The sequence below is a fragment of the Lytechinus pictus genome, chromosome 3, assembly GCF_037042905.1.
Source record: "Lytechinus pictus isolate F3 Inbred chromosome 3, Lp3.0, whole genome shotgun sequence".
In the NCBI taxonomy this organism is placed as follows: domain Eukaryota; kingdom Metazoa; phylum Echinodermata; class Echinoidea; order Temnopleuroida; family Toxopneustidae; genus Lytechinus; species Lytechinus pictus.
In genome coordinates this window covers 55,615,279-55,756,621 of record NC_087247.1, presented here as the reverse complement: position 1 = coordinate 55,756,621, position 141,343 = coordinate 55,615,279, and the positions used below count along the sequence as shown (strand labels likewise).

The 141,343-nt window shown below is 35.5% G+C and overlaps 5 protein-coding genes across 8 annotated transcripts; 3 read left to right on the top strand and 2 right to left on the bottom strand.

The window, feature by feature from the left end:
- Positions 1-13,521: 13,521 nt before the first annotated feature.
- LOC135153642 (ubiquitin-like protein 4A) lies at positions 13,522-28,834 on the bottom strand. The gene is made up of 4 exons (XM_064097399.1): positions 28,099-28,834; positions 22,418-22,523; positions 21,426-21,625; positions 13,522-19,046 (listed from the first exon to the last, which is right to left on the bottom strand). The coding sequence occupies exons 1-4, from the start codon at positions 28,150-28,152 to the stop codon at positions 18,948-18,950; spliced, it is 459 nt and encodes a 152-aa protein (XP_063953469.1). The 5' UTR covers positions 28,153-28,834; the 3' UTR covers positions 13,522-18,947.
- Positions 28,835-41,635: 12,801 nt separating this feature from the next.
- On the bottom strand, positions 41,636-46,417 carry LOC129256206 (cellular retinoic acid-binding protein 1-like). The gene is made up of 3 exons (XM_054894460.2): positions 46,338-46,417; positions 45,489-45,690; positions 41,636-43,865 (listed from the first exon to the last, which is right to left on the bottom strand). The coding sequence occupies exons 2-3, from the start codon at positions 45,663-45,665 to the stop codon at positions 43,650-43,652; spliced, it is 393 nt and encodes a 130-aa protein (XP_054750435.1). The 5' UTR covers positions 45,666-45,690; positions 46,338-46,417; the 3' UTR covers positions 41,636-43,649.
- Positions 46,418-66,410: 19,993 nt separating this feature from the next.
- Positions 66,411-89,260, top strand: LOC129255479 (multiple epidermal growth factor-like domains protein 6). The gene is made up of 14 exons (XM_064096023.1): positions 66,411-66,477; positions 71,314-71,409; positions 71,958-74,214; positions 75,975-76,070; positions 78,091-78,252; positions 78,827-79,479; positions 79,988-80,761; positions 81,165-81,379; positions 81,772-82,007; positions 82,346-82,531; positions 83,136-83,323; positions 83,586-83,703; positions 84,173-84,344; positions 88,413-89,260. Exons 1-14 carry the CDS (start codon positions 66,411-66,413, stop codon positions 88,551-88,553), a joined length of 5,361 nt encoding a protein of 1,786 aa, XP_063952093.1. The 3' UTR covers positions 88,554-89,260.
- Positions 89,261-96,389: 7,129 nt separating this feature from the next.
- LOC129256959 (scavenger receptor cysteine-rich type 1 protein M130-like) lies at positions 96,390-102,503 on the top strand. The gene is made up of 3 exons (XM_054895188.2): positions 96,390-96,690; positions 100,439-100,780; positions 101,633-102,503. The coding sequence occupies exons 1-3, from the start codon at positions 96,591-96,593 to the stop codon at positions 101,725-101,727; spliced, it is 537 nt and encodes a 178-aa protein (XP_054751163.2). The 5' UTR covers positions 96,390-96,590; the 3' UTR covers positions 101,728-102,503.
- A 2,720-nt stretch (positions 102,504-105,223) lies between these two features.
- LOC129256208 (alkylglycerol monooxygenase-like) lies at positions 105,224-125,257 on the top strand. 4 transcript variants are annotated; one of them, XM_064097396.1, is made up of 13 exons: positions 105,224-105,431; positions 113,191-113,312; positions 113,829-113,959; positions 114,358-114,509; positions 114,876-114,979; positions 115,320-115,415; positions 116,991-117,057; positions 117,884-117,949; positions 118,397-118,476; positions 120,087-120,221; positions 120,758-120,877; positions 121,350-121,432; positions 121,838-125,257. In XM_064097396.1, the coding sequence occupies exons 1-13, from the start codon at positions 105,326-105,328 to the stop codon at positions 122,028-122,030; spliced, it is 1,455 nt and encodes a 484-aa protein (XP_063953466.1). In that variant the 5' UTR covers positions 105,224-105,325; the 3' UTR covers positions 122,031-125,257. The 4 variants fall into 4 exon arrangements, with proteins under 4 accessions (XP_063953466.1, XP_063953467.1, XP_054750438.2 ...); XM_054894463.2 differs by lacking the exon at positions 105,224-105,431 and adding an exon at positions 108,839-108,997; XM_064097397.1 differs by lacking the exon at positions 115,320-115,415 and having other exon boundaries at positions 105,242-105,431.
- Positions 125,258-141,343: the final 16,086 nt, after the last annotated feature.

Genomic DNA, 141,343 nt, shown 5'->3' with positions numbered 1-141,343 from the left:
CGCTGAAGAGGTTTTCTTATCCCAAAGGAAATATATTCTTGATACACCACACGATTATCCTCAAACCCAACGAATCTTTTCGCAATAAACAGTATCTATTTTTATGGTGTTACCTCGCCATCTCATATCATTTTCCTCTCTGGTCGAAATACTCAATAGTAAATACAATGTACTAGCATTCTAATTGATTTAGACCATATTCTTGCTCGGATGGTGGGGGTAAATTCATACTCGCAAACTCTCGTCTCTCTTATTCCATGAATTTTTACTTCTTTCTCTCCCTCCCTCCATCATGTCCATCTCTTACTTCTCTACTACTCTGTCAGAGACAGAGATATAATGTAATTTAGAAACATATCAAAATATCAATTCCTCAGAGAAGACAAATCGACGATTTTGAAAGTTATGGAAAATTCCCTTCCACTTCATTTTAATCTTTAAAAGTCATTTTAAATTAAGTTATGGTAATCATGAAGAAATTCATTTTAAGTTTGTCTGTTTTCAGTTTTGAGAAACTTGGCGATGCCTTCGGCATGAAACATTTTTTTCTTTTACGCAAAAGGACAGAGGGGTCCCCTGGACAAACTTATTTTCACAGACGTTTTGGCCAACTGGGATAAGAAAGAAACTTGCCTAAGATAAATCATACGGAATTTTGATGATGCGATCAGCTTAGTAGATGTCCATGTTTGCTATCCTCGTTGATCAAGACAACAATGAAAAAAAATACCCATATAGTAGACACATAAAAGCCTGTGGACGCCATGCGTGCATTTAAATTTACAAGCAGGCGATAAAGGGTCTGATATATTTGTTGTTACTGTTTTCTATTATAGATAATGATTTATAAAAGAGTATATTCTAAACATGGAAATAGAGAATTCAATTCGAACTAATTGGTCCTCATACTTGCAGTAATTTTCTTCAATATATCTTTTGCCTGGATGGCATTTCTAAATATGCAGTGGGGGGGGTCTAATCTGATCAATAATGACTTGTTCCTGTTAAATTAAATGCAACAGTTCTCTTCTATCGACTTTTCATGCATCTTCCAAAATATTGTGCATTCTTTTCCTTCTTAGAATTCTGAACTATCTGTTGAATGTCAAAATCCCCATTATTATACCACACCCCTCTCACTTTCTCGGTATATGCCTCAAGGCAGCAGCAGTGTTAGAAATGGCTGTCCCTCCCCCTCCTTTTCATCTGCGACACCTGCGCCTATCTCCATTTAGCGATACAACGTGAAAATTAACTAACCCAAATAACATCAGTGCTTTGAGGTGTCTCTCTGATCGAATTCTCTCTCTCTCTCTCTCTCTTTTACCTGGGATCGATTGGCAACAATTTCACGAGTTATCTCTACCCTCTTCCTGGCGTTCCAGAAATACATCAAGTTCAGCCATGTTTATTCTTTGAAACGATATTTAAAAACAAACTAAATAAAGTTGGTGTCAAATAAAGAGAAAATCGATACAAGCTTAAAAGTTTTCAACTGCCTTCAAGAAAGCAATATAATGTTTTTGGTAAGACTCTTCGCTGCAATAAATTTATATGTAGGTCAGTTCAAATTTCACACCACTAGTTGTCTGATCTCCTTCCCATTCTTGCCTCTGTCATTTCCATTCATACACAACAAAGCCGGTTTTTATGTATTCTTCTTCTTATGCAATTACTTTAATTAATGTTTACATATTTTCACATTTATACGTCATTAGTGTTTATTTATATACTTCATATTATATGTACTGCCAGCTAATGGAGGACGAATTTCTACGTTTTTAATATGGACCAATAAATTAATCTGAATCTTGTTCTATTTTTTATGAACCTGTTATATGTTTCTCTGTCGGCCCAGCTTTCCTCCCGATAATATCAATTAAATATATACTTCCCACATTAAAAATTGAAGCATCTTATTTAAAATCTTTACAGGCCTTTATCAGCTTTTGAAAACATTGTTAATCAAGCAAGGTAACTCGAAATGTGTGACGTCTTCTTCACAACCAACACCAAAAAGAAAGAAAAAATGATTGGTCGCGACATTCCATCTTGCCCTCTAATTCAGAAAAGGGTACCTAAGTTCTTTATTTTATGGGCATGAGCATTATTTCTCGCTTCTTGGTCATCACGACATAGTCATCCTCCCCCGTTGTCTCCTCTCTTCAACATGTTCCATCCAGAACGATGTTTTGTTAAAAAAAGTTAGGCACACGTCATCTTGCTTCATGACTCTTCCCTGAGTCAAAGAATTGTCAAAAACATTTCATAGAATATCAAGAAGAAGATTAAACCCAAGGGCAGAAGATGTAACATCATCACCTTCGACTGCCCCTCTCGCCAGGCCATCCCTCGGTGATAGAAAATGAGTCACCAGGTCTGTCAATAAAAGATTCCATCCCATGTTCTGGTGATCCCTTCTCTCAAGACCTGTATTCTGAATAATCTCTTCCTAAAAAAGCGCCACGTGTAGCCTCCTCTTCAGACGTCATGGAAAAGGGTGATTTGATTTCATAAATTATACAAGTTGTCAGCGTGTGTTGGTTAAGTAGTGTGCATGTTTGCAGGGTGTGTGTGTGTGTGTGTTGGTAAAGTAGTGTGCATGTTTGCAGGGTGTGTGTGTGTGTGCATGAGAGGGGGTGTGGGTGTGTGTGCGTGAGGGTGTGTGTTTGTGTGTTTGTGTATGTGTGTGAGTGTGGTTGTGGGTGAAAGGAGAATAGGCGCACATGATTGTGGTTGCGTCGTATCAGCAAGTGGTGTTGAGTTGTCCAGATTTTCATGCTTACTGATTTGTTACAACGTCTCTTAAGCTATGCTATATTCAGACATACAGAGCAGTAAGGCTAATTATACTGCTTATTCGTTTGTTTGTTTTAATTGTAAAATGCAGAATGTGTTTGCATTATCGTTTTATTTTCAATCTCATGTTAATGTGCCTAAAATATTATAATATTGTGTCTGAAAGGGAGACAACTGATGCTAAAATCTGCCCCTTTTCACGCTACCTTTCGTGTCGGTGCACTTAATATAAGTTCGGTTAAATTCATTCTGATGTCTCATGTGACTGAGGGAGGCAAGCAAGCGAAAAACCAAGTTGTTTCCATTATCGAACCTGTGGCTACAGGGAATACAACCACTTGCCATGTGAAGCTAAAATTGTTGATCTTCTTTCTACGTGAATTCCTATGTCCAATATGGAGGGGGGGGGGGGGCGTGTTTTACAAAAACAAAAAAATTAACATGCTCTATTTTTAACGAATTTCCATGGGAATTCTACTTTTTCAAAAATTGGGGGGGGGGGGGGTGGTGGGGCAAAGCGTTTAAGGCCAATGGAAAACATACTTCCCTAATTCTTTCCCCATTTTATCGCTGCTGACAAAAAATAGTTGTTTCCTTTCAACTCAAGATGAAATCATTCTCTTTTGATAATTACATTTATCAATTTTCGTTTTGGATATCTAATTAAGTATCATATACAGGTGCCCCTTTCTTCATCCTAATGTTCATTTAAGATCAATATCTTTATCATCTTGCCATAAAAGTATGCTGAACTTCAGGGATCCCAGGGTCCATTCCTGGAACGAAACTAACAAGAAACCAAACGCAAATTACAAAATGCGTGTTTCTTTTTGGTTGAAAATAAATGACGTTTGATTTTTACATTTTCTACGAATCTAAGTATAACAGCACTCTGTGCCTCCTTTTCTACATTTTTACCCCACATATTTGAAGGGAAAAAGATTAAAAAGAAGCCTGTATTTATTGTGCCGATGTACCCAACTTTAAAGTATGAGCAGCATCTACGATTTATGTACTCTCCACGTATATCTCTATGGATTTATACCACCAATGTCCCAATGTGCTCTTATAAAGTGTCCTCTTTATCATTTGTGATCCATCTTAAAAAAAAAAAACTTGTAAACACTTTGAACATGTTGAATGATTATGTATCGGAAATAGAATTCCAAGAAAAAAAAAAGATGAATCCCGGTCCCGAGAAAAGACTATCCTTAAAATTGATCTGTAATAAGTAGACAATGTAGAATCAACAAGGAACAAAAAAAAGATTAAGAGACGTTGAGAACATTGTTTTCTAAAACAAAATTGCTCTGTATTTTATCTTATATACTTTGCACGACTCGTGTTGCACATATTAAGTATTGACATTGAGAGTGACAAATACAGTCGGAACACAAAACGTTCCAATTCATGAAACATTGGATTTAAATTACATTATGTAGTGATACTCTTCTAAAGAAATATAAGCTTAGCAATCAGACAAATCGGATAAAATGAAACAGTGGATAATCTAATTGACGTCAATGATGCACACCGGCATTCTTGAAATCAGAGCCAAACAATGGTCTTTAAAAAGCATTTCTAAAGGTTTTGCTTTGTATCCATCGTGCAATCTGCAAACTACAAACTACAGTCTGCAAACTACAATCTGCAAACTACAGAGTATTAGTTTACTATTTATCAATTCTACTTTGAGTATGAAATAAATGAGGGCACATACCATTTTGAAATTCCGAAATGGTATAGTTTCAAATTTAAACATTTTATTTTAGTTTAAAATATTAAACTCTTTTGAGATAACTCAGGGAGCACACGTCTTTATAATTCGTCCCAATGTTCACACCATTTTGAATTCCACTAAGAACCGAATTCTTACACCGTTTAAAAATAACAAATGCGTTGGTGGATATATGTCCGATGAACCAAAATGGTCGAAATCAACCAATTTATTGGTTAGAATCTGCATCTTTAGCAATGTCAAGTGGAAAATTCAAATCATTGAATTTAAGGCATATGGGGAGGATGGGAGGGGGGGGGGGTCCCACCCGCGCCATCTGTTGCGTCCCTAGCAGTCGCTTTCTTCAGATTGGATATAATTGTCTTTAACCAGTTTTCAAACTAAAAAAGTCAAATGATTTTTCACTCTTGAGAAAACAAGTTAATCATTCTAATTAGTATTGGTATATTGTGTGTCACTTTTAACAATCATGATCAAGTTACAAACATCGCCCCCTCTCCCACTCCTTTTTCTCCCCCTTTTCTCTTACTGTCTATCTTAAACTTCTCTATAACAATAACCCTGTCCGGTTGCATTCTCGCAGGGGATTTTTCTTTAATTCTAAACGTGCCAAACTCAAAATAATTAAGAAGGTTATTACTCTTTAAACTATATATTTTTCGGAAAGTATCTTGAAAACAAAATAATCTCATAATGACGTCATATTAACCTGTGAGATTATAGTCATAACCCACAGAATAATCGATAGGAAAAACGTGCATTGTGTAATAATCCTTGAACACCAAGTACAATATTAAGTTTTGTTGTTGTTGTTGGTGTTTTGGTCACAAAGGTGAAATTTAAATCATATTGGGAAAAACGACATAATAGGAAGTTGGATCTTGGAATGTTAACAATTTGATAGAGGCAATCAAGAAAAAATCTTGATCTCGATTTTCCACTCCCCCATCGATGATTATTTCGTCTACACAACTGGTATATTACAATTGTTTTATATCACCTTTCTTGAGTTTTATCTTGTTTGGCTATCTACAGTAGATGTTGAGTTAGCATTCGTTTAATTAATATTATATTGGAAATCAGACCATTTACAAGGAAGTAAAATCCCAGATATCTAATGATTATTTGCGCAACAAGTCGTACGATCAATCTGATCTTTAATGGATGTAAGGAGCCCGAGCATCTGGCATCAATTTACTTTAAAAGTGAGGGCGGTGGAGCTCGGAAAATGGCGCGAAAAGAGAAAAGGAAAGCTTCATCAAAGATAATATGAATTATATATATATATATATATGTATCCATTTAATAAAAAATAAAAAAGAATAATCTCATTTAAATGGAAAAAATGTTTCTTAGACAATCTTTGTAACTACCATGTATATGTAAGAATACGACGAGCATGACGAGAGGGGCTATGAAATCGAATATGATGAACAGATTATACTCTGAATTACTCATGAATACTCTTTATTCATAAAGTTCATCTACCTCAGTATACTTCGAAGTAAAAAAAGATGAACGTACATTCATATTGATATGAAATCTGATTTCAAGAGGAAAGCGATTAAAGTTGTTGCTATTTAACATACCTTGTTCAAACTAGTGATGAAAGGGTTAATAAGTTCATCGGCATGGCTCGAGTTCACCAAAGGATTGATAGGTCGTGTCTTCAAGAGAAAAGTTTCTCTGCATGGGAATACAACCATGGCACATAACGGTCCATTAAAACCAGGTCAATAGATCTCTTAAATTCAATCACCACTATTTAAATGCAGTCATGATCCCTAAACGATCGTACATGCATACCGAAACTCGTCAATTTGTTATTATGTGCAATTGTCATATACGAATTATTCAACTGATTTTGCCTTTTTCAAGAGAAAGGGAAATTTTGATTTGAAACGTGCATGCATTAAAGCCTACAATGTGCGTATAGATTTGAATGATAATAAAAAAGGGCGTTTGGAAATATTCGGAGAAAGAAAGGCAAGAGTGAGATAAATGGGGACATATAGGGAGAGGGAAGGAGTGAAAGAGAGAGAGAGCGGCAGAGGGAGAGAGAGAGGGGAGAGAGAGAAGGGGGATAGGGGACTAGAGGGGGTGATGGCAGAGATGGGATCAAGTGTATACAGCGTCAGCGATGTGATTAGGAGTATAATAATTATGGGGATAATCATTATGTAGAAATATTTCTATTTTGTGTAATAATAAGAAAACAAGACATTTGTTGGAAGTGTAACCTAAGCTTTAAAATAGAAGAAAAGTAATGATGTAATTTCACAGACAAAGCGTGTTAATCTGATGGAGAATAGAAGACTTATTATCCCTTCTTTCGTGAAAGTGGGTATAAACCAGATGTTCAAAATTGAAATCAAGAACATCAATCAAATATTATTTTTGAGAATAATAGGATTTCCCAAGTTAACACTTTAAGACTGAAGTGGGTGTTGAAAAGCAATTACATTTGAAAAGTAGTATTATCTGGAAGTGCGTTTACCATCTATATCATCTGATTACCGTTCAGTATGCATTGAATAACGCTCATAGTCATTGATGGCGGAAGCATAAGAAATAGGGGGGGGGTGTAAGGGCGCATCCAGCTTTCGCCGATAGGGAAGTCTTCGAGCTAAACCAGTTTACCATCTGACAGCGATGATTCAAAAATCTCAATTAAAAAGGTTAAAAAGTTTATATAAAAGATAGCTGGTTTTACCTCCAAACGATATTACCGACAATGGGCTAACTCAATGATAGACCATTTTACCATCAAATCTGAAGTAAAATACAAAAAAGTACCAAGATAGCGGAAATTTTCTCTGATGGGTCGCTTTTAAATGGGGTTAGTCCTAACTATAAAGACTGAAGCTTTATTCTTACAAACAAGATATTTCATGAGCCCCCCCCCAAAAAAAAAAAAAAAAAAAAAAGAGAAAATAATAATAAAAATAAATAAATAATAATGCGACCGAGAAGCGTGAACTAAATTTTTTGGATAATTTATGTATTAAGCCTTGAAAACTGAACATTCTGAGCAGGTTTTGTTATCACGAACAAGATGTGTATACATCTTGAGTATACTTTTTCTCAGTGGCATACTAGACGACATGACTAAATGTTTTTGGTAATTCGATTTCATTTGTTTTTCTGATTGAAGCATGTGTCGATGATTATAATTTATTCATGATTTTTAAGTATATACATGTAGGTACCGTAGATTGCAATATGCAGACATCGCTTATTCCTTGGTCACATTTGTTCTACGGCGGCCGTACGGCGAGTCAAAAACAGCCGTTTTAACATTTTTTTTGTACCAGCTATAACATATAGGTGGTTTTAACAAATATGAATAAAACGGCTGTTTTCGACTCGCCGTACGGCCGCCGTAGAACAAATGTGACCAAGGTATTAGCTTTAACAGGGAATGGTGATGTAAAGCTGCAACTATTCAGAGTACACAGCATTCCAGAAGCATTTTCCTTAATCGTCTCTCTACACTATACGCCTGCTACCCCTCAATGTTACAGGGTGTCAAGAGAAAGGCCATTGAGAATCATCATGATGATCAGTTGAGAGTTAGAAGGCATTTATCTCAAAACCTTTATAATCTCCAGTAAGGAGTAGTAAGGAGTAAGTATTCTAAAAATAAAAGGAATTGATAATTGAGTATTCATATAGGCCTGTCGAGTATAGCTTAACATTCATGTTTGATCGCTATTGTCATTTGATCACTATATCGTCATTAAGTTCGTCATTACTGAGTCTATAGTTGCAGAGATGATGGACAAAAATGAATTAGAAATAATTATTCTTACACAATGTTAACGAAATCGGTCTTTTTATTTAATCTTTTAAAGATGCGCATAAAAGGTATTATGGTCATATAATTAAACTGATAGTTAGGATCATTGTTTTTGCATAGAGGGTGGATATATACATTCATAGAGAAGAAAGAAGATGACAAAAATTTGCGAAAGATACAAACATACAGAAAATAGGAAAGAACTAATTATATGAACTAATTGTATGAATGAATGAGGAAATTAAACGGGGCAAAGGGAAATATACTGAATATTGATAGGCTCCAAATTCTCTGTAAAAGACTCTTAACCCTAAAAGGACTGGGTTATTTAAGATGTATTGAGGACGGGGGGGGGGGCAATCATGCTTCCTTCTGATCTCGGCCGCCGTTCGCGCGATTGCGCTGAATTTTGGCACGCTCATACTTTATCATTTTAACTACAAGCCAGTATATAAAACAATTCTGAAAATAATTATTATTTTTATTTATTATGAATAAAATATGCAAATTTATTCATGAAAAAACATTATTTGCATATTTAACACCCAATTTCATTTAAAATTTTCTCTTTTCTTTCAGATGTCATCTTTGTAATCAAATTTAAAGGTTTCATTAAATAACAATTGGGAAAGCCAATTTTTTCCATATGTATTTCTTTGTTTTTAGAATTTCTTATGTATTTCTTTGTTTTTTCACCTTCTGTTTTTATTTTTTTCAATGGAAATTATTACAGACCAATTAACATCTAAATTAAACCTTAAATTGATAATGGAGCAAACCAATTAGAGCGAAAAATAATCACCCTTTTATGACTTTCATCTCCCATAGACTTTGTACACAAAGTATAAAAATGAGCCACTTTCGGCATGACGTTGTCTCGTAAAAAGTCACGTGGCGTCGCGATGCTATTCCCTTATGTCACGAATTTGGTCTCAAAAGTTGCAAGAGATATAAAAGAAAAATCAAAAAATTTTGCGGCGCTATCTTTTTGCGTTTCGGAAATATCGCGCGAAGCGTTGGGGGAGGGGGCATCATGGCCCCCAGTCCTTGTAGGGTTAAGTGAATGTTCTATGAAACGAACTTTTTATTTTCGAAATTTTATATAAAGTTGTCAGTATTCTATTGCAATATATGGAGGGACATTTTTTAATAAGTGGAACTATTGGGACTCTACCTTTAGAGTCAAAGATGGTATGCATGAACAAAAATTCTTAAACGTGTCTGCCGTTTGGGAACTCGTATTTCTGCCAAACGTATATTACCCCTGACATTTTCACTTGTATTTCGGGCACCCACATTATCCTGATTATCATTTAGAAAATGTTACGGATTGTGAGTGATTAAGATGCCATCACCAATATTACACATGATCACTAAAAGGGGCTTGGTGGGAAAATATGTCGGTGAAAAAAATATATATTACGTGGTGAAGAAGATAAGACACGAAGTGAAACAAATTTTCATCGACAAATCCATGTATCCCAATCCATATGATTAGCCATTCGCCGAGGAAAGACTCATCCCACGTAGGGTGGTGAAAGAACGATATCTATGAATTACTGTAATCATTATTTGCTATGGAGGCATTCCAAGGTTCTATATTCCAAATCAACTGCGCGATCCAATTGAAGTGAGTACTTGATCGAATGTATACGGAGCCTTTAAAGTGCCATCGACTTGACGACTTGGTGAGATACTTTATCTTGCCATGTCGACATAATAACCCAATTATGTCGACATGGCGAGATACGTTATCTCGCCAAGTCGACTTATAAAAGGTTATATGTCGACATGGCGAGATACGTTATCTTGCCAAGTTGACTTATAAAAAGTTATATGTCAACATGGCGAGATATTTTATCTTGCCAAGTCGACATAATTGGGTTATTATGTCGATATGGCATGGATGACATGGTCGATGGAACTTTAAAGGCTCCGTAAATGTAGATTCAAATATTACGTCAAATCTCTCAGAGAAAAGACAAATAGGAAAACGAAAATACACACACATACAAAAAATCACCAGATGCAAATTATTTATTGTTGAGTGATTTTCTGCAACATAATGCTTCGATATGATTTCATGATATTCTCCGGCCTGACGGCTATGTAATAAGATTCTATAAATATTTGTGTGAATAGACTAAACTTTTTATTTTTATTAAAGCCAGGTCAAACTTTGTGCCAAAATCATAGAAAGCTTAAATATGAAAATATTCTTTTAGTAAATAAGTTTATCACGTTTGGGCCATTGTAATGCTTTAACATTTAGGGAAATTCATTTCTGCATAAAAGGGTTTTAATCAACTTGTAAATCGAACATCTACAGTAAAAATAGTTGTGCCACGTTTTCTGTACATATTGAACCACTAAGTCTAGCATGTGGACATTGGGGTTGATGTATTTATTCAAATATTTATTCAAATTCATATTCAATTAGGTTTTATCAAAAATATTAAATACAAAATCCGAAGACTAATTTGTTACTAATAATGTGAGTTTACAAATATACATTTACAAATAAAACTTACAATGAATGTACAACATATACAGTGGCGTAACGTGGGTCACGGCATTGGGGGGGGGGGGGCACAAGCAAAAAATTCGAGTCACTAAGTGAACGCGCGAAGCGCGCTCATTTGCCACGTATACAGACCTAATAGAGACATTAAGGACAATGCCATTAAACGGATATGTATCTCACTGATCAAATAATGCGAGCGCAAAGCGCGAGCTGAAATTTTTTGATATTCAGGCCTAAAAAGTGACATGTTAAGCATAACTTTTGTAATCATTATACGTACCTATCTCGCTAAATACGAGTGCGAAGCGTGAGCTGAAATCTTTGTATATATTGACCCCAAACAGGGACATTTTAAGGACTATATATTTTAGGAATCCATTAATAGTATACATATCTACCATTATCTAATACGAGTGCCAAGCGCATGTTGATTTTGTGAGAATTACATCTAAACACAGGGAGCACTTGTAGACATTGTAATCATGATTGAAATACGCATCTTACTAACCAAATGATGCGAGCGCGAAGCGCGAGCTGAAAATTTTTGATATTCAGATCAGAAAAAGAGAGGACATTTTAAGGACTGATTTTAGGAATTCATGAAGAGCAGACACATCTCACCAATCCACTAATGCGAACGTAAGCACGGACAAGATATGTTTTATATTATTAACTCTTTAAAATGGGACAATCACTTTAAGTAGTCATGAAAAAGAAGCATATGTCACTACATAAAACAATAATAACTAGAAGTGCGAGGAAATAATATATTTGACTTGAAAACGGGAGGTTTTAGTACAACAGGACTATATATCGCGTTAAACAGACAACGCGAGCACCAGGAATAATGAAGACATAGGCCCTGAGCAAATTATGTTTCATAAAGTTATGAAAAAAATGTTTCTTATGGAGGCCTAAATATACTGTAACATAACATATAATATGATTAACATTAGAATGAACAATAATTTCTTCTTTCCCACTACGTTTCTCTTCCTTTCTCCCTTTTTCTCCTTTCCCCCGTTTTTTCTTTGGTCAGCCGATTGGGGGGGGGGGGCACGTGCCCCCCATAATTACGCTACTGAACATATACGACTCATTATGTATATTAAATCAAAATTGTCCAATTACACAGAAAGACAAATAAAACGCAATTATGTTTTAAGAATGTATAATCCAACCAGTTCAGTTCGATACCAAAATATATTGAATTACAAAAAATATATACAATAAAACTTCTATAGAAAAAGAAAATGAGTGGTTTTGCACAGGGCTCTGAATTATTTGACATCGATCATGAATGAATGATGTATGAAATATAACTGTTATCTTTGTCTATTTAGGCTCTGCATTACGTTATATTTTATTCGCTTATTTTAGTTACATTCACAACAAAGTAATAACAAAACATTTATTTTTGATATACATTACTGCAAAGATAAATGTCGGATTGCACATTGTTCTTCAATCAAAAATCACTTTCGCAATCTGATCTTCTATTGCAGTAGTCACAAGATGGAGCTATACTATTCTCTCTTCGAGTAAATAGAATGGTGTGAATAAATTACTGCGGAGTTTGTTTTTTTCTCATCTCTTTTGCGCCCTGTCAAAGTGCTGCACGGGGCACTTACTGTTCCTGTCCTCTACAAAAAGTAAATACACCCAGGCTGATACATTCCTTTTTGTGAAGTCGTGGTACAGCCGTTCAGACTCTCGTCTTGTTGTAATCAGAGGGTCATGTGTTCGAATCCCACATCGGGCCGGCGTCCTTCAATCAAAATTTGCCTCTCTGCAACCAGGTGTTATATGGGTACCAGCGTCCTTTATATAGGCGCCGTTTAAGGCCCTTTTTTTTAATGCATTCGCCTTGGGCATTCATTCCTTAGCCTAGATGATTTGAAGAATGAAAACCCAAGGCATCTTCAATCACAAAACAAATTTGCATCTATTTTCAATATTTTAACTGTTGTAAAAATGATTCAACTTTACTATATAGAAGTTACTGTGAAATAAGTTGTAATATTATGGGTAGTAATTTCAGTTATGGTAGTAGACATTGTTGTCATTATCGTCGTCGTAGTAGTGGTGGTGGTAGCAGTAGTAGTAGAAGTGGTATGTATTGGTAGTAGTAGTTGTAGTATAGTAGCCGCAGAGGAAATCAAAGTGGAAGTACTTGTAAAAGGGCTTCTGCTGTTTCCAGTGCTTTTTCTTCTACAGCTCATACTTTTACCATTCCAATAACGATTACTTACATATATAATCATAACAAACACTGTAATGCCACTTATACTTTTACTATTGGGAATAATAATGATAATAATAAATAATATTATTTTTTATGGAGATGAAAGCTGGTCATCATTAACAATGAAAATTATTATGCTCTGTATCGTTTTACCCTATCAATTTAAAATGTTCTGTTTTTTTTTCTCTATTATATTTATACATGTATATGCCCTTTCTGATCATATCAAAATTGCACAAATGCTCGTTCTCTGAGTTGTATTTAGTAGAGGAAAGCACTGTTCGTCAACCCACAAACCACACATAGGCATCGAATATCAATTGACATCCATCTGCAAGTTGAAGTGTGCAGTTCTTTTAGAATCTTTATTTCTGTTTTTAAAATACTACACACACACAACAAGAGAGACAGGCATATTTATACATTTTGCAATTTATTTCATAGTTCATAAACATGTCAGTTCTTATATAAAAAAATGAAAACAATAACATACATAATGTACATGTATGTCCTGTAGAAACAAGGAATATTTATATTGACTTTCAAAATAATTTACATCAACAAACCAAAATCCTATAAAGGAAGGGGTATCCATTGCCCCTCCAAGTTCAGGCAGCTGCCAAATTCTCCCTGAATTAAATGACAACAAACACCAACAGAATGTGTGGAACAAAGTTCAATTTTAGTTGATGATTATAATTGGCATTTAATAACAATCAATCTCATTCACAGTGCCGGACAAAACTCCACATCAATTCAAAACTATTCCATTCTGGTTGATCGGAATTATGTCATTTATTTCTGTGTGACCTTGCACAGGAACTGGGGGATATATTGACTTAAATGAAAATAATTAAAGAAATAGTGACAGGATCCTTAGAAGAACACAATTGTGATAAGTTAAAATTGCTTTCAGATGGATTTTTTTAGTTTTAAGCACATGGGCAAATCTGTGACCGATCATTCAAATTAATCTCCAATTCATTAAGTTCTAAAAGAATGAAAATTTAAATCTCCCCTTACAAAAAATTCAATCACACATGGACTCAAAGAGTAATAATTGTACAGTAAGTAAATTGTACATAAGCATTGTATGTAAAAAAATTATGCTCTTACTATGACTTTCACGTTACTCCTCTCATTTTTCAGTTTCTATTCAAATCTTATATCACTGGCTGTATTTTTCTTTTACCAATAACTTATTACATTACATTCAATTTGCTGAAAACATACATGAAAATAACTTGGAATTTTATGAAGAAAAAAAAAATGTTTTGTTCATTTTTTTTACATCTTGATAAGAAAAGTAAGAAAAACCAATTCAGAACATATATCTGTATAGTATAAGATAAAACTCAAGTAGTGAACACCAACAATACAATGAAGGAATGAATATGACAGAAGTAAAACTTAAATTTAGAAAACATTACAAGACTATGAAAATATCAGGAAAAGTAAGCACCCCCCACATAAAATCATGAAGAAGAAAAATTCAAGACTTTGTTCCTACAATATGAAATTCAGGAAGTTTATATGATAATTTTATGATTATCATAAAAATATTCAATTTCAATACAATGTTCAAAAACTTTCTAAATTAAAGACATATGTCAAGATATAAAAGAGATTGGTAAGTTTGAAATAAAAATTGTCCAGTATTTCCTTCAACATCACTCATGTCACGCCAGCGGGTTTTCCTGAAATTTCATTTTAAAAGATCCGGACTGAAGTAAAATTGTGTGTGCAGTAATTACCTAAGAGTTTTTTTAAATAGTTTTTTTGACCCAATATAACCCAAAGCTTAACTCTGAACATACAGTAAGCAGCATGGTGGATAAGAATCTCAGAAAAAACACAAAAGACTGAACGAAAGGTCTCCTTAACAGTTCAAAATTACTGCTTGAAAAATTATATAAATAATAACCCTCTTTAAATTGTTTTAAGCTTAATGAACCCCCTTCAATACAGTTTCTAAAAATGATAAGGCCTTCATGAACAAAGAATTATCTACAGACTCAAAGATTTGTTTGGATTCTGATTACAAAGGCAGCCACCTATGCTGTGTTACCAAAGTAAATTTCACTTATAATAACGAATTGATATGCAGCAACTTGCATGCAATTATATAATCTTGAAGACCTATCCAGAACAAACAAAAAGAAATATAATATGTACACAAATATGGTTAACATATTATCAAATACTGAAATTTGTGTAACAACACAGGACTGACTTTTGAGAAAGCGTAATCAAACAAATGTTGTAGCCAATTAAATCTTACTATGACCCTCAAGTTATTGCAAAAGATATTTGTTTAAAAAAAATCTTGATCATTTAGTGGGTGCAAAGTTATACAAGGTGACAGTTTACAGGGTATTGGGCAATTCTGTGTTTGACATACATTTATGCATTATAACCATTTAAAAAAGTGTAATATTTCTTTATTAAAGGAATAAAAGGAAATAATCACTTGCATGTAGCTTGCACTATTCATTATCCAAATAAATATGATTAGATAAGCAGTGATATCCCTTCATGGAAGAGATTACTTCTTGCATGAATAGATTGAATATACCAAACAAAACATATTTTACATGTAAATGTAGTTCAGGAAGTAGGTTCCGTAAGAGTGGAACTCCCAAGGAGGGACAGTAATAAACAAACCCCAAGTTTGAAAGTGAGGCTTATGGGGGACTTGAACCACATTTAAAGTATATGAATATGAAGAGAGCAAGAAAAACATAAGAACTCCTATCAATGGTGATGGAAATGTTATAAAAACATATACCTATTTCACATTTATGTGTGATTGGTTACCCAAGTTGTCATATTTGTGTGCATTTTGAAAATTAGGCAAATGAGATGGATGAATTTCTTTCTGCTTAGGATAAAGTTGATGACAAATCTTTTGAAACAGTTAATACAATGCATTGAGAAAAATTTGTAATTAACAAACAAATGTCAAACTTGAATGTTAACATTTCATTGCTTAGACTTTTAGTTGATTATCTGGTATAGATGTACTCTAAATTGTGATATTTTATTTTTATATACAGTATACATGAATGTAGAGTATCATTACTGAATGTGCCCTAGGATGAATAAAATGGCTAAGGATGTGAATCAAAAACAATTTATGAAAATCAATATTTTCCTCCAGTTTGTACATAAAATAAATTCTTCTGTAAAATGTTATTTTAAGCTACATGCTATTAGAAAATGAAATGTGACCATCAGGCCCCATGTTTGTTGTTAATAAAATATGTATCAAAAGACGTGCAAGCCTTGAAAAGAAGAAAAAAAAATCAATTAGGTAAAGGGGGGGGGGGGTGGGGCAAGGTAACAGTTGTTGATGTTGGTTCTTAAAATAAGCCCTGATATTTGACTGGCTTCTCCTTGTTTAATAAGGGTAATGGCTGCTGAATTAGTTGTTACTATAATAAAGAATCTGTAATCAAAATAAGATTCAATTGCAAACAGTATAACCACACCGGGCAATTCACATGATCAACTTAAAAATCCCCTCCTGGGCCGATAATCTGAATATCATGTTATCTATCGTGTTACATGTATATCTGATTTAAAATCCCCCTAACACACCTCCAAATCAGTAATCTGAAAAACTGTGCTATGCATGCGTTATTCAATCTTCAGTTTGGTGTTTCGACTGGGGCCACATGTTTTTCATACTAACACTGAATACCAATTGTGTCAGCTAACACCATCTTTATGCTAACAGGATTTTCTGAAGAATGCCTGCCCCTGAAGGCGAGATGTGAGTTACATGTAAATGATTCAAAAGCAATGGATGTGACCAACATGTCAGCCAATTAGTTATTTTGATTGACATACACACCAGGGTGCTACATAGCTTTTTAGAAGTTAAATAGTTGGAATATACTTGCCCAAAAAAATCCTATAAAAAAAAAGTTTTACCTCTTCAAAAGAAAGTTTTGCGGTTTTATAAACCATTGACCTTTTCTCTCTTTTGACATGAACTGATCTACCTTGTTATTGCATTTCTTTTTCAAAAGTGATTTTATCTTGCCTGCCATGACCAAAATTACGGTCAATATCATTTTATCGACCCTTATTTTGGTCATTCTGTGAGAATTTCGCTTGCCCAATTTGGGCAAGTAGTTTTGGTCTTTACTTCAAAACACTAGCCCGACTCGTAGCTTTTACTTGTGCTTTACAAGTGCTTATGTAGCACCCTGCACACACTTTTAATTATAAGGCTAGCACATCATCATAAATTTCAAGGAATTGTATCACAAATTTGCTCACTTAATCTTTTGAATGTAGCTACATGCATTCAATTTTTTTATGAAACTGGTCATTAGTTTCCTTCTCTTGTTATCACTGTGAGAGTGTGAGAAAATCAATAATATATTGATCATATATTTGCTAAAATTAGTGAATGAATCGATTCTTTACTCAAGCTAAATTCATTTAGAGAAATCGAAAATGCATTTAACCCCCAATATCTTTGCAATAGAATCTACTCTCTTTTTATACCTAAACAAGTGGAGCGCCTCTGGCAGTCTCGCCTGTATTTCACCATTCAATATAGCAGCAGTGCTGACTTTGAAAACAACTATTGAATAATTATTCAAAAAGAAAACACAATTCACATGATAATGAAATACTTTCATTGACCCTAAATGACCCATGACCTTGGCCATGTGACCTGAAACTTGCACAGGATGTTCTCTTATATGTGATTGCTCTTAAATCCAAGTTTCATTAACTAGATCCATACACTTTCAAATTTATGATGGCAATTCAACTAATTCCCCCAACATGGGCAAAGTTCATTGACCCTACATGTATATGACATTTGGCCTTGGTCATGTGGCCTGAAACTTGCACAGGATGTTTGGGGATACTTGATTGCTCTTATGTCCAGGTTTCATTAACTAGATCCATAAAAGTTCAAAGTTATGATGACAAAAACTTAAACTTCGTTAAGATTTTGATATTGATTCCCTCAACATGGTCTAAGTTCATTGACCCTAAATGACCTTTGACCTTGGTCATGTCACCTGAAACTCAGGCAGGGTGTTCAGTAATACTTGATTACCCTTATGTCCAAGTGTCATCAACTGGGTCCATATACTTCCTCACCTTATTTAGGATTTCCATGTTGAGGAAGCCGCCACCATCGCCGTCAGAAAAGTGGCGCCTATAGTCTCACTCTGCTATGCAGGCGAGACAAACCAGTTAAGGGGATAGCAATATAATCACACAAGTTCCTATCGATACTGGGCGAAGATGTATAACAAAGAATTTTCTTTTAAAGAAGATGGCATGTCTTCAATTACCTTAATATAAATAATATTACTCTTAATCCCTAACGGTACCCCTTTGCACAAACTCACCATGTATTGTAACTTTGCCATCAATGACAGCATTCTACATATTACTTGGGTTTTGATTCACTGTCCTGTCCAGCAGTATTACCATCACAGTAATCACTGATGGGGAAAGGTTACCATTAATGATAAGATTCTTTCTTCGGGCCCATGTTCAAGTGACAGATGATAAGTTTTTTTTCTTGCTCCTCCAGCACTCAACCATCAATTGGTGATAATCCTCATACTCTCATATGCACACAGCGTATTGAAAAAAGAATTGCAGCCGCCTCCTCACATGTTGGTACATGAAGTACAGTACCATTTCAAAAGCTTTAAGTTACTGATAGCTCACCATGCCATCAAGGTCTAAAAAGTCATCTAAAAACACAGGTCAGCATTTAATAACTTCTTCAAGTACTTCATAATGTCTGATACGGTGGCCATGAGAACAAATGCATCTTTATGAAGCTACATATAGGTTAGTTCTAGCTAGATGGACCAGCTCTATCTAAGGCCTCAAGCTTGGACTGTGCTATCCTCTCTATATCATCTAGACTCAGGTTGGTCATGCTCGTAGAAAATTCCTGTATTTGAAGAAGAAATTCAAGATTTAAATTTAGTACATTGAAGTAACATTCATCAAACCATAGTTTGTTTAAATATCTTATTAGAAGCGAAAAAAGAAATGGACAAATTAAACATCAATGGATAGCTCATAAGCTACAAAATAAAAATACACCATTGCCAGCTATATGTATTTTTACTGCTTACCAACTGAGTTAAACACTCAGGGAATAAGTTTTCCTGGTATTGCATCACAATTTGCTCCACATCTTTTTTCTTAGACTGCTACACAAAAATTCATTTGTGTAGAAAATTTTTACATACATGTACATGCAGGACTGAATAGAACTTAGTTGAGAACTTTTCCATTATGACCAAAACTGATAATCAAATTTGGTCAGCAAAATTATTCCTTGGACACTAGCCACATAAATGGGCTTTATCATGCCTTTTCACCAGACTGAATTCTAAGACGTCACTTCTTAAAGAATGGTATTATTACATGTGTTGTATATGCAGAATATATTCCAGAATATGATTGAACACTTTTAAAGAAATTTGTACAAGAACATAACAATTAAATTATATACATGTAGGCTGTAGCTTAAATGGACGAAAACCTACATCCCTAGACCATCTTAAATATGATTTCTTTATCTATTTTATATGTATTTGGCATTTGGCAATGACTGAATTGTCAGATTTACACAAAATCTGATTGCAGATACGGATAAAAAGATACCCCCAATAAGCAGCAAATAGCAAATGACAAAGAACACGGTCCACAGTTGTACATTAGGTTTCATGTCAAAGTGCAGGAAATACCATCAGTGTTTTAAATAAATGTGAAAATCATTAAATATTTCAAATTTGTAATCTGGATTCTCTGGAAAACACAAAATGATCTTCTTCTTCTTCAATGTGCTACCACATGTTATCACAATCCACACTCATCTTAAACCTGAGATACCAGTAAGGAATGCAATAAAACCTATGCATTTTCAAAGACTATTTTTAATTTGAGTGTTTCTAAAGCAAAATACTGAGCTAGTGTTTAAAATTAACATAAAACCGACATTATTGTACCAATATCTCATCTTATTTATCAAAAGCATCCAATATACTTTGGGGTAAGCCAGCTCCTTTTTATTTAAATACATGTAAGTGAATTTGAGTAGGGACTATTTTCAAAAGGTTTTTCATACAGAGTAAAGTTGGTCTTTTTATTTTCAAAGTAAATCCTCTAAAGCTTATCTCTATTTTTGATAGATCCCTTAAAAAAGGCATGTCACTATTCCAATTCATTAATATGAATGTTGTGCCTTAAAACTGTTGAATGGTGTGATGGATATACACCTAAAATGTGTCTTCGAGGAAAAATTTGCTGGTTTCACATCAAAGTTTAATTTGCTAGGGTGCCCAATCAAAATCCAATATCTGCATAGTTATAATGTCTTAGATATCAAACATGGAATGGGATGAACATTTCAGAAGATAATCTTTGTTTGAATCTAATATACACTGTACAACTATTAAATCTGTACACTTGTACAGTAAAGTGCTCAAACAGCTTTTTTAAATAAAAATAAGAACATTGCTGTGAGAGGGCGCTAGATGTGAGTGCCACATTCACACTGAAAAATGCCAAATTTCAATTCTTGCAGTCGAAAAACACATTCCATGGCTGCTACAATTTTGTAATATTGGAATGTTAAATGATACTCGAGTCTAATCAAAATTACTCATGAGGATGACTGTAAATTATCATTCCTGAGGTGCTTTTCACACTGGCCCTTTTATCACCCTGGGGCCTTGGCTGAGAGGTGATAGAAGGGCCAGTATGAAATGCATCGAGGGAGTGATGATTTCCACCGTCATTTGAATACAGAGCAGTCCATATTTGTTTTATATGCCTCACAGTTATTCACAAAGATCTGTCTTCTAAACTTAATGGCAATAGCTACCTCTATATTTCTTTTAGGGCAACTTGTGTACAAGATGAGTCGCTAGATTACTTTGCAATTCAAATGAGCTGCACTGCTAGTGGATAACTGGCAAAGGTCATGTACGGCCACTTGAGCTGTTGGACACGTGGATGTGGCCTACATGTGCATGTATATTAAGCAGTAGCCAGCTTGAGTCAGTTAGCTGCTTGTGTTGTAAAAACCCTGAGATGCTGAGACAATCATAGACAGACTTGCACTGTGTTGCAGTTTTGACCAATCAGTGATAAGAATCTCAGTATGAGGTATATAATTCTGAACCCTTACCAATGATTTAAACAGACTTTAAAGGCATATAGTGTCATACTTCCAAAATTGTGTATTAATTTGAGGAAAACTTCAATTCTTCATGCAACAAAACCAAGATCCTGGTCACCATGAGAAAATAATACTCACTTTCTTAAATGATTCTAATATCTGTTCTGCATCTGAATTTGTATAATGTCTCGCAAGAATGGTTGAAACATGATCCCATAGAGCTGTGCAATTTCCTAAAGTATTCACACTGGTTGGATCTGTATCTGTCTCAGGTCTACGAACAACTAGATGAATCTTGGTACCAGGACCTATCTTGTAGAAGTCTAGACTCTGTCCATCTGAAGGGGAAATATCATAGATATCAATATACAGAACACATACAATGCTATTGTATATTTACTAAATACATCAAGAATTCAACCGGAATTTGATAATTTCTTCCTGATTAAAGAGTAGAGTTTTTCTTAAGGAGCAAGTCCAGCCATACAAGAAGTAATTTTTAATAAAAAGAGAGAAATCAAACAAGCAAAATACTTTTATCACCATCAGATGTAAAATAAGAAAGATATAGCACTTTGAAGTTGTGCTTAATTGTCATAAATCAGTTATAAGCACAACACACTGATATGCAAACGAGAAAGTTGATGATACGAAAATATAGAATATTTCATTTTTGCTGATTTATAAGAAAGCATCTTAATTCATGATATCAATCAAAATAGGTTGCAATAATGGCATATCCATGTGGGAGGAATTAAACCTTTATCACATTATTACAAGGAAAAATAAGATATTTCATATAATAAATACAAAAGAGATTGTAAGTGGGTAATGTCAATGGTCCCCTCATCTGCAATCCAACCAGGATGTGTACATACACATGTTTTGTGGAATTAAACAAAACTTTAAAGCATTATAACTTTTCTATTTTACATCCCATTAACTGATTTTGATGAAATTTTCAGCGTTATGCTCGCTCAATTTTTTTCTCTTTTTCTTTCAAATCAACTTTTTCCGGGGTGGACTTGCCCTTTATTTATTATGAGTGTCAGAGTTGCTTCACTGGAAATATCTAGACAAATTAAACGCATCACATTTTAAAGCAGTTGTTTTAGTAACAAATCATATACCTGCTAAAGTTTTCCCTCGGAATACTAGTCTTTGAAGATGGACAGGCACATCAAATTCTCTCGCCACCATACGCTTCACTGACACAATTGACTCCGCATCTGTTACCTGAATACATTATGAAAGAAAAAAAAGACATATTCATGGTACCAAGGAAAAAAAATAACATAACAGAGGGAAACTCAACCATACTCACTTAAAATATAACAAACAATTGTGTCACTCTTTTGTTAAGATATGATACACTAAATAAAGTACAGTGTGCAACACCTGAATGAACTACAATGTATTGCCTTCATACACTACACTGGAAAATTCATGTATATTTTAAGTTTTTTAATTAATTGCACTCAACAACGGTTACATTTTCTTGGAATAAAATTTGTTTTTATGTTGGGCAGGTCTGAAAAAAAAATGCCCTCCTCCTACCATGCTACCATGCTATTGCTAATTCTTTTTAGTGAAGGGCACATAGCACTCCCATCTACTGTACACATATACACATGTATGGGAGATTTTGCACCATTCTGACTCACCGCCATCCGTCTTTTATTTTGTAACTTTTATCCACATATGGGTTTTTCACCTCTCAACTCTCAAGTGAGACAAAATTGTTGCTGATTTTGTTTTATCCATTACATTTATTATTAGACTATCTAATCAATCATATCTTAATTGGCCTCAGATCCCAGATGAGCTAGAGCCCTGAAGCTCAGCAAGTAACTGAAATAGAGTACCAAAGTGTGACGTCATCAATTTTCACTTTTTGCATATCAGCGTTTTTATTGTACATGTACCATACTTTGGTAGAGCATGATGAAAAACCCTCACAACCCAAATATGGTGGGAATCAGTCCTTGGGGCCCCAAGATATGACCTCATTAATACATAATTAGCCCCACTGAAGTCAATGTATTATTGGCCTGGTTCCTAACATTTAGAACCAGGGGCTATTTATCAATAATTTTACAGTTTGATATGCTGCCCGGATGAGATGGGTGAAGTTGGCAACCACTTTTGAGTGCAAATAATTCAATCCCCTAAATCCCAGTATTACGTAAGCTATGGCTCCAGGGGTGTAGTAATTTAGTAAAGCAAGACATAATCAAGGGGAACAATCAACAAAACAGAGACTGAAGCTTTTTGTCTATTAAAGCCTATCCCAGCCCACTGCAAATGTTCACTGTAACCACCCTGCATGTAGATTTATGCAGGATACAACACACATAAAAAAAATCCTTAAAATACCACTTTTGTAACCAAAAATACAGATTTCCATACAGTTGCAATTAATTTTTCATAAGTAAACTTGGGGATCATTTTTTGTCTCGCCTGCATAGCAGAGTGAGACTATAGGCACCACATTTCCACATCAACATTGAAATCCTAACCAAGGTTAACTTTTTGAAATGTCATCATAACTTAGAAAGTAAATGGACCTAGTTCATGAAACTTGGAAATACCTGTATAAGGATAATCAAGTACATGTATCCCTAAACATCCTGTGCGAGTTTCAGGTCATATGACCAAGGTCAAGGAACTTTGGCCATGTTGGGGGTATTTGTGGAATTGTCATCATAACTTACATATTTTATGGATCTAGTTCATGGAACTTGGATATAAGAGCAACCATGTATCCATGAATATCCTGTGCACATTTCAGGTCACATTAATAATAATACATTGTAATAATAATAGCTATTTTTTGTATCTACATGTATACGCTGTAGCGCTTGTCTCATAATGGCCCAAAGCGCTTTACACATTATTACCCCAGTCATCGGATCCTTGCATACAATGTATTCACCTTCTCCACTCCCTGAGGAGTATTCCAACAAGAGTTGCATGACTCAATTGCTAGGCATACTACATAGGCATTCGCATCCTACTCTGTACCCATTTAGCACATGGGTCGAGAGTGGCAAAGTGTGGATTAATGCCTTGCCAAAGGACACGAGACTGCGGTGGGATTCGAACACATGACTCTCTGTTTTCAAGGAGGGAGTCAGAACCACTACACCATGGCTCTTTCAAATTACCAAGATCAAAGGTCATTTAAGGTCAATGGTCTTTGGTCGTGTTGGGGATATTTATTGAATTGGCATCATAACTAAGAAAGTTTATGGATCTAGTTCATAAAACATAGACATAAGGGTAATCAAGTATGAATTATTGTTTTGCACACATCTTAGGTCACATATATGATCATGGTCAAAAGTCATTCTGGGTCAATGGACATAGTATTTTAATATCATATGAATGTTTTCTTTTGTGAATGATTATTCAATAGCTGTTTTCCAAGTCAGCACTGCCGCTAAATTGAATCGTGTTATGCAGGCGAGACTGGCAGAGGCGTTTCACTTGTTTATTAACCAGGGCGCTCAAAACTTGAATTTGGGGCACATTTTTTGTGTAGGCTCTCTATTGGTGTAAAAGTAAAATTTCAAGAAAATTTTCATTTTCATTCTCTTTCTTTAATTTAGAAAAAAAGAAAAAAAAGAATTCAATCTACTTAAGAGCCAAGTTATATGATGAATATTTGTAATGGGAACTGACATGTATGTTCCCAAGAATTCGTATTTGGAATACTCTCCCAAATGCTGCTGTAACTTCAACCTCTATACATGTAGCTGGCTTCCTGGGAGCAACATTGCCCATCATTCAACAAATGTTGCCTCCCCTCCCCTTAAGATGCTGTAAGCGGAACACACACGCACCATCCACACTGTATATAAAGTGCACCAAGAATACCAGTACAGGATCACCACATCACCTTAAGCACTGGCAGCACCTGACACAGCACAACCCTCTCCAGGGGCCATTTTCTGAAAATTGTCTCAAGAGAAATATTCTTGTATCTTTAGAGTTACAATAAAATCCGTATTCAGAAAATTCTTGCATCTTTTCTTGTAACTTTCGCTAAGCGCGTATAATGTCAGAGCTAGAATTATGCGTAAAGTTAAAAACGGCGCATAAATATCCCTTTGTGCAAGATATTCATATCGAGATATAAGGTATTCTGAAAATCCTCTTATCTTTGCGTTCTTTTAACTTCCTTGGAAAATACAAGAAAATTTACAAGAGGTAGGGGGCTATTGTAACTTATTGTTGCATGCGATATTTGTCCGTCTGCAATAATTATTTCTTGCTGCATCCCGCAAGAACATCATGTTTCACAAAAGGAGACATTCCAAAGACATTATAACGACGGATTGGTAGACTTTTCAGCAATTAAACATTGGTGCTCCAGACGATGAATCTTTTCAGAGAAAATATGTCTTTGAGAAGAGCCACGTGTATTTTTAGCACAGAAGCGCACAAGCATAAAATGTCGGGGGCGCAAGGAAATTACGCTTCATATCAACAATGCGCTTCATTATTTTTCAGAAGAGACGCTTCTATTGGTTGACCTAAGCATGTAACAAGCTTAATGATTGGTTGATGATGAAATATTGGGCGTGTCAGAGATAAAAAAGGGGACGTCCTTTAATACAGAGATAAGACAATTTTCAGAATACCAATTCAAAGAGAAGTTTAGCGAGCTGTTATCTTGCTGACTTACAAGAAAAGTTACAAGAAAAAGTGAAGACAATTTTCAGAATACCACCCCAGGACAGAGTTTACACTTTTTGGGAGAGTACTTCTTCAAGGTTCAAGACAGTGTAAAAAATACAAGCATTTGTCCCCAAGAACAAGAGAAAATAAGCCAAATATTGCCAACCTTAGATAAAAAAGGGGACGTCCTTTAATACAGAGATAAGGCAATTTTCAGAATACCAATTCAAAGAGAATTTTAGCGAGCTGTTATCTTGCTGACTTACAAGAAAATTTACAAGAAAAAGTGAAGACAATTTTCAGAATACCACCCCAGGACAGAGTTTACGCTTTTTGGGAGAGTACTTCTTCAAGTTTCAAGACAGTGTCAAAAATACAAGCATTTGTCCCCAAGAACAAGAGAAAATAAGCCAAATATTGCCAACCATATTTCCCCACACAGGGAATAGTAACAGAGAACAAGGTTTATCATAACCTTATTCATTGAATGGGTTGCCCAGCCACTTGTTCATTGCAACCACCCCACCCTGCCTGTTTGGAATTTACATGTAGATCTATGCAGTATAACACACATTAAAAAAAAATCATTTATCTATTATTTTTGTAACCAAAAATACTCATTCCCATACAAATGCAATTTATTTTTCATTAGAAACTGATGAATGATCATTTTTATAATTCACCACAGCTCTCAAAAACTTGAATTTGGGGCATATTTTTGTTTAGGCCTTCTATTGGTGGAAAGTGGTATTGTCGTTCTACGGTCTCTATTTTCAATTTAGAAAAATTAATTCAATTTACTTAAGAGCCAAATTATGAATAGTTGTAATGGAAACTGACAGTGTAAAAAAAATCAAGCATAAGTCCCCAAGAACAAGACAAAATAAGCCAAAACTTCTAACCTTACTTCACCACACAGGGAGCGAACAAGGTTATATCATAACCTTGTTCTTTGAATGAGTGAGGCTAGCTAGGCTCATATATGGCAAAATTAACCAAGAGAACTGAAAGGCAGCAGCCAAGGAGCTGAGCACGTTATTGAAATATTGTGATGCTAGCAAGCACAAATGTACTCAAATTTAAAAAATACCCCAGAAACAATCTAAAAAATAAAAATGCACCACCTTGATTCTTTCCCAGCCCCTACCATCAAATCCTATATCAAAAGAGCTTTACCCTGGAAGAAAAGAAGAAAAAAAAGATAAACGGGTACGGATGTGCAATAAATGCGATTGCTCGATCGCCGTCAGCGCAGCTACAGCTGATCAGCATACGAACATCCCAGCCAATCCGCTGGCGCGTCCGTACGCCCAGCTGTAGCTGATGGCAATCGAAGAACCTGGGCATGGCTGATCGCGATCTGTTTGTCGTAAAAAATTCGCTATATTCCAGCATATTTTTCAGAAAAGTGACTGGCCTGGTAGGCCTAGATCTAAGCTGATTATAAATTTATATTTTTTTTTCTTCCTTTTTCCCCTATCAAAAAGCAAAATTTAGGAGTAATCGCTGTAGTTAAGCAGCGGTTGTTTGCTCCACCACCAACTTACGAGCCCAAGGCAATAGTGCAATACTATGGCCGTCATGATGGCGCCATCCGTCTGTGTACATGTACGTTGAAAAACTCAGAAGAAACAGCGGATTTATCAGTCTAGTTAACATGTAGACCAAAAGCTTCGGTCTCTGTTATATTGGTTGTTCCGCTGAACTCCGTTGGCTCCACTCACCAATTACAGAGAGTGAGAGACCGAAGTTCAAACTCGATCTGTACAGGGACTCAATGGCCATACGTTTATGTATTAAGTTCGGATAAAGTGGGAGGTGCGCAACAGCCAAAGTAAGTCACTGTTTTTTCCCCTTTTAAGTAAATTTTTTCCCCATTTTGGTGCATTTCAGGCCAAACAGAATAATCTTTATTTTGGCCCAGTTCTTTTTATATATTTTTATGAAATAAAGTAAAAAATCGATGAGCCCCAATCGGGGGGATTTTGCATTGTTTACCCCCAAATGGCGGCTGCACGATAGCGAGCCGTGTACGAGGAGAAAAAAAAAGGTTAATAAAAAAACTCCTTGAAACAGACGGCTGCCAACTGTCTTGTTAACACGCTGCACATCTTCTCAGTCAACTTACCTCTATTCTACACTCTTTCCCAGGTGCTTGTAGTATTTTCACTGTTAATATCATGACGAAGTTTGTGTATCGCAAAACTTGTCAAGATGCTTTCTAACGGGTTCGCAACTCGCAAGTTTACTTTTGACTTGTCAAATCACAAAAGTTTTGATTTGTCACTTGTCTTTGAGTTTGACTGTCATTGGAATATTGTTCTTGACTTCGACTTTGCCTCTCTATTTTACTTTTCTAGACTAGTCCCTTTTAAATGTCATAAGTATGAAATAATTTCTGTCAAGTGGTTTAGTGACTCCCAGAAAACTACTAGAAAGTCAGATGATACCAAAATCGAAAAGGTTGGAGTCACCATCAGCACAGAAAGTAACATGAATCTGAATGGCTGGGACCGAAGTGGTAATCGGTGGTATGCTTGCAGTCGTTTCTCCCGGTTTGTGGTAAAACTATCTGTAATCACGATGGTTCCAGTGGTTCTGGTTGAAACTTTTAAAACTCAGTACGTCTATAAGAGTGTTGAACTGCTAAATGTTTCACTAATTACACGAAAACGCACAGAATGGAAAGTTTTAATTGATGTTACTTCGGACTTTCTGTGAACGAATGTGTATCGTACGTGATTGACAGGCGCGCGCAACGCTAGCGCATAAGCAAGCAATGAAACTTCACTCTGGCATTGCTGGGCGTTGTGCCGGGCGTTGTGCATGTGGCGTGCGCCTGTAATCCACGCTATGTACTATGTGGGGAAGTTACAAATTGATGCAGAGGTTCGAGGTTCGAGCCCTGGTCACGTCTTTCGGATGGTGACGTTAAAGGTAGGTCCCAGACGTAAATAATCATATCTGATTGATACACGTCTGACAAAACTCAAATACACACACACACGCTGGGGCCCGTAAATGTGGTACGATCATCCCCCGGGGATCATCCGTAAAAATCAAGCGTACGATCAAGCGTACGATCAATCGTAACCCTTGTATTTAACGGGACCATGATCGGATCTAAATCGAAGACAAAAAGCAAAACTCAAAGAGTCAAACGAACCCATGGTTTAATAAGGAATGTTCTGACGCAAGAAAGACATTTATGGAAGCAAGAAATGTTTATCGTCGAGATATTGGCGTATTGGGCAGAATTTTTTTTTTACAGGTTGCGAGCGAGCGAAGCGCGAGCACTGCAAGCAAAAATTTTGACATTTATAATGCAGAAATCAAACTTGACAGATTTTGACAAAGTATTCAGAAAATGGCATATCATTTTTTCACCCTTCTCTCTTTCCTTTTCTTTCCATGTTTTTTTGTGTACAGTTGCACGATGAAACAAATATTTTTAGGGGTCACAACCACAACACAGCAATGTGGGAACATTTGTAGAAAGTAGCCAGAGAGCAAAGCGAGCAAGAAAAAAATTGGGCTTTTGAAATGAAATTCTAATTATTTGATAGATTTTTACATTATATTAAGCAAATAGCACATTTCATTGTTTTACATTCATTTCATTACGTTGCCTCCTATTTTCTTTTATTTCCTTTTCGGTGCATGTGGAACCAAGATACCCCCCCCCCCGTACGCCAGTGATTGAACGTAATTATTTACACTTATTTATGCAGATGATAGTTGAAAATGCTGAGGAACTCCGTAGCTCTCAATGCTCTGTTAGATTATTGCCAATTGTGGTACCTTACTGTCAATACCGCAAAAACCAAGATAGTTATTTTTTCCCGTGGAAAATTAAAAGAACTCCTACCGTTTCTCTTTGCCTCTGACGAAATTAGTGTTTGTGACGATTAAAGTTATGTTTACCTTGGAACAACTTTTAATTATAACAATAATTTTAAAAAGTCGATTATAAACAAGTTTCTCAAGCAAGAAGGGCGTTGTTTTCAATTAAAAGTAAAATCCTCCCATTGTGCTTGCCAATCGATATACAACTGGAACTGGTTGATCACTTGGTTTTGCCGATATTACTGTTTGGCAGTAAAATGTTTTTTTTTTTAATTTACCAAAAATTGAAACATTCTTTTTTTGCAAGGACTTGCTTGGTGTGCACAAAAAGAATCCAAATTGTATGATCTATGGAGAACTTGTTAGGCAGAAGCCTGAAAAGGTTGCTTTTCAACGCATGCTAATTTTTTGGTACAGACTTGTAAATAGTCAAAACTCTAAAATATCTAGAGAACATTCTATATCATTATCAATATTAATTGTTGTTGAGACAGGAAAGATCATTCCTATGGCTCAGCAATCTGCTTGATCACTTGGGTTTGAGCTATATCTGGAATAATCAAGCATCAACTTTGTCTTTGAATAGTTTTAAAAGATAATAACTCTAAGGCTAAATAATACCACACATCAAGAATGGCATTCTGATGTTGAAAAAAAATCACAATGTTTGAATTATCGGATTTTCAAACAATCTAACCACTTTGAGAAATACTTCGAAATATTGAATGAATTCGAAATAAAATCCATGTGTAAATTTCGTTGTTTGGATCACAAAATGCCAATAGTATCGGGGAGATATAAAACATTCCAAGACAGGAGAGAATTTGTAGTTTTTGTGAAAAGAATCAAATCGGAGATCAATTCAATTCACTTTATTCACATCCATTAAAAATATACAACAAACAATAGTATATGAACAATAAGAAACAATCAATACATAAACAAATCAATATAATTACAAATAGAAAGAGTAGCACCAACATGCAGTGGATGTAGGGGATTGGCAAAGGCCAAAGACCTATCGAGGCCAATCCCCCTTGGTTCCGCGCATTGGTTAAAATAAAACAAATTGATGGTGATTTAACAGTTATAACATCAACATTAAAAAAAAGAGAAAAAAAAGGCTCCATTTTACTTAAAAACTGATGGTGAATTGGCAAAATATGATTTATATTAACGTTTAAAAGTAATTAGTGAGGGGCAAGTTTTAATTTCAGATGGCAAATCATTCCAGATGACAGGTCCTTCGTATCCAATAACAGTTCTAGAAAAATTATAGTATATTTTGGCAGATAAAAGTTATTGATATTTCTTATTGAATACATATTTATACTACTATTAAGGGTGAAGAAATCATTAAAAATATCAGGTAAAGTCCTTTTAGAATAAGAATACATAAAACAAGCAACAAAATAGCGATGTAAATCATATATATTCAAAATTGTAAGCTTCCGAAACAATGGGTCCGTATGGGCAAGAAATGTTGAATTGGTGATTATTCTTATTGCACGTTTTTGTATTAAAAAAGATTTTTGTAATAAATAAGATGCGGTGCTTCCCCATATTATATTGCAATAGGTTATATAAGGCAAGATCATTGTATTATATAAATTAGTGAGAATAAAAGGTGGCAATGTGAACTTTAGTCTACTCATAACACCAACAGCACATGACATTTTATATGATATTTCATTAATATGATCTTTCCACGTAAGGTTATTATCAATCTTAACACCAAGAAATTTTAATGAAGTTACCTTATTTATTTCTTTGTTATTGATATGCAATTTAATCAAGTCTTCGTTAATTTTCCTGTTTTTTGTTTTAAAAATTATATAATTAGTTTTTTCAACATTTATCAATAATTTATTGGCAAGAAACCAGGATGCACTTTACTTAGTTCAGAGTTGATTAAAAATCCTACGTTTGAAGGGTCATTACTGGCAAGAAAGAGGCTTGTATCGTCAGCAAATAAGATAAAAGATAAAATATTGCTAACGTTTGGCAAGTCATTCACATATAAAAGAAACAATAAGGGTTCTAGTACTGATCCTTGAGGAACACCAAGTAATATGTCTAAAGAAGAAGAATAAAAATTGTCAATATTTACAAACTGTTTTCGATTATTTAGGTAATCTGTAATTAATTCTAAAGCAATACCCCTTATACCGTAAAAATACAATTTTTTTATTAAAATACCGTGGTCAATACAATTAAATGCCCTAGAAAGGTCTAAAAATATACCAGATAAAAATTTCTTCCTTTCAAAAGATTGAGCAATTTTTTCAGTAAAATCAATAAGTGCATGCAGGTACTATAACCTTGCCTAAAACCATATTGCCGACGATATAAAATGTCATTTTGATCAATAAAGGATATCAAATTATTGTAAATTATTTTTTCAAATATTTTGCTAAAAACTGATAAAACTTATATTGGACGATAATTAGTTAAAAGTAATCTGTTTCCTTTCTTAAAAATAGGTATCACCTTGGCAATCTTTAACGAGTCAGGAAAGACGCCCTTCTCAATGGCAAGATCACTGGCGTAAATCCCGGGGGGGATGGGGGGGATATATCCCCCCCACTTTTCGAGGAGGGGGGGATGGCCTGTACAAACATCCCCCCCCACTTTTTACGAAAGAAATAAAAAAAAAATCACAAGAGATAATTGTTTTATTGGTGAAAATTCTTCCTAAAATACCGCTTAACAAATAAAACAATATTATTGAACCATAAAATGCAAATAAAGAGCCAGTTCACCATTTCCAAACGAAATACTTATGTCCTTATTATAACATTGAAGAGAAATCCCTGTTTCTTCCAATTCATCAATGTTGGGGTCTTTGGGAGGGGATTAAGATGGAATGTCAATTTTTTTTTCAATGTAATCTCTAATAAATAATTAAACCATCATGGGGTAAAAAGATAATAATATTGGAGGGGTATTTGCCATATGGACATACAGTGGCGTAACTACGGGGGGGGGGGGGCATGGGGGGCACATGCTCCCCCCCCCCATCGGCTGACCAAAACAAAACGGGGAAATGGGGAAAAATAGAAAAGAGGGAGAAAGGAAGAGAAACGTATTGGGAAAGAAGAAAATATTATTCATTATAATGTTGTATTATAATTATGTTATGTTACATTACATAAGAAATATTTTTATCATAACTTCATGAAACATAATTTGCCCAGGGCCTACGTCTTCATAGTTCCTGGTGCTCGCATTGTCTGTTCAACGAGATATATAATCCTGTTGTACTAAAACATCCCGTTTTCAAGTCAATATAAACTAAATATATTTCCTAGCACTTGAGTTATCATTGTTTTATGTAGTGACATGAGCTTCTTTTACATGATTAAAAAGGTGATTGCCCAATGTTAAGGTCTTCGTATATATAAAAACATTTCCTTCCGTGATTACGTTCGCATTAGTGGATTGGTGAGATATGTCTGCTCTTCATGAATTCCTAAAATCAGTCCTTGAAATGTCCCTTCTTCTGATCTGAATATCAAAAATTTTCAGCTCGCGCTTCGCGCTCGCATCATTTGGTTAATGAAATACGTATGGTCCTAGTTAATTCCTACAAAGAAACCTTAGAATGCCCCACTTCAGGTCTTAATTATCTAAATTATCTAAATTTTCAGCTCGCGCTTCACGCTCGCAATATTTGATTAGTGAGATGCGTATGATAATCATGATTGCAATGAGTACAAAAAGTGTTTCATGTGTTCAGATGTAATTCTAATAAAATCAGCAAGCGCTTGGCACTTGCATTAGATGACTATGGTGAGATATGCATACTCTTAATGGATTCCTAAAATATATTCCTTAAAATCTCGCTGTTTGGGGTCAAAATATACGAAAATTTCAGCTCGCGCTTCGCGCTCGCATTGTTTAGCGAGACAGGTACCTATCATGATTACACAAATTTGATTATAATGTCCCTTCTTAGGTGTGAATATAAAAAATTCAGCTCGCGCTTCGCGCTCGCATTATTTGATCAGTTTCAGAATATGGAAAATACGTGTTTAGGGTGCTTTTCGAGACCCCATGGTCGCGCATGGTATCCACTCGTCAATGGAAGTGGCCCCCCCGGGTGAGATACATATCCGTTCAATGATATTGTCCTTAAAATGTCTCTATTAGGTCAGAATAACTAGCAACCGAGCGCGCTTCGCGCGCTCACTCAGTGATTCGAAAATTTTGCTGGTGCCCCCACAATGCCGTGACCCACGGTATGCCACTGTGGACATATCAATTACAATTCCTTGCATATCTAAAAACATGATAACAAAAAAAAAAGCCAAAATATTTCAGTCATCCCCCCACCCCTCAACACGGATTTACGCCAGTGGGCAAGATTGATAATATTGCACAAAGGTTTAACAATTGCATAGCCTGATTTTTTAAGAACTTTTGGATGAATATTGTCGTAGCCTGGACTCTTATTTGGATCTAACTTATCTATAATTGATATAACATCATTAGTAGCAACAGGTTTGATAAATACAGAGGATCTATAATTTCCTTTTAACCACTGTGAAATATCAATATGCGTATTATTTTCAGTTTCTGTGCACGTAGTACTGAGTTTATCTTGGACAGTTTGTCCAATATGTACAAAAAATTGTTAAAGGCATTAGCTATATTGAGTCTGTCTGAAATATTATCCCCATTAACTTCAACTTCTCGTATACTGTTCTGTCTTGTTTCTCTTTTGTTCAAGACATCGTTGACTATTTTCCAAGTTGCTTTCATATCACGCTTAGCGGTGGCGAACTTATTACAATAATAAGTGCGCTTTTCACTTCTTATTTTGCTGTTCACACAATTTGTATAACATTTGTATTTTTCATGCAGGTCTGGGGAAGGTTTTTTTTTACAAACTTCTTAAATATCCTATTTTTACGCTTTATCAATAATTTAGTCTCTTTTGATTTCCATGGTTTAGATTTCTTACAGTGCTTCAATCTATTGCGAACTGTAATAACAGGAAAACATTCTTCATACAATTGCTTATATAAGAATATAAAGGTATCATACATACTGTTCACATCTTGTATAGAGTTCAAGAATTCCCTGTTAATTTAATCCAGTTTGGTACAAAATAAAGCAATATTTGTTTCACTTAGATCAAGCTTAGTGTAACTATGGGTGTCATTGGTTGGTACATTATCAAATTTAGTGACCATGAAGGGTGTTAAAATGATCGCTGAAGTCAGTTGCGATAATTCCAGATTTCACAGCAATATCAGAATTATTAAAAAAAAATATTATCCAAAGTTGTAGTAGATGTATTTGTAATGCGAGTTGGTTTGCATATCTTTGGAGCAAAGGAGTGAGAAATAAATGTATTAAGAAAGTCAAACATAAATGGATTGTTACTGTTATTTATATCTACGTTAAAATCTCCTATAATAATGCATTCCTTTTTCTCGTTTGAAATTGCATCGAGGTTTTGAACAACTTTCTCTAGAAAATCTTGAAAGTTACTATTTGGTGGACGGTACATAACACCGACTATACATCTTTTATGTTTAGCATATAGTTCAATAAAAATGCTCTCCAGACTCTCACAAAGAACATCAAGATCTGGTCTCCTTTTAAATTTCATATTCTCGTGGATATACAATCCAACTCCACCACCTCGTTTGACCAAGCGACAGTTTGCAACAAATTCAAAATTGGGTATACCATAGTATAACGTCTCGTTGTCCCTTAGCCAAGTTTCTGTCACTCCTACTATGGTCATTGGGTCTTGTATGACATCAACCGTACTTACAAATTCATCAAAGTTAGATTGTAGACTACGACAATTGAAACGTTATGCCTTAAAAAAGGATCGGTTGTAGTGTTTTAAAACATCACTTTTAAATTCGTCTGGTACGTAGTATTCATTTTCAATATGTATCTGCGAACAATAATTATCATGAGGAGTATAGTCATAACAATGATCATTGTCATCATTCAAGAAATCATCTTGAAATGTACTCTTACACAATATACAATGTTCACAAGTAGAAGTTGGATGCCTGCGACATAAAAAACATTTACATTCACTTGACATTACAAACGTAGAATATAAGTAGATAATAATACCACAATATGTAATGAGGGTGCTACAAGGAATTGTAGCTAAACGTTGGTATTCATATTCCTAGCTTTTCCTATCGTTTGACGTTCTAAGTTCACATTTCGAGTTTCTCAGTTCGCATTTAGAGTTTCTTCAGGTCATTTTTCAATGCAATGCTTTTGAAGAATAACGAAATGTATATTTAATATAATATATAAATATTTGAAAAGCTACTACAGGATTAATCCAAATACATGTAAAATGAATCAACTGTTAAATACCAAGAAAAGGTCCGTTCTTTCAAATTTTGCTAAATTTTGTGCTTATATTACATCGTATTTAAATAAATGTAATTATATATTTTGATCTTGTTATTGTTTTTTTATTTATCCATGCATTCTTTTTCTCTATATTTAATATTATTTTTTGGGGTGAAAAAAACCTCCCTTATTTTAAGGATGTGCAAGATTTTAATTTTTCCCACTTGTATATGATATGATTTCTCCTATTAGTATATCATTATTTCATCAAAATTATGAATACCTACTATATTTATAATTGTTATTATTATCATTATTATTATTATTACATTGTTGTTATCATTGTTTTATTACTATTGTTATTATAATCAACACCATTCTTATTATTGTTTTTATTATTATTATATCATAATCTCTATGATTATTCCTTTTATTGCCATTTTCATTGTAAAATGTAATATGTATATATGTTATGTTGTAACTTTTCATTGTACTCTGATACCCGAGAGGGTCTTGAGTTTCAATAAACATTCAAAAACTTTCAACTTTCGTACATGGGAAAGGGCGCCCTATAGCGTTGAGTAAGTTGCGCAAGTCGGATCGAGCCACTGGGGAAATGATAGAGAGGGTGGCTAAAGGGGCAGCACAAGGGGATAATCCATCTGTCATTTCCAAATAACATAACTGAAATATATTAATTTATGATTTTATAAGGATGTTGGGTGTCAACTTATCAAAATTGAATCCATTACATGGTGGACATTAATACTTGTACAATACATTAATGTCAACGATCTGGCATCGCCTCCCCAACCCTCTCCCATCTCCACGGGTATAGTCTTTCGCTCCTATACAAACAAATACACAGCCCATAGTTTAGAGGAGAATATATCATGGCAGCTGAGAGTTTGTTTATTATCCCCCCCCCCCGGTAGCGCACATTTCTAGTTATTTTTTAAAGCTGCCGACGACCTAGTCATATATTGTAGTCAAATCACTCACATCTCTATACATAGCAGATCCATGGGGAGGGGGCGCCTGGATACGAATGTGATCCTCTAAAGGGGGGGGGGGGGGGGCGGGCTCTTTCATTTTTAAAAATACGAAAGTAATACGTGTATTTTTAAAAGTCATCACTGGTTGACTAGATGTAAGAAAGGGGGCAGTGTTTGTGTTTTTATTGATTTTGGCTTGACATAACATATTTAACAAAGGTTGGTTGCTTTGTGTCCACCCCTCCTACCTCTTTGGACAGTCCTAGATCCTCCACTGGCTACACACATACAAAACGGAAAACACCCGTTTTTATTTTTTTGCGAACGGGTCTTTGTCCTGGCAATACAGGTATAGCAACAAGCATATTCATGTTCGGCACCTTCAAGTAAAAGGAAACTAAGAAAAATCATTTTTTACATTATTTCCAGCAAAATTTGCACCTTTTCTGGGGGAAAAATAAGCATTTGCCATGGCAGCGGGTCATTTGCGACATTATTATTTATCATTATTCAATTCAATTCAATTCTTTATTCATTCAAATTCAAATATGTTTGATAAAACATAATAAATAAAGCATCGCTTGGTTAAATGATATCAATGAATGAAGAGAATTTTAAAAATAACACGAAAGCCTTGTGAGAGTAAGTTCTCAAAAGAAATTATAATATATATTACACAGGTATATCAAGATCATTATAGTAACATAGGGGAAAAAACATCAAAAGCATATAAACTAGGGAACAAATAATGAGTACTTGGACAAGAGAGATCGATTGATAATCAACTTTGATAAAACATATTTTGTTCCATTCCACAATAAATATAGCAATGTGAGTAATGAAGTAGAAAAAATAGGCTCATAGCCATTGACTCAAAACCTTTTAAAAAGTCAGATGATGTTAATTTTCTCAGTATTTATGTTGATAAAAACTTGCAATGGAAAGTAATTTAGACTAAACAACAAAAATATCAAAGTGCATCGATATTTTATTAAAACTCAGACATTATTCACCCCTATCTGATCGACTTAATTCCTTAATATGACCTTATTTAGTTATTGTATATCAATCAAACTAAATACACTATTCAAACTTCTAAAGAAAGCAGTCCGAATTTGCACAGGAAGCCATTATTTTGCACATTCTGCACCATTATTTAGAAAATTAAACATACTGAATGTTTATGACTTATAATACTGCTGTTCTTTGATTTTTTTTCAAAATGTATTTACATCGAATGTTTCACAGATGTTTCAGATAAATAGCAATGTTCACAATTATAAAACTCGAACGAACAACGATTTTCATTTATTTAAAGTTTCGTCAACCTTCACCAAAACAAATTCCGCTTTAGTTTTCCCACTGTTTGGAATTCCATACCACGTAATATACGCTCATACACAAATCTTAATTTGTTTAAAAGATGTCCTAAAATGTTAGTCTTATACCATGTGATAACTTTGCGTAGTTCAGATTCAATATTTTCCTGTAAATTAGCTGTGTTTGGTTGTGTATAAAATAGAGTTGTATCATCAGCGTAAAGTATACATTATATTCAATATTTTTGTGGATTTGGTGATATCATTAATGTACAATAAAATGATAGGGAGCCGAGAATTGACCCTTGGGGCACACCATGTTTAATCAAAGTATTATCTGAAGAACAATTTGCAAAATATGTTTATTAGTAGCGACTATCTAAGTAGCTAGTAAGCCATTTCAAAACTGCTCCCCGTATACCACAATGATTTAAGTTATATAACAAGATCATGTGGTCCACAATGCCAAATGCTTTTGACAAATCCATAAATATATATCCCATACTGCTACTGTATATATGTTGTGGTGACTTGCCAAATAAAATCAATCAATCAAATCAATCAATCGAGATCGTGGGGGGGGGGGGCATTATAGTTTGGCAGGTTTGTGGTGACACGACTATAATGCTTCCGTAACCACTGGTGTAAATTCAGAGCAGGGGGGGGGGGCTGGATGATAGTTTGTAGTCAGACCTGAAAATTCAAAATTTTGGGGACACTCCCACACTAAGGGCTAAGTAGGCTATACGGGGATATATAACCATATACATAATACATGTAATACTACCATCTTTCAGTTAAAGGACAAGTCCACCCCAACAAAGAGCTATTTGAATAGAAAGAGAAAAATCAAACAAGCATACACTGAAAATTTCATCAAAATCGGATGTAAAATAAAAAAGTTATAAAATTTTTTAAAAGTTTCGCCTAATTTCTCAAAAGAGTTATATGCACATTCTGTTCAGTATGCAAATGAGGGGACAGATGACATCACCCACTCACTATTTCTTTTGTATTTTATTATATAAAATATGAACTATTTTGATTTTCTCGTCATTGTCATGTGAAACAAAGTTTCATTCCTCCATGAACAGGTGGAATTCCATTATTTTAACATTTTGTGGTTCAAGCAAGGGGGTCCTAATTTTCAAATTCGTAAAAATTGAAATATTGTATAATTCAAACAATAAAAAACAAAAGAAATAGTGAGTGAGTGACATCATCAACTCTCTCATTTGCATATCACCGAGTTGAGCATAGAACTGTTTTGTGAAAAATAAGCGAAACTTTAAAATGTCATAACTTTCTTATTTTACATCCGATTTTTATGAAGTTTTCAGCATTATTCATGTTTGATTTTTCTTAAATCGACTTTTTTCTGGGGTGGACTTGACCTTTAAAGGCCTATAACGATATTTTTAATGGCTATAGAGAAATGAATTACACTCACTGGCAGATCCGAGGGAGGGGGGGGGGGCACAGCTGGCTCGTGCCATCTCTTATGAGAGGCACAATTAAAATTTGTGATGTAAAAATGCCGTTAAAACACAAGTCCGCCCCATTTTTTAAAGTGAGGACCTTTTTTTTTTTTGCTTATCAAATTTTCTCGTGCAAACTCTTAACTCGGTTCATCTTCTGCCTTTCCCGGTCCTTTTTTGGTAACCCCACCCCCAAAAGATTCTGTCCTGCTCAATTTTATAAAGGTATGATTTTCCTTTGTTCGGGCTTTTCTTGAAATGTATTTTAGTTCTTATTTAGGAGGGAGGGGTTAGAGGGCGGGAGAATGATATAAAGAGAGGGGACACACAATATAGGTCTATATACATGGTCTACGGAGGTTGCATTAATAATAATAATAATAATAACGTTTTATTTACCCAGGGTAGCCACTTCAATCATAAGACTGCTCTTCCAGCGGGCCCTGCATAATATAATATGTTATTATTACCCTTCTCCAGTCTAAATGCTGAGCGCCAAGCAAGAAGGCAAAAGGTCCCATTTTTTCATAAGTCTTTGGTATGACTCGGCCGGGGATAAAACCCACGACCTCCCGTTTATGAGGCGGACCAGTGGCGTAACAGGCGGGGGGGGGGGGGGGCAGGGGGGCAAGTTGCCCCCCTGGCGGATTTCACCGGGGAAAAAAAGAAAAACGGGGAAAAAGAAAAAAAAGGAGGAGAAAGAAAGTTAAAGGGGAAGGAAAGGGGAAAAGGAAAGGAGGAAAAGGAAAGGGAAAGTGAAAAGTGAAAAGAAAACGAAGAAAAAACATTTTTTTTAATGGAAAAGGAAGGAAAGCGGGAAAATGTACGAAAGAAGAATTTGAGAAAGAACAAATCATTCCGAAATAGGCCTATGTAATGCAATAGCACGGTGGGAAATAATTTAAAAGATGACAAAATGGCAAACAATAGCGGGAAATGAAGGTAGAATGTAATTAGTCAAAAGCTAAATTGGAAAACAAAGAAAAGGGACTAGAACAAAAAATAATGACACGACCGGGCTGCCGATGATTGAAATTAAAGAGCGGGAAGAAAGATGGACTGCATACAACATTGTGCTATAAGCTTGCTAAATTTTATGCAAATAAGCTACCGGGGCTTTGCCCCAGACCCCACGCAGTAGGGGCTCTTCATTTATAACCTTCAAATGGCTCTATAACGCCCCCCGTTCAATCACGTTCAATCACTGGCATACAGGTGTGGGGAGGGGGGTCTTGGTTCCACACCCAAGAGGAAATAAAAGAAATTATAGGAGAAAACGTATAATGAAATGAATGGAAACAATGAAATGTGTTATTTGCTTAATATAATGGGAAAATCTATCACATAATTAGAATTTGATTTCAATAGGCAAATTTTTTTCCAGCTCGCTTTGCACGATGGCGACTTTATACAAATTTTTCCCACATTTCTATGTTTTGCCCCCTCAAAATATTTGGTTCATTACGGTTGAATAATGTGTTGTGTAAAAGTTATATTCTGTATATGCCCGCGATTTGATTAAAATAGCGGTAATCTGCGAGGTTGAAATGGCTTTGATATCAAAAAGTTCCGGGGGCTCCGTCCCGGACCCCAACCGCACAGCACTGCGTATGGAAGGATTGGGCCTTGGCCCCAAAAAGTTCTACAAACAAGAACAACAAAAAAAGAGGAAAGAAAAGCAAAGGAAAAGTGTAGGATATGATTTTATTTACTGAATATAATGTCAAAAAATAGCTAAAAGTTAGATTCTCATGAAAAGGTTATTTTTTTCTCGCTCACTTCGCTCGCTCGGGACTTATATAAAGTAGCCTTTTAGCACATGTGCTATACTGTGCCCCTCGTTTAGTTTTTTTACTCTTCACGCTACTGCTGCAGTTCACAGTGGCGTATAGACCACAAAAAAAAAATCTAAAGAGAGAAGAGTGAAATATATCTTTCTCTGGATATCATGTCAAAATCTATCATAAAATTAGATTTTTGTATTAAAAATGTCAAAATTTTTGCTCGCTCGCTTCGCTCCCTCGTAACTTTTTTTTTAAAGATAAATTCCGCCCGATACGCGATACGCAATATCTGGCCTTCTCAAAATAGTCGCCTCATTACACCATTACGCCTGTTCATACCATGATATGACCGGGAAATTTTTGGCTCTTGCCCCCCCTGGCCACCGACCCCTGTTACGCCGCTGAGGCGGACGCTCTACACTGAGCCAATATGCCCCGCATCAATGTAAGAACATGCTGGTTTGAATATAAAGGGAAAATCGCACCTAGAAGCATAATGCTTGAAATTTAATCAGAATTCGATATAAATTGAGAAAGTTATGAAGTTTCGCTTTTTTTTTCTTCATTTTTTTAACACAACAGAGGTAATGATACCTGATCGATCGAGATAATATCCCTATAATTCTTTTGTTTTGAAATATAGAATGTTTCACTTTTGTAGATTTAATTCGACCATGTAAGGATATATCTAATCACAATTACACATTCAATTACTTCATATATCTTAAGCAAAATTGCAATAGAATTTGTAGGTGGGTGACGTAATCTATTACCTTATTTGCATTCACTCTGTGTTGTGTATTAAAAAAATAAGCGGAATTTTAAAAATGGTCTGTATAGGCCTCTTGAAATCCATCGCATTGAATCTTTCAGCGGTTTTTTTAAAAGGTGGAATAGGTATTCCGTATGAAGTTGACTTGTATAGGTGAAAAATGTCTGTACATTAAAATGTGTTTTTATAATCAAAACCACAGGACTGTTTAAATAACGCTTACCACAAATTGCTACATTATAAATGGTATTAAAGAGAGACTATATAGGGAGCTAAAATATATATCTTTATTACTCTCGTGATAACTTTCATATGATTCTTGAAAGATGACCACCTAATTGCCATTAAAACTGTCATTAAATTTCTCGCTTGAAGTTCACCAACAATGAGTCATACTTCACAGTCATCAGACACGAGACATTGAATCATTCTTGATCTCACAAAACGAAATAATCAATACAAATGTCAAAATAGAATCAAATTCATATCAAAGCTTCGTTTAATATAACGTTATATCAGTCACAGCAACCCTGGTAGCAACGAGGGTCCGATAATCAGACAAATTCATTAGCACTACTAATTCGACATTTCGATAGCTGTAATTGCAGATCTTTGCATTTTAGTAAAATTGTGTTAGCCCTGCAATGAAGATATTATGTCACATCCGGTTACATTTTCAATTGGAGTTGGTGGTTTTACTTCATGGCGAACATTACCCAATTTTTTTTAATAAAGTGATTACGATTATATAGTTATACCAATCCCCACTTTTACATGGGAAATGGTTTAGATAATATAGGGTGTATTATCTTTGCAATGTGATTTAGAGAAATCAATCAAATGATTTATACAGAAAAATACAATCATAAACACACTACATAAAAGTTAATATGAGATATGCAATTTTATTTCCCCTTCAGACTATAGCTTAGGATACTAAACTCGTGTTTTCTTTAGTCATATAGGCCAGATCACTGTTATGCTGATAGTAGTTCTACGATTCGGTTTGCCCACAATGAACTTGCAATATATCATTCGATTTTAAGTAAGTCAAAAATTGATTAACTTTTATTACATGGCAAGGCTTTGTATGAAGAATATGAACGATATTCTTTAGAGAGGGCAAGTCGATTGCAGCCTGAATCTTTAAGCCCTATTAAAGAACCGTTTGCCCACGACCCCCTCCCAGTTAAAGGTGACAACCATCTGACTGCCGACCATCTCCCTGGTAGCACTGTTGGTTCCCTTGGGACCAGTTAGAACCAGTTTGCTCCCGTTCCAGCTAGGTGTTACTTGAATCTCCTTGCTACGCAGTTCCAGTATGTCGGGATCGACAAACGACTTGCCAATCGTGAAGTTCATCTGGAAAAAACAAATAGATAAAAAAACTGTATTGTGCTGAAAAAAAAAGAAGAATCAAGTAATTCATCCCCCATTCCAGTCCTATTATATTAACAAAAATAAATTAGAATTTAGAAATGGTCTCTCATAATCTTTATTCTGTTATGGATAATCTAACATTGCCCCGTGCCACAATGTTTAAAAATCGTTTATTAAAGAACGTTGAAAGATGATAATCGATAGGGCTCATGGTTTCATCCCATTGATGCAAACAATTCCTTCCTCGGAGCATTGGACATTTCTTTGCATTAAAGGATCTGTTTTTCTTTGGCATTATATCAAAGTGAAGTGAAGGGGTTTGTGACAATAATTTAAATAATTATAAAAACTAGAACAAAACTAAAAGATCTAGCAGGCCTGTGGAAGTGGGGGAGGGGACGGTAACTTCCAATAAAAAAATGAAGGGGGTATTTTATTTTCAAAGTAATGGTAAACTAATAGGCCTAATAGTAGCAATAATGATAATGATAATAGTAATAATAATGATAATAATAAAATAATAATGATAATAATAATTAACTACTACTACTTCTTCTAATGATAATAATCAATAAACAAATGAAGGTTGAGGGGGAGAAGAAGGGACGAGCTTAATAGGAGAAAGTAAAAAGGAGGAGGAGGAGGAGGAAAAGAAGAAGAAGAAGAAGAAATTGGGAAACTTGTTTATGGGGCCCAACTAAGGAGAGTTCCGCATGCAACTTTCAACAGTTTTTGCAGTTGGACACAGGAATATAAAACGAAAAATTCATAACCGCGTGCAGTGTGAAAGGTAGTTGCCCATATCAAGAAGCTACAACTTGTATTTCTGTGGGCGCAACTGAATGGCCGTACCTGGCGTAAATAAAGTGTGGGGCAGTAGCACTCCTCACCCCATCTCTAAAATGGTGAAAACCTACCCCTTTACACTTTAAATAGAAAACCTTTTGAAAAATTCAGTTCCCTAAAGACCTACTGTATAATATTGTCTGCTTTCACTACGTGTTACATTTCATTTGTGTCCAGTAAGTAACGTTCTCAAATTTCAAATGATTCTATAAATTCTGAACGTGCTCACGCTCAAACTAACTGTTGATATTTCTTTTTACTCTGTTTTTTTTTTATTATATTGATATAAAATATACATGTTTAATTGTAACGAATCGTTTGATCATACATATGCAATAGAGGATGGCTCATTTAAGCGGAATTTACAAAATGCCACTGTTCTTCCATGTGGTCATCTCTGGACATGCTCAACAATATTTTGTAGTTTTATTTTTTCTTACATTATACAGCTCGAATCCCCACATGTACTGCGTTAACCCAAATTATATAGACTTTGCATGAACACAAACGCACTAAAAGATTTCAAGAAACAAATTATATTAACACAACAAAGTTGGAAAGGGTCCAAAAGCAACATTTATTTGTTGCTTTACTTTTTGTGTACAAAGCTAATTAATGTACCTCTCACTCTTTCCCCTTCCCAGTCTGAACTCATCGACCCTTCATTCTTTTTTGTCTGCTCTCTGTCCTCACAATATGGATTTCATTTTGTTGGCCCTGCCTACGGAATTTGTGAAATTAAAGATATTTAAAACTCACATCACGTGTCCTACCGCCCCCAACTGAAACGATGTGAAAGTTGTCTCCATTCTGGCTGATCTCCACAGTTGAGGAACGATCTTTGGGGATCTTAGCAGGGTCAATCTTCAGTTTGTCCGCAAGGGTCTCCATGTTCTCAGCATGGTCAAACACCCACTTGCCTGAGAAGTCAGCCATCTTAATAATGTTGTTCTTAGAACACCTGATAGAAGAAAAACAATTGCAATAATTTGTATGAATATATGAATTTAAAATATACTGCAATGTCAACTAACCTGTTGCAATATCAATAAAACATATAGAAAGCAAACGATACATTTGTATTCTATTCCTATAACCCATTCATCGAAAGTGGTGTATATCATGCATACTATGAACACTCTTGCTAAATTTATAAGATCTTATTTCCAATAAATTGAATCATATCAAACTGACCTCGTCTCCCCACCCCCCCCAAAAAAAAACGGAACAAAAAACAAAATATGAAACAGTGATATTATTCTGTTAGAGCTTTAGTACAAACCTGAAAAGCGAAAAAATATATATTACACAATACTAATATTTCATATAAAAAATAATATTTTTTTACGGAAGTTTCGATTCATTTTTCAATACTTCGTCATCAGTAATAACTCTCAAAATTAAAGGTATCTGATCTGACTAATGCGGTGAGGCGTGTATGGCCAAACACAATTCGAATACTAAGAGTGAATTCAGTCAGACTTGATTTTTGTATATAGAAAACATGGACATGATCAATAAAAAGTGACATAAATGCGTTTTTATATATCGCAAGTTTTATAACTATTTTTCTTTCAAAAGCTGAATCATGTAACACAACAAACTTACAACTAAGAAGTAGAAGATGATGATGAGTGAGGTCTGTCACGCTGCCTATGGATCCCGTAGCTCAGCTGGAGAAGGTGAAGATTAGTCCTCTAAAACATCCCATCTTATACCCATCTCATACTTACCTTTGGACCCAAGCGTTATTAAACGACATCACGTGACGATAATTATCTCCGGCGCCTTCGATACCACGTGATCTTAATGGTTCCTCTTATGAGGAAGTGGTCGCGTAACCCTCATCGTAGACTCGATTTAATATTTTGTTAGTCTGACTGCCTCTTTGTAGTTTTTGTTGGATGAAGTCCAACCTGGCAAGAAAATGGTTTTAGTAAATAAAAAAAAATTAGACATGCATAATGTCGGAATTTAATTGGAATCAGATGTAAAATAAGAAAATTATGATGCTACTTTTTCTTTTATACCCATTTTTTTAAATTTATTTTTTTACTTTAATCAAGAAGTTGTCCAAGGATATGATAATCTTTGATTCCTCGTGGATTACATATCATATTCATTATTTACATAGTTAATTTTTATTTGCTGGAGACCCTCATGCGATCTACATAAATAATAAAACTGATAAATCAGAATATAATCATAAAGGAGTCAGTGACTGTGTAACATCATCTTTTCCTTCAGTGCATACTGTTCGAGATAGTGCGCGTGTTTTGTAAAAATAAACGGATCTTAAAATTGACATAAACTTCTTGTTTGAAATCAAATTTTGATGAAACTTTCCGTGATATGTTTTTTCTAGATTGTATCTATTTGTTTGAACCAAATTTCGCTGGGTTGAACGTATAAACTTTTTATTTTTCATTTCATTTGGCATTCCAACATTATCAATTTGTTTCGCACATTTTGATATACAATTTAAAGCAGGAAAACATAATAAAAAATTTCTATGTACAATAATTATCATATAAACAGGTAGGGAATGAAGAGGCTGCTGAAAGCGGAGCTTCTAAGGCTCCTAATAAAATAAACTTTAAATAATTGTGTTTGATAATATTATTTTCCACTACCTCGCTTTCGTACGGAGCCCGAGAGGGGACATGCATGAACATTTTTTTTTAATAAGTCGTTCCCACCACTTATAAGTCGTTCCCACCACTTATAAGTCGTTACCACCACTTATAAGTCGTTCCCACCACTTATAAGTCGTTACCACCACTTATAAGTCGTTCCCACCACTTATAAGTCGTTACCACCACTTATAAGTCGTTCCCACCACTTATAAGTCGTTACCACCACTTATAAGTCGTTCCCACCACTTATAAGTCGTTCCCACCACTTATAAGTCGTTCCCACCACTTATAAGTCGTTCCCACCACTTATTTATAACTACCACGTGATGGCATATAATTATGAAGAAGGGAGCAGTACGCCGCGCCCGCTAACTCCAGGAAGCTCCGACGCCGACGCCGAAGCTCTCAAACCAAGCCTGGCGAAAATCATCGAAATCGATGGATATAGCGCCAACGTCAACAGACCCGGGTACCCAACATTATAACAACAACAAGAAGAAGACCGGCAGGAAGTTGGTTGGATATTCGATATTCGATATTCAAACTGTGAAGTTGGTTTGATATTCAGGTTCGATATTCAAACGCGTGTGAAGTTGGACCAATATTCGATATTCGATATTCAAAAATTAGGGGTCTTGAAAGCTAACTAGGGGGTTAAACAGGTGCAGCACGTCTCGGGCAACCATAACAACACTGTCACTGGCCTGCCCTAGTAAGAGGACATTCAGGGGACAAACGTCAGTGAATGAAAGGGCAGAAAATTGTAATTTTTTTTATTTTTCTTTTCGAGGGGCCCCCACATCCCGACGGCCTACCCAGGGCAACCATGTATCCTATCTTGTAGAACTGGACTCGGGCAACCAGATAAACACTAGCTTGACCCGGCGCATGCACAATTTTCTGGCTTGCTTCGCTCGCTGGCTACTTTTCCAAAATTAATTATTCCACATTTGCTTTGGTGTGCTGCCTCAACATATTTTGTTTATTATCCGCAACTGCGTTGAACTTAATATAATATGTGGTGTATGTACCCGCGATTTGATAAAAAATGGCCATCTGCAATGTTTAAAAATATCACGAGGATCCGGGGGCTCCGCCCCAGACCAGTGCATGGCGCCACCGAATGGGGAGGCCCCATTGAGCCCCCCCCCCCGAAATTTGAAGGAAAAAAATGTATATAATTCTCCAAAAATGTTTTTAGTTCTTTAAATTTTAACAATTTTCTCATCCATTCACCGTCACAGCATTTAGCTCCCAACAATTTTAGTCACTAACATAAATCTTTCAGGCCATTATATAAAATTCAAAATGTAGCTCGCGCTACGCGCTCGCAGTTATTAATGATTATCTTTTCACATGGGGCTTAAAAATCCAATATTATTAGAGTTTTCATTATTCGTTTTAGCAAGATACATTATCCTGCGAATTCATAATTTTCATAAATGATATATTTTCAGCGAATTAGATAGCCATTCAGTTCATAATTTAAAAAAAAGCTTAGAACGGCCAGGTATCATCCCGGATATCAAAAATTTTCGGCTCGCGCTTCGCGCTCGCACTATTTATTTGGTGAGATATCATCTTCATAACCCAATTAATGGAAACAGCTGATCCTTAACAGGTCCCTTTTTCATTCAGTAGGGACTGCATATAAAATAAAATTAACTCGCAACTCTCGCTCGATTTTTTTAAAAATGTGTGTCATCCCCCCGGCCCCAAAATGTTTGTTTGCCTCATCCTAGGTTAAAAACCCTGGTGCCGTCATTGCCCCGGACCCGAACCGCATAGCACTGCCCCCCCCCCCCAAAAAAAGTTCTACAACCGAGAACAAAAAAGAAATAATAAAACGAAAGAAAGAAAAGGAAGATGAAAGATATGATGTCAATCTCAAAATTACAGGTGATTTTTTTTCGCTCACTTCGCTCGCTCGAGACTTATTATTAAGCAAGTATTTGCTGCGTGCGCCATGGTGTGCCCCATCTTTTTTGTTCTAATCTCGCATTGAGCTTCGCCCTAATGTTCAGGGCATAATCATAAAATATCCTGGTCATACAATATTATGACCCCTCCATTCTCTTTCCCTCCCTTTCCCCCTCCTTTTCTTTCCTATCTCTCCCTTTCGCTTCTCTCTCTTTTATTTTTGTCTTCTCTCTTTCTTTGTTGTTTTTTACTCTACCCATTGGCGGCAACCCTAACGGATGGGGGGACCGTGGTTCCCCATGCTTGAAATAGCCCGTATTCCTTGTTAATTTACCCCCCCCCCCCAAATGTACATGCGCTGGGTCAAGCTAGTGTGTATCTGGTTGCCCGAGTCCAGTTCTAAATGTTAGGATACGTGGTAACCCTGGCTAGGCCGTCGGGATATCCCTCGGGGCTTCTTGAAAAAATAGTTTATTTTAATTGAAAAAATGCGATAAATAGCCCTTTATTCCCTTTAATTTTGTTAATTTGAGCCCCCTAAATGTGCATGCACCGGGTCAAGTTAGTGCTTATATTGTTGCCCAAGTCCTGTTCTAGAAGATAGGATACGTGGTTACCCTTGCTAGGCCGTCGGGATATCCCTGGAGACCCCTTGAAAAAAAAAAATTATTGAAAAAATGCGATAAATAGCCCTTTATTCCCCTTAATTTTGTTAATTTGAGCCCCCTAAATGTGCATGCGCCGGGTCAAGCTAGTGCTTATCTTATTGCCCGAGTTGATTTCTACAAGATAGGATACATGGTTGCCCTGGGTAGGCCGTCGGGATGTGGGGGCCCCTCGAAAAGAAAAATAAAAAAATAACAATTTTCTGCCCTTTTATTCACTGACGTTTGTCCCCTGAATGTCCTCTTACTAGGGCAGGCCAGTGACAGTGTTGTTATGGTTGCCCGAGACGTGCTGCACCTGTTTAACCCCCTAGTTAGCTTTCAAGACCCCTAATTTTTGAATATCGAATATCGAATATTGGTCCAACTTCACACGCGTTTGAATATCGAACCTGAATATCAAACCAACTTCACAGTTTGAATATCGAATATCCAACCAACCAACTTCCTGCCGGTCTTCTTCTTGTTGTTGTTATAATGTTGGGTACCCGGGTCTGTTGACGTTGGCGCTATATCCATCGATTTAGATGATTTTCGCCAGGCTTGGTTTGAGAGCTTCGGCGTCGGCGTCGGAGCTTCCTGGAGTTAGCGGGCGCGGCGTACTGCTCCCTTCTTCATAATTATATGCCATCACGTGGTAGTTATAAATAAGTGGTGGGAACGACTTATAAGTGGTGGGAACGACTTATAAGTGGTGGGAACGACTTATAAGTGGTGGTAACGACTTATAAGTGGTGGGAACGACTTATAAGTGGTGGGAACGACTTATAAGTGGTGGGAACGACTTATAAGTGGTGGGAACGACTTATAAGTGGTGGTAACGACTTATAAGTGGTGGTAACGACTTATAAGTGGTGGGAACGACTTATAAGTGGTGGGAACGACTTATAAGTGGTGGGAACGACTTATAAGTGGTGGGAACGACTTATAAGTGGTGGTAACGACTTATAAGTGGTGGGAACGACTTATAAGTGGTGGGAACGACTTATAAGTGGTGGTAACGACTTATAAGTGGTGGAAAACGACTTATAAGTGGTGGGAACGACTTATTAAAAAAAAATGTTCATGCATGTCCCCTCTCGGGCTCCGTACTTTCGATACCCATAGTCACTTAAATAGGGAAATTATAACCTCCATCCTATTCATCCCTATCACCCACTTACATTTTTAATGCCATTTACTTTGTCATATATATAGTTTCCTATTATAGGCCAACACAACTTACGAACAACAAACATCACACAAGAAATAGAATGTAAAAAGTTTTGTTTGTTTGTTTGTATTTATTTCCATATAAAAAAAAAATATATATATACATGCTCAATTTAACATAACATACAGATCATATGGAGGATGGCCCATTTTAGCGGTATTGATAAAATACCACTGTTCTTCCATGGGGTCCTTTAAAACATAAATACATGCATATAAAACAAATATAAAAAATATACACAAAACTTAATTGAATGCATGACGCCACATCTGTGAGTATATGGCAATATAACGTCCCGCTTGTCTTAAACCCCCTCTATTGCACTCTAAAAAAGGTTTAATCAACATTGGGTAAATTGGGAACATGAATGCTGTTGGGTGAAAAGATATCCAATATTTTGTAAATTGTACGCAATGTTGCGTTGAAATAGCCCAATATGGGGTAAAGAAAAATACCCAGCTGTGCCAGCACGCATGCACGTAACCCTTTTACCCAATATTGGGTAAAATTCTACTCAGTATTTTTAGAGTGCACTATTCCCCTCTTTCTATCTTCCTTTTATTATAACTACAATTTTAATTTCGTTGTTAAAAATTCACTTTTCTCACACTTTTTATTCACCATACATTTATCTATCTCTCTGCCTTGATATTTATTTACAACTATCATTAATCTATAATATACTACACACTAAGAAATCCCTAGGGGTTGGTACCATAATTATAGTTAACTGCTCCCTCAAAGGTGCACAAATGAGTCTAATCATGCTCATCTGTGCACCTTTAAGGGAGCAGTTAGCTATATTAAGCCATAAATAGTGTGCAGAGATGTACCATGTAATAAAGGTTCAACTTTAAACCTTTTTATATAATGTCAAGTATTATTGCATCCTAAAAAGTGAAAAGTTGCACCTTTAGGGAGCAAATAATGAAAAAGGGTACATTTTGCACCTTTTTTCACTTCGGATGCAATATTACACCCCAAATTTCGGCGAAAATGTTTTGGGGCTAAAAAATGTCTTAGTTTGTAAGGTCATCTAAATCTCACGTTTCCCGATTATGTAAAGGTATTTGAAATATATTTTCAACGTTTTCTGTGTTATTCGATGTAATATTTGTTAAGTATATTTTGAGGTCATTATGATACGGTGATTTTGATAATATTGCTGGGATGTACCAATCTTTTAAGTGAGTATAATACTCTGCAAATAAACTATTAGTTTTATTTGAATTGACTCGTTTTATGATCGAAGCGTGTGTACGTTGTAGTGATTTGAGCGCTTAATCATTTAAACATTACTCATTCATAGTATGTAAACACTTGAGGCAATGCGAAATTTATGATAGCTATTTCGATAATTTGTCCATTATTGTGGAAAGAGAAAAGGAGAAACTAGATACTCTATGCTGGTCATTAGTAGCTACAATCACTGGAATTATTAGGATAGGAAACCAAATAATTTGACTAATTAGAGTGTAGAGACACTTATCCCTCTTTTGAATCAAGTTGAAGTTTGCCCTTAAACCTTTAATGGATTTGAAACACCCTAACCCTGAAGAAAAATGAATTGGACAATAATATGGCTTGGTAAATTATGATTTGGAACTGATGTGAATGAGGATGGTAGATACTAAGAAATAAGATTTCATAGAAGGTAAAAATGGGAAATTATGACTAAAAGGGATAAAGGGATAATTTGGAGTATGATAAGCGATTCATCCAGGATTGAAACAAATAATTGCTCGGCTTGTTTCAGTTGAGGAGTATGGAAATTAAATATCTATTCGGTTTTATTGTCTTGGAATAAATCATTTTAGTTTTTATATTTCAATTTTCTACGCTAGTACATTGCGAGCTAATATTATCTTGGAAGTGGACGATTCGGATGTGGGGGGGGGGGGGTCCTTCGCTTCGGATGAGGTCCTTTAAGTTTGAAATAATAAAAAAATCACAAGCCCATAACCCGAATCAGGCCCTACACCATCACTGCATGGCCATTATTGTAATTTCACCTAACTCCTGCAAAGCTCTGCCACACTGTGAGAAAAAAAGACTTTACAGTAAAAACAAAAGAAAAAATAACCAAATCATTTTGTAAATTGTCATAACAGGAACGATTGTTTTACAATTTTTTCTACAATTTTACAGAACAGGTTTTTATTACAATAAATTTCTAAAATTACACACACCAAATATAAATTTTCTGTAATTTTACACAAATACATGTAAGATTACACAGTGCAGTAAGATTACAGGTGTTTTCGAGACTGCTGCAGGAATATATATATATATATTTTTTAAGAAGAAATTTTTTAACATAAAGTGCATTCAAAAATGTTTACAATCCTAGGCCCCTGTGCTCAGTGGCGTGACTACCATGATCACGGGCCTAAATCCCGGGGAGGGGGGGTTAGGAATACATCCCCAACTCTTCAGAGAGGGGGGGGGGGGGCGGTGGCATGTACAATCATCCCCCATTTTTCAAGACAGAAACTATATATATTGTTATCATCAAGTGATTAATACTACTGTTAATGCATGGATTCATCTTTAAATGTGGTCAACGTTCTTAAAGGGGAAGTTCACCCCCCAAAAAAAATTGTTGTAAAAATAGCAGAAAAATATGGTATAAAACATTGAAGAAGATTTGAGGAAAATCAATTAAAGATTAGGAAAGTGATCACAATTTTAAGTTTTGGATTTGTGACGTAATAAAAGAGCAGCTGCCCCATATGTTATGTACTGTAAATGCATAAATTTCATTCTTTTAATGGTTCGTGATGACTTATTTTTGTCTTCATTTTAGGAACGGATGTGAAATGACTGGTATATTGATATACTGAAGATACAGTAAAAAAACATTTTCAGTCTTCTGAGAAAATGATATTTCATTGATTTTTTTCACCATACCATAATGTAGGAAAGCTGATCGCATTCATGTATGACGTCATAAATCAAATAATCAAAATTCTAATAATTTTTTATTCTTTGATGGATTTTTCTCAAACCATCGCAAATATTTTACGTTTTTTTTGTTGCTATTTTTACAATAAACTTTTGTCAGGGTGAACTTTCCCTTTAAATTTGCCAAAATTTGCATTCTAAAAATGCAAATTTTTCGCACCGTCGCTCCGCTCCCGCGCTCAATCTTATCTGACAAGATTTTGACCATGGTAAATCCCTACGTTTGTATAGCTTATTGCATATGCTATATCATCCGTTGCATCATGAGAGCATGGTCATACTACGTCCATTTATAAATTGTATGATTCCGATATATTTTATATATGGTTCTAATTTTGATCATAAATCAAGCATCTTTGTGGAAGCGGGAGATAATTTGTATAAAATATATAGGCATGCAATATACTTATTTATATTTATTTATTTATTTTGTTTTATTTATTTTATACTGCAGGGTAGGCCTGTTCAGTTCTTAAAACTGCTTTACAAAGGTGCCCTGCAGTTTAAAATACTGGCATGAACAACTGGCATGAACAACAACAACAAACAACATCAAAAATACAAAATATCTAACATCAGAAACAATTAACACCAAAATATAGAGTGGGAAGTGACAATTTAAACATACATAGCATTGTAAATCAATGGAATATCATTTAGCTCTTTATCAATTCGTATGAAAGGCTTTGCATAATTTTTTAAAAACTAACAAGGAGGTACAAACTTGTAAATTTGAAGGAAGTGCATTAAATAATTTGGGTCCGACATATGCGAAAGATTTTCTTTTATGTTCAATTCTAGCTTTGGGAAGCTGAAGGGGGCATCGTAAAGAATACCGTGTCCTGTATTTCACGGGCCGTTTACATACTAAAGGTTTTAAATAATTTGGAACTAAATCATTCATTATTTTATATACAAGAACACAATACTGATATTTTATACGCTGATCTACTGATTGCCTCTTCAGTGACTGCAACAAAGAAATTTGTGATGTATTATAATATTTTTTCAAAAGCATTCTGGCATATTTATTTTGAAGTTTTTGTATCTTATCTAAATGTATTTTTGCACTGCTTCCCCAAGATGTAATACAGTAATCAATGTAAGGTAAAATCATAGAAAAGTACAGCTTCTTCATAATATCAAAGGACAGTAAGTGCTTAATCCGCCTTACACAACCTATTGCCCGAGATATTTTACAAACGATATTAGTAATATGTTCGCACCAAGTCAAGCCCGGATCGAGCATGACACCTAAGTATTTAATCTTTTTTACATTTTCTAATTGTATGTTCCTGAATTTCACTGACAAATGAGCACCCCTCAACTTTTTCTTTTGACCAAATACCATGGCTTTTGTTTTTTGCGGGTGTAAATGCATATTATTTAAGTCTAGCCATTTACTTATTGAATCAAAATAATCTTGCAAATACTTTTGTACCTCCTTAATTGATTCACCGTGATTAAAAATGGCGGTATCATCAGCATAAAGAGACATTTTAGAATGTACATGCAATTTCAAATTACACATGTCATTAATAAAAATACAAAATATCAATGGACCCAGTATAGATCCTTGTGGGACACCTGATTTTATCTTCAAAAATTCACTGCGACAACTGTTAATCATTACAAATTGCCTTCTGTCTGTTAAATACGATTCCATCCAGTTGTATTCATTGCCAGTAATACCATAGTACTTAAGTTTTGCAAGTATAAAATTGTGAGGAATAACATCAAAAGCTTTGCGTAAGTCCAAGAAAATACCACCAGTAACATGTCTTCGGTCCATTTTATCATACAAAAAGTCTGTAATCTCAGTTAGACAAGTGGCAGTAGAATAAGACGGTCTGAAGCCAGACTGACAATTTGCAAGTAGATCATTTACATTTAAGTACTTATACAATTGATCATGTATTGCTCTCTCTAGTATTTTGGACAGGACTGGAAGCACAGAAATTGGTCTATAATTGTCAATATCAAATGATCCTCCCTTATGTACAGGAGTAATTCTTGCTGTTTTAAAATCTTCTGGAATAACACTAGTTTGTATAGTTGCATTAAATAAATGGGTTAAAGGGCCAGCTATACTCTCTGCTGCCAGCTTAAGAAACTTAGGGTGAATGCCATCTACTCCGACCGCTTTCGAACAATCAATATGTAATAGTTCTTTCAAAACATACTCCTTTTTGATTGCATAAAATTTAAATTCACAATCTGGAATAAACAGAGTTTGTAAATTGTTTAATAAATCTTTCGAGAAATTACCCGAAGCGGCTTGCAACCTTGAGCCGACTTCATTAAATGCTTTGTTTAGAACGTGAGCTATTCCATTGTTAGGTATTTGATCATTATCAATTGTTAATTTAACATCATGACTCGTGGTTTTATTTTTCTTAGGTATAAGCTTCGATAAAATGTTCCAGTTCTTTTTTATGTCATTTTCGCAGTCCTTAAATTTGTCCTGATAATACTTCAAGCTAAGTGTACGATGAGTTACTGATGACATTGGCCAAATCAAAGAAAATACGTTGAGACGCGTTGTCAGATAAAAATAATAAACAAGGCGCAAAAAAGAGGAGATGTTTCAAAATATCAAAATCATTCAGCAAAATAACAAATCTAAACTTACACAGCTTGAAAATATTTTCTCACACATCTGAACCTATACCAGTTAAAATTTCTAAGTCGGTATAGGCTATGCTACAGATATTGGATTCGGAAAGCTTGAGAATAGACATATCGAGCTGCAGTTTATTCATTGCTCATCATTTTGTCAATGAGGTTCTAGAATTTGTGATGAATCATGGGAGAGATTAATTTTCATGTACAATGTGTGTTTGTCATTCTCATGTATGTTCTACTCTTCGTTTCGGCACAGAATGATGCACAATATGCACCTGAGGAAAATATCGTTTGTCCTGTGAGACAACCCTATGGAGTCTGTCATTATGATCAGAAGTAAGTAACATACGTATACATCAGAAAAAATGGTTTAGTATTAACATTTATATGATTTTAACAGATTGAGGTAAATTCGTAGCGTTTTTTGTCATGAACTTCTCGAAACATTTTCAGAGTAAAAGAATAGATCGAGAGAGGATGTGTGTGGGAGAAAGAGAGAGATATAGAGATGCGGTAAGGGAAATGGTTATTCTAAATATGTGAAAGTATACGTCACTGTCTTTATCTCCCACACTGACCATTTAAATTAAATAATTCTTCTTTTACTGTTTTCTTTTTCAGGCAAATCATTATTAAATTGATTAAAAACCATTCATTTTGAGGCTTATTAAATAGCAAAAATATTTAATTTTTTAAGCAGTAATTACGCACGTTGGGTCTTGAAGAGACAATGATTATGTTTAATTTAATTCAACAATTGCTTCAAACACTACAATGTTGGTTTAAAAATCTCTTTACACATTGCAATTAAGAACAAGAGCAATAATCAATATCCGAAGTTATAATGTCATTAATGTATGATAACTGTACTTCATTGTTAGAACTGACTATTTCCTGCCCAAAGGTTCATCTTCACACGTTTGAAGAGGATAAATGTATCGAAAGCTGAGGCATACTATGTCCATTGCGGATGGGGAGGGTTAGACAGATGTATTCGATATCGGTGAGTTTCACAAGACGTTTTCAAAGTCGGTCGTGGGGACTGCTTCAGTTATTTTCTTTAATGTTTTCTGGAAAATAATTTTAGGTACTCTTCAGTAAATATCATGTACATAGAACAGAATAGAAACACTGCTTCCCCTTTACTGCTGTAGATAACACTGCAATATATTTCAATGATAAACTAAGTGTCATTGTAAGGTCCTCCACCTCACCCCATCCTTGAATCAAATACTAGATATTCACTCAAAGGATAAATTCTTCAAACATATACATATTACTTCATCATATATTCTGTTATTCCTAATTCATTTGGTTTAGTCGTTTATGGTATATCTAAGTGTTGTATTAAAATAGCTTATACACTCTTAAAAAGTTGCACTGCAAAAACTCCGGTGTTGATTTAACACCAACCCGGAATCTATATATATATGGAAGCTTAAAAGTGCCACCGAGATGTTGAGATAATTATCTTGGGAAGTCGACATCATGATAGCAAAAGATCAGATGACGAGATCCCGGATCTCATCATGTCAACATCTTTTAGAAGAGATGATGAGATGACAAGATCCCGGATCTCATCATGTCAACATCTTTTAGAAGAGATGATGAGATGACAAGATCCCGGATCTCATCATGTCAACATCTTTTAGAAGAGATTACGAGATGACAAGATCCCGGATCTCATCATGTCAACATCCTTTTGAAGAGATGATCAGATGTCAAGATCCCGGATCTCATCATGTCGACATCTTTTAGAAGAGATGATCAGATGACAAGATCTCGGATCTCATCATGTCGACATCTTGTAGAAGAGATGATCAGTTGACAAGATCCTACACCATTCATTGCGAACATAACGCGGCGCTAAATTATGGAACGCCAGGCTGGACACAATTCGTCACCAACAGTACATGGTACATCCGCCAATTGATGTGTCCAGATAGCGGAACATAGTGTGATTATATTATGGGGGCTACTAAAACATGTAAAAGATATATAAAACATAGTAGCCTAAAAGAGTGACCGTTTCAGACCCAAAACTGCCCCCAAAATTGCTGATAAACCCGACATTATCTGTTTTCAGGACAACCGTGAATTTCAGAGGAAGAGTGAAGAGTCACGGCCGAAAATTGCTGATTTTTTTTTTTGCTTGCCAGAGATTTCTGACATGCAATAGACATTGTCATGCTTTCAGCACCCCAGGACAAAAATCGGTCCCACATCCCTGCTGTGCACGTGTCATCTAACAGATCAATCAAAATGCACCAAATTGATTTTGTTTTCACAGTGTTTTGTGTTGAATTTGATATTTGCATTGCTTTGAATAACTGGGATTATACCTTTTCATTTTTTTGGTAAAAAAATACAAGGCTTTAAAAATCGGGAGAGGGACACTAGTTGCTTAGATTTGCAACAATAACAATTTACACTGATCTTTGGTTAAAATTATACAAGTCAATCACATTAAACTCCTTTTAAGAGTCTGATTGAAATGACTTCCAGAGAATGCTGGAAAATGAAAGAATAAAAAAATATTTAAAGTGATTAGGCTACTCGAAAACATCAACAAATCCCAGATGTTGGTTGCGTTTCATGTTTCTTCTTCTTCTTCTTCTTCATCTTCTTAATTCTTCTTCTCCTCTTCCTTCCTCTTGTTGTTGTTGTTCTTCTTCTTCCTCTCTTTCATCCAGGCGCGTTTCTAGACTAAAAGGTTTTTTTTTTTTTTTGGGGGGGGGGGTCTTCTAGATAAATGCGTGACGTTGGTCATTTGAATACAAGGAAAATTGGCCCATCACGTCCCGGTGATAAATTAGTTTCAGTTGTTATGCGAGGGGCGTAGCGACCGAGCGAAATAAAATCACATCAACATGTATAACACCCTGGACCAGTGATTTAGTTCCATGATAAGGGGGACAAGACTGGCAATGAGGAGGTCTGTGTTGTTACCCTCTCCAGGCGTTCAACTTCTTCATAAGCGAGAAAGCGTAGCGAACGAGCAATTGCTTGACTAAATAACACTCAAGATAAACTATCCGTCAAGGGCCGGTATGAAATTGAATAATGAAAACATTTTTCCCCGATTAGGGTCCCGGTTTTAGGGTATCAAAACTACTGATCCTGTAGGGTGATTTAAAGTGATTTTTCCCATTTAGGGTAACAAAACTACCGCTCCTGATATCCCGTTTAGGGTGCTTTTCAAAAATGATTTTTGCCCATGCTGTAGGCCTACAGGTCTCAATGGGACATGTCCTCGGGCACTTTACTAGTAGGTCAGAGAGCATGATAGCGACCGAGCCGTGAGAGAAACTACTGAAGAATGGCAAAAATTCACAGCACTTTTGGCCAAAATAGGAAAAAAAATCAGGGTTTAATCTTTTATTTTACATTGGTAGGCCTAGTTTGATTTTCGGGGACGGGGGAGGGGAGAGCTACTTTGAAAAAAAATTGTTTTTCACTCCTTATTGCTGACACTCGGTTATATCCAACAGGGTGTGTCCACAGTAGTTTACTGTATTTTACGTACAGGGAAATTATTGGCTGACTATAGTCGCACATCAATAGAGCATTAATGTATTTTAAGCTTAGATGTTATTTTGTGAGGGAACGTGTAACAACCAAGCGAGAAAATTTTCGAATTTGAATTGTAAGAGTTTTCAAGAGCACTCACGACCTATAGAGGATTTGTGGTCCTTCTTTTATGGGGGGGGGGGGGCTTTATTCCTCATAGCCCACCCGTAGAACCGCGCTTGCTTCCTCTTGTTCTTTTTATTGTTCTTTTTCTTCTTCTCCTCCTTCTTCTTTTACTCTTTCAACAAAATCACACTATGTTCCGCTATCTGGACACATCAATTGGCGGGTGTACCATGTACTGTTGGTGACGAATTGTGTCTAGCCTGGCGTTCCATAATTTAGCGCCGCGTTATATTCGCAATGAATGGTGTAGGATCTTGTCAACTGATCATCTCTTCTACAATATGTCGACATGATGAGATCCGAGATCTTGTCATCTGATCATCTCTTCTACAAGATGTCGACATGATGAGATCCGGGATCTTGACATCTGATCATCTCTTCAAAAGGATGTTGACATGATGAGATCCGGGATCTTGTCATCTCATCATCTCTTCTAAAAGATGTTGACACGATGAGATCCGGGATCTTGTCATCTCATCATCTCTTCTAAAAGATGTTGACATGATGAGATCCGGGATCTCGTCATCTGATCTTTTGCTATCATGATGTCGACTTCCCAAGATAATTATATCAACATCTCGGTGGCACTTTCAAGCTTCCATATATTATATATGTCCACACCAGAGAAGTGTTAAACAACACCGGTTTTGGTATTAGTCTAACACCAATTAGTATTAAAACAACATCGGTTTGATTCCAAACTGGTGTTGTTTCAATACTTCTCTGGTGTGGACATATATAGATTCCGGGCTGGTGTTAAATCAACACCGCAATTTTTGCAGTGTGGGCAACAAACTGTCCACACAAAAATTGGTTTAAAAATCTATCCAACTCTGGGTAATTTTCAACCAATACTGTGTAGTTTTCACCCAAAACACACATTATTGCTTCAAAACTACCCAAAATTGGGTAAAGTTTTAACCAATTGTTGTGTGGACAGTATACTGGCCAACATTTGTAAGAGCGTACGAGCGAATATAATATTATGAATATATTATGAACATTTACTGAATTATCTTTATACGTTTTCCTGTCAATTCTTTTTATCACTAATTCTCAATGTTTTGACCTCATAATTTCGTCCATTCATGGTACCTTATCAACTGTCTGTAAACAAAATTATGTTATGGTAAAAAATATAGAATATGTTATCAATCCCATTCATCCATACTGACGGCATGAATGGGAATTACGCATACTTTTTTGTAAGAAAAGAAATGAATGTGCTTTAATGTGCCACTACACAGGATCATCATTGCAATTATAAAGGTGCAACAATGTCACATATTACCTTTTAAAGCTAGTAGCACCTTTTGTTTAACTGCACATTTAAATCAGATAATATTTGTATCACTGTAAAGGCCTATGTTGCAATATGATTTTTATATTATATAAATATTTGTTTCCATATAAGTTCAGAATTTCCTGCTAAATACTGTACATTATCATAAACATTAAATATCAATCATGTCAATTGACCGTCTATGGTTCGTGGAGAGACCGCAGTATATTATTGTAAAGATGGAATTGTACATTCATATAAAAAACCATTGATAGTGGCTAATGAGACATTAGGGAATGACATTATATGGATACTTATTAAATGCTTTTGAAAGCAAGTCTATATAATTCAGATCCGATTTCTGGCTCTTTACATGTTCTTGTGAGTTGTTGTCGAATTTTCAAGGTGTGTTTCCATGGTTCTCATCTACAGTAGTCTTACACCCAAGGTATAACATATGATTATATACATTATGAGAAATAATCAATAACTGTATTGACGTAATTTTCAGTTTGATTCTATCGCAAGACCTGGGTAGGATTTTAGACAACACATAGGAAGAGCTAATGCTCATCTGTAAACATCAAGATTGTAAACTGAAACTTGTTATGATTTTTGTTACAACACTGTTATGAGAACGAAGAAAACTGTATGTTCTCATATCCAACATAGAAGTTCATTTTACAACCTTTATTTAAAACGATTTTCAAATACAGTTCTTTTGCGTTTTTATGATTTGTCATCTCTGGTTGATACCAATTTGCACAATTTTTAATGTAATAAGAAAATGCTTTAAAAATAAATTACAGCTATTGATTTAGTTTTATAAGTTTTGTCATCTTGAAACAAAGTGGGGGAAAAGAGAAATATTACATTGAAAACAACAAATCATCTCTATGATAATTCGTTATGGCATAATATCGTGCAAACAAAAATTCATTGCCAAGGATCATGGCGGACACAATATGACAACCTAAAAACAGTTTCTCTTACGAAAAAGAGGAATACACATACACACACACCCTCCTAATCAGTCCAGGCGCGGATTTCGTAGGGGGGGGGGGGCGTTGGGGCCAAAATTTGACCTGATTTTGGCGCCCCTGTGTACTCTTAGAAAAAAATGGCGCACCATCCCTCAGCGCCAGGCAGACATAGACCTGAGTTCCTTAAATGCATGTTGAATGATCTTATTTTATAGTCAGATGAAAAAAATGCAATTGAAGACAGTTTTTTTTTATGATGGGTTTATGAAGAAATAACAATGAATGTGAGTGATAAGCGCGAGCGATTTCCTTTTTAAGTATTTCGGGGTTTCAATTTTTTTTTCAAGGCCCTGCTAGAATTGTGTATGTGGTAGCTGTAATATGTTTACTAGTTGTTTTAGAATATCCTTCAATAATATTATTGATAACATATGGAAATAATGCAATCTCGAAGGCAATCGACTCAATCTCCTAATCGGTGGCGTAGCTGGCCTTTGGGATTTATTCAGCAGGGACGAAAGGGGGAGGGCTTGAAGTTTTGTAGGGGACACTAAGATATTTTTTTGGGGTACTGACCGAAGCTAAAGAAAATCTTCAATTTATAGTCAAAAATACAATGAGATGTTTCATAAGGCCTTGATAAAAGAAATGCGAACGCAATGCGCGATCTGATTTTAAAAATATAAATATATATTTCATGTATTTTATCCTGAAAGCTTAAGTAGTTGTTATGATGAACATGATGCATAACTAATTAAAAGATTATTGCGAGCGCGAAGTGCGAGCTGTAAATTTTTATAATGAAATGAAAAAGGACATTTTCAATTGTCAGGTTAGAATATCAAAAATTTTCAGGTCGCTTTTCTCGTTCGCTTAAAAACTGTCAAGACTTGACGCGAATATAACTAAACAATTAATGGGAGCGCGAAACACGAGCTGAAAATTTTTGATATTCTAACCTGAAAACGGGAAGCATGTTTTATAATAAACAAACAGCTGTGTATCTCGCGAATCAAGTGATACGAGCGCAAAGCGCGAGCTGAAATAATTTTCATATTCCCATCTTAAAATTTGACATTTTAAGCACGTTTTTAGACAAAAACAAATTTGTGTTTCTCAATGAATGATTGATGCCAGCCCAAAGCGCAATCTTAAATTTTATTTTTCTATACTGACCAGAAGTGAGTACCTTTTGAGCATATTTTACAGGGAAATTGTTAAGGGGGTATGCATCTCACTAAACATGTTTTGTTATCATGAACTGAATACATAATGCAAGTACAATGCTTATGTGCAAGTTTTTAAAAATCCATAATTATACTCAGGGATGGATCCAGCTTTCGCCATGGGGGGGGGGGGGGGGGGGATGCGGGAGTTGGCAGAAACATATTTTTATTCACATTTTCCCCGATTGGCCACCAAAAGCTGATTATTTAAGGGGGTATTCCTCTCAAAAGACTGAAATTCTTACTATATCTCAGGTTTGTTCTTACACACAAGATATATCAAGATAAGACATAAATAAATAACACGAGTGCGAAGCACTACCTATTTTTTTATACTTCACTTATAATGATATGAAATTTAAGATAACTGAATAATTAATGCAAGCGCAAAGTGCGAGCTAAACATTTCGATATACTGATCTGAAAAGGGATCTGGCAATGACAGTTTGCAGTGACTCATGAAGAGGATATGGCGAGCGCGAGCTGAACATTTTAATACACTGATCTGAAAAGCGACCTGTTAGTGACGGTTTCCAGTGACTCATGAAAACGTTATATATCACCAATCATATAATAGTATCCCGTAATTAGTAACCAACTGGAATAAAATTATTGGAAATGGTTTTTTGACTGATTTGAGTAGGTATGGGTGTCAACATTTACCCCCAAAAAATTAGGAGGAATACGGATTAGGGAAAGTGCTTTTTTTCAAGGTCAAAGGTCAATGACCTTTTTAAATATACTGTATCATATCTCCCAGATGAAATATTACAGGTTGGTGATCATGGTGTCAAAATGCACAGATTCTTACAAGGAGATCAAATAAAATCAAATCAAGTACCTACAATGCTCATTCACCCATAAAATTCAAGGTTAAAGCCTTTCAAAGTTCAATGACCTTTATTACATTATATTCCATACACGGTATAATGGTATCTCTGAGATGAAAAGGTGCAGGTTGGTGATCTAGGTGTCAAAATGCAGAGGTTCTTACAGGAAGATCAAATAAAATAAAATTAAGTACACAGAATGCACATTAAACTATAAAATTCAAGGTAAAAGCCTTTCAAAGGTCAATGACCTCATTTACATTATGTATCATACTGTATAATAGTATCTCTGAGATGAAACGGCACAGGTTGGTGATCGTTGTATCAAAATTCCCAGATTATACAGGAAGGTCAAATAAGATAAAGTTAATCACCTAGAATGCATAATAATCCAAAAAGTTCAAGGTCAAAGGTCAGTGACCTTTTTACATAGGCTATATATCGTATAAAGGTATCTCTGAGATAAAACGCTGCATGTTGGTGATTTTGATGTCAAAAAGCAATTTTTGCAAGAAGATACAAAAGACTCAAAATAATCATACAGAATAATTCAATATCCAAAGTCAAAGGTCAAAAGTTGGTAAATATTTATATATCCATGCATGATTCCCCCCAAAAAGAAATTAATCCATTATATTCACATTTTATTTGTGAATAATAGAAAGAAAGATAACTATTTGTAATGAAAAATTGGAAGTCTAATAATTTCACTCTGAAATAAGGATAAAAAATGGCCATGGAAAATATATTTAGGAGTTAAAGGTCAATCAACTATGTCAATAACGTCAGGGAATTTAAGTAAATAGGTCGATATAACGTGATTGTGGCATGTAGGTATAGTGATTCTGATGGGGAAAAGGAACACAAATTTAATAGTTGAATCCTTGACAAATGATAATGTCAAAATACAAGTTCGAGGTAAAATTGTATCAAATATAACTTTTTCTTATAATATACTGTAATGCATTGACAAAAGTGTAAAAAAAATCATGTGTGATATAATTTGAAATGGTGACAATGGTGAAGTTACCTAAAGTAGCAGCATTTAGATATGCATTTTATAAATCTAAATCAAGGTACTAATTTCTCTGTAGCAATAGGTCACTAACCTCAAATGCTACAATCAATACTATAACACTATAACTTGATCTGTAAATGGAAAGGATGGGCCTAACTCTTATGGCAAGCATCCACCGAGAACATTTTCATATGGCCAGGGACAATGACGAAGAATTAAAATAAGGCAATCATTACAGCTGCAGCTTTTGTCATAGATGAAGTTAAGTGTGTCAACTTCAGCAAAGAATAATTGAACTCTTGAAAACCTTCTGACATTTTCAAGACTTTGATCTGGCCCATTCAATGAAAGCCTTACGTTCTGTCAAGGGATATCAGACCAGGATCTATATTATTACTGATAATTGCACAGCTTGATTCTCAAGAACTGGAAGTGGTGCTTTAGGAGTTTTGTTAGGTCGATGGATGTGTACTTGTAAGCTATTATCTCCTTTTGAATTTCATTGTTATATGCCTAATTTGTGCATGATAACAATCAGTTGTTCTGGACCAAAAACATGATCCTTGTACAAACTGATACCTAGTAGAAATAGCATCATTGGTGACGTACGGCAAAGAGCAGATATGAAGTTTTGTCTTGCAGCATTAGCATCACGAGAGATTCTGGCAGCTCGCAATGAACTGATGAAAGGTAATTAATAATAATACGGGAATTCACCTTTGTTGAAGTTGATATATATGTAATTTACTACATGTATGACAAAAGCTGCAGCTCTAATGATGGCCTTCATTTCATCATCATCACCATCCCTCTGTTGTTTGGAAATGCTCTCAGATGATGCTAGCTGTGACATGAGAGTGAGACCTGTCCTATCCATTTTCAGAAGATTAAGCTAACAGTTTATAGTATTTATTACAGCATTGAGGTGAGTGGCCTATCGCTGGAGAGAAAAGACACGACAACCTCGATTTAGATATAATGATGCATTAAATGCTGCTACTTAAGATAAAAATCATTTCAAATTATATACTTGATTTCCTCTATTTTTTCAGTGCTTTTTGCAATGCATCGCAGTATATGAAAAAGTGTTATTTGGTTATCAACTTTTTTTACTTAATTTCCACTGATATTTTGGAAAGGGCTCATTGACCTCTGACCCCTAAATACATTCTCCATGGCCTTCATTATATGACTTTTTGGTATCCCCTCTTCAAATTGTTTTTGCTCACTCATGCGTACATGTGACATAATCTAAGTAATTTCCGATGAAAGAGGAGATTCTAAGCTTTACAATAGTAGGTAATTTGTCTATTGTATTTGAGATTAAGTTATGATAAATCGTCGCTAAATCTCGGCTTCGTTTATTCTGGGACGCACTGTATAGTATAAAAGGTCATTGACCTTTGGCCTTAAATTTTATGCGTGAATGTGCATTCTAGGTACTTAATTTTATTATATTTGATCTTCTGGTAAGAATCTGTGCATTTTGACACCATGATCACCAACCTGTGCTTTTTCATTTCAGGGATACCATTATACAGTATGGTATATAATGTAAATAATGTAAATAGGTCATTGACCTTTGAAAAGCTTTGGCCTTGAATTTTATTGGTGAATGTGCATTCTAGGTACTTAAGTTTATTTTATTTGATCTTCTTGTAAGAATCTGTACATTTTGACACCATGATCACCAGCATGTACATTAACATCTCAGAGATACCATTATTACAGTATGGTATATAATGTAAATATGTCATTGACCTTTGAAAAGCTTTTGCCTTGAATTTTATTGGTGAATGTGCATTCTAGGTACTTAAGTTTATTTTATTTGATCTTCTTGTAAGAATCTGTACATTTTGACACCATGATCACCAGCATGTACCTTAACATCTCAGAGATACCATTATACAGTATGTACGAAAAGGTCATTGACCTTTGACCTTGAAAAAAAAAAAACTTTCCCCAACCCGTATTCCTCCTTAACTTTGTTTTGGTAAATGTTGACACCCATACCTACTCAAATCAGTCAAAAAAACATTTCCAATAATTTTATTCCAGATTGGCTCTTTTGGGGTCTAATTAATGCGAGTACGAGGTTTAAGCAGTATAACAGACTTTAAGCACTTTAAAAAGAAATGAACATAATAGGTATCTAACCAAACAATATTGATGCGAGGGTAAAGCGCAAGCTTAAAATTTTCATTTTACCGACTAGAAAATTGTAAAAGTACTATTCGTAATCATCGAGAAGATAGGTATCTAACTAAACAATTTATGCGAACACGATGTGCGAGCTACAAAAAATTGATTTTTCAACTTTTAAGCCCGAATTTTTAAGCATTTTTTGTAGCCATGAAAAGGATTGGTATATGTCTAAACATCTGATTCGATCGCGAAGCGCGAGCTGAAATTTCTAATATTCTGACTTTTAAACTCAAAATTTTTAGCACATTTTCTAACTATAAACAGAATAGGTATCTCACTTAACAATTGATGCGAGCGCGAAGCACAAATTTGGCGCCTCTCTATGTTCAAACATCAATTTGGCGCCCCTAGTTTGAACATGAATTTGGCGCCCCCTAGTTCGGACATCAATTTGGCGCCTCCCCTAGTTCGAACATCGATTTGGCGCCCCCTAGTTCGGACATGAATTTGGCGCCTTCCCTAGTTCGAACATCAATTCAGCTCTCCCCTATAGTTCGAACATCAATTTGGCGCCTCCCATAGTTCGAACATCAATTTGGCGCCCCCTTAGTTTGAACATCAGTTTGGCGCCCCCTAGTTCGAAAATCAATTTGACGCCTCCCCTAGTTCGAACATCGATTTCGGCGCGCCCCTAGTTTGAACATGAATTTGGCGCCCCCTTATAGTTCGAACATCAATTTTGGGCCCCCTAGTACAAACATCAATTCGGCGCCCCCCTAGTTCGAACATCAATTCGGTGCCTCCCCTAGTTCGAACATCATTTTGGCGTCCCCTAGTTCGAACGTCAATTTGGTCCCCCCCCCGTCTCAGCATCAATTTAGCCCCCCCCCCCTAATTCCAACATCAATTCGGCGCCCCGCTAGTTTGGACATCAATTCAGCGCCCCCTAGTTCGATCATCATTTTCGGCGCTTCCATAGTTCGAGCATCTATTCGGCGCCCATAATTCAAACACCATTTTCGGCGGCCCCCTCCCCCTGGTTCGAACATCAATTTGGCGCCTCCCCCTGGTTCGAACATCAATTTGGCGCCTCCCCTAGTTCGAACATCAATTCGGTGCTCCCTTACTTTGAGCATCGATTCGGTACCCCTAGTTCGAACATCAGTTTGGGCCCCCTAGTTCCAACATCCATTCGGCGCCCCCTTGTTCGAACATCAATTCAGTGCCCCGCCCCCTAGTTCGAAATCAATTCAGTGCCCCGCCCCCTATAGTTCGAACATCAAATCGGCGCTCCGTCAACATGTGGGCGCTTCAGCACATTTAGTTATTTCTTTCTTTCTCTTCCCCTCTCCCTTTTCCCTTTCTCCCCTTCCCTTTCTTTTCCTCCTTCCTTTCTCCCCCTTTCCTCTTCTTTGTTTTCCTTCTCCGTTTCTTTCCCCCTCTTCCTCTCTCTTTTTTATTCTCTTCCTTTCCCCCTCTCTCTTTTTTCTTCTTTTCCTTCCCCCTTTCTCTCTCCTTTTTCTACTCTTCTTTTTCCCCTATACCTCTCTCTTTCTTCTCTTCTTCCCCCCTCTCTCTCGTTTTTCTTCTCTTCATTTGCCCTCTTTCTCTCTTTTTTTTCCTTTTCGTCTTTCCCCCTCTCTTTTTCTCTTTTCTTTTCTTTTTTCCTTTCCACTCTTCTTCTATATTTCTCTTTGTTCCCCCTTCTTCCTCTTTTTGCTTCTCTTCTTTCCCTCCTTTTCCTCTCTTTTTTTCTTCTTCTCTTCCTTTCCCCCTCTTCCTCTCTCTTTTTTTGAGCCGGGGGGTGGGGGTGGCAAGGCCACCTCAGCCCCCCATGGATCTTCGCCTGCCAAACACACACACACCCACACACTCCCACACACACATACATACATATAGTTACTTAACAGTTGCTTCTACAACAAGTGCTCCTGCATCAATCTCTCTAAAGACTTAGGGAAAAGTATTCGTTGTGAAATATGACTTTAAAATACGGTCAGTTGTATGTCTAAAGGTATATACCTGTACATGATTGTATTTGGCGTAAAGTGAGAATTTTCGTTATAGCAGTTGCCACCGCCACAAAATATCCCATGGATGGTTAAATAAGTGATATGTTAAATCAAATTTCCCGTGTTTTGTTTGTTTGTTTGTTTTTATCCACAACGGTATTGAGATCTATTCTGATATAAGGTTGATTTTCATCACTAACATAAATCAAAATAGGTAAAACAGAAGTCGCATCGAATTCGAATGAAAAAGGACAAAGTAGCTTCATGCTTTGGCTCTAGAAAGAGTAATATGAAATGATGTATGTCCATTTTGGTGTCAAATCTGAGTTTCTAACTTCACAATCAACGCCTGTTATCTGTTTTAATGGTGTGAACCTCCGGTCCTATATAAACGGCGTCAGGGGGTTTATCTTCTTAATGGGAGAGCGGCAAGATTACCTAAAGAAAATTTGATTTTTCTTTTCCTCATGATATGAATCACAAATGTAAAATAGAGTCTTTTGAATATACCTCAACCTTTTTACACTCTTCTTTCTCCTTCTCTTCCTCTTTTATCCCCTATATATATGTTTGCTTGAAAATTCATGAAGACGGTTGCCCATGCCCCTCCTGTCCCCAAAGTTAACATGAAAAGCATGATTGGGATTTATTAAAATAATATATATTGGTAATTTCATTTTTAATGCTTTTTTAAAAATTATTCGCAACTAAATGGATATTCTCCTTGCAGATCAGTTTACACATACCAATATGTAACAGCAGTTGAAGAAGCAACCCGAGTGGTGACAAGGTGTTGCCCAGGTTTCACCAACACAAGTGGACAGTGTTTGCGTAAGTACCATCCTGCTAAATCACATAAAGATATCTTCTGCATCCAACTAACCATTTTTGTCGGACGTTCATGGTGGAAAAATCATGTTTTTAAATTTAAACTGATAGATACGTCTGCAAATGTACCTGACAACGAATTTTAGATTTAAACAAACGCATGAACACGTTTCTTTGACGATATCATTAGATAACATGGTTTTATATGCAAATTTCTAAATCTCACTGAGCTAAAAGCTTATTAGATAATCACTTTTTAAGTTTTTGCATACTCTATTATCAAGATCTTCACTCACGATAATTTCCAATATTTTCCAATATGGCTTTCAAAATTTGGGGCACTGTTCACATGTTCCCTTACCTGGATCACGGGACCTGTATCCGCCTCTGGTATTTATGCTTTACAACTTGAATTTCATTTTTAAACTATCAGAAGTGGATATTTATCCTATGCATTTTTACTGGAAGGGCACATTAGTAAAATTGAAATAAAAATGATTTCCAAGTGTCGATAATTGTCTTGATACTATCTCTTTGATAGCTGTTTGCTCGGAACCTTGCCAGCATGGAGGAAGTTGCATTGCCCCAAACCATTGCGCTTGTTTACCCGGTTGGACCGGTGATGTCTGTGAAGAAGGTAAGTTTGTTAATCAGCTTTGTTTTCAAAGTGACACCATCATTCTGACATATTTCACATACACAATGTTAGTTAAAATTTCATTTTAAAAACATGTAACTTAATAGTCGGCAATAATATTTCCATGATATATATAAAAAGAAATACTCTCGGTTTACCATGCACTAATCTTCAACGAAAATATGATTGGTTTGATATACAGAAATGATAGGGACTATTTTCAAAGCCCGGGATCTTTAGATTAACAGTGAACTATAATTCTGTTCTTCCTTCACAGTCTGAAATGATTAGATGAACAAACGAATTTCGACAAAAATAAAGATAAGAACAGTATGATTAAAAATGCAAGAAATTACCCTTTCATGATCAGATGTCTGGCCCTCCCTCCCATATCCACCTACATTTCATCTCCATCCTGGCGGTACCTACACATAAAACCATCAGAATTATTTAACCATGTTTATATTTCGTACATCAAAATATTATAATTCTTATATAGATTTGCACATGACTGATTGGATTTATTTGACTCTTTTTTTTTCTTACAGCCTGTTCGGAGAATCGATACGGCTTGCAATGCCTGCAAGAATGCTTTTGTCATAACGGGGGCACATGTCAAGCAGCTCACGGCATCTGTTTTTGTCCTCCCGGCTTTACCGGAGTCAGCTGTGAGAGTCCTTGTCGCCCAGGCAATTATGGCGATGATTGTTTACAGCAATGTATGTGCAGGAACGGCGCCTCTTGCGACTCCGTAAATGGAACTTGTAGTTGTCTAGCTGGTTTTACGGGACCGTATTGTGATAAAGAATGTGAAGGTGGAAGGTTTGGTCCTCAGTGTACTCGCACATGTAAATGTAAGAATAATGCAGTATGTGACCCTATTGATGGAACATGTTCTTGCGCGCCAGGTTATACTGGGGAGTTATGTCAAGATGAATGCCGAGAGGGATCATACGGTTTAGGATGCAATGGCATGTGTGAGTGTGAAAATGGGGCAAGATGCGACCACGAACGAGGCCATTGTATATGTTCGCCAGGTTACACGGGTGTGACTTGTGCAAACGAGTGTCCTCGTGATTCATTCGGACAGGGCTGTACAGGTATATGCTCTTGTCAAATAGGAATTTGCCATCACATTACAGGGGAATGCGTTTGCCAACCAGGATGGATTGGAGATGACTGCACGACACCTTGTAGACTAGGAACTTTTGGGACAAACTGTGAAGGTCGCTGCGACTGTGTTAATGGTGCCTTGTGTAGCCATGTTGATGGCACTTGTCGATGTTTGCCAGGATTTAGTGGAATCCGTTGTGACAGACCATGCCCAGATGGTCGATACGGGAACGGGTGTTTCCAATTCTGCCAGTGTCAAAATAATGCTGATTGTGACCCAGTAGATGGTACGTGCTCATGCAAGCCCGGATGGCGTGGCGTTTTATGCACTGTTCCTTGTCAAACTGGTCATTATGGTATTAACTGCATGGAGCGTTGTAGGTGTCGCAATGGAGGTTCATGTCATTACATAGATGGGTCCTGTGCATGTGAGCCAGGGTGGCATGGGTCGTTATGTTCCCTGCGCTGCCCTAATGGTACTTTCGGTCAAAACTGTGATGAAGTTTGTCGTTGTGAAAATTTTGCAGAATGCGATCACATCTTAGGAACATGCTCATGTACTCCAGGATGGCAAGGTCTGTTTTGTTTTGAAACTTGTGATGAAGGTTTCTATGGGTATGAATGTGCCCTCCCATGTCGTTGTCAAAATAATGCGGAGTGTGATCATATCGATGGACGCTGTTACTGTTCTTCTGGGTACACTGGCTTGACCTGTGCAGATGAATGCGAAGAGGGATATTTTGGTATGAATTGTCTTGAACAATGTGAATGTGCATATGCATTGGGTTGTTCTCACGTTACCGGAGAATGTATATGCAATCCGGGCTGGATTGGTTCTACATGTTCGACACCATGTGCAGAAGGGTTCTATGGAGTTGGCTGTTCACAACCATGTCCTTGTCGCAATGGAGGGACTTGTCATCATGTAAATGGAGAGTGTATCTGTCTTCCAGGCTGGGAAGGTGAGATATGTGAAATAAGATGCCCTTTAAATCAATTTGGAATCCAATGCCTTCAAGAATGTCAATGTTATAATGGTGCTACTTGTAATTTCATCGATGGATCTTGTTTATGTTCTCCCGGATGGCAAGGGCCACATTGTAGTATACCGTGCCCCGAAGGCTACTACGGAATTAACTGCACTCAGATATGTAGGTGTAGAAATGGAGGTGAGTGTGATACTGTGACTGGTATATGCACATGTCCTCCCGGTTGGCTAAATTTCTGCAATGACCCATGTCCAGAAGGATTCTTTGGACAGGACTGTTTAGGAGTGTGTCGTTGCCAGAATGAATCCCCTTGTGATAGGTTCAGTGGTCGATGCACATGCACTGCTGGTTGGCATGGTCCTTCGTGTGACACCCCTTGCCCCGTTGGACGCCATGGCCCCTCTTGCTCAAAGCTATGTCGCTGTAGGAATGGAAACTGTTCTAGGTTTGATGGATCTTGTTCCTGTACAGCTGGTTGGACGGGGGAGCTTTGTCAGCAGAGTTGCGCCGAAGGAACATGGGGTCCTGATTGCATCAACCGCTGTTCCTGTCAGTATGCAACCAGCTGTTCTCGATTTGATGGCTCTTGTTTGTGTTTAACGGGATGGACAGGAGTAGATTGTGATGAAGCTTGTCCTGATGGCTTCTATGGAACAAACTGCCGAACCCAATGCCAATGTCAGAACGGAGCTGCTTGTTCAAGGTAGAAGGCATTATTCCTATTCTATTTTCTCGGTTTCTATCTATCTATCCATCTATCTATCTATCTATCTATCTATCTATCGCTCTCTTCCTCGCTCTCTCTTCATCAATATACTCTTACAGTAAATATCCTATTTCTATTTCTTTAAGATTCGATATTTGGGGATATATTTTCTTTTGACGAATACTATTTTACACATAATTATATTGTGAAAGAAATGGATGAAGAGAACAATGGTAGGCGTAGCTTAAATCAGGTTCCCCAGAGCTATCTGCCCTTTGGAAAAATTGGTAACGCCGAAAAATGTCTCTGCCGGGAATCGAACCCGGGCCCCCAGCTTTGAACGCCGATGCCTTAACCACTAGACCACAGAGACGGGTTAGTGGCTCGGGCGACCCCGATCCGATTGACCGTCAGATTTTCGACACTACCAATTATAATTTCCTTTGTCGGGTGCAGGTGGGTTTTGAACAATGACAAGCCGCCATGCCTCAGTTGGATCAAAGCTATTGCTTTAATACAGTACACATTTATATACTGTATATATATATATATATATATATATATATATATATATATAGGGGAGAATGGGGTAAATAAGACCGTCTATTAGTTTATAGCTTACTGCTCGAGAATGGTAGGGTCAAATGGATTACTGTTTGTTTAGTATTTGAGACAGTTCCTTAGCACATATTTTGAGCATAGAGAATGTCCAGTCCAGTGCACAGGCCAGGAGGAGCACAAACCCAGCAGCACCTTAAAATACAAATTTTAAAAGTAGCATTGCCACTTTCGAGAGGCGAGTACTGTAGCTACCCAGTAAGTGTATTAATTTTTTTAAATCTTAGTTTACTTGTGCAATTATTATTGGGCATGCCAGAACTAAACTGCAGTAAATTCCACCACTTTCCCTCGTTTTTTCTGACTGGAGGCTTATGAACTCAACATGTCCGATGGGGCACAAATGAGGCCATCCGGATTAATACGTAATTAAAACTCTATGGCTCCTTCTGTTAAAACTTTAAAATGCAGTATAGCCATCACCACACTTTATATATATATATATATATATATATATATATATATATATATATATATATATATATATATATATATATATACAGTGTGAGTCAGAAAAAATGTTACACTTTTTAAATTAAGTATTTTTAAAAGAAAATTTGGGATTTAGAGAGAATTTCTAGCATGTATGGATAGAGCAAATATTCCTTTGTAACTTGGTAAAATTTGTTTCAGTGAAAAAGTGTCAAAACCTATTTGTACCAAGTCAGGTGATTACCTGCTGAAACAGAAACAAAAGCATTCACACAATAGAAAAATAGACATTTAATCATTTTCTACTGCTTTACATTAAGAAGATATGATTTGAATTATAAAAAGGGTGGCCTTATTTACCCCACTCTCCCCTATGTATATACCATCAAACTATGAATGTCTTTACATTTCGATTCCACAAGAAAGATACCAAAACAATTTACAGTTTAATAACAATCGTCACTTATATTGCTGTTACACCTTCGTCCATTTTTCTTGTTTAAGCAATATACATGTATATTATTTTGGCTATATGATAATGTCTCTTGAAAAAACATTTCTATAAAAAAAAGTGTCGCTATACATGTTAAGGGAAAGTTTAAGTAAGAGCAACAATTGAATGAATAAAATGAACAAATATGTTTTTTTTTTAGGAATAATGTTGCCGATCTTTTAAAATTAATCATTAAATTTATTCATTTCCCCAGAGATGATGGGAGCTGCATCTGTACCCCAGGATGGACAGGTGACCGATGTGATAATAGATGTCCACAAGGGACCTATGGAACTGGATGCTCTGAGATGTAAGATAATTCTATTTAACATTGCTTATAAAGGAGGGATTTTATAATTGTGTTTTGCTATTATCATTATTACATTATAATTATTGTTTTATTGTATATTTTATCATTACCATTACTATTTTATCATTTATTGTAATCGATGCCATTATTCATATTCTTATTCATTTTATTTCGCATTTCGCTTCATGAAATAATGATTGTATTTTGCAATTACAGATAAAAGTCGAATTCAGATAGAATATTGACAAAAAATACGGTAACAATGCACTGAAATAGAAAAGATCATAACTCTTTATTTACACAAAATCTTTGCGACCAATTGCGTTCGCACATGTCTAAATATCCACCCTTTCTTCTCTTCTTTTATCCTTTTAAAAATTATGGTCATAAAAATGCCAGCTTGTTAGAATAGGTTATTGATGGACTGGAGGAATATACCTCTGGAATTGCTTTTTTGTTAATGATAATTATATAAAATCGGTTACACTTTGTAGTTCCGAAGGGTCGTAATTCCGAAAGACGTGAATTGCCTATACCTCGATGTTCGTTAATCCGAAAACGAAATAGGGTTCGTTAATCCGAAAATTTTTGGCGTTTTCCGAAGGTTCGTTAATCCGAAATCAAAATATAGTTCGTTGTTCCGAAGGTTCGTAATTCCGAAACACGTAAATTACCTATACCTCGATGTTCGTTAATCCGAAAACGAAAAGGGGTTCGTTAATCCGAACATTTGTGGCGTTTTTCCGAAAGTTTGTTATTCCCAAGGTTCGTTAATCCGAAAACAAAATAGGGTTCGTTATTCCGAAGGTTCACTAGTCCGAAAACGAAAAAAGTTTCATTATTCCGAAGGTTCGTTAGTCCGAAAACATGATAAGGTTCGGCGTTATTCCGAAGGTTCGTTAGTCCAAAAACGAAATAAGGTTCGTTATTCCGAAGGTTCGTTAGTCCAAAAACGAAATAAGATTCATTATTCCGAAGGTACGTTACTCCGAAAAATGAAATAATCTGTGGCGATGCCGGGGAAACCGGAAGGGCAAGCGTGGCTGAGGCGGGGGTAGAAACAACGTTGCTGTTCAATTGCTATTAGGAGATGGGAAGGAAGGGGTGGCGGAACGTAATCATGTTCTCTTGTAATCATGAAAAAGATGTGCGAGCTGAAATTTTTAATATACTGACCAGAAACGAAATCTGGTAAGGACGATAATTAGTGACTCATGAACAGGATACATATCTAACCAATCGAATAATGCGAGCACGAAGCACGAGCTGAAAATTTACGATATTCCAACCTGAAAACTGGACATTCTAAGTATTTTTATAACCAGAAATAGGGGGAGTACCTTACTACATAATAACTGAGGCGAGCGCGAAGCGCGAAAAGGGGATTTCCTAAATTGAATTGTATTATGTTGTCCTTCAAAAAGGTATTTAATTCCGAAAAGGAGCACATTTTATTATGTAAAAAAGGGCATTTTCCATTTTGAAAAAATTGCATCTTTTCCTACGGGGATTTTTTTTATCATAACCAGCAGAAGCTGTTAAAATTTACACCACTTCCCCTAAAAAAATCCCATTATCTGGCGGTAATTCACATGTGACCAACACACAGTCCCCAATATTCTTAATCCATTCGCTCTGACAGCAATTGCTCGGAGAAAATAAAAATTGAGATGCTTGATCCACGCGCCAATTCTTGATGCAATACGTGCTTTGACCACCATATACACATATATCATCCTCCGTTGAAACTATTATTGCATAATATCCTGTTAATTTTGATTACAACACCGTTTTTGTTACTGAAATAAATTATTTTCATTTTCGGAAAAACGAACCTTATATTTCATTTTCGGACTAACGAACCTTCGGATTAACGAACCTTATTTCGGTTTCGGACTAATAAACCTTCTAATTAACGAACCTTATTTTGTTTTCGGACTAACGAACCTTCGCAATAACGTACCTTCGGAATTACGAATGTTACCCCAAAAATCTCCTCTTCCAAATTATTTTCTTTTAGATGCGAGTGCGCGAATGATGCTCTCTGTTCTCCGATACATGGTGTTTGTGATTGTTCAGACGGATGGATGGGGGAGAGGTGTGACCTACCATGTCCTGAGGAACGCTTCGGACCATTCTGCCAATTCACTTGTCGATGCGTAAATAATGCTGTGTGCTCAAGGTAACAGAGTCGACTATACAAAGACGTGCGACTTTTAAGAAGAGGAAACCTCCTTATCATTTTCTTCTATAACCCTTTCCCGCACATTATACATGACTTTATGCGAGACGTCCAGGCGATCTTACGAAGTTACCAACGACATCCTTGAGAAAGAAAACCTTACATCTAACGCATTTCCTAAGTGAAGACTTATACCTCAGTCACATACGAGCCCGTACGGCGAGTCGAAAACAACCATTTTAACATTTATTTTTTGTAATAGCTACATTTAGGTGGTTTTGAATAAAAATAAATGAAATCAATAAAATATTCGTCATTATATTGTTTCGTCTTTACATTCCTGATATAAACCCCTTATAAACAATCATAAATAATGGATCACTTGTTACGATTATTTCAAATTTTCTAAACAGGTTCACATTCAGTCGTTTATCCAAGATATTTTATTTTTCTGAAAATAATGATAGAGTGCAAGTATATAAAATGCCTTTAGAATGCTTAAACATTCTTGTTGAAACTGAGTTATAGCATTTTCCCACCTAAAATACATTTATGCTTTTCATTCTTATTAAAGATTTGACGGTCGATGTATATGCACAGCTGGATGGACGGGACAAAACTGCGACACGCCATGCCCAACTGGGTCTTATGGACCAAACTGTGCTCAAACGTGTCTTTGCGAGCGTAATTCACTTTGTAACCGGTTTGACGGATCCTGTGAATGTACTGTAGGATGGAAAGGTGTTTATTGTAACACACCATGTGGTATCGATGAATGGGGACCAGGTTGTAGTCTATTGTGCTTCTGTGAAAATGACGCCCTCTGTACCCGCTTCACTGGTGTCTGTCATTGTGGCCCTGGTTGGACTGGAGAGCACTGTGAACGGCCTTGCGACGATGGATGGTACGGTCGGAATTGCACTAGAAGATGTGCTTGCCAAAGCGGTGCCACCTGTAATATTTATGATGGTTCTTGCATCTGTCCTTCTGGTCTTATGGGTCCCATTTGTGACACTACTTGTCCAGCTAGACAATATGGTGTGCAGTGCTCTCAATTTTGTGCTTGCAGAAATGGCGCAGAATGTTCTCCTTTCGACGGTAGCTGTACTTGTTCTCCTGGGTGGATTGGTGACCTCTGTGATGAGTCATGTCCCATTGGAACATGGGGACAAGATTGTTCGTCTCAGTGTCTGTGTCAGAATGAAGGATCGTGTAACAGCTTTACAGGTATGCATGTATCAGGAAATAGTGTATAAATAACTTCAGTCATTTCATATTCAATCTCTATTTATTAGAACATGTAATTTCCAGATTGGATTGTATTAACAGATTATAATTGAAATGAAAACAGTACATATACGAGTCCTTTTATTTCATAATAACATAAATAAAGATATACTGCAAAAACTCCGGTGTTGATTTAACACCAGCCCGGAATCTATATTATGTCCAAACCAGAAAAGTATTGAAACAACACCATTTTGGAATCAAACCAATGCTGCTTTAAAACTAATTGGTGGTGTATAAACACCTATCTGGTGTTAGACTAATACCCAAACCGGTGTTGTTTAACTCTTCTCCGGTGTGGACATATATAGATTTTGGGCTGGTGTTAAATCAACACCAGAGTTTTTGCAGTGTATCAAAATTAATTTCGATTTTTTTTTTTTTAATTTAAATTTAATATATGTTGTCCTTCATTAATAATCAAAGTAAGGTTTCTATCTTTATGCAGGGGAATGTTCATGTGAAGCTGGATGGACAGGGTCAATATGCACGACACCTTGTCCAAATGGTTTGTATGGTGTGGGGTGTGATTCGAGCTGCGACTGCAGAAATGGAGGCTTATGTTCTCGATTCGATGGTACTTGTAGATGTCTCGAGGGGTGGCAAGGAGAATTGTGCACCGAAGAATGTCCACAAGGCAAATACGGTCTAGGATGTCGCGGTACATGCGAGTGTGAGAACTCTGCACTGTGCGACAGATTTGATGGATCATGTACATGTCGTGCAGGATGGGCAGGATTATTATGTGACGAAGCATGTCCACAGGGCACTTTTGGCCCCGGTTGCCAGAGCATATGCCTTTGTGAAAACGAAGCTGAATGTGACGCCGTTTTAGGCGAGTGTTTCTGTCGTCGCGGATGGACCGGGCCGTCCTGTGATGTACCTTGCCGAGAGGGAACTTACGGACCAGGATGTGAGGAAGAATGCAGCTGTCAAAATGGAGCAGCTTGTTCTAGGTTTGATGGAAGTTGTCGTTGCAACGCAGGATGGACAGGCCTGTCATGCCACCTTGAGTGTCCACCTGATAGGTACGGTCCATCCTGTATTAATCGGTGTAGGTGTCAGAATGCTGCTTTATGTGATCGTTTCACGGGAAGATGTGAATGTCCTGATGGATGGACGGGTTTTACATGCAATACTCCTTGTGAATTTGATAGATTTGGACCTGGATGTTCTGATAGCTGCTACTGCAAAAATCAAGCAATTTGTGATAGATTTACAGGTGAGAGTTTTTGACTTGTCTCGGTAGGCCTATGATTTAATGAATGATATTCTTAAGCAAAATCTATGTTTCCCTATAAAAATGTGATTATTTTATCGGATTCTACTAAATGAGAAGATTGTCAAATTATTTTCACTGACCCCCCCCCCCCCCCCGAACTAACCCATTTTCATACGAGGTAAGATTTTGTTATAATTCTTTATTGTAATTATATAAAGGGCATTGTCTTCAAAATCGCATAAAGTTCACACTTCTGCTCCTGTGTAAATTGATAACTATAACTTCGAGATTGCAAGAAAGGATTTAGTAACATATATCATTGTTCAATGTTAACTAATGTATTTCATTTACTTTTTATACAATAGTAGTATATATTTTCAGACATTTTATTTTCCTTTAATAGGTGAATGTCGTTGTTCAGCTGGTTGGATGGGGTATAACTGTGACGATCCTTGTGATGAAGGCCACTTTGGACCATCCTGCCGTCAGCAGTGTGACTGTAGAAATGGTGCTCAGTGTGATAGGTACAACGGAGCTTGTCGTTGTCAAGGTGGATGGATGGGGGATCGCTGCGAGACTCCATGTCCAGAAGGCCGATATGGAGTCGACTGCACTCAGGTGATCACCTTCCGCATTTTCTTCGTATTTATTTCACGTTTGGCATGTCGAAGCACAGCAAAAATAGTTCGTCATCAGATGGATTAATTACTTTTGGAATTGAAATGTTTTGAGACATTTTGTAAGCACAAATAGTTTGGTTTTGGTATTCTTTTCCTGAAGCGAACTTCAAAACAATCGATTTCTGACAAGAATAATCCCTTTCGTGCATGCAAATAATTATAGTGATAAACAATATCTATAATCATAATATATTTGTATCTTGAAAGCGCCTATAATTCTAACTACATGAGAGATGACCATTGTTGCATAATTGAATCATATTACAATGAGTCAAACAAACGGTGGCCTCGGCAGGAAGGAGAAATTTATACGATTATATCAAAACCTAGGTCTGCAGATGTCAGAACACGGCGACTTGCAATGGACGAGATGGATCTTGTACATGCACACCAGGATGGATGGGTAGACTTTGTGATACACCTTGTGTCGTCGGGTTCTATGGACCGAATTGTGCCGCGAGGTGTGATTGTGAAAACGGGGCCGGTTGCAACCGTTTCAATGGATTATGCAGCTGTCTTCCAGGGTGGATAGGTGTGAGATGCGAGATGGCCTGTCAGGATGATCGGTACGATTATCATTAGTTTATCCATTCTAACGAAATAAATAAATCTGAACAATCAATGCAGATGAGACAAAATGATATCATAGGTTTACTGGCCAGGATTACAATGAACCCAGCTTATCAACTCTGGAATATGGATTTTATGTTTTTTGTAATCGGATTTTTAGCAGCATTCATATTCTGTAAACAGCCTTAGATCTATCATCATTTCCTCTATCATACTATAATACTGTAAACCAAGTCATGAAGAATGAATGTTATTTTTAGAACCATTTAAGAATTTTACTTTTGATCAATCATCAATCGTTACGTTTAATAGACTCAAACTTTTCTCATTGTAGATATGGCTTCCAATGTCAGCGCATTTGTGCTTGTCAAAATGGAGCTACTTGTTCTGCATCTGACGGTTCTTGCCAGTGTCTTAACGGTTGGACTGGTATCTATTGTGAGCAGGCATGTGCTCAGGGATTCTATGGAGCTCATTGTACTGAGATCTGCAGGTGCCAAAATGGCGGAACATGTTCGGGGTATGATGTTTTAAAATATAATTATCATCATTCATACTTAATTGATTCACTGTGAAGTTGACAGTTTGGGTGTTCGGACTATACACAACATGTGTCCATTTCGGATACGACTTTTCCACTATCATTGAAACGGTATCCCTGAGTCTTTTGTCTTTTATCTATTTATATCTTAACTTTTCTGTGTTATTCTCTATTATTCTTGGGCTGCAATACCCTCTCCTTCTCTTATCTTTTACCTCCTCTTTATTTTTCTATCTTCATGTGCTTCCTTTCTCTTTCAACTCTTCTTCTTCTCCCTTTCCCCCTTCTTCTTTTTCTTCTTCCTTTTCTCCTTGTTTTTCTTCTTCTTTTAATTCCCCCCCCCCTTCTCATGTGTGTACGTCTTCCTTCTCCCTTTCAAAAACTCGTTATTGGTTTCGTTGAGGCATTCCGTCTGTTCCTGATTTATTAAAGTCTACATCTTCTCAAATCATTTTGTTTACAATCATATTCATGTCATGGATTGGAAATCGGGATTGTACTTTCTGTTTACTTGCAAATGTAAATTTATATGTACCTTTAAACATTATCAATAATCATGATATTCTTTTTCTTGATCACTTAGCTTTGATGGTAGCTGCACCTGCCCACCGGGTTGGAGCGGGGCATATTGCCAACACCAGTGCGATGCAAACACGTATGGTTTAGGATGTCTTGAGACCTGTTACTGTCTCAATGAGGCTACATGTGATCCTGTCGATGGCACCTGTATCTGTGCTGAGGGGTGGCAAGGGGACTTCTGTCAAACTAGAGGTACTATACAAGTGAAAGTTGACACGTGTGTAATGTTCTCATCCATCCCCTGTATAGCAATCAAAGACTTTAATGGTAATTTTATGTTGTATCTAAAGAGATAAAGACATCGTTCTGAGAACAGACAACTAATACCAGTGTGGGGGAGAGGGGATATTTTAATCTGTTAAAAAGGAATAGGTAATACTGGGATCAAAGATTTGTGTTTTAAGTAACATTTCGTTCATGATATTTCTTTTTTTAATCATCAATTAAACCACAGATCTGATAGGTTTTAGGAGTAGTCAAACTATAGCAGGAAAATCTGTCACCTGTTTAGATGCTCGAAACTACATCGATATTGAAGACCAACGCCACATCTTTGAGTGCAGATCTATACGGTATTCCTTTGCTTGATTATCTTAGAGTAATGGATATATGCATACACTGTATTGAAATATAATAATTTGTAGTTGATGTCATTTTTTCTTTATATCTATTGTTTAATATTAATGGGTTGCCATATTCTTGTTTTATTTATTCATTTTTATTTTTTATTTTTTGGGGTGGGGGGGGGGGGACAAAATGCGCAAAATACCTTTTACGGATTTAAATTTAAATTCATATCCATGCTTGGTCGCGTTGCCCCTTGATAATAACATATTGAAGATTTGTAGTTGGGACGGAAGTGGCTCAATATATACACCAATGATGTGGAATATGATAAGAATAATGATAATCATCATTTTGGGAGTCACCATCGTCGCCGTCAAATGTGGATGGATCAAAGAAAGAGCAAGAGTTATTTGTTCGCTGAAATTTATCACTCTCAATGTCGAAAATACTACATTTTCTTCTTAATAAAAACAGAGTTGATGGAGATCGTCTACCTAATGGAGTGACCTGTCGTCAGTTATGGAATATACCAACTGGTGGCAACACTGATCGATACTATTCAGCTCGGACTGATCACTTTGATTTCTGTGTTAAAGTTCTCGACGCAAATGGCATTACCCCGCAATCTTACAATACTTCAATTTCGGTAAGCAAAGAACCTCTTGTGGGTGTTCCGGCAATCCGACATTTTGCAATAGTTTTGGATTCATTCTTTTAGTTCGTTTCATCCTAAACAGTAAATGTACCAATGGGGGGTTTTTTAGTTCTTATATCCTTTTCCGCCCACTTTCCCTGTCCCTTATTGAATAACCATTTATAGTTTTAAAATGTATATATTGAAATAATAATAATGATTATATGACAATTTATTTATTTTGCAAATATTATGTAGTTTTCAATCAATCGACTTTGTAATTCGGTCTTCTGTCCGGGAACGATGCTCCTTTTTAAAACTGTTTTGAATAATTGAATAAATAATTTTTAAAAAAATGTCATTCAGTTTTCGGAAAGTTGAAGCAATCAAAATGATAATATATATGCCATTAGGAATTGTTAATCGATTTGAGGATAACGCCATCTCCGACTTCAAAGCAGATACGAACCAATAGCGCCATCTTGAGTCCTCAAGTATTCATATCAGTGATTCATACCTGGCCAGTTTCCTATAATGCTAGTGTAGTCTAGTAATATAGACCCACTTGAATTATAACATGTTGATTAACTACTCAATACATTTATACTGCAATAATTATGTTAACAATTAGCGAAACAATCACTTTTCCTCTCAAAACATTTTAGTTTCTCTATACAAATGCAATTATAGGTCAATTTATTCTCTGTAGTATTAGTAGATATCTGTATTTATAACATAATAATAATAACTTTAATAGTCTTATATTAATAGCGCTTTTCATGAAATCCATATCAAAGCGCTTTACAATGTAAAACATACGAAATATACAAACAAAAGTGAAATTAGAAATCATATAACTAAACATTAACAAATATCAAGGACACTGTAAATGGGGCTATGTTGAATATGCTTTCTTCATGAGGTACGTCTTTAAATTGGATCGAAACGATGCGATATTTGGGATACCACGGAGGGAATCTGGAAGAGTGTTCCAAAGACATGGGACAGAGCTTGAAAAGGACCTATCACCAGTCGATGAGAGAACACACACAGTTCACTCCCCCTTTAACGGTTTTTATATTTGTACTTGTTATTGTTTTCATGCTCAAGTTGTAATTTTATGGGTTTCGGGGTCTATACTACTTACAAGAATATTGTACTAGGAGGCTGCACCATTCAAGCTCCGCTCTTTAGCAGCCTCCTCCATTACCAACACTAGCGTACCTAAGGGGAGGGGGGCAGACTGCCTCCATGACGAGTCACAACTGATGCAGGGGACGTGCCCCTGCCCCCCTGACGAGTCATAACTGATCCAGGGGACGTGCCCCCCCCCTTTTGAGAAGCAAAATTAATAATTTGTAAATGTAAAAATTCATTTTTTTTTGCTTGTCAATTTTTTTTCTTGTACGAAATCCTTTATTTGTGGTTGAAGACCTTTTTTTTTTTTTTGCTTGTCAAATATTTTCGCGGACGAAATATTCTGCTAAAAATTTGCCCCCTTTTGGAAAAATAGGCGGATCCAGGTGGGCCCGGGCCCCCCTATTGGCTGAGCAAAAAAAAGGAAAGAAAGAAAATATGAGAAAAAAAGGAGGGGAAAGAGAGGAGAAAAAAGAAGAGGAGGAAGACGAGTGAATAAAATAAGATGAGCGGAAGACTTGGAAAATAAAAAGAATCTTCCATGTCACTATATAAAATTTTCGCTCGCATTGCCTGTTAGGTGATTTTCATATCTTGTTCAATATGGATTTTAAATATCAAGTTTAGAAGTCAATACAAAACATTTTTTCACCTCGAAAATCGAACTTTCGTTATTTTGTGTGATTTACAAATTGGTTTTTTTAAAGTACTCTGTAAAAATGTCAGTTTTGTGGTCTGAATAATAACATTTTCTGATCGCGCTGCGCGCTCGCAAATTGTTATTTATCAGGTACCTATTATTTTCGTGTATTCCATAAAGTTGTCAAAATATCCCTTTTCAGGTCTGATTGTCAAAACGTATCAGCTACCGCTGCACGCTAGCATTTTGATTGGCGAGTTATGTATGTCTCAATATTGATTATACAACAAACTACTTAAAATCCCCTTTTCATGACAGTTTATAAAAAAATTTGGCTCGCAATTTGCGCTCGCATTAATGGTTAAAAATATATTAACTGATGCATCCTATTTATAATGACAAAAGTGCTTGAAATATCCAGTTTTCAGGCCATAATATCAGATTTCGCACCCTCATTAGGCATTAATAAATAAGATATGGATTTAACAATTAAATTGTCCCGTTTGTTTCATCTCGCGCTTAGCAAGAGGAATAGGAAGAATAGTCATCATTTTTACATGATGACATGTCCCAAGGATGTCCCGGTCCTATTTCAAAACTCAAAGTGATTATAGTAAAAAATATCAGCTCTTTATTAAGTGCAATCCTTATCCACCTCACAATTTTCCTGCAAAGTGCTTGAAATATAGAGCTGAAATTGACTCTTTTTTTCAGATCGGAATATCAAATAGTTTAAGCTCGCGCTTCGCGCTTGCTTTGATTTTCATGATAAAAGATGTATTTAGAATGCCTAGATTCTAGGTCTAAATATGAAACACGCGCGCGCATGTTTATTCTAATACTCAACTTGTTCTATGTTAAAATCATTATCCAGTTTCAGATCACAATATCAAAAAATTTTGTGCTCGCATTATTAATGTAGGAAGATCCCCTATTACTCATTCTTTTCATGATTTACGAAACATGAATAGAGTGTCCCGTTTTTAGGTCTAAATCTCGATTTTTTTTCCGCTCGTGCTTCGTGCTTGCTTAAATAGCTATCCTGTTCACGATTACAAAAAGTGATTAAAATTTTCCATTCTTTATGTAGAAATGTCAATTTTTTTTCAGCTCGCGCTTCGCGCTCGCATTATTTGATTGGTGAAATATGTAACGTCTTCATGGCTACTTGCAAGCAGTCCTTAACAGATACCTTATCGATCAGTTCAAAACGTATATAAAAATTTTCTGCTCGCGCTTTGCGCTCGCATTATTAATGTAAGGAAGATCCCCAATAATATTACTCATCCTCTTCGTGATTTACAAAACATGAATAGAGTCACTCGTTCAGTAGGTCTAAATCTCGAAACTTTCCGCTCGCGCTTCGCGCTCGCATCAATTGTTTGGTTATACCTATTCTGTTTAAGTTACAAAAACGTGCGTAGAATTATCATTCTTTAGGTAAAAATGTCAAAAACTTTCAGCTCGCGCTTCGCGCTCGCACTATTTGATGTTTTAAACTATGTAACGTCTTCATGGCTAACTGCATGCAGTCTTTAACAGGTACCATTTCCACCAGTTCATTCCTGCTCGTGCTTTGCGTTCGAAGTAATTATTTAGCTGCATACACATCTTTTTCAGGATAACAAACATTGCCCAGAATGTTCAAATTTTAGGAAAAAATACACAAGATTTCCAAAAAAATTAGCTCGCGGTTCGCGCTCGCATTATATAAATAAGGATTGTGATATATATGTTTATGCTGATTTATAAGAATAAAGCTAAGAAGTGACTATTAGGACTACCCCTTCAAAGAAACCAAAAATAATCTTCGAGCGGCTGATTGGGGGAAATATGGCTGAAAAAAATATTCCGCCCCCCCCCCCCCATTGGCGAAGGCTGGATCCGCCCCTGTGTACATACAAATTTGCTATATGTTTCATTGCTTACATCTGTATATAAAAATGTGTGATATGAATTGTAAATGTTGAAAATAGAAATAATCGAAATGAACAGAAATGAATTATCACTGGGATAGCTGGTGAGAGGTATGAGGACAAAGAAATAGTCCATCTCTGCCATGAATGCAAAATAGCTAATTACAGATGGCCCCATTTATTGTTTACCTTTATCAAATCATCGAAATGTATCTTGTAATGTATGTCTTGTAACTGTGTAACGTAATTCTTTTGATCCGATTTCCTGGATTATAGGGGTAATTGTTGTTGCCCCAAACTCGGCATCTCCAAATGTCATTATATTCACCAAATCAATTTTTTTAACCTATTCTTTTACCTCCACTCTCACTTTTTCTTTCATTTCAGGTCGAAGCATGGTATGTATGTTCTGAATTGGAAGAATATCGTACTCAGTGGTTGAATGGAGAATGGCAAGAAGGAGTGATTCGAGACAATGGTTATACCGATCATCTTCGTTGTATCCTGCCACAGGGATCATTCTCATAGACTTTCATCAATTATCTCTTTCTTACAATGTCTGACATGCTAAACTTATCATGGCTGATAAGCATTAAGTGAAGGAGGCTGGAACATGACTTTATGCAACCAATGTGAGGAAACACTCGTAGAAAACAAATGTGTATACGGTGCTTATAAAAAAAGCATGATGACAATTTGAGGTCTTACATTCTGAGGTGATTTAATCTAACAAATTAGTTTCAGCTGAATATAGATGAGCGGTTCTTCAGATTGTCATTGGTGTCTTAGCGTACTTGTCAAAACCTGGACAAAATATATATCATGTGTATCTGTTGTTATTAACGCCAATATCATTCAGTAATTCGTGACATTCGGTTTTCTGAACTGATCCCTCAGTTGAGCGATTTATTTGTTACTGAATATGGTCGCCTTTTATAGGCTATGTTAGTGAATAAAAGGGTAAGATCGGTACCCCCCCCCATCACCCCATGAATTCAATCTCTTAAGAAGGACGTGTTAGCTTAGGTACAACATTCATTTTCAATCAAATCAAACTGTCATATATCTGATTTTTATCCTGACTAATCAGAACACGCGAAATAATACCATCCAAACATAAGCCAAACTTGAAATGTTTCTTTTCACTAATGAAATATGAGATCCTGCATAATGCAAAGATTTAGCTATTCTCTGGAATGCGTGAATACCCTGTTCCCACGGTCACGACTCACGCTTGTTTGTAAGTACAGTTTTATCCTTATTTTCCTTCTTCATAGTCACAGAGGTAAGAGACTCTGTCTGGACAGTGTGGTAATTCATTTTCATGAATTCAATTTGGCCCGCGCGGTGTAGCTAGCACTTAGCAGCTGCATGAGTTAGGTATAGCGAATCGGCATGTGATCGTGTTGCAAGTTGAATTGTCCGACTCATCGTCATCGGCGTAATTCCCCCAATTTACCTCCAACTACGTCACTTTGTTGTTCATTTCATCATCATTCTCTTCATCTTCAAAATCATCAATTTGAAAATCCAAATCTAGATAAAATTCTGGGTTTTCTTTCATTTCGTGATCGAAGTATTCAGTGACAGTGCGGAGAAAACGTATACACTCGCAACAGGTTTTGCATGCAAGTGGAGCTTCACGTGGGAGAGCCAATCACGCATCTCGTACAGAAAGTGACGTCATCAAATTCAAGTCAATTCAGAGACCGATGCGAGGCATATTTCGGAGAGGCATTTTGAGCGTTTTTTAATCGGCGATTTTCACCATATGTATTATTTTCGTTATTTTTGAATGACCCACTGATAATCCCCACATCATTACCTTTCCATTGACATATAATAAGACCACATTCATAATCAATATAGTTCTCCTTTAAGTAAACTTACTCTAGAAGATAGTGAGACGCGGAAAGAGAGAGAGAGAGGAGGGTAGGGAGAGATGTGAATGGAAAAATTAGGGAAGAGAGGGGGGAGAAAAAGGGGGGAGGTGGGGTCTAAGACAGGCTATCACTGCTACGGATGAAATCTATGACCGGCAATAAATGAATCCAGGAGCTACAAGAGAATAGTTCGAATGAGAGGGGCTTCGATCGGGGCCCCCTTTGGCTAGCCCCCGTAAAATTTTCGGTGAATTGTCATTTGGTCTAAACTCACTTTTGATAATGTCCTTTTCGTCTTATAATTATTACATAGTCTGATTCCATTTTGTCTATAACCAGTCGGTCTAACAGCCTTTTGGTCTTTGTAGCACTTCGCCTATTCACATTTCGTCTAATGCCCACTTCGTTTACCGTCCATTTGATCTATCATCACTTGGTCGCTCTCAGTAACAAACTGGTAATATACTAAATATTCATTTGGGCATTACACGAAAGTGCAATTAGACCAAATGAGAAACAGACCAAGTACATATTAGACCAAATTATTGTTAGACCAAATGGGTTAAGCCCATGTGTTATTAGACAAACGATCGAGAATTAGTCCAACTGTTGTTAGACCAAGTGGATAAAACCCAAATTTTCCACGGGCTCTTTTCCTGTTCTCCGAATCCCCCAAGGTAAATTGCCAGTTGGTCTAAACCCTATTTGACTAAAGTTTAGCCTCATCCTCTACATGGTCCAATTCCATTTCGTCTACAACCAGTTTACCTTTTGGTCTAATTGTTATTTTGCCTATTTACCATTCCGTCTAATTTTCATTTGGTCTAATTTCTATTTGGTGTAATACCTGTAACAGACTGGAAATGTTTATTTGGGATTTAGACGAAAAGGCGATTAGACCATTTGACTATTCGATGATTCGGCAATTATACCGAGTGGTCATGGGACCAAGCAAAAATTCGACCAAGTCCTATACATTAGACCTAGTGGAAGTTAGACCAAACTGTAGAGCAAATGGGTTTAGCTCATATGGTATTAGACGATCAGAGAGTTTGACCAACTGTTACTGCTAGACCAAGTGGATATAGCCCCCCCCCCCCTCCAAAAATGAGGAAAATTGTAATGATAAAATAATAAAAAACACATATACTCACCTCACCTCACGCACACTCACACACACACCCCCACACACATGTCAACACATCTCCCACCTATAACACAACGCACACAACCTTACCACAAACAACGACACACACCAGTATGCACATACACTACACATCAGACTGGTGGTTGAATACAATATGTGTATTGGGCGACAATATGTGGTTCTAGGTTTATTTTTGCCGACACAAATTGGCACGATATGCTTAAATATTGAGACCGGCACGTTCGCGACAAGTAGAGCAGGGGTGACAATTTGTGGTGTCAGTTTTTGCACAAATTTTCGCGGGTTGACAATTGGTGCGGACAATTTGTGCAGGGGTGACAATAATTGGTGGTGCAACACACGCAACGATTGAAACGGTGCTCTTTATGATCGTTGATTAATCGTATTTATGATCGTATCAGAACGTATAAGATCATAATTATCAGTTCAGTCAAGGCAATCGTAATGATCGTAGAAAATTTTGAATGGTTGAAAGAAAAATATTTTCATTTCATTTTCTACAAAATATAAATCAAGTAAATACAGTTGGGTCAATACAAATTGATACCAAAAATAAGATTCTGCAGTCATTATTGAAATGATTACCTATATACAAATATACATTCTATATAACCCCAAAATGACATCGTAACGCATTATTCTTTATCATTCTACTCAATCCGAGGATTGTTATTTAAAAGATTTTTTTAATCTAGATATTGCCTTTTTAACGTTTCAAATCGTTTGAAAACGAAAACTCATTTTAAATCAATTTATTGTGACACCTCTGATATATATACAAGAAAAGAAGCCTTATCTGTCATCCATTGGTTTAAAGAGTATGTTTTATTCATCCAACAATACATGCATCCCAAAATTAAGAATGTGAATAAAAAATATTTACAGAAATATTAGAAGACAGATATTTCATTTTTGTTATAATAATTGCATTTTCATTGTTTTCTATTAAATTGAATTAAATTGCATGACTACACTCCTCCTTAGTCCGTCTGGAAAAATGATATTATACTAGCATAATAATATACCAGACTGATAAATTATTTGTTTTAATGCACGCAAAGAGTTATTCATGCACAGACCAGTCGTTATTCCCATAAGCTTTCATCCTGTGTATAACCTCGAACATTGCTTATCATCGAAATAGCTTTAGCTTATCTTGCATTATATATTCAATCTTTGAAAGTATCTCCTCCTGCATGGATAAGCTGGGAACAATGTATTATTTCTGTCCTTCCTGTCTCATTTTCTTTTTCAAGATCATTTACCGTATAAGCATTCACAATCCAAGCTCCAAAGCGATTTTAATTTGTAAAGATAATAAACCAAAGAGCTTGCATACCCCCATTTAAAATCCGATAAGGACCTTCACAGTCTACTGTCTCGAACTGATGCGACACAAACCGTGTCTAATTCGTTGTCTTAATCATTTGACACCAAGCCAGTTCTCAATATATTTTGGAAAATGCTGCCCAAACAAGATCCAACTATACTATGGTCATTGGAGTGAATATAATAATAATAAAAACAATAATGATAATAGTGACGAAAAAAATAAGAATGACGATGGTAATGATGATAGTAGTTATAATAACAGTAACGATAATAATAATCTGCACTTTATTGTACATAATCCACTATATATCGACTTTACAGGCGCATGCTAAAAAAAGATATAAGGAATTGTGGCAAATATAGTGTTTTTGTTGACCTTATAATTATTGAAGCATAGATAATAAATGTCATTATGATGTTTTGTTATTCTTGACAGGGTCAAATTTGAACACACCCGGAATGGATTTGGGATTGTTAAAAATATACTATGCTTTGAAATGACTTTTTTGCTATTATCTTGATTTGATATGAACTTACTTGGGACGATGTAAGTCATAAAGGCTACAAAAGAAATATATTTGTTGGAGATTGTTTATCAAGATTACTTAGTTTCAATCTTAATTCAGATAAATACGAGTTCCCAAAAGGAATCATTTCAAAATATATGATCACTAAGTCTAAATCACATACATGTATAATGTACAGATGGTGAAAAAAGCAAGCGTTTTGTTTTTCACTTACCATGACCGTAAAAGTTATATGAGTAAGCCTACAAACGGGGAACTTGAAATTGGTGTATGATTACTACAAATATGGAAAACAAAAAGGTAGGTCAAAAATGTAGTAAAAGGTGTCATCACTTACCTCATCATGCATTATGGTAAAAGCGAACAATTGAAGAAAAAAGGGAAATGCGGATAAAAAATCTTTATACGAATCATTACTGTTTTCAGTGGGTTTGAAACGTTTGCCAACGCAAAGTTAACTTATATGACTGTAAGACAATTATGCTAATTGTAATATTTGATTTTTTTTTGCAGCGAAACCTGTCTAATTAGTAAAAGGTTTGAATAAATTTGTAGTAACCATTTGCATTCTGATGTTTTATGTTATGTAATGTCACGTTATGTTTTTCATTTAATTTGTTAAATTTCAAGACTTTCTTCATCAGGATCTTTCATAATCCGATTTTAATTATTAACTAAGGCGACAAAGCTGATGGAACACAACACTTGATATGATTAATCATTAATAACTCGAAATAAAAAGATATTTGTATAAATTCCGTCACTTCAATGACCCTACGTGCATCCCCTAAACTGTATTTTGAGCAATGCCAAGCCCACTAAAGAGTTTTACAGGGGATGGGTACCCTAGAGAATGGTTGGTTTGAATAAGAGCAGAAAATCAGGAAAATGAGTGGTTAAGGTCTGATGAGAGTCCGTCAAAAAATAAAGGAGTCAATGATTTTTTTAAAAGGCTTTATTCATGTGGCGTCACAGACGAGCAGCTCCTAAATACGTCGTGCGGTAAAATTTTGAAAGTGATCTGTGTGGTGGATATTATCATCATACACATTATTTCATATCCCATTCTATAAAATGTTTAAAAATCGAATTTATATTAGATGTTACTAGTATATGGAGGGGCTGCTCGCTCTATGACGTCACAAATTAAAAATGTTTAATTCATTACTCTCTTATCTTTTAAGACTTCATTAAACCTTTGCCAGGATTTTTATATCATTTTTTCTGCTTTTATTAGAACCAACTTGTCGTAAAATTGGACATCCCCTTTAAATGATAATTTAATGGAAATACTTTTGAGATTTGGAAGGCAAATTCCTCACCAGCATCAAATTGGTTTGAATGAATCAATCTCATGTGCATAGTAAGAAAGTTAAAGAAATTCAATGTCATTCACTTTGTTCCAGATACCAGTGATGTCACAGACGCTATAAATGATGGTGCCTATGTTATCAAATATTTCAGTTATGCGCCAATGTATTATTTTATATGTATTGTTATTTGTATTTTAACGGAAATAAATAAATTCGATATTAAACACTTAAATGGAACATTGGGATTCCAAGGAGAGATTCTATTACCCGAATCTATAAATATTTGAAACTTTACATCATAACCTAGAAAAAGAATATTGAGTGTGTTACATCATTAGTTTTCTTTAATTTCATAATCTATATTGTGCATCATATACACATTTCTCTTGGGGAGAGGGGAGCACGTGAATAAATTGATAATATGGTGGTACTTAGCGGGAGGGGGCAGAATTAATGTTGCCCCCCCCCCCCCCACAAAAAAATAATAAAAACCTATTTTCATTTACTGAAGATTTTCATTAAATTCACTAAAATGTGCACGAAATCATTAAATTTCACTTAAGTTTCGTTTTTTTCAAATCCCCTCCCCACAGAAAAAAAAATCTGCGTACGTATTTCTTTACAAAGAATCACGTGGGGCGCTGGATCCACGTGCTGGTCCCTGCTGAAATCCAGGGGCAGAGCACGCATGTACGTGTTTCTATTACAGTATATATAGCGGGATTTTGCATAAATTTTGCAGAAATAATATTTTCATTCATCATGTTTCCCCGATCGGCCGCTAAAAGCTATTTTTTGTTGTTGGTTTATAGAGGGAGCAGTCCAACAAAAACAAAAAAAAACGATTTTTTTTTTTTTTTTTTTTTTTTTTTTTTTTTTTTTTTTTTTTTTTTTTTTTTTTTAGGTACATTTAATTAGCTTTATTGTTACAAACAAGATAGGGTATATATCTCACATTGCCTAAATAGATAATGAGAGCGCGAAGCGCGAGCTGAACTTTTTGGATATTTTAATGCATTTAGATCAAAGACATTAACATTCAAAGCAGTTTTTAGCAGTATCAGGTAGGCTTTTGCGAGCGCGAATCGCGCACTCAATTTTTAATATATTGATGGCCCATTCCGAGTAACAATACGAAATATAATTTCTTTACTAAAATTTCATGAAAAACAATGAAATGTAATGAAATTTGTATTTAAATGTTAGCTAAATGACATTATTCTCGCAAAATAAGCTGAATTACATGTATAGTGATATGCGCAGATGAATGATGGTATGCGTATACTGCTTTTCATTAGTCCACACAATACGATTTTTATAGTCCACCTCCTCCTCATCCTGACAAACAATTCGATACTGCCCCCCCCCCCCTGCATCCGCGCCTGCCCCACCAAACACACTTTTAAAAACGTTCAGACGACAGAGCTTGCGCAAATTAATGAATAAAAACATATTTTATGTCTTATATTTAACTCGAATCCTGAAGCTAATACCGCTGCGTCATTATGCGCTGTAAGACTTGCGACGTTATGCGTTAGTAGAAAAGGTACGACATTATGCGTTGACTGCGTTGGACGCTCTTGGCATAATGTCGCAATCTGCGTTGGTGTGACGTTGTGCCTTGCTGTTATCGGTAGTAACAGCACGTACCTCATCAAATTGGAAACGAATTTAGGCGGCGGTGTTGCTGGCTAGATCAACATCTACTGTACGTGCACCCGCTATTGATTAAAAAAACGTGAAGCACTCGCTTCCCGCTTAAATGCTTTCCGAAAAAATATCACCATGACTTTTTAAAAGAGTTTTTTTCTTTCTTTCTTTTAACATCATATTCCCTCGACCGTATTTTTTTCATTGCTGTAAGATGATGAAACACTACTCTAGATAAATAAAAAATATGCCAAACTCAAACTCTTGAATTTTGATATTTGCATGAATAGTGTGGACTATGGAACACCCTTCTTGTTAAAATATTCTTGCAATACTTACTAGTTTGCCTGAAGCTTACAGTGTTCATTCCTCAAACTCTCGATAATACCAGATTTCCGAGACCCCGCCCCAATCTGGTTTATTGCAAGTTATTGCCCTCAATGACTACTGGTTTGAATCGCTGTGCATCTAAGTGTATCTTTGGCTCCTATGATGAGGAGATTGAAAGGACATCCAAATCGGATAGAAAGGTGATCTTTAAGCCTTATAAAACAAATTTTAATGCACTTATCTTAGAATTATTGTAAAGATACCGCAGTATAAATGTACCTGTATCAGTCAACTTGTCTCAGTATTTTGGTAAACATCCAGCTTCCCTGTTAGCCATCTCTCTTCAGAAATCAATTCGCATCATGAAGATTATCGTCCTCTTGTGTTTAGCTCTTGTGGCATTTTTGGGATCCGTGAGAGGAGACCAGGAAGAAGTCCGCAAGATTAGGATGAACGGAAGAGGTAATTACAAAAAATAAAGTGCATTGTATATATCTTACGTTGTAATGATTTAAACATCGACCGACGATCATAACATGTCACAGGGGCGGCGGAGCGAAGTTGAAAGTGGGGGAGCACAGGGGAACAAGGGCACCTTTTCTTTTGAAAAGGGCAATATCTTAAACATGGCCGTATGCAGAATATTTTCGCTGGGGGGCAGCACGCGTAAACTTTTTGAGAAAAAAAATCGAAAGCGAGAGAGCATAGCGACCGAGCTTATCATTGAGGTGCTTTTGCAGTTTGGTAAGTGAAATTGATGGATCTTGTGCATACTGTTGGTTAATTTTGTGAGAATCTTCAGTAAAAAAAAAATGTGCGTTTTCGAAATTTCGGGGGGGGGGGTGGCAACTGCCCCGCTGCCCCCACACACTGATTAAACCCATGATCTTAAAACAAAGAAAAATGACTTATTTACCCCCACTCACATGACTCATGAAACTTAAGGCACGTAGGATTATTTTTACAAGTTTTTTTTTCATTCATTAGCACTTGCAGTAGGAAGCAGGACGAGAAACCGGGCACTCAGCGGGCACGAAAAGAGTGGGTTTTCAGAACAACTTATGAGAAGGCAAAGGGACACTCGTTAACACACAACTGGGCACATGATATGTTCGTGAGGGGCATTTTTCTTGGGTAAAAGGGGCACTGATTCGAGAAAAGGGCACTTACAAAAAGGCAAGAGAGCACTTGCTCAGACATAAAACGGATCCTTCTCAGGTGAAAGGGGAATAGAACAAGTTAGTTGGGGCACTTTTCTTATGTAAAAAGGGGCATCGATTCGAGAAAGGGCACTTACAAAAAGGCAAGGGAGCACTTGCTCAGACATAAAACGGATCCTTCTCAAGTGAAAGGGGGCACAGAACACGTTCGTGAGGGGGAAGTTTTGGTAAAATTTGACACTGATAGCACTTGCTAACACATAAAACGGGTCCTTCTTAGGTGAAAAGTGTGGTAATAACTGATAAAAGTCTGCAAGCGTATAGACTTTACTGTGTTTTTACACGTGACCACTTCTACTGAGAAGCGTGACTGTTTCCAAGATGATGGAGCAGTGCTGATGTTGTTGCAGCTAAACTAATAAATGTCTGTTGTAAATGCGTTATTAAGAACTGACTTCTGATCTGTGATTTGCCTCTAACATAAGTTCCAACCAAAAAGGGCACAGAACACATCCGTGAGGGGACATTTTTGGAAAGAGTTTGGCACTTATTCGAGAAAGGGCACTTAGTAACACCTAAAACGGGTCCTCTATCGATTAAAGGGGCACAGTACACGTTCGTGAGGGGGCATTGTTTTTGCGTAAAAAGGCACTTTTCAGTGCTTCAGAAAGTGGGGGGCGCTGTGCCCCCAGGATCGCCGCCCCTGACATGTCCTTTGTAATAACGTTGTAGCTTTTCTCATTAATGTGGTTTAGAGCCACATAATTTTTCATCACAATTTTGATGAACCTGGATGCGAAAACAATCATGTTCATAATTTACGATTTTAAATTCTTATGTTTATTTGAAATATGAATTCGAATATCGTACTTTGGGATCTTCCATGTAATAAGAGTAGATTATGTTCTTTATGATAAAATGACAATATCATAATTATTTTATATAACATATTTATATATCACCACATTTATTTTATAAAGGAACTCAGTCATTGATAATGATCTTAAAGCCCCAGTCACATACGGTTTCTCAAAGATCTCAAGGATCCTCAAGTATCCTGTGTGTAGAAAATATTCTTTTGCACATTTCTAAAATTGAGCACATGGAGTAAGTGTAAGGTGGAAAACAAAGAGCGTTATGACATGCTTAGGTTTCGCCCATATTCATGAAATAGTGTTATGCATATTATTGGCGGTACAATCGATGAAACTACTTTATATTTGACAGCCGATTGTTAACTGAATTTGTTTTATATCCTTCCTCAGTGCAGATAGAAAACAAAGAGCACAATCAGCTGTCTCATTGTTATAGTATCTTTACTATATCCAATAATTTTCTATAAGATACATTGCAAAATATTATGGACGGGCACGTAGTTGATTTCATTTACAGTACAATCAAAATAAATTGTATGGAAGCTTAAAAAAGCCACCCAGATGTTCAGATAATCATCTCGTCCATGTCTACAATCCTTGAAAAAGAAGATGAGATGACAAGATCTTGGATCTCGTCATGTCTACATCCCATGGGAGAGATGATCAGATATCATGATCTCGTAACTCGTCATGTCTACATCTTTTAGAAGAGATGATCAGATGACAATATCATGGATCCAAGATCTTGTCATCTGATTATCTCTCCCACAGGATTTATAGTCATGACGAGATCCAAAATATTTTCATCTGATCATCTCTCCCACAAGATGTAGACATGGCGAGATCCAAAATCTTGTCATCTGATCATCTCTCCCACAAGATGTAGACATGACGAGATCCAAAATATTTTCATCTGATCATCTCTCCCACAAGATGTAGACATGGCGAGATCCAAAATCTTGTCATCTGATCATCTCTCCCACAAGATGTAGACATGACGAGATCCAAAATCTTGTCATCTGATCATCTCTCCCACAAGATGTAGACATGACGAGATCCAAAATCTTGTCATCTGATCATCTCTCCCACAAGATGTAGACATGACGAGATCCAAAATCTTGTCATCTGATCATCTCTCCCACAAGATGTAGACATGACGAGATCCAAGATCTTGTCATCTGATCATCTCTCCCACAATTTGTAGACATGACGAGCTCCTAGACATCGTCATGTGGTCATTCTTTCTAAAGGAGGTAGATATATCAAGATTACCATCTGAACATCTAGGTGGCACTTTTAAGCTTCCATAAAATTGTGTTTTATGAAATAACTCATTTGATCGTTTTTATTATAATCATGAAAAAAAAAGTTGTGAATTAGCAAAATTTTAGACATTTTTCTCTTTAAAAATATCCAATTACGTATGGCATATAATATTCAGAAAAAAATATATTTCACCCTTCTCTCTTTCCCTTTCTTTTTCTTCTTGGTTGTAATTTTTTTGTTGGGGAGGGAGAGGGGGCAAGTGCCCGCCCGATGTCCCCCCCTCATCTGTACACCACTGTAGCAATTAGTTTGAAACTGGCTTTCCTTCGCAAGCTGCTAGCTACTAATATAATATTTATCATGTACGGCAGAACCCGGTCGACGTGTGCACCGCCGAGACTATTGAAAATAAATATGCCTAAATGAAAATGCACAAAATTTGTGTTTGTTTCCTTTTTTTCATTCGTTTTTTGTCCGTCGAAGTGTTCCAAAGATGACACACATGCACCCTCACACACCCTCACTAACACCCTCACCTCATATATGCGGCCTCCATATATACCCTCACACAAATTTACATAGACACACAAATAAACAACTGGTACAAAAGACTACTCAGCACTGCCTTTCGTGAAAAGCTCCCCCAATTGTCTCAAAAAGGTGCGTTATTTGACTCCCCTCCCTCAACCCACCCTTTCGAGAAAAGCTCCCCCGGTTTTCTCGAAAGGATGCGGCCACCCCCGCTCCGCGAGCGCAGACGATCGTAACAAGCCGAATGGCGTCAACCAAGATTCTCTGCATCAGTTCATAAAAATCCCCGCTTTATTTTCTTCTTCGTCGTCGTTGTCTTCTTCTCCTTCTTCTTCTTCTTCTTTTTCTCCTCCTCCTCCTCCTCCTTCTACATGACAGTTCGTCTTAACAACCAAGGATTCACAAACACGAATGCAGGAATAATAGAGGTCTACTTCAAAGGAGAATGGGGCATGGTCTGTGCAGACAGTAACTTGGACATGAAAATGGCCAACGTAGTATGCCGTCAGATGGGATTCGATTTGGCAGTAGAACTTGCTCAGCCAGATGAGTATTTTGATGACAGCGTTGATCCCGATGAGAAGATCTGGCACAATGTGCTAAAGTGCAACGGCGATGAAGGAACCATCAGAGATTGTCAGGTTTTGGGCAGTCTCGGGACACCTGGACAGACTGAATCTAGCTGCCCTCGATCAAGCTACGCTGCGGTCGTTTGTGGAGGTAATAAGGTCTTCTTATATCATTATTTTTTCCATGAAGGCGCATCATAGTTAAAGGTCAGATGCGACTTGATTTTGATCTTAAAATTGTAGCCATATAATAGATGTAATAATTCACGGAACCATGGCCAGAATCAACACCAATTACTCTGCATGATGTCGTGGAAACGCCACCTGTCCGTATGCACAAAAGGATTATTCGATTGAGTTGGCAATCTTCTCTAAAGGACAAGTCCACGCCAACATAAAATTGAATAAAAATTAAAAAAAAAGTCCAACAAGCATAACACTTAAATTTTCGTCTAATCGGATGTAAAAAAACATATTTCTTAAATTCATTTTGTTAACTTGTAGAGTCATTATGATGAAAAAAAAAGAATATCGGTCGTGAAAGTATCAATATCTCATAACAATCTCATTATTTCTGGATAGATGGCGCTATATCAATGCCTATTGTTATTATTACTATTATTGTCATTATTATCATTATTATCATTATCATTATTATCATTATTATTCTTCTTATTATTATCATTATTATTATTATTAATTGTTGTTGTAGTAGTAGAAGTAGTAGTAGTAGTAGTAGTAGTAGTAGTAGTAGTAGTAGTAGTAGTAGTAGTAGCAGTAGCAGTATTAGTATAGTAGTAGTATCACCCTCAAAATAATAGATTTATTTAGAATCATTTTAAACGATTCATAAAGCTATTTCAATAGGATTCTGACATGTCTGAGTTCAATTCATAATTCGGAAAATTTGGAATTAACTGCACAATATGCGGAACAATCTTCACTCTCATCCCGTGTTAACTTCATACGATAACATTGTATAATGTTTTCATTTTGTTAACAGATAATGTGCCAGATGCGGATATCATTACGAAAGAAGATATCAAAAGTCGAGCGGAAAAATTTCTTCTTGAACTTCTCCAAGAAACAAAGAAATAGAAATGTTCGCTTGGACACTAAATATATCGACCTGACGGATTTGACTAAAACCCAATTAACATGAATCATTTTAGTTGTTAAGGGAGATAGAAACGTATAGTAGAGCCAATATATTTTTTTTAATAATCGATTCCGATTTGAAACTCGAACATTTCAAGTGTCTTCATGCCATAAAGAAATAATGTTTTACTCTTTTCAACAACAGTCGACTGTATCCAATATCCACTTTTCTTACGCAATATTCAATGTTAAATTCCTAACCTTGAACATTATCGTTACTTTGCACTGCCATTACATAATTTATATTTCACATTGTATTATGTGTTAACTCTATATCGTGATGAAGTTTTAACATTTTATACAAACAAAGAGAAAGTTTAGCATCACTTCTACTCGGTCATAATAGTGAAAACTTTGAAGCACGAAATATGGATACAGCTAATCATATGACCTTCAGCTCATCCATCAGTAGCTTGTGTCATTTTAGTATATAATTATCCAATTTCAAATAAGATATAGGCCTATGTGTGTAAAAAGCATTGGTCGAAATGAAATTCCTGGTAGAATTTGATCAATAAATCGGTTGATTTTGATTATTTTTCTCAGTCGGACACATATTAACCAAGAGAATTGTCATTCTGACAAATATTTTTTTACTACTACCACCTTTCAGTTAAATGTCTTTCATGAATTTGTTCGATGGCTATATTGTAATGGATTTGTTAGGATATAAAGAAATAAGTTACAGTAAATATCAATATGAATTATGATCAAAATCGTCTTTCAAGGAGTGTGTAATTATAGCCGGGAGAAATGCAGCGAGTGAGCAGAAGGAACATATTGGAGAATAACTACAAATTAAAGCAAAACCAAAACAAAGGTAAAAAAATATGTATATGGTAATAAGACGGAAGAGTAGAATAACAAAGATCATACTCAATAAAATATTAGTAAAAAGAACTATAAGCAAAAGTCGAAGCAAACCTTGTGATGTTTAGTTAAGTCCTGTAACCATGGTAACCGTGTATGTTCGTATAGCGAGTCAAGAGGGCGTACGAAGAAAAGAACGATGAACAAGGTAAAAAAGCTTTTGGGTTTCCTTTAACCCAGTAAGTTTTAATTTAAGAACGAACACACGTACGACTTTACTCAACATCACAAGGTTTCTTTCGACTTTTGTCATATACAGCCCTGTTTGAAATGTGTTTGCTTAGTTCATTTTTGTTATTATTTTTATTTCTGTTGAGTCTAATTATCTTATGTTTTGGCTTTGCTTTCATTTGTTGCTATTCTCCATTATGTCCCTTCTGTTCTGTTGCTTATTCTATAATTTCTTTGTTTTATATATAGCAAATGAACACTGATGAAGGCCAGGTTCCGAAAGCTTTACAAGTCACTCTGCATCATTTGTGACCATTCATTACACTTCATACATTATATCATACGAAAATAGTCAAATCGACTGGTAATCAAATCCATACCTCTCTCGCTATATATATATATATATGCTACCGGCGGTTTCACGCCCGAACTTGAGGCGATCTTCAGGCAGACTGACATTGTAAATATATAATTATATATATATATATACGATATAGTGCGCCCCCCCAAAAAAAAACCGAAACGGAGAACTATCGTTAATTTATCACAACTTAATTACTCACATGACCTATCATTGTAAAGTTTAGAATATACGATTCTTCATTCACGCACAAGTGAGTAAAAATCGAAAGAAGGATACCAAAAAGTCATGGAATTTCAAAAGGAAAATAACATGTCTATACAACACGTCAATAATTATGTCCTTTTTAATTTCATACCAAATTCACAGAAAATGGTTCTGTTCATAAAAATTGATGCCTGAATCCCTGTAATATTTCAAGTTTAAGTTCAAGTTTATTTTTCCATTTCCATTATCAACATTATAAGCAATACAAATCAAACAAACATTATAAACATAAACAAATACAAATGAAATATGATAGCAATGATGACAAATCAATTACGAGTTCCAAAACATTTGTAAAATAGTTTTAATAAAATCTTATATGGAAATGAGGAGATCCACTAAAAAGCATTGCTTGTAGAGCGTGGATCCCCTAAGATAAAGAGATAATATATTAAACATTTGAAAATGGGACTCATTCGAAAGTGTAAATACAATAAGATAAAATAAAATATTGGGAATAATAACAAGATGGTGAGTAACAGCGAAAGATAATAAAAAGATGACAGAGATACGGGACGATACTAAAACGCAAAAGAAAACAAAGACATGACGAAAAATAGAGGGGAGAGAGAAGGAATAAAGTACTGAAAGGGGAGCGAGAGAGGAAGATCCTGAGAGGGCAAAGATGAGCGGGGAGAGGGGGAGAGAGAGGGAGACACACACATACAGATACATATAAAGAGAAAGGGTCAGAAAGAGAGAGAGAGGGTAGAGTGGGGACAAGAACGAGAGTGCAATCGTGGATCAAAGAGAGTGTGACTTAATAGCGTGCTAAGAATATACAAAGTAATTAATTACTTTGGTAAGACAGTAGCAGAAATATTTTTAGTTTTTTTAAGGGAGTGGATGGAGGGGGCCTGTTGAACGTCTTTGTGGAGGGAATCCCAAAATTTGGGGCCGGTGAAAATAAAAGTATTTTGAGCAAAACGAGTTCTTAGGATAGGTAGATGAAAGTTACCGGCTTGTCTGGTAGGATAGCTATGAAAATTGTTATTTTGAGAAAACAATATCATGAACTGCAAAAGAAACCATACTGTTATTATACATGTACATAAACTGTCCAAGCTGAAACTATAAGTCTTGAATCTTTAAAATTTTAATAAAATGAGGACTACCTGCAGGCTATATACCTATCAGAGCCACACAACACTCCGTGTTGTTGACGGTAAACCGCGCACTATGGCTATGATAGGAATCCGTGAAAACACTTTTGCGTAAGGAAGTTATGGAAACAAGCATTATTTCAAAGAAACAGAACGTTGTTATTTCTTGACCATTTTCTGTGATTGGGGTATCAGATTAAGAGAAATCTTCGAATTATTTTTACACCCTCATGCGTGAATAAAATTCCATATGAGTTATACCAGGTGAAGAAGAGATTCTAAGCTTTACAATGATAGGTCATTTTGTATACTGTATTTGTGATTTATCATTCTATCTAATATCATACCGTGGCATGACAAGCGCTAAACCAAAAGTTATGGAGAGTGGTAAATCGATTTTTCTCTGGATGTATTAGGGTTATACATAATGTGATAACATTTATGATGCTATTCCATTCCATTTCCCCGAAGTTAAATGTCTGAAAGTTAATAAAAAATGGATTGTTAGCATTACCAATAACAATCATGATGCCTGTGAATGTTCGTGGGCGAGGTGTGTGGTTGCGTGCGAGGTGTTCGTGTGATGTGTGGGTGTAAAGGGGTGGGTGTGAGTGTACATGTATACATTATGCAGTTGACTAACATGACTATCAACCCCATCCAGGTAAGAAGACCTGTCTACCAGTGTTGTAGTCAAGGCTCAAACCTCCAAGGCCAAGGCTTTAATACCCACTGACCAAGACATGGAAACCCAAGGCTAAGGCCAATGCCTAAAAACCTCAAGGCCAAGGCATTTCAAACTTCGATATATGGAACAATGAGCCAACAATGCTTAGGCGGCAGACATGGCACACAGGGAAAATGTATAAAAGGTGAGAGCGAGCAAAAATTTTGAGTACATGTAAAAAAAAAAATTTCATGATAGATTTTGACATGATATTAAAATAATAATGTAATTACCTTTGTACATTTAATACATTATTTTTATAGGTGATTTACATTGCAATAATCATTATTACCACGGTCATCTGATCTTGGCATGCCCATTATCAACGTACACTTTCTCCACTCCCTGGGACAGTGATGGGCGGCAGAACGTATTTTCGTTTTTTTTTTTTTTTTGGGGGGGGGGGGGTCAAAGCCAAAACGGGCACTGATATGTCAAAATGGGTATTTTGGTGCAAACAGATATTTTCAAAATAAGATTATCAACTGCGTGAAGTTTTGTGTTTATGTCGAGATTAAGGTTGAGCAAAGCCCTTTTTAAGTAATTTCTAATTGATAAGTGATATTTTGATTTAGGCTTTACTTTTCTTCGAGAAAGCGTAGCGAGCAAGCGGTTTTGAAAAATTCAATTCTAAAGTTATAAAACTCTTTTTTTGGTCAATTATGCCGATTATCACTGTTAAAAGGGCATCCTTGCGAGAGGTTGCCAGCGCGAATGACGAGCTCAAACTTCTTCACATTTCATGTAATAAGACATTAAAATGAAATATTCTGAGCTGTTTTTGTAATCAATAAAAAGATGTGTATCTAACTAAAAAATTAACGCCAGTGCGAGCTTAAATTTTTAATATACTGACCAGAAGAGGAAGCTGTTAAGGACGGCATTTAGTGACTCATAAATAGATACATAACTCACCAATCATATAATGCGAGGGCAGACGCGAACAAAAAAAATTGTGATATTCTAACCTGAAGACTGGACATTCTAATAACCATTTTTTTGTAAATGGGAACAGAATGAACAGGGGCCGCCGAGCGGTTTTTAAGGGGGGGGGGGCTGACCATGCAAAAACTCACAATCATTGTCATTTTTACGTTTTGGTACACGGTTTTGGAAAAAAGTGGGGGCTGAAGCCCCCCCCCCCCCCCCCCCCCGCTTGAATGAGCCCCTGAATGAGTACCTTACTTAACGTTATTGATGCGAGTGCAGAGCGCGGGCCAAAAATTTGTGACAACCCGAAAACTGGAAATTATAAACACTTTATAACCATGAACAGGATAAGTATTGTACTTAACAATAATTGATGCGAGCGCGATCCAACATTTGGTGATTTTCGAACCTAAAATGTATTACGTTTACTATAAAAAGTATTTCTTTTGGAAAAAAGGGCATTTGCGATTTTGGAAAAGGATCATTTTTTCCTACAGGGAATTTATCGGGGGGGGGGGGGGGGCAAGAGAGCACAAAGCGCAAGTTTAAATTTTCAAATGCTGACCTGAAAATTAATCATTTTAGGACTATTGTTAGTTTTCATGTTTTTTTTTCTTCTGCTTACAACTGCTTTTAAATGTCAATTCTCATTTTTGTATTTTCTACACTTATTTTACCTTAAAAACCGGAATAAAGAATACTAACAAAATAATGTTATATTGAAGAGGATATAAAATAAACGGGGCGCACCCCATACCCTGAGTTGGGGAGGGTAAATCTTAATTATTTCTTGAAACAGTAAAATAGAAGTCTGTATAAAAAATATTGACACACAAAAAAAAGTTGTTTATTTCCTTGAAACTGTAGTGAAATTAAATTCACTGTCGAATCATATGATTAAAAAGAAGTAAACATTTTTTTTACTTTGTTTTGTCAATCTGAGATACAAGACCCAAAACAAAATGTACGTGACCGTATACAATTTAGAAAAGATGTACTGCCTATCAACATATTAACTGAGTTTGCAGTATATTCTGCCTAACCAGCCAAATGTGTCAACCTCGTCTTCACAACCTCACATGTTTCTCCCCCTTTTCCTCTCTCTCTCTTCCCATTCCTCTTTCTCGCCTGTTTAAAAACTATCAGAACCCCCCCCCCAAAAAAAAAAAAGAGTGAGAGAGAGAGAAGTTCCACTACCAAGCATAAACTTAGAAAAGGGAAACAAAAGGAAAGGAAAAGCAGTAAATGTGATATTATTTTATTAAAAATATTGTCACCTACACCTACTACTATATACTATAGTACACCTATACTACTGCTGCTGCTACTGCTGACTGGTAGTATTGACCATTAGTGTCATTAAATATACAGAACAATTCAAACATTTATAATTAGTTATATAAAAACAAATGAAAGTCCAAAATACAAAATGCCTTGAAAATGCAAGGCTCAAAATCCTCAAGGCCAAGGCTTGAATGTTGAAGGCCAAGGCTTTGAAATGTAAGCATTAAGGCACCGTAAGGCGCCTTAAGGCCAAGGCCGAGCATCAAGGCACTACAACACTGGCGTGGACCAGTGGCGTAGACACTGTCTACGTTCATATGCTTTTCTTTTGCAAAATATAATTGAAGCATATGTAGAATATATTTAAGCAATTCAGATTGTCACGGTATACCATACGGCAGAGGTAAAAAAATAATCTCCTTGCACTATGTAAATCAAATTGATTTATGTGTTAATACATAACTGCAACTTACTGGTTGATTTAAGTGCACGAGCATGTAGTTTAATCCCCAATGAAAAGTTTACAATACAACCATATGTCTATCGATTTAATAACTTAATTACCTTTACCATTACCAAACTTTTTTTTCAGAAGGAAAAAGGGACATGTAAAACAGGCCTCTTATGGCTGACTTAAAATATATTCAATTTACGGGAATCGTAAAAAAAAATTATATTTAAAGGGGAGTCCGACCCAAATAAAAACTTGTTTTTATAAAAAAAAGAAAAATCAGACAAGTTGATAGGTGAAAGTTTGAACAATATTGGACAAACAACAAGAAAGTTATGAATTTTTAAAAGTCGTAAATATTGGTAATCACTATACCCACAGAGACTTCAAATTGGCCACACATGGGATGTCATAGTGATGTAAGGCAAGGACCACTCTTCCATGTACTCCAATACATATTATGGCTAAAATATAATTTTTTTCCTTAAGTTTTATTTCAAATTATATTTTTCTGTCATGAGGACATAAAACAATATACTACCTCGGTTATATTTAGATTACTGCCCCAGGGGAATGGGTACTTAGGAGAAAACCACAATTCACTGATAATAAAGTACATGGCCTATGGGAAAGTTGTCCTTGCCCTTGTCATAATTTACTTACCCAGTTGCCAATTTGAAATCTACATAGTATTAGTGATCTAAATTTTAAAGCAGCTATAACTTTCTTATTGCTTGTCCGATTTCTTTCAAACTTTCACCACTCTGTTTAATTTATTTTTATCCTTCCCAACACAACATTTAATGGCCAAGGCTGGATTCCCCTTTAAGTAGATTCCTGTAAAACAAAAATGTGTGCTTGAGTCTCAGACAGAAATTGGCAGTGGTCAGAAAGGCTATTGCTCTTGAAATGTATATGCTGGTATAAAGTCAAGATTGTGTGACTATTGGAACATAATTTCCAACACGGCAAGTCATCTTTTCAACCACGCTAACTCGGTAAATCTCTGTTGAACTATCATTGTATTGTGGATGAATTACTGCATCGTAAGTATAATCATATTTTCTGGTTTTCCATTGCTCGTGGAGTAATATTATCAGTTTCGGAAAATCGATTTTAAAAAATGTCAAGATGCAGACATCGGGGCATAATAATTCTAACAGTACAAAACAAGTAGGAAATGGTGTAATCATTTGAATATTTAAGATATTTATCCACTGTATGACACCAAAGTTACATTAATTCTGGAGGCCTTTATGAATAGTATAACATTTCCAGACTTCAAGTAATATCACATTTGTTCTTTTTTTTCTTATACATACAATATAAATGGAAAACTATTTTAATGATGAATATGACATATCAACAAGTTCGACTACTTTTGTAAATGATTGTATTACATGCACATGATGGATGTTTAAAAGGAAAACCCCTTTAAAAAAGTTTACAACGGTGTTCTAAATTTATAATTTAAAACTGAAAACCCTTTCATAGCGCCACAAAGCTACTGTGGAATTAAGTTCTTAAAATAAAATGCGTAACTAGGTAGTGAGTAAAAAAATAAAATAAAGAAATAATAATTATAATGAGATTAATAATATAATAATAATAAAATTCAGTAATTCACTTCTTCATCAAAACATAATCATAATTGACCATATTTAAACAAAATCATAACAAATTCTGGTAGGCCTACTTGTCTGTCTAATTCTTTTGAAAATCTAAAATAATGCCGCTCTTAACTCAAAATTATAAGCAGGCTAAACACTTTCCGTTTGAGAAAGTCTGGTCATACTTTTTTTTTAAATTAATGTCTTGATGTAAGAGGCATAATAGTGTATTCATTGCAGAGACGGAAACATAGGCTTTTTTATATGTATGGATGAGTGAACAATAAGTGGTATGATTTAAGTAACTATTAATAGTGATTTTATTGAGATTTTCAGAAAGATCGATAAAATGTGTAAGAAATCATTTTTAACCTATCTATTACTTTTTTTGTGAAAAGATTAACCTTATTTCCTGGAAATCCATGAGTTGGGATCTTAAATAAACATTGCAATAATTGTCTTGATGATAGAGATCACACAGTTGGTGAACATCAATATTGAATCAAAAGAATGTAAAATTATAAGGACAAAGCCAAGGCATATTCAAGACAAAGGCATTGGTCCGTATCAATAAAACTGAAAACGCAAAGCAACTTTTCTATCCCTCTTCTGTATCTTTAGATTTTCCAAATGAGCTAACGAGCTATGTTACCAAAGCAAATAAGAACTGTTTCGTTTATCGCACATTTTAAAATTCCCATATAATTCTTGCAGAAAATCAAAGGGATTGTTCTTTTGTATGCAAAATGGCTTCCATGATTAGGGAATTCATGTATGGAAAAGGAATGAGTTTCTTTGTTGGATAGCCATTTTGCTTGATATTTTGCAAGCTCATCTTTTTGTAGCTGACTTGTTTCTGACAAAACATTGTATTAAATTGTCTGTATTTCTTTGAAAGTCATTGTCAATCCAATAATGATTTCTTTTCAGTGATTTTAAAACTCGTTATATGATTGAACATTAATCCGATTTAAATACATTTAAAAGCAATTGGTCGGATTGTTTTCTTATAAAAATTTCTAAAGTGAGCGACGAGTAAAACTTTCATAAAGTTTTACGACTTTATAAAATCATTCCTTCAAGAATATAGTAATGCAGACACCTAATTAAGGATTTTTTTTGATGAAACTAGTGAACCGAAAGAGAGGTGTCGGCATTAGGCCGGTCACACCGCCCGAACTTAGTTGGAGCGTTCCTTGAACGGTAGGGGAGAGGGGGCCGAATTTCGACAACACTCGTCACCGCGCACAATATGGGGGGGGGGGGGTCGAATCCCCCGGTCGTTGCCTTAGCGGTGCACCGCTGAAACCGGCGCGGCGTTGCTTAAGCGTTGGTTTATCGGTAACGAGCGTTGGTTCAGCTGTGACGCGAGCGTTGAACGTCAAACCAAAGTTCATCACCGCAATGGATCGCTGCTTCAACGCCCGACACCGTTCCAGCAATCCCGTGTCCGCTCGTAAAACGGTTACAACCGCTCCACCAAAGTTTTTGCAGCGTTTATCACCGCCCAGGCAAAGCTGGCGAAGCAGCGGTGGTCCAGCGTTCAAGATTTCTGCGTTGGCCTAGCGGACCCAAACTTTGACTAGACGTTGATGGAGCCGTGGTGAACTTTGCCGGAGCGGAAAATTCCCTGCTCTCACCGCTCGCAATATTTTGTGCACGAAGGTGCAATGGCCGGTATTATCGAAGTATCAACAGTAGCAAGCTTCTTTAAAGGCCTGGTCACACCTCCCGAACTTTGTTGGAGCGTTCCTTGAACGATAGGGAGAGGGGGCCGAATTTCGACAACGCTCGTCACCACGCCAAAAAAGGGAGAAAAAAATCCAAAACACGGGCGTTGCCTTAGCGGTGCACCGTTGAAGCCGGCGTTGCTTTAGCGTAGGTTTAATGGTAGCGAGTGTTGATAGAGCGGCGTTCTGCGCATGCGGGCGTTGGCTCGGCGGGATTTAAAGTTGGTTTAGCGGCATACCGCTTTTGACTACAGAGCTGAACGGATTTCTTTGAAAGAAGTTCTGATAGATTCAAAATGGCTCCTGGTCCATTTCTCCCCGTATTTATAGCCAAATGCTGGTCCCGCTCCGTTACCTCCATACCATCGCCAAACCGAAATTCAGCACCGCAATGGATCGCTGCTTCAACGCCCGACACCGTTCCAACAATCCCGTGTCCGTTCGTATAACGGTTACAACCGATCCACCATAGTTTTTGCAACGTTTAACCACCGCCAGGGAAAAGCTGGCGAAGCAGCGGTTGTCCAGCGTTCAAGATTTCTGCGTTGGCCTAGCGGACCCAAGGGTCCATGAACATGCGTCTAGCGGTGCCAAGCTTTAATGGGCTTTGTTGGAGCCGTGGAGAACTTTGCCGGAGCGGAAAATTGCCTGCTCTCACCGCTCACGATACTTTGTGCAGCTCAAAAAGCCGTTCTTTGTCATGTGAGGGGAGAATTTCCAATACATACTGTCCACTAGCGTACCTACGGGGGGGGGCACTCTGCCCCCCCCTGACGAGTCACAACCCATGCAAAAACGTATCTTTGCCCCCCCTGACGGGCTTGAAAAACCTTTTTTGCCCCCCCCCCCTGACGAGCTTTAAGACCTTCAATGCCCCCCTGACGAGCTTGAAGACCTTTTTTTTTTTTTTTTTTTTTTTTTTTTTGCTTGTCAATTTTTTTCTGGTACGAAATCCTTTATTTGTGATCGAAGACCTTTTTTTTTTTTTTTTTTTTTTTTTTTGCTTGTCAAATTTTTTGGCGGACGGTTTTGCCCCCCCTGTGGAAAATCCTAGGTACGCCACTGATACTGTCTTTTTAATCCGTCCCCGATGCATATTTTTCACCTTGAATTTTAAGGCATTCCCTGGTTAAAGTGTGTAAACATAATGAGCACTTACAAAGGCAAAGAGTCACGTAGACAATCGAGGACTTTTTTCACCTCTCTGGTTGAAACGTCCTTTTCCTCGTGCATACCTTTCGCCTTGCCCCATAGCTTAAACAGTTAAGTCAATCGAGGTCGTATAAAATTTATACATCAGTGATGTGAAGTGAAATTTTTGCAGTAAAAAAAATCAAATGGGTATTTACTTTATTTTATTAATTAATTTGATATTACCGCTTTATATATGCCTATGTTTTTAATGCTTGGTTTGGATTGTTTTTTTAATAACTTTTTGATTTTCTCTCATATATTTGATTTTATTATTTTTTTGTAAAGATTTGCATTTACGTCGGGACGCGTCGAGTTGGTTCGGAACGGTATTCGTAGCAAGTCCAATGTAAAGATTGAAATAAAATTACACAATAATTATTCAATATTTTTTCGATTAATAACTGGTGAATTATATAGTCGATAAAGAACAATACAAGCATTCCCAACCCCAACGTGATCTATAATTGGATGAACCCAGAGGGCTAAGCCGATCCTTTTCGTATATTCTTATTTTCTTTGAGACTTTGATCAAGCTTATATACATAAACACTCTTAAATGTTCAATATTAGCATTGTCAAATGAGAAGTTGCTGATAATTGGTGGTCGATGTTTCAATACTGTAATTGATTATTGTCATCGGCGTCATTTTCACCATTACTGCTCTGTTAGTGCATAAAACTGGTATGATTCATCCTTGCATTTAGTTACCATGAATGGTTTCTTCAAAGTTGATGGTGTTACGGGGATGCGGCGCATGTTCTACGCTGTTACACCAAACGAAACTTCGTTTCGAACATTAGATGAAGTTCCTGAATACATTATAGAGGTATGTCTTGTTGTAACCACAACCTATTTGCATGTTTTCCTTCAAAACACTATAAGCACTGTCTGTTTAAGATGTCAACTTCTTATTCAAATCAGTCGTATTGTTACTCAAATCATCAATAATACTAATGCTGAGGAAAACAGACAAAGAAAGAAATGTGATAATAAATTGAACTGTCTCAATCAAAATGCTGCTTGTATAAGAATATTTTTGAAGCAACCCTTTAAATTTAGATACGTGTTTAACATGTGGACGTTTTCCTGAATGGAAGATGGGATCGTTTCCCAAGGTTTTAGGGGCAGCGTAACAAAATGACCTCTTACATTAGAACTTAGTCTGAACAACAACTATGGACACCTAAGGAAGTGTCCCTGTGATGATCGCAATAAAAGTGGCCTTAAATTGAACTTGACTAAAATAAATTCGAACAAACTCTAACAATAAGCTTTAAAGTATATTGATGCACTTCAATAAAATAAAAAAAACAAGGCTCTCTCTGCAATTTGATACTTTCAGGCAGCACCGTTTTTCTTCATTTCTGTGATCATTGAAGAGGTCTATTTGAGATATCATGATGGTGGAAAAGATGATCGATTTGCAGACAGCATCACATCCTTGATTGCTGGCATGTTTATGGTTATTACGGGGTCAGTATCTTAATTCTTGCTTGTATGGAATATTGCTTATATTTTATTAACCCAGAGCATTATTGAAACAAGTAATGTGCAACCTCTACTACATGCATTTTGTGTTTGTGGAAGTGCTGAGGTATGTAGGAGTGCGTGTGTGGGTTGTGTGTTAGATAAAAAATCATATTGGGTTTGCTAAATTAGTGTTCCCGAACCCTCAGTTTCCATCCCAGATCATGTATACATACCATGATGGAACACACTGTTTCATAACACACATTAAATATTTAGTTATTTTCAATTACTGAACATTGCCAATGACTTTGTTACCACCTGTTACCGCCTATTAGATAATGATGTCGTTCTGTTGCTACTTTTGATGTGGGGTTCAAATAATATTATTCATCTTGTTCCAGGTTATTTACCAAAGCAATTGAGCTTGGTATCTATGTGTATGTGTTTGATAACTTCTGCATCTATGAGCTTCCATGGGATAGTGTTTGGACATGGTTATTCAGCTTTCTTGCCATTGATCTTGGATATTATTGGTTTCATCGCATGTCACATGGTATGATTCAAATTTTATTTTTTTCCTCCAAATGTAATATTCGAATGAGCATATGTTTTTTTACATTTATCTGAGCAATTGTTTCGCAGTTTAGTTAGAAAGCAATCATTTTACATAAGGTCTATGTGTCAGATATCCCTTTCATGGGTATCACGGGTTGGCGCCAGTGTAAAGTGGGCACAGTGACTTATAAGTGACGTCATTTTTGTTTTTATCCTCCTTCCCTTGTCATCCTAATTTTTTTTTTAATTCTTATTTTGATATTGTTTCAATATCTGAGAAATAATAGGGCTGTTACCCCTTTGCCCCTCAGTTGGTCACCCCTTTGGCGATTAATTACTTTGTGAGCGTTTGTTTATTCGTCAGAAGTGAATATCTTTTGGGCATCTCATCAAGTTCATCATAGCTCGGAAGAATTCAACTTAACCACAGCACTACGACAACCCATCTTCGAGAAATGTTACATTTGGGTGCGTTTCCATATTCTTTTAAATATATTTTTGTGTGATATAGATTAATCAGATGTCCATTCGATCACGAATATATACAAGCAGTTATTGATATGTTTAATTGAACCAAAATTGCCATCTCCTTTTTGTGCTACTATTATATTTATAATTACAAAAACAATTTATTTCCTTAAATATGTTTTGAATAACAGAGTTGAATAAAAAAAAGTTACATCATAATGCATTTAAAGTACTTTTTAAAGGAAATATGAATATTTTTTTTCATTTCTAAATTTAGTATTATGCTTACTGATTTCATCGTAAAAACGTACCGATTCTTATTATTTGATATCCCATGCAGATATTTTATATTCCATTGGCATTCTTTCTTCCACCACCATCAATGTTAGTCCATAGTCAGTTCAATACCATTTATCAATTCTGGATACATACAGAGGTAATCTCACATTTATATTCGTAAAATCAGTCAAGAATAATATTGATGAAAGGGTGCGAAAGATTAAGACATCGTCATATGCTCTATTCTTAACTACCTTTTCGTTCTCCTGTAATGAGTTATATTTTGTTTCAAACAATGTTTCTATAGTATATTTCATTGTGGCATAGATTTATACAATCATTACTTAGTTAAATAAATGAATAAGGAATTTTTACAAGGGAATGTAGTTAATGATGTTTATATAACTTTTGAAGGTTTCCATGGCGAAGAAGAATAGTGTAGTAGGTTTCAGGACCAACATCTGCCCAAGAAAGATTCATGGTGTACCGTGAAACCTACTACACTAATGATGTTCATGTATTGCTGTTTTCTCAATTGCACAATATTCTGCGATTCAGCCATCTGATTTTTAATGAATATTGAATTAAAAAATACAATCACCATTAATCAACATGAACAGTAGGACTTGATATGAAACAGATACTCAATCATGTCTGACAACATTGCACTGCGTGAAGAGGCTTGAATAGTATAAAGTCCTATTAACATAAAATTATACATACATACTTATGGTCATATTCTGAATTCCGCTTTGACATGGACATTGTTCTTTAAGTTTGTGCAAGAAAAATGGTGACATTCATATACTCTTGTAAATTGAACCTTTAGAAGAGGTCTGCGGTTATAGATTTGTGTCACACTTGACTAACCATAATTATTTCATAAGGAGTTAAGTACTAGAGCATTTTGTTGTCAGACCTGACAACTTTCCTTGACTTTGATTGGCTGACATGAAACACTCCCCAGAATACGGGTCCATAATCTTCTATATCGTGTAAATATATTGAAATAAATAAGATAAATGCAAAGATATTGTGGCAACTCTCTTGTAAATAATAAACAGTTAAAGAATTGAAAATAAGAGAATAATACATGCATAGAAGCTACGCATCTATTATTCTCTCATTTTAATTTCTTTACAGAGGTGCTCAAAATTTAGTGAACCCCACCAGAAAATGAAAAAAATTAAAGTGCTCAGGTTCAGCCATGTTTTAGTTATTTATTTATAAAGTCAGGTGATAAAATATTACATTCATAATACATTTTGTTTCTGTGGGCTCGCCGAACATTGTAGTGTTGCTGTCTACCTTCAATACTCAGCATAAAGGAATGCATTTTGTGATTGGGGTTCACTAAATTTTGATCAAAAAAATATTTATATTATATATATATATATATATAATATATATATACATATATATAGAATAAAATAGAATAGAAATGGTTTATTGAACAAAAAAATAATTCGCGGCCCAAAGGCCGAATTACAGATTTTCAGACATAAAAGCAAATACACAAATATACATAAAAATTACAACATAATGAAAAACGGGAATAAGAAACACAATTCCAAAATACGTGAAAAAAATAATAATCACATGCCTGAGGTATGCCTGAAATATATATATATATATTGTTCTTATCACAGTGAGACCTTTGGGGTCCCATTCACAAAGTTTGTGTTTGTTGAGAGACGCTGCTTGAATATTTGTTTTAATACATTTTTTTTAGATCATCGAGAACTTGGGACCATTAGAGTATATTCTGAACACACCCAGTCATCATCGAGTGCATCATGGTAAGATTAAGTCATTTTTACATAGCCATATTTTGCTTTTACCCTCTTCCTCTCTTAATTTACTCACAGACTCAATAATAATATAATACATCTTACCGAAGCGTTTTTTTTTTGGTTTCGTCCTCGATCTGTGAGTTTTTGTTTTTATTTTTATATTTTGAGTTCATTCCTTTCATCTATTCTTCTTTAGAAATCCTATCTGAGACCTCTGTTTCATTCCCATTTAGTTTTCCCGTAATATTTGTACAGTAATCCTGTCAGACGCAATAGAAAAGCCAGCATTAGGCATGGTTTCTTTTCACTTTCATTATTTTGTTGTTCTATTCTATTACTTATTGTGCTACTTAAAAAAATCACTTTAAATAATTTACATCCCTAGTCCTGAAATTATTAAATCATATACGTTTATGTGTACATACGGTTTTATTTCATTATACTAATATCAAAGCTGGAATAAAAATTAGGTTTGAGCGATATGTAAAGAATTGTGATATTTTTTTCAAATCAAGTAAAAGAAGAATCACCTTTAAAGAATTATCCAAAGTAACGTATATTTACTTTACAATCATTTCGCTGAACAAAATCATACCAAAATGATTATTACTATCATTATTATTTTCAGTACATGTATATTCAATACGATTTTTATCAAATATTTTGTTGTCATATAATATTTCATCATCGTACTATTTCCATAATATAGCAACGAAAATCATATTACATCTAATAATAGGCCTATATATATTATATCAAATTGAATTATATTACATTATGTTATGTTATTCTATTATATATTCTATTATATTTGATATTATTTTCTCCCTAGGTCGTAACCGATACTGTATCGATAAGAATTATGCGGGCACACTTATCGTCTGGGATAGAATGTTTGGTAAGGGCATTAATTTCTTCAACAGTAATCTACAGTAGACACAGTATAGTACTCTCTGATATTATCATGATCTAGAATATTCTTAGCTTTAATTTCAAGACAAGATAACATATTTGCTACAAGCGTACTTTAAAATGCATGTCACTTTATGTTTAATAGAAATTATTTTTTGGTGATTTTTCATTGAAGATATTAGTTGCTTATGTCTTAAATTCGTGGTTGATGAACTTATTACGCGATTCGTCAGTTAATTCATGATGTATAAAAAGCAAGTTAGGCCAAGATTTTATGGTGGTGATGATGATGTGCAATGTGCATAATTATTTCGAATGCTTAATTTTCACTGCACATGAGCCTCTTTTGTAATACATTTTTTTCTTCATTCAGTTGATATTCTATTTTGGGACTTGACGAATATATCATTAGTTATCTGTTTTTCTTATATAGGAACATTCGCGGAAGAGGATGAAAGGGTTGCTTATGGTTTAGTACATCCTCTCACCACATACAATCCAATTTCTGTACAGGTAATTGGTTTTCGTGTTTCATATAATATATTTCTCTTTTCTTTCTTCACATAAACATCCTCTCTCGAACCCCCAAAATTAACAACAGGCTACTCTCGTAAACTAATTTTCGGACATTTAAAAACGTGTTCGACATGCTCTGCAATATGGCAACAACAACAAATATTGGGCTTTCTGCACAATCACGTTTAGGCCAATAAATTTCGGCGAAATGAACCGATTATCATAATATAATATTGGTTAAATATTGGTATAATTAGGGTTAAAGATGTTATAAGAAATCGTCAGTGGTTAGCACCAAATATTTTAAATAAATCTGTCTATTCTTCTCAGCTTTTATTTGATTTAGAATATGCTAAATTAAAAAAGTCTTTCCCTGTTTATTGGTTGAATAAGTTGTTTAAGGAAAATTATCCACTCGAATTAAAAAAAAGTGAACGAATCTTAATTTCATTAAAAAGTGGAGAACAAATAACTCTAGATTATTTACCAACAAGAAAGATATATTCTTTATTATGTTCGGAGGTATCGGAAGAACCAGGCATTGTTTCTTTTTGGTCTAATCTTTTTTCATTACCAGTTTCCTTTAGTTGGAACCATGTATTTTATTTTAAGTTGCATTTAATTGTGGATAATAGAATTAGACAATTTAGTTTTAAATTTTTGAACAAGATTTTACCCTCAAGAGACAATTTATTTAAGTGGCATGTAGTAGAAAACAACTCATGTAACATTTGCGGAGAAGTTGATACCACTTTTCATTTCATACTGTATTGTAAATATGTTCGATTTTTTTGGAAAATTATAGAAAGGTTGGTATTTTATATTTTCAAGATTAGTATTTCTATAGATGAAAAAACATTAATCATAGGTTATGATCTGCAAAGTTCCAGCAATGTTATGTGTAATTTACTTTGTGTTATTGCTCAATTTGTTATTTATCGAAATTACATAAAAAGCATATTCAAAGGAAAAAGATATGATGCGAATTCTTTATGGATTGAATTCAAGCTTACTATGATTATTTATTTAGAAAGTTTATGTAAACAAAAAAGCAAGTTCGGAATTTTGAAAAAATGTGATATTCAAAAAATTATTGCATTATTGATGTGAATTGATTTTTTTTTATTGTTTGTATATATATGTACATGTTATTGTGAATAAATACCTCGATTAAGAGGATAAAAGAAAAAAAAATATTGGTTAAATACATTTCGGCAATACATTGACCGCAGAGAGTTTTCAATAAGCAATGATATGAATGAACAAGAGAAGGTAGATAATGATTTTTTAATACCCATGTTGCTTTAAAAAAAAAGTTTTATCCTTCCCCAATATTCAGAACACAAAAGCATCTTGCTTTCCCGGTCATCCCTCCCTCCAAACGAACACACACATCCAACTCTTAATAGCAACATACCCCACACATCCACAAACATCCACGTGTGCGCGCCCCACACCCTCCTATCCACCAACCCTCACACAAAAATCCCACCATACCGAGCCGGGTACCTCCACACATCATCCGCCTATTATGGATACACACAACATCTACACCCCACGTGATCTAAACAACGAAATCATGATGTGTGTGCTATATTTGTTTCCAGTTTTGTCATCTTCAGTGGATGTGGAGTGTGTTTTGGTCTAACCCTGGACTGATGAATAAGATCTCAGTTATCTTCAAAGGACCAGGATGGGAACCAGGAAAACCAAGGACTGGACTTATTGAAGATATACCAGATGTGAATACTTTGGAATTGATCTTAATATTTTCATGTGTGTAAAAGACATATACGATGACGATATAAGTTAAACTATATGAGATCCTGCACTTACAAAAAAATCATTTTAAGAATACGGTAAAGATTAAAAAAACTTTGTACGTTCCAAAATGTTATTTCGTTATCTACACAGAGTTACAAGAATATCAGTTCTCGAGTTCACAATGGTTTGATAATTCACAGTAAAATAATTGTTCTGTTTTGATTGATGAATATCATTTTGTTTTATTCCATTGTTATCACCTTACTGAAATTCAATAAGACTTTGGGCCTAAATGAAATCAGTACTAATATCATGATTTTCACATCCTTCTTTAAATTTTACAATATGCTGAATTATACCAGAAATAATGCCTAAAGTGAATTCATTATTATGCATGCATTGTGTCTGACACGCTTTATACTGATCGTCCAAAACCCATGCGTCAATACAAATACATTAAATTATGCATTTGATGTTTATGTTTGGTTCTTACTGCCTTTTTTTTTTTTTTTAGATCTGTGGACCTGAATTGAATAAGTTTAAGACTACCATCCCAAGATGGATGAGAGCTTACATCTTGTTTCATTTTGCCATCAACTTCATACTATATCAGATGTTTATAGACCATCACACGGTAGGCTACTTTGAATATATGAATGACTTATATGTATTATTTGGACAAAGTGTGGTATTACATGCACTGATTGAAGATCATTTCAAGAGGAATTCCTCTTTTCATTTCCAATGAATTATTCACCACTAAAGAAAATGTATTTTCTATCCAAGAATTAATATCATCATCATGATAGGATTACAATTTTCGCAACAGACTACTTTTCAGGTACTTAGAGAATAAACATTGTGCACTTTTGTAATTGAATGGTTCACTTGGAAGTGATTGTAAAAAGACTTCTCAGCACAAATAATATATCCTACACAGAAGATCTTATCAACAACACTATTTAGTGCTACATTAACCTTCGTACACTGTCGAAAATGCAACTGAAAGGCACAGATTTTTTTTTTCTTCTTTTTTAAAAAATTTGATACAATGCATAATCCCATGTCATAATTCACATATTTTTTATGTTTGATTGATTCCTAAGGAATTATCTCCAGTACTAGTCTTGGCAGTAATGTTATACCAGATCTACACCTTTACTTGTATCGGCATGCTCTGTAATATCAAGTAAGCACAACCAATATATAAAGCATGTTCATTATCACACCAGGTATAATATGAGCAGTAGCTCTATTTCTTACGAAACAGGGGCCATTGAAAAGAAAATATTTTAATTTCTGGGCTTTGGGATTTATATTTTAAATTTCATGTAGAAACAAATGAAATGCTCCCCAAAATCGGTTATCAAAATAATTTGTTTTGGCTTTAAAATGGCGCCATAAAACCTCAGATGTAAAAGGAAAAAATCAATGTACCTCCAGCTACATCTTTGGTGAACTGTCAGATAAGGGTCAGCTGAAGGAATTTATGTTGCCGTTGGGAATGGATTTCATTTCATGAAGCTCTTTGATATCCATGTTTGTTGAAAAATCCCTTGTAACATGATTGTAACTGTGATTTGAACCCCTCCAGACCTTGGTGGAATGTCCTAGCTGAGATGATGCGATGTGCACTTGTCTTTGCCTTGACGACTTTTTTAATTCATCAAGATGGCGAGCCTGTAAACGCCCTTCTCTTCCTACAGATGATCTATGGCCTCTCTATGGTCTTCTGGTTTGTTCATAATAGATTTCCGAACGATGGGGCTAAGCGTAAACTTAAGTAGTCCTAAACAATGGAAAACTATAGCTTAATCATGTCTTCTTTTTTAATATGATCTTTCTCAAGTCTAATGTGGTGTGGTACGGTTAAAAGGGGGAAGGATGCTTCACCAAGCAAGGGGAGGTGAAGAGATCTATCGAAATCACATATGTTGTAAATTGTTGTGTAGACTTTAATGTATGTGTTGTTTCTTTAAAGGGGTACTCCAGGCTGGAAATAGTATGAGTTGAACAGATACAGTAAAGTCAGACAAAAAGCACAACACTGAAAATTTGATTTCAATCAGACAAAAAAAGATGAAATCATGACATTTTTAAGTTTTGCATTATTTTAGTGAAAATGTTATATGCCTGCCTTTACGAGTATGCAATGAGTAACCTGATTTTGCTCCAAGAATGAACTAGCACATCAATGATGTGGAGCTCATCCGGCATCTCGCAACGAAATTTAACACAATTTTAATTTCAGCCCAGTTGACACTGTAGTGAATTATAGTGGTAACATTAATTGTGGATATAGAATTGAAATTGATGAAGAAATGACATAGAAGCATTTTTTGTGATCTATGAATAAATTTCATTCAAATTAAGCATAAATAATTTTCTAGTCAAAATTTCTAAACTCTGTGTAGAACCTTGGTGAACCTCATGTAGCTCTCAGATGGAACAAAAATAATCAAAATCAATCAACAAATAAATAAGTATTTTTGTGAGTCTTGAAAATATATGAATAAATTAGCATATTTAATGAGTTTCAAAATTCTGTGTTGAAATTTTGTATCACCACCTAGAGCTATCATATAAAGCAAACAAAATTGAAATTGATAACAAATGAAGGAGAAAAACATGTATTTGTGATTTATGAATAAATTAGCATAAATAATTTTCTAGACAAAATTTCAAAATTGTGTGTACAAGTTTAGTTAACCTCATGAATTTCTACCAGATGGAAGAAAAAAAAACCAAATCGTTCAACATATGAAGAAGAGGCATTTTCTGTGATTTATGAATAAATTTTGCATAAATTAGCATAAATAATTTTCTACTGAAAATTTCAAAATTCTGTGTAGAAGTTTGGTGAACCTCATGAAGTTCTACCAGATGGAAGGAAAAAAAATCAAAATCGGTCAACAATTAAAGCAGAAGAAGCATTTTATGTGAATTTTTGAATCCCCCACCTAATGCTATCACATAAAGCAAACAGAATTGAAATCAGACTTGAAATGATGTAGAAGAAGCATTTTGAAATTCAGTCAACAAATAAAGAAGATGCATTTTCTGTGATTTATGAATTTTGCATAAATAAGCATAAAAATTGTTCTAGTCAAAATTTCAACATTCTGTGTAGAAGTTTGGTGAACCTTATCATGTGGAGCGTTGTGGCCCAGTGGATTAGTCTTCGGACTTTGAAACAGAAGGTCGTGGGTTCGAATCCCAGCCATGGCGTAATTTCCTTCGGCAAGAAACTGATCCACAATGTGCTGCACTCAACCCAGGTGAGGTAAATGGGTACCGGTAGGAAGTAATTCCTTAAAAAGCTGTGTGCGCTATGAACGCCTAGCTTAGCCGGGTAATATAGGAGCGCCTTGAGCACCTAACAAGGTGGATATGTGCGCAATATAAATACCCTATATTATTATTATTATTATCAAGCTCTACCAGATGGAAGCAAAAAATTCAAAATCAGTCAACAAATAAAGAAGCATTTTTTTTTTTTTGAAAAATGCGCATAAATTAACATATTCAATGAGTTTCAAAATTCTGTGTAGAAGTTTTGAATCCCCCACCTAGAGCTATCATATAAAGCAAACAAAATTGAAATTGATTCACAAATGAAGGAGAAAAAACATTTATTTGTGATTTATGAATAAATTTTGCATAAATCAGCATAAATAATTTTCTACTCCAAATTTCAAAATTCTGTGTAGAGTTTGGTGAATCTTATAAGCTCTACCAGATTGAAGAAAAAAAATCAAAATCGGTCAACAAATAAAGAAAAAGCATTTTATGTGATTTTTTAAATAATATGCATAAATTAATTTTGCATAAATTAGCATAAAAATTGTTCTAGTCAAATTCTGTGTAGAAGTTTGGTGAACCTCATCAAGCTCTACGAGATGGAAGCAAAAAAATCAAAATCGGTCAACAAATAAAGAAGAAGAAGCATTTTTTGTGAAAGTTTGAAAAATGCGCATAAATTAACATATGTAATGAGTTTCAAAATTCTGTGTAGAAATTTTGAATCCCCCACCTAGTGCTATCATATAAAGCAAACAGAATTGAAATTGGACTTGAAATGGCGAAGAAGCATTTTGTAATTGTGGACAGACGACGGACGACACGCCACGGCATAAGCTCATCTGGCCCTTTGGCATTTGTAAAAAGTATAAAATGATGAGACTTAAATCAGGGACTGTGAATACTAGTAAACTGTATGTATATATTTACAGGATTTTTTTCTTGTACATCTAATTTGTTTTCATATATGTATAAACATTGTCATCAGTGAAAAACAATTATTTTGCCACATTTAGGAGATTTTTCAAATGAACTTAGTCCTCTAGACATTCATATAATGTTTTTAGGAATATGCAAATACTCTTGACAGTACAAATGAATTATTACATAAATATAGTATGATTATTTCATTTCATTTATGTCCATACTAAAACATGATATATTATCACATCTAAATATATCATTTCCATATTCAAGGTGAAAGGTAAAAATATACACACGATGAATCCTGCTTAATTGTAAATATATAATGTTTTGACACATTGGATAAATGTGTACTAACTGTACATAGTGAGCTTGTATGTATTGCACCATGTCCATTGTATCTTGGTTGATATGCAGCAGTCTGTATTACCTTGTCCTACATAGCATTGAGAATTGAGAATTGAGAATTGAGAATTGATTTTATTCTGTCCATTTAGGAAAATATTCTTGTTGGCATTTACATATACACAGAAATATACAAAATCAAAGCGTAAAGATAAATTCTACAGAATATATATACAATCACACATATTTGAAGAAAAATACATAATACAAAATAATTTCAATCAAATCGGTATGTCATGTCATTAAATAATTTTTAAAGACAACATCACTTTATCGTATTGATGTTATATCATAATAATTACATAGTGAATAATACTTTGTATTAATTGAATATTTGTCATTTTATTATTTCTTATATTACTAATAATACTTGTTTTTTCAATTTATCTTTTAATCAGCTTTTTGTCAATTTTTATTTGGAAGCTTGAAAGAAATGAACTGTTTATAATCAGTGAATTATTAGATGGTCTAATATCACTTGGTCTACTCATCAGTTTGTCCAACTTCACATCTAAACCCATTTCGTATACAACTAGTTCGTCTAATTCCCATTTGATCTAATATCCAATTCATCTAATGAGCAGTTGGGCTGAAACCATTTAGTCTAATTTCCAGTTGGTCTAACTGTAACACCACTAGGTCTGATTTCCACTTGGTATAATTTTCATGTCGTCTAATTGTCATATGGTCTCATTACCGTTTTGTCTAATTTACACTTGGTCTAATTTCCATTTAGTCTAATTTCCACTTGGTCTAATATGCAACTGATGACGAGATAGCGGCTCATCGAATGAATTATTCTAATCAAATATAATTCTTATAATAACCGGGCATATATCGATTTTATCTGATGCTGAAAATCATATCATACTCATAATCATTACATCACCACATGCACATTTACAGATTCTAAGTATTGGGTGAGCAATAAGTTGGGGACCTTGTAGCTTATAATGGTCGAATGGCGGAGGTTTCATCAGAATAACATTATTATGAAGAAAAGAACAAAAATATAATGTAATTAATTTTGTGGATATATATCTGGTAAACATGTTTATGCCTCTTTTATAATCATTGTTATGCACCATTACGGGCGATACTTGAACTTGACGTGCAATAAGCAAATAGTTGTGCAGTTTGGGGATTCCCAAAGTTACAAAGCCATTAGATCATGTAATTTTGTTTAGAATATTTGGTTAGTAGTCATTCATCTTATCATTCTGGTTTTTTTTTGTTCTATTTCTTCGCCTCCTAGGCTCCTCCTTAAAATGGATGGGGGGGGGGGGGGTGGGGGCAACGGGCGCGCGATCCCTAATATTATAAATGTTGTCCCCCACAAAATATGTGAAAGAAATTGCAGTTTTGTATGTGATAGAAAGATAAGTCTTTTTTCGATGTCGTTTCTTTTCACCCTTTTCTATCTTTTCGTTTCCTTTCCCTCTATTTTTCCATTTTCCTTCTCCTCTCCCTCTTCTTTCATTTCCCCTTCCTTTCCTCTCCCCTCTCTCTTTAAATTTCTCTCTCATTTTCCCTCTCTCTCTTCTCTTTTTTTGTTGTTCTTCTTTCCTTCATTTTTCTCTGTCTCCATTTCCCTTTGTTCAGGTTCAAAATGAAAAAGAAAAACATGAATAAACTGTATGTATGATAGCCTAATGGGAATAGCCCAACAAACCATTATCCCAAATGGAAGTAGACAAATTGGAAATTAGACCAAGTGGCATGTAGATGAAATGAATGTTAGACTATCTGCACATTAGACGAAGTGGAAATTAGACCAAGTGGAAATTTGCCGAAATGGAAATTAGATCAACTGCACATTAGACTAACTGCAATATAGACCAAATGATTAATAGACCAAGTGAGGATTAGACAAACTGGTATTAGACCAACTAGTATTAGACAAAGTAACAATTAGCCCAACTGGGCATTAGACCAAATGGCTATTAGACCAAGTGGTCATTAGACCAATTGGCTATTAGACCAAGTAGACATTAGACCAATTGGCTATTAGACCAAGTAGTCATTAGACCTATTGGCTATTAGACCAAGTAGTCATTAGACCTAATGGCTAGTAGACCAAGTGGTCATTAGACTATTAGACCAAGTGGTCATCAGACTAAATGAGAATTGGACTAAGTGCGTTTAGCCCGAATGTTGTTAGCCCATCTGAAGATTAGACCAAGTGATACTAAACCGACCGTCAGTAAACCATATAATCATCAAATCTCTGTAATATATTAGTTAGTGGTCGTGGGTGTTTGTAAGCGAGAGACGAGAGAGAGAGAAAGAAAGAAAGATAGAAAATGGAAGCAAACATGTGGTAGTTTGCTTTTTTTTTCCTTTTTAAAAGGATGACAGAAGATAATTGCTGAGAAAGAAAGGTACAGGTACATGTATTGAGAGGAAAGACATTGGAAAACAATCGTATGACTTGAGAGGTGTAAACAAGTGGTATAAAAAGAAATGTTAAAGCAAAATGGCCGAGTGGAAATAATAATGAGAGAAACATTTGATGTTGCTAGAAAGTATAAGAGATAATAATATACAGCATTTAGATGAACAAGAAGTAATGAATGAAGGTATGGAATGAGGTGGGGGTGATGGAACAGGTAAAGATAATGTACTTGGACTACTGTTCACCATTATTATTTGATTCTTTTTACACTTTATTTGCCAAATCAGATCCAAACAAATGAATGTAAAAAGCTTATGTCCTTGTCCATATAATTTCTTTGTAAAAATATGTAATCACAACCTCCTGACACACTATCACTGAATTCAGTCAGATAAGAAGTAAAATAAGGCCTATTTTCAAACTTGCTAATAATGAATTATTCTCAGCTGGCAAGAGGTGAATATACATAAAACTTACATTGTTGAGCTTTGTAGCACTAGGGTTTTGATTTGTCGTTTTTACTCTCAGGTTTTCAGCTTGAGGCTTAAAAACTAGCAATATAAAACACTGATAAGCCAGAAAATATTCATCTTTGACAATTTAATTAATATAAGACAAGGCAAATATCACCTTTTTCTTAGTAAACAAACAAAATACTATGTTTTTTGACACATGATCACAATACTTGTTAATTGTAATGTTTTATATACAGATTTCTCTCTCTCTCATATGGCTTATACACTATGAGGCGCCGAATGTACCATTATTATATAGAACAATTATTTGTTATATAATCATTATTTATTAAATAATAACTATTATTTATATATAATTTACATTTTATTTGTAAATAACTACTATTATATAAAATATCATTTCTAATTATTTATATATAATTCCAAGTAATACTTCATTATTTGTAAATAATAATAGTTCGACATTCCATTATTTATAAATAATGATTATTTGTTTTTCATTATTTATAAATAATGATTATTTGTTTTTCATTATTTATAAATAATGATTATTTGTTTTTCATTATTTATAAATAATGATTATTTGTTTTTCATTATTTATAAATAATGATTATTTGTTTTTCATTATTTATAAATAATGATTATTTGTTTTTCATTATTTACAAATAATGATTATTTGTTTTTCATTATTTATAAATAATGATTATTTGTTTTTCATTATTTACAAATAATGATTATTTGTTTTTCATTATTTATAAATAATGATTATTTGTTTTTCATTATTTATAAATAATGATTATTTGTTTTTCATTATTTATAAATAATGATTATTTGTTTTTCATTATTTACAAATAATGATTATTTGTTTTTCATTATTTATAAATAATGATTATTTGTTTTTCATTATTTATAAATAATTTGTTGAGTTTTCCATTATTTATAAATAATGATTATTTGTTAAATAATGAAAACGTCTACTTCATTATTTATAAATAATTTTTTCGAGTGCACCATTATTCTCATTATTTATAAATAATCATTATTTAATGTTCGAGTTTTCCATTATTTATAAATAAAGATTATTTGTTAAATAATGAAATATCTACTTCCTTATTTATAAATAATAATTTTGTTTCAATATCCCATTATTTATAAATAATCATTATTTATAAACAATTTTTACAGTTTGCCATTATATACAAATAATCATTATTTATATACAAATAACCATTATTTATTAAATAATGCCATTATTTATTAAATAATGCCATTATTTATTAAATAATGGAAAACTCGCTATAACATGCAAATGTGGGACCGCCCATGATATGAATATTCATGATGCGATTTCCTTTTTCGTGATTTTTCTTCACAAATTTTTGTCCATTTCCTCTTCATAATGACATTTCTTGAAGCAATTTTCTAGGGATATGGTCTGATTGTAATATTCTTCATTTTCTATATAACTTCGTCTTCGTAGAAATATCAAAAAGTGTAATTTTATACGATTTTTCCTACAGTTCACAATCCCCATAGGCGCGCGTGTACGGTAGGGACAACCGGTGAATCGACGGAGTGCTCTTCATCGAAATACTACGTTGGTTGGTCCCCGGAAGTGGCGGGCGGAATTTAGCCCGAATCCTCGATGGAAGTCGATCAAGTGCATATGAGCTGAGAGAGTGAAATATCAGTGTACTTGTACAGGCCCTTCTACTTTTTATAAATATTTCTTGTTGCTTTTTTTGTTAAGTTAATTTTTCCTGGTGTAGAGATAAGTTTAAGTTCTAATAATGCACTTCAAATACATTTTGGAGTGTCTGTTTGAGGCGTTTGGGGCGATTTCACCCTGGCCCCAAAATGCTCGCAACGACAATACGGGGGCATGATGACCCCTACATTTTTAAAAACTTATTTTTCTATTGAAAATTATCACAAAATTCACCAAAAGTGTGCACGAAAGCCTTCGTATTTCACTTTTAAAACTCCGAAAAGTGCCCAAATGACAAGCTTGGTCGCTTCGCTGTGTCGCTTTCAACTTGAGAACGTTTACGCGTCTGCTCCCCCCCCCCCCTCCTCCGAAAGAAATTCTGTATACGGCCATGCTCTAAAGAGCCTGGCACATTGATTTATGTATACTTTCATTTTCATTATTTTTATCTCATTATCATCATGGCCTTACGCAGAATTTTTTCCGGGGGGGGGGGGGGGTGGGTGGGGGGAGCAGGACGCGCGTAAACTTTCTCATAAAAATCTTGAGAAAGCGATGCGACCAAGCTTGTCATTTGAGCTTGGTCGCGTCGCTGTCTCGCTTTCAAGATTTTTTTGAGAAACTTTACACGCGTCCTAGCTGCCCCCCCCCCCCCCCCCCGGTAAAAATTCTGTGTAAGGCCATGATGATAATGTGATAAAAATAATGAAAATGAAAAGTACATATAAATCAATGTGCCATATGCTCTTTTGAGCATGGCCGTTCACAGAATTTCTTTCGGGGGGTGGGGGCAGACGCGTGTAAACGTTCTCAAGTTGAAAGCGAGACAGCGAAGCGACAAAGCTTGTCATTTGGGCTTGGTCCCGTGGCTGTCTCGCTTTCAAGATTTTTTTGAGAAAGTTTACGCGCGTCATGCTCCAGCCCCGGCCCCCTGGAAAAAATTCTGCGTAAGGCCATGTTGATAATGAGATAAAAATAATGAAAATGAAAGTATACATAAATCAATGTGCCAGGCTCTTTAGAGCATGGCCGTATACAGAATTTCTTTCGGAGGAGGGGGGGGGGGGGAGCAGACGCGTAAACGTTCTCAAGTTGAAAGCGACACAGCGAAGCGACCAAGCTTGTCATTTGGGCACTTTTCGGAGTTTTAAAAGTGAAATACGAAGGCTTTCGTGCACACTTTTGGTGAATTTTGTGATAATTTTCAATAGAAAAATAAGTTTTTAAAAATGTAGGGGTCATCATGCCCCCGTATTGTCGTTGCGAGCATTTTGGGGCCAGGGTGAACTCGCCCCAAACGCCTCAAACAGACACTCCAAAATGTATTTGAAGTGCATTATTAGAACTGAAACTTATCTCTACACCAGGAAAAATTAACTTAACAAAAAAAGCAACAAGAAATATTTATAAAAAGTAGAAGGGCCTGTACAAGTACACTGATATTTCACTCTCTCAGCTCATATGCACTTGATCGACTTCCATCGAGGATTCGGGCTAAATTCCGCCCGCCACTTCCGGGGACCAACCAACGTAGTATTTCGATGAAGAGCACTCCGTCGATTCACCGGTTGTCCCTACCGTACACGCGCGCCTATGGGGATTGTGAACTGTAGGAAAAATCGTATAAAATTACACTTTTTGATATTTCTACGAAGACGAAGTTATATAGAAAATGAAGAATATTACAATCAGACCATATCCCTAGAAAATTGCTTCAAGAAATGTCATTATGAAGAGGAAATGGACAAAAATTTGTGAAGAAAAATCACGAAAAAGGAAATCGCATCATGAATATTCATATCATGGGCGGTCCCACATTTGCATGTTATAGCGAGTTTTCCATTATTTCATAAATAATGGCATTATTTAATAAATAATGGCATTATTTAATAAATAATGGTTATTTGTATATAAATAATGATTATTTGTATATAATGGCAAACTGTAAAAATTGTTTATAAATAATGATTATTTATAAATAATGGGATATTGAAACAAAATTATTATTTATAAATAATGAAGTAGATATTTCATTATTTAACAAATAATCTTTATTTATAAATAATGGAAAACTCGAACATTAAATAATGATTATTTATAAATAATGAGAATAATGGTGCACTCGAAAAAATTATTTATAAATAATGAAGTAGACGTTTTCATTATTTAACAAATAATCATTATTTATAAATAATGGAAAACTCAACAAATTATTTATAAATAATGAAAAACAAATAATCATTATTTATAAATAATGAAAAACAAATAATCATTATTTGTAAATAATGAAAAACAAATAATCATTATTTATAAATAATGAAAAACAAATAATCATTATTTATAAATAATGAAAAACAAATAATCATTATTTATAAATAATGAAAAACAAATAATCATTATTTGTAAATAATGAAAAACAAATAATCATTATTTGTAAATAATGAAAAACAAATAATCATTATTTGTAAATAATGAAAAACAAATAATCATTATTTATAAATAATGAAAAACAAATAATCATTATTTATAAAAATAATGAAAAACAAATAATCATTATTTATAAATAATGAAAAACAAATAATCATTATTTATAAATAATGAAAAACAAATAATCATTATTTATAAATAATGAAAAACAAATAATCATTATTTATAAATAATGAAAAACAAATAATCATTATTCATAAATAATGGAATGTCGAACTATTATTATTTACAAATAATGAAGTATTACTTGGAATTATATATAAATAATTAGAAATGATATTTTATATAATAGTAGTTATTTACAAATAAAATGTAAATTATATATAAATAATAGTTATTATTTAATAAATAATGATTATATAACAAATAATTGTTCTATATAATATTGGTACATTCGGCGCCTCATAATACACAATCTCTAAATATGCAGAAAAATATAGATATTTGACAAAGTGAGTCGTATTTAACATTTGGCTAGTATAAAAATGAAAGAATGAAATACACTGTCTAGTTCCAAGACTCACATAATTTATGTTCTACAAAATTATATGATATGATGGTGAAGAGATAAAAAATAATTACTTTTCATTACACCTTTTTTTAATTTATGTACAATTGTAAGACACTTGGTCCAGAGATGACCAATACTAATGAGACTACTACTATCCACCATGGATGTGTTCAGATAAAATATGTAGAACATCCTGATGAGTGTTTGAATGCTATCCAAAGTGTACCTATCATATAATACTGAATTAACTACTGACATTGTTCAGAGCATTTATTGAAATGGTGCCTGAATTACAAATTCAGGACAGATCAAGGTATGGAACACTTTAAAAGGTGTAAAAAGAATCAAGAACTCTTCATCAAGAAATTGATTGTAATGGCTGGGTACTAGGATATTCATGGTTAATATGTTTGCACACAATGTCATGGTAATGCATGATTCAAGAGGAGTTTGAATACACATAACATAAAACCTTATGGAAAAGGTTGCTTTCTAAGTTTCAAAGGCTATTGAAAGCACCCTATACATCTACCCAGTCCCTCATATGCACCTTCATTTCTTGATTTAAACAAAACCACAATTCAAAACAAACCAAATCTTATAAACCAAATCAAGAGGTGAAGGTCGTAAGAGTACATTTTAGATTAAAGTCCAGTGACTAGGTTTTATTGTATCTGTCATGTAAAATTGTTTGCAGCCTGCACTTAGGTACTCAGTTTCAATCCTGTTCAACTCATATACTTGTACAATATAATTGGTACCTACGAAGATGCTATTAATCTTTAATCTGTATCTGCATATCATATGCAGATAACTATTGATATGAAAGTGTAGAATATGATTAATTGCTGACAATCTTTCGGGTGTAACAGTCTGTACAACTGAACATTTCAGCAACTCGCTCCATCCTATCATATTATACATGAGCTCCTATATACATGTAGTGGAGCACTTTCAGAAACTGCAGTATTATACAATTATAATCTAAAATATGATTACTTCATGTTGGCCATAATAGAGTTTCTAGACTTGCAAGGTATGACCCTGAGGAGGAGGGGCTATGCTGGAGGATAAAGGAGTGGCAACAATACGACAATGAATATAAAGAGATGTTGGCAGGTGGTGAAATGTTCTGAATTTGATTAGGTCAAGGGAGTATGCTCTTGCATTTCGATGTTGGCTAAGGCTGAAAAGAGCTACATGTACAACTTATAATCAAAACAGTTGTTACAAACATCTAAATTGAGCTTAAGATCCTGAGATTTAACAAGAGCAGAAAGCTGAACTAAAGCTTCAAAAAGAAATGCATAGTCCGGAGAAGGCAATCGTCCAGAGGAGAGCCATGAATATAGCAATAGCAGACTACCGGACTACTCGGGCACCTGAAGAATGCATTAAGGCCCTATCCCTCATGGCAGATGATTCAGTTTGACAGTGAGGATCTGGCAGGTAAGCTGTTATCTGTTAATCACTATTCCTTTTATTTGCACACTTTCTTTTCCCCTCTTGATTTTCTACATTCTCTTCCTTCTTTCCCAATCATTCTTATTAATTTGATTAGCATAATCTTCAGTCAAATCATTGTGCAATTTTCACTATGAACCTGCCAAGTTATGTCATACTTGAAACACTGCATGTCATGTACTGTACCTTCTGGACCTTGGACATGCTCCTCACTCTTGCCAAGATAGACGATAAAAGATAATACCATTTCATAATGTGGTTTTCATTTTTATTATTCGATTGGAATTTTTTTTTATTCACAACACATGGGATTTTGATGACTGTTGTACACAATAGCATGTATTACAGCATATAATGTGAAGTTGAAACAGTATAAGCAGTGCTCTGACAGTGGGAAAGAGAGCAAACAGAAGAGTAGAGGTACTAACATCAGAGTTTCACATGGAATATCTAGTGTTATTCCTCAGCAAAAAGTAGCAAAGACTCCCACTCTGCCATGCAAAGTTGGTGTGATCAAGAAATGCTACGGCTGTAAACAGGAATTTTCAAATGCAATGAATTTCCCACATGATCTAGTTCTGAAGAAAATGGATTTCTGAGAATGGCTGGACAAGACAAAAGGGGAAAAGAAGCAGACTTTTGGACTGGTACCCACTTAATATCATCTAAAACTCAGCTGCATTCGTACCACATACTCATACACAGAATTGAAGGACATTTCATGTCAAGAAATTCTACAACAACTGACAGTTAAATACAAAACCATCCGAAGTGTTAAAATCAATTTGAAGGTTATATGATAAAAAAAAATTGGTAAGATATTGTAGAGATACTTCAGAAAAAAAAAATGAGAAGGCAGTGGTAGTGCCAGTGGAATATGGATTTCTAGCAGGTGCGGTATAGCAAGTATTGTACGGGATGACGTATTCCATGAAATAGGTGGTTGCCAAGTTGGCAAAGAGGATGTTTTATAGTTGCTGGGAACTTTAATCTGTCTGATATAGACTGGTCTTCACATACACTTTGTGGTAACAGGAATGCAGCTCAAATGAACTACAGGTTCTTGGTTGTGCTCCAGAAATGTGCTCTTCAACAGATGGTATCATTCGATACCAGGGAAGACAACACCCTTGATCTTTTTCTCACCAATCGCCCCTCCTTTGTCACAAAGTGTTCACCTCTTCCAGGCTTAGGGGAGAATGACACTGTCTTGACAAAGCCTGACATATCTGTCATAAGAAATAAACTGGTAAGGTGCAAGATATATCTTTGGAAGTTTGGAAGAAGGCAAATCTAGCTGATAAGAGAAAGCAAGATAAACTTTTCCAGCAGGAGTTCCTTGGGAAGTAACCTTCAACAGCAGACTCTGTTTTTGATATGACATGACATCAAGACAGCATTGTTGAATATCCTTCATCAGTGAGTACCCTCCAACATGTCTTCGACCAGATACAGGTAACCCTGGATTAAAACAATATCAAGAGTTTGTCAAGAATAAAAAAACGGGGTTACAAGAAAGTGAGAATAACAAAGAGCAACCATGACTTTCTAAGATACAAGCACCTCCAAAAAAAGAGTGCAAGCAGGCTTGTAAGGTAGCATACAGTGTCTTCCTTACCAACATTGTCAGCCCAAAATGCTTCTCAAATAAAAAAAAGATTTGGAGCTTCATCAACAAAAAGAAGTGCAAGAACAACAGTGTTTCCACCTTATTTCCTCCAATCAAGGGGATGGTGTCTGATAGTTTTGCTAAAACTAGCCTTCTAAATAAGCAGTTTTCTTCAGTATTCAATGGAAATAAAGATACCATCAGCATACAACAGAAATGCCCCAGTCCATACAAGATCATGGAACTCACTGATGTGTCACCAGCAGGTGTTTATAAGCCCCCACATGCTTCTGGACCCAACATGATTCCAGCACAGCTCTTGATGGGGTTCCATGACATTTGCTTCAGCAACAATTGCTCCGCTCTGAATTCCACATAATTATCAAATGACCAACTTTAACCCTGGGTTTAATTAACACTATACCCTAACCTAAACCTAACATAAAACCTTATTACAACCCTAATTCTTAGACAAAATTAAGCCTGGAGTAATTGTCTCAGGAGCAAATGTCGTGTCACCCTTGAGGGAGCTTGCACTTAAGTTAACGCTGATCCTTGTTCACTTCTTTCAAGCGTCCCTTAATCAAAGTACCATTTCTCAACATTGGAAGAGAGGAAATTTCATCCAAGTCTTTAAGAAGGGTGATAGATGGCTGCCACAAAACAACAGACCTGTAACACTCAACTTGATAGTATGAAAAACCTTAGAGCACATTGCATGTAGCAGCATCGTAGAACACCTGGAATTGTATCATATACTATTTGATGCCCAGCATGGCTTCTTGAAAAGGAGATCCTGTACAACATGGTGAAAGCTTCAACAATTAACAGGAAAGGACAAACTGATACAATCTTGTTGGGCCTTTCCAAAGCATTTGACAAAGCTCCACACCCAAGGCAGCTGTACAAGGTTGGATACTATAGTCTAATGGACGAGGTACATCTTTGGCTTGCTGACTTTTTATCTCAATGCAGTCAATGAGTTGTCATTGATGGAGCAATATCAAAACCCTCACTTGTCCTCTCCGGAGTTCTGCAAGGGAGTGTCATTGGCCCTTTGCTGTTTCTCCTGTACATTAACAACTTAGCAGAGTATGTGACCTGGACTGTGCCCTTAAAGTGTACAATGACGAACAAGGGTTGCAGTGTGCCAAGGTGTCAACACAAAACAGCAAAGTAGCGTCTGCACTCCACTGATGCATAACACTCTTTCCAAGTATCTACATAGTGCAGAACTGATTTTTGTAAATTCATCTGATCGTACGGACAAGTATGATTGCCATATCTTTTTCCTTTTAACTCACATTGTGGCCAGAGGCCTACCTGTGGGTTGCCTCATTACCACTTTAGAAGCAAATGAGACAATTTCTTAAGCTATTCTACTACACAGGGAAATGCTTCCTTCAGATGCCTTCTATGGCCTTGGTTGACAGGGACCTGCAGTATTCATGACTCATGACTGTGAGGCTGAACAAAAGAGCCTGAAAGCAATGTTCCTGGAAGCAACATGCTTATTGTGTATATTTTGTGTGCATCAGGTAATGTGGCGTTATCTGTGGAATATGATTGAGCTATTTAGTATTTCATAATACTGCCATCGTTCCCTCCACCTCTATTAAGACTCTTGGTATCTACATTGATGCTTCCTTATCTATGTCTCACAAAGTAACATCACTCTGTAAATCTCTCAACTTCCATCTATATAACATATGTAGAATAAAAAAAATGCTCACTAATGAAGCTTGTAACCATGCTTTTTTTTCAAAGAAAAAATATAATAATTGATCTTGCAACTCATTTACTGATTTCATTCTATTGATATTTGATTATCTTGCAAATGAGTACTCATTTGTGCTAATTTGTGCTAGAAACTAGCAATCTTTACGCGTCATCACCCAGCAACGCATCCTAGCCTGGAACGCATCACTGGCCATGTCATTGTGACGCCAACGATGTCTGGGAAGAGAAAGTCGTCGAAAAACAACTCCAGTGACAATGATGAGAATGAGAGCTATCTTCTATCACTAATCAAGGATGAACGAGGTAAACTCTCCAACTCCTTAAATGCTAAGCTGACCGTCTTGGAGCAGTCGATCGACGGTGTACGAGAGGGACAAAGTAGCATTGTCAATTCGCTATCATTCCTCAATGAAAAAATTTGAGGAAATGAAGGTGAAGAAAGAAAAGACCGAAAAGGAGAGAGCTAAGGGAGCAGAACATCTCTCTCCAAAAGAGGTTCAGCGAGTTAACTTGCCAACTAAATGATTTTGACCAGTACCACTGGAGAGTAAATTTGGAGGTGTCAGGAGAACCAGAACAACCAGGAGAGGTTCCTGAAATGACCAGACTAAACATCGCAAAACACATCAGACCTGACATCACAGCATCCGACTTTGATGAGGTTCATTGGCTGGGTAAAAAATGAAAATGAAGGTGAAGACAGAAAAGATCGAAAAAGGAGAACAGAGAGCAAAGGGAGCACAACATCTCTCTCCAGAAGAGGTTTAGCGAGTTAACTTGCCAACTAAATGATTTTGACCAGTACCACTGGAGAGTAAATTTGGAGGTGTCAGGAGTACTAGAACCAGGAGAGGTTCCTGAAATGACCGGACTAAACATCGCAAAACACATCAGACCTGACATCACAGCATCCGACTTCGATGTGGTTCATCAGCCGGGTTCTAAGCGCCAAGCTGATAATAAATCCCATCATCATGAGATTCACTTCCAGACGTGCACGGAACATCATGTATGATAGAAGGAAGAAGCTGAAAACCCGTAGCACAAGGGATCTTGGATTCAACACCGAGGGCAAGATCTACCTCAACAGAAATTTGATCACATCAACAAAGGAGCTGATGAAAGATGTAAACAAGGCTCATCGAGAAGCTGGATACAGGTTTCTGTGGACGCATCTACGTCATGAAGGACGAGAAGTGTCAGCCACTCATCATCCACTCAAGAGGTGACTTGACCAACCTGTAGTATCCTTCATCTTTATCCATTCCATGTTATTTGATTTTCTAGTGTTCTTTTCATTCATTGTGAAATTCTTGACAAAACTTTTCACATAAATCAATATCTGTTTTATTTTCCGTGGCATATTTTGCAATCTTTCACTGCCCTCTCAATACTTTTTCATTACTAGACTTTTTATGTGGGACATTTTACATATTTTTGTGTACAAATATTTTGCATAGACCATTAATAATTATACTAGATGATTTTTATTTTGTTGTACTGTAAACGCTGTTATTTTCGCGGGATTAATTTTTCGTGCTTGGCGGCTTCAAAACATATTCGCGGGTTCTTAAATTCGCGCTGCACACTCCATAATCACAAAGACACTTCCTTCTTGCCCATCTGTGATTGGTTTAAATTAACATTTCAGCAACAAAATTGTATTTTCTGATCATAATTCTAGCTCTAAAGCGGCATAATTCAGCATTGTTTTGATCCAATCATGAGCTCTTGTGACATTTAAATAGCGCAACTTTTCTTTGCGGGGCGGACATCGGGAAAGGCAAGAACGGAGGCGCTGCTAGCTGCTGGCCTGGTATGGACGGCCGAGCACCGGGTAAGGACCGGGGGGATTACGACTATTCAAAGTGCATGGGATCGATCAATAACCATGGGCGATCGACCGAACGTCTTCTTAAAAACTATACAGATCTAAACACCAAATGATACACGCAATTGAACCGCGGTTCAAAACTTGCATTAAAATAGACGCTCATAAATTCGCGTGTTTTTAAATTCGCGCTAGCCGATCTTGCCGCGAAATCCGCGAAAATTTCCACACTGCGAAAATTTCCCCTTTTACAGTATTGCAATTGCAGCATTTTCCGAATTCGAATATGGGTCATAATAGTATCAAATCTAAAAGATGCTTTATATTCATAGAGTTCATAGATATTGTTTTAAAATGGCAATGTATTTAATTCACAATGGTGGAAGATATAGGTGTTTTCCCTTTTTATCATCTGAATAATGATGATTTCTTATCACTGAGTCATGAAGATAAAGACAATGTTATCTCAAATCATCATACTCCATTTGATAGAATTTCTACTGATATTCTTAAGAATATGATGAACTCCAAGTTGAATTTGATATTCATGATAAAGCATACAATCTTTCCTCTTCTCCATATTATACAGAAATTAATTCAAATACTATGCTAAATTAATTGGAAAAGAAGATGTTTTTATTTTAAATTTTAACATAAGAAGTGCTAACCAAAACTTAAAGAAATTTCAATTATTATTAGAAAATACTCAGTTAGCCCTCTCCCAATCATTGCTCTCACTGAAACCTGGTTCACGGAAACTCCAAATTCCCTATGCTCCCTACAGAATTATAACATTGTTACAAAGAATAAGAAAAAAAATTGGAGGTGGACTAGCATTATATATTTCGTCTTTGATTATGCAATTAGACATGAATTTGAAAATATGAATATCATTGAATCCTTATTTGTAGAAGTAAAAATTAAAAAAGATGAGAAATTTCTAATAGGTGTCATCTACAAACCTCCGCAAATTTCTTGTATAGAGGAGTTTTTACTTGCTACTAATGAACTTTTGCAAAATGGTAAACTGAAAAATAACAATTATATCATCACTGGTGATTTCAATACTAATCTTTAGACTAGTAATCACTCTTTAACAAATGACTTGCTTGAATTAATGTTATCCTCTTCCCAAAGCTGGTATTGTTATGACAGACATATCTGATCATTTTCTTATTTTTACCCATATCCAAACAATGCAGTCAAACGTGAAAATGGAAAAAAATATAGAAAGTCCGTCGCAACTTTAGTAATAAAAATATATTAAACGCCTCCAAGAAAGTTTAAGCTCTACTGATTGGTCTGATGTTTATAACTCAAAACAAAATGTTGATGACTCATTTGAAATAATTTTGAATTCTTTCAATGACTGCTTAGATTCCTGTGTTTCTTTAAGGAAATATCGAAATTACGACTACAAACGTGTTAAAAAACTCCCATGGGTTTCAAAATTGATATTAAGGTCTATCAATCGGAAAAATAATCTGTATGTTTCTTATATATATCAAATCCAAATGATTTTTCACTGAAAAATTATACGTCTTATAAAAATACCTCAACAACTACTCTACGTTTAGTAAAAAAGAGAATTTATGCAGAAAAATTAGTTATATAAAAATACATGGAATACTATACGTGGGGCTCTAAACAAAATTAACAAATCTAGTGCTGTTAATTAGAAACCACATAATGGAAACCTTGTAGGTTGATTGAATAAATTGAAAACCAAGAACCAAATCCTATCAAAAATAGAAAGAAAAAAAATAATTATGAGTTGATATTAACATTTACTAAACCAAATTTATAGCAGAAAAATTAGTTATATAAAAACGATCTAAAAAACACATGCAATACTATAAATGGGGCTCTAAACAAAATTAACAAATCTAGTGCTGTTAATAAGAAAACCACAGAATGGAAACCTTGAAGGTTAATTGAATAAATTGAAAACCAAGAACCAAATCCTATTGAAAATAGAAAAATACATTACTATCATTATGAGTTGATATTAAGATTTACTAAATCAAATTTATAGCACCTATCTTGGATTTATTTGTAACCAAGCATTAATTGAATGAGCTTAAAATTTTGATAGATATAAGTAAGTTGTAATCTAATAGGTTATATCATTTTGAATTGATTTTATTTCAGAAAATTGGGAAGGAACAAATCATATCTTGAAAACTAAAGGGGAATGTTTGTGCTGATTAAATAATTATTAAGAATTGTCTAATTTTCAGAGGCTGCAAC

Excerpts from the sequence above, each read along its gene's own strand:
- LOC135153642 (XM_064097399.1), bottom strand. The coding sequence starts at position 28,152 with ATGATATTAACAGTGAAAATACTACAAGCACCTGGGAAAGAGTGTAGA. Across the intron at positions 22,524-28,098 it reads GGAAAGAGTGTAGAATAGAG|GTAACAGATGCGGAGTCAAT; the intron begins GTAAGTTGACTG and ends TAATGTATTCAG. Across the intron at positions 19,047-21,425 it reads TATTAGAATCATTTAAGAAA|GAATTTTCTACGAGCATGAC; the intron begins GTGAGTATTATT and ends CTTCAAATACAG.
- LOC129256206 (XM_054894460.2), bottom strand. The coding sequence starts at position 45,665 with ATGGCTGACTTCTCAGGCAAGTGGGTGTTTGACCATGCTGAGAACATG. Across the intron at positions 43,866-45,488 it reads GGGGCGGTAGGACACGTGAT|ATGAACTTCACGATTGGCAA; the intron begins GTGAGTTTTAAA and ends TGTTTTTTCCAG.
- LOC129255479 (XM_064096023.1), top strand. The coding sequence starts at position 66,411 with ATGAAGTTTTGTCTTGCAGCATTAGCATCACGAGAGATTCTGGCAGCT. Across the intron at positions 82,008-82,345 it reads ATGGCCTGTCAGGATGATCG|ATATGGCTTCCAATGTCAGC; the intron begins GTACGATTATCA and ends TTCTCATTGTAG. Across the intron at positions 82,532-83,135 it reads AATGGCGGAACATGTTCGGG|CTTTGATGGTAGCTGCACCT; the intron begins GTATGATGTTTT and ends TTGATCACTTAG.
- LOC129256959 (XM_054895188.2), top strand. The coding sequence starts at position 96,591 with ATGAAGATTATCGTCCTCTTGTGTTTAGCTCTTGTGGCATTTTTGGGA. Across the intron at positions 96,691-100,438 it reads GATTAGGATGAACGGAAGAG|TTCGTCTTAACAACCAAGGA; the intron begins GTAATTACAAAA and ends TCTACATGACAG. Across the intron at positions 100,781-101,632 it reads CGCTGCGGTCGTTTGTGGAG|ATAATGTGCCAGATGCGGAT; the intron begins GTAATAAGGTCT and ends TTTTGTTAACAG.
- LOC129256208 (XM_064097396.1), top strand. The coding sequence starts at position 105,326 with ATGCCTAAAAACCTCAAGGCCAAGGCATTTCAAACTTCGATATATGGA. Across the intron at positions 114,510-114,875 it reads GTTTCATCGCATGTCACATG|AAGTGAATATCTTTTGGGCA; the intron begins GTATGATTCAAA and ends TTTATTCGTCAG. Across the intron at positions 120,878-121,349 it reads TGTTTATAGACCATCACACG|GAATTATCTCCAGTACTAGT; the intron begins GTAGGCTACTTT and ends TTGATTCCTAAG.